Raw genomic sequence first — 144,179 nt, 5'->3', positions numbered from 1 at the left:
CAAGGAGAGCTCCAAGTGTGAAGAAGAAGAGAGAAGGAATGAACAAATGACAGACTGACGAATGAATGAATGCATGATATGTAAATTTTAAAAAGAAAGAAATTCTGTCCACCTGGGATTTTCTTTTCCTGCTTTCACACTAAGTCATGTAGGTTGTTTTGTTTAAAATATTACCCAGGGGCTGACCTGGTGGTGCAGCAGTTAAGTTTGCATGTTCCACTTCGGTGGCCCAGAGTTCGTGGGTTCAGATTCCGGGTGCAGACCTACACACTGCTTGTCAAGCCATGCTGTGGCAGGTGTCCCACATATAAAGTAGAGGAAGATGGGCACAGATGTTAGCTCAGGGCCAGTCTTCCTCAGCAAAAGGAGGAGGATTGGTGGCAGATGTTAGCTCAGGGCTAATCTTCCTCAAAAATAATAATAATAATAAAGTAAATAAATAAAATATTACCCAAAATTTAACCTTTGTTTTCAAAATAAAATCTAAATGAAAAATCATTTGTCTCTGATCCCTTTGTTGTTGCCATTTTGCAACCCTTAATACACATTAGTGTAATCTCAAGATATTTCTACTTGGAGCCTCTGTAGATCTTGGGCAGATCTCCTTTAGGCACTACAGCTGTCCCAGAGAACTGGGCAGAAACTTCTAGTCTTCACTTAGTTCAGAAATCCCCGCTAGGCCGTGTTTTATGGTTCGCTAGGCAAACATATCTTAGAGACTGCATGTGTCTTTGTGTTCGTATGCATGTTAGCTTGTTTTTTAGCTTTTAAAGCACTAGTTGTGGAAACAGAGGTTTCTTTGTGCTAACTGAATCTTGACAGGTGAACTTCGCCTTGTTTCAAGGCATTCTCATTCTTTCCAGAAAGACATTAACTTACCCAGTTATTGACCGGAAGTTATAATTTAACTGCAAAATGAGAGCTCTGTGTTCTCTTCCTTCTGACAGATTCATGTCCACCAGAGCACATCATCTTCACAAAAGATGACCCACCCACAAGGTAAACTGTGAGGATTAATGAGACTTGGTAATGTTTATATAACTTTTTAAGCTCTTATTGGAAAAGTGCTGTGGTGGCCATAGGAAGTCGATCTTAATCTATCTGTGTTCAGAATAAGAATCCTTTTTCATAAATTCAACTTTTTTTCTAAGATAGTATAGGTTAGTAACTAGCAGTTTTCCAAAATAGGTCAACATGTCTTTGAGACCAGTTTAAATTATAGCTGGTGTGAACTCAGTTATTCCCTAGAACGGAGGTCCTCCAACTTTAGCATGCCTCAGAATGACCTCGAGGGCTGGACCCCAGTCCCAGAGCTGAGGATTCAGCAGTTCTGGGGGGAGGCCCAAGAATGTACATTTCGATCAAGTTCCAGGTGAAGCAAGTTTTCCTGGTACTGCACTTGGAGAACCACTACCCTAGGAAGACCACTTTCTCACCAGTGGGGCTGAGAACAATAACAACCAGGGGAAGTTGTGAAACTTCTCTAAAGGGGTTAAGATGGGGTCATTTTAAATTAGATCTCTTTTGTTTGTTTTCTTATTGTTTATTCGTTTTGGAAGGGAGTTGTGAAGAAAAAGAGAGATGGCATCTAATACTCATATCTAGACCTAGTGTTATTTGATTAAACTTCGGTCAATGCCTGTTTCAAATCCAGTGCCTCTGCTCACATCCTCTTCCTCCACCAAAAACAAAACAGAGCAAAAATCTAAGCTAAATGTTGTGGTCTCTCCCCAGCACGTAAAAAGTTAACAACAGTGCCAAATACAATTGCTCAGGTCAGTGGAGGGTAAAACCACCATTTGGAAATGCTGTGAGAACACAAATAGTTTAAACTGTAGAAGAGGCTGGAGGAAATTACAGAGGGAAAACTTTCCGTCCAAGGTTCCAGTTGCCAAGGAGTCTGTGTAGGTTGCTGGAGACCTCACCCCTCCGTGGCTCCTCTGTGACTCACTGTGTTCCTGGGAAGCCTCAGATCCAGCGACCAGAGAAAACTCAGAAACTCTGCCTTTGATCTCACTGGGATGAAATGCACCAGAGAGCTTTGGTTTCTAAAACATGAGTGTTTCTGATCAAATAGACAGTAGCAGAGCCTATATTCCGATTCCTAGAAGTCAGTCTGGTTCTGGCCCAGGTGCAAAGGTTGTGATTGGAGAAAGCTGTGTAATGGGTCCTGCTGCAGCCCCAGAGGGAGGGAGAGAGGGCAGGGCTGGAACCCAGATTAGATGTCTGCTTGGAGTTGGCACAGTAAAGTCACTCCTGGTAAATTCTTGGCATCCAGCCCTGACTCCCCTTTTTTGGAGTTGGACGGCCTCCTACGGGTAGAAACTCCTACTCATGAAATAGCTTTTCTCTCTGGATAAATTTTGTTTATTATTAGTCCTTACCATTTCACATTTTGCCCTTGCAGGTACAAATTCAGTACTAATTGGGAAGCAAATATCTTAATTTTCCTTTCCCTGACAAAGAAGAGAGTATGACCTAATGCTCCAGTGCTAACAAACTTTTTTTTTCTTGGTTTAGATCAGTGCTTCTCACACTCTAACGGGCATGTCAGTTACTCGGGGATCTTATTAACAAGCCCAATCAGATTCAGTAGGTCTGGTTGGGGCCTGAGATTCTGCATTTCTAACAAACTCCCAGGTATAGATGCTGCTGGTCTGAAGACCAGGCTTTGAGTAGCAAGGGGATTAGTTCTCAACCTGGGCTCCTCGAGAAGGTCACCCTGAGGGGCTGTTTTCTCATTTGCTATTTTTAAAGACCAATACCCAGGTACCCAGAGATTTTGATTTGACTACTCTGGAGTGGGGCCTGGTATTTTTTTGAGAATTTCCTAGGTGATTTATTATGCAACTGGGATTGAGAAAACAAATCCAAATTAATGTTTGTCCAACCAAGATTAGCAATCACTAGAGGGTCAGAATCAGAAATAACATTACAAATACTGTTTAAATGACGTAGAATTGAGCAGAATACAGTAGGGCTCATTATAATAGTGTAAACATTGTTTGGTGAAACTTTTCAGCTGTGTATCTGTGTGGATATACAGCTCTCAATGTAAAACATTATGGAGGATTACAGTCAAAAAACTTTGATGATCTCTGTTGCAACTACTTAACTCTGCCATTATAGTGAGAAAGTAAACATGGACAATATGTAAATGAATGGGCATGGTTGTGTGAAATTTGTTGAAATAATTTCATACAGTTTTTACATGTCACAAGATATTGTCTATTGATTGCTTTTCAACCATTTAAATGTATAAAATCATTCTTAGCCCGTGGGCCTGTGTAGTTTCTGACCTAGGTTGACATATCTTCTTGGTTTGAACCCTCAACTTGATAGGGTCAGTTACGAATTGCCACAGACTTGGTCCCAAAATAGTCTCCTATTATGGCTACCTCATCCTTTGTATTTTGATTAAAAACATCTGAATTTAGAGGTAGGCCTTTTGTGGTTGTTGGTAATAATAATAATTGTTGTTAAAACAAAATACTATTTTGGGCTTTAAAAATCTATGCCAAAGTCCTATATTAAATATGGCAAAGTAGTTTTGCCTAAGAATAATGGAATCACTGGATCTTCAGGTGTCTTCACCCTTCTCTGTGTAGCATTTCACTTTGATAATGAAATCCCAATGTTTCCATTAATGAATTGGCAGTTTATTATAAGGAATAGATTTAACAGGTATGCTTTGCAAATGAACAGTTGATGACAAATGCAGTTGACCAAATGCAAGTAAATTCCTTACCAGAAAACATGATCCTTTCATACTATTTACAAAACTTTTGTTCTTCAACAGAAAACTAACCAATTTCGATGAAAGCCATAGTTAAAACACTCCTCCTTTCTCAGTTACTTGGTGTATTGTATGTTTCATAGTAACCTGTTGGTGCATTTTATTTTGGGCCACTCAAGGGACCAGAGATAAAAGCCCCCTGGGTACTTTTTGGGGTGGGAGAAAGTGTTCCACTTATTTTGGCTAGAATAATAAGATTTATTGAATGCCCACTGTGTACCTGGTACTGGACTCAGCCTGTGAAGACATGGCAGTTAAAAAGCAAACCACGACTTCTGAACTCATGGAGTGTACAATCCAGGGGCAGAGGTAGCTCTTGGGCAGTTACAGCTAAATCTGGAATTAGCAACTGTGATGAAGCCAGCTGTGGGTGCTGTGAAGAGAATGTGTTAGGGAGACTCAGTTTTGCCTAGCTGTTTCAGAGGAGGCATCTTTGAGGAGAGATGTTTTAGTTGAGGAATGAAAGAAGCAGGGGTTACTCAGGACAAGAGTGGAGGAAACACTGCCCCAGACAGGGAAGATCCTGCAGGAAAACTCTGAAGAGGAAAAGCAGGTGGCGGTTTCAAAGGACTATGAGGCCATGGCAACCAGAAGCCAGAGGCAGGAGGAGGGCTGTGCGAGCTGAGACCAGAGAAGTAGGCAGGGCCTGGTGGCCAGGTAAGGATATTGGCTTTTATTCTAAGAGCATGAAAACTCATTTTAAGGATTTTTACATGGTAGTTACATGAACAGATTTGCATTTTTAGTCTCCAGGGGGGCCCAAACTCACGTTCAGTTTGTTCATCTTCAAGTTCTGACAGAGCAGCACATAGCAGAACTCAATACACATTCACCATTGCTATTAAATAAATGCCCGGCATCATTCTGGCTACTGCTTAGAAAATAGATGGGGAGGGGTGTGATAAGAATGAAAGTGAGAAGATCTGTTAGAAGATGCTGTGCTCCAGGCAAGAGTTGGTGGCATTTTGGACAAGAGTGGCAGTGGTAGAGAAGGAGCGAAGAGGGCAGAGTCATGATGTGTTTTAGAGACAGAGTAATAAGATCGGTTATTGACTGGACATAAGGAGGTGAGGAAGAGGGAAAAATTAAAGGTGACGCCAAGATTTTGCTTGACGCACTATGCGAAGAGGAACATGGGAGAAGATACAGGTTTCATGGGATAGATTAATCAATTTTGGAAATGTTTGATTGTCTATGAAATAGTTAAGGGGGGGCATCAAGTAGGTAGTTGCATATACAAGCCTGGAAATCAGAAGAGAAGACTAGAATGACAATATATATATAAAAGTCATTGGCATGTACATCATATTTAATTTATTTTTGTAATAAATGACAATTTAGTACCTAATATATGTCAGACACTATTCTAGTCACTGAGAATATAAAAAAGAATATGAAGTTTCATATATGAAGTCCTTTGAAGACCAGTACTTATATTAACCAGAATATACAGTTAGAATTAGAGAAAGAGGAGTGTTTCAAGAAGATGCCAATTAAGATGTGAAAATGAAGACAGAGAACAAGCCATTAAAGATCTGGAAAAGTGTGTTCCGGACCAAGGAGGCAACAATTGCAAAGTCCCTGAAGGGGAAGTCAACTTGATGTGCCTGGGGAATAGCAAGAGACTTGGTATGGCGGGAGTGAAGTGAACAAAGAAGCAACTAGAAGAAAGGGGGTCTGAATTACCTGGCACCTTGTAATCCATGGAATAGTTTTTCTAAGTGTGATGGGAAGTCATTGGAGGATTTTGAACAAGAGAGTGATGTTATCTGATTTATATTTTTCAAAAATCTATCTCTGTTGAGAATAGATTGTAGGGTCTAGTGAGGAACAGGGAAATCCATCAAGAAACTACTAGAGTACTCCTAGTCATATATTTGTTGATGCTATAGGCTGAATTGTGTCCTACTCAAAATTCACATGTTGAAGCCCTAACCCCTCAATGTGATGGTGTTTGGAAATGGGTCTTTGGAAGGTCATTAGGTTTAGATTAGGTCTTGAGGGTGGGACTCTTACAAGAATTAAGAATTTGGGGCCGCCCCGGTGGCGCAGTGGTTAAGTTCTCACGTTCCACTTCTCGGTGGCCCGGGGTTCGCCGGTTCGGATCTTGGGTGTGGATGGCACCGCTTGATAAGCCATGCTGTGGTAAGCGTCCTACATATAAAGTAGAGGAAGATGGGCACAGATGTTAGCTCAGGGCCAGTCTTCCTCAGCAAAAAGAGGAGGATTGGCAGCAGATGTTAGCTCAGGGCTAATCTTCCTCAAAAAAAGAAAGAATTAGAGCTCTTATTAGAATAGAGACCAGAGAGCTTGCTCTCTGTCTCTGCCATGTGAAAATACAGCCAGAAAGCAGCCATCTGCAAGCTAGGAAGAGGGCCCTCACCAGGAAACTGGTCATGCTGGCACTCTGATCTCAGACTTCCTGTCTCTAGAACTCTGAGAAAATTGATTTTGATTGTTTAAGCCAACCAGTCTATGGTATTTGTTATGGCAGCCTGAGCAGACTGATATAGTCAGAAAGCAAAAAATGATCTCTAGAGGGTAGTAGGGACTGGACAGATCCCCTTACTGAGTTAGCTAATCTGGGCACTATGAGGAGTTTTAATGTCCACTGTGAACAAAAATAGTAAGTTTGCTTGGCCTGGGAAAGAAATCACTATGATTTTGAAGAAGATGCAGATCCTGAGCAGTACAGACAAAAGAACAGCTTCTAGGGTCTGGCAGCTAACTCTCCTTCTGTCAGTTTCCCTGTCATCTTCATTTTCTGTCTCTGAAAAAGGCCAAACTGTAAATGTAAAGAGAGCAGTTCCACAAGTTGTAGGATTAGTCAGTTCTCCAAGGAGACTCTAAACTCCGTCTGCTGCTATTTATTAGATCACTCTGAGCCATAAAAATCTATTGATGAGTGGTAGCCAATGATATGCCATTGCAACAGTAGAGATAATGCAATAGCCGTGTCATAAAATGGTTGCACATCATCATAGTCATGTTTCAATTGTTTCTCAAAGCACTAAGCACATTAAAGGGCTGTATTTCTACCGGCCGAACAGAATTCTGGTGCTGGAGCTCCTCCGAGACACCTGCTGTGAGTGAAAGGTAACATTGTGATGATTATTACTGCCTGGAGAGCAATGGCACAGACACGTGCCAGCTGCCTATTTCTATGCTGGACTATGTAACAGACTAGGCCTAAATCAAACTGAAAGTCAAATCAGTTAACTTTAAATTATATAAATTTCCCAATGGAGCAAAATCACAAGTAGGCTGACTTATCCTGTCTAATTTTGTGACCATACTTTGGGGAGCAGGCTGCAATGAGGCTTAGTGAGGCATAGATATATTACTATTCTAGAATATTCCTAGGATACCTGTTTCACAGCAGTGCATTCAGTATCTATTTTTCCTTCTGAGGAGTGCAGAGGCTGAGAAAAATCTCATTTTTGGTTGGTTGTTTGAATCTGTCCAGTCTTATTTCTCAATCCAGATCGCTGAAGAAAGTGTCCTACCCCTGCCTTATTAAGTGAATCACGACCGACTTCCAGTCACTTTCCCAGGGTTGAGTCAAGGCGCCTCCTTTGACCTCAAGAGTGAGAGCTTATCAAACCTGCAGCCCAGATTTGTTGGCCAACTGATCCTAGGTCTGGGATAGCCGAGAAGCCAACAAGCAGCCCATATCAAGGATTTTACCCCAGCTTTGCTCTCCTAGTGCAGTCTCCACAAATCCTGAAGGAGCCCTAAAATGCAGAGCCCCAGATACAGTCTACAGTCGTGAACCCATGACTGTACACCCAAACCACTGTGTGTCTGTTATCTCCCAGATCTCTTACTCCGGGAACCAACTGGGATGGAAAAATAACCTTTCCTAGTGCTGCTCAGTCTTAAAGGAGCTACCACGGGAAATTGCTGAAGTTTTCTCAATTTTAGTTTTAAAAAAAGGTGAAGTTTGAATTAGAGGACCAGAGATTATAGTGCTCAACAAATACCCGTGTTTTTCCTATATTGACCAGCCTTCCTGACAGTTCCATCTGGGCCATGAGACTAGCTCTGCACATAGGATGAAGGCAGAGGGACAGAGTCACTTCCAGGCCTGGCCCCTTAAGACACACCACCTCTCTAGCTCTTCTGTGCCTTCATCCGTGGAGGCACTGGTAGGATTGCATAACTACAAAGTGGTGGAAGCCACCGGATCTGTATCAGACCAGAAAGTGAGGGAGAAATATATATCTTTATTGTATTAATGAGTGAGATTTTAGGAGTCTGTGTGTTGTACCTCCAGCACTGGTAATCATGACTCGTGTAGACTTTGGCCACCTCACTGACTTGGTTTTCAGGCACCGCACCTTGTACTTCGGCCAGTCTGATCAAGTGGTGGTAATCTCACCATGTTCAAGTAGCAGTAATCTTAAGGCTTGGGCACATGGGAAGAAAACCTCAGTTAAATGCTTGTAGTTAAATGCATCATGTATTACTGAGTAGATGTGCAAAACACAAGCTGAAAATTGTGAAAAACACCCAAAAAGTCCAAGCTACATTCAAGGAGATTATGTGAGGCAAGGGTAAAACAGTTAAATAACAATGGTTCTCACAAAGGAATTTAAAATATGTAGGGAGACATATATGGGTTGGATTTACCTGGGAAATCTTCAAATGTACTCAAAGACATAGCCCCAGGTAAAACAAACAAGAAAAACAGTAAATAGCTAAGTGCTTCTGAAGAAGGTATTTCCCCCCCAGGATTCAGTCATGTTGATGCTAACACTTTCAGAGCTGATAAGCATAATGCTCGCTGTCTTCTCCTATGTCCTTCAGGCCTTAGAATGGCTTACAGTTCTTTTAAAAATCAAGAGCCTACCTTCCAATCAAAAATTCTTACTTCATATACAACTTCTCAAAGATAATAATATACAAACAGCACACTGCACATAAGAAGGGTAACTCAAAAAGAGCAAAATACTAATGGTGAGTTGGAAAAAACACAAACACTATATGAGAGAGTCCTTTGGAAGAGATCTCGAGTAGACCAATTCAGGAAGGTGAATATGATCATAATGTGCAATATGGATTGGAAAAGGTGAAATACACTAATTACTGCTCCAATAAAAATCCAACAGATATTTTCCTGGGAAACTTTAGCAAGCTTTTGGAACATGTAAAGTCTATGTTTAAAAAAAAATAGAATAAGTAGGTAAGTATTTAGAATACATATTCTAAAAATAGAATAAGTGTAGGAAAGCTCAATATTGGGAGTGTATCAGTATGAGCTCATTTGTGTTCAAGAATAGATTGTCCCAGGGCCTGCCCCATGGCCGAGTGATTAAGTTTGCACGCTCTGCTTCGGCGGCCCAGGGTTTCGCCGGTTCGGATCCTGGTCGCAGACATGGCACTGCTCATCAGGCCACGCTGAAGCAGCATCCCACGTACCACAGCTAAAATATACAACTATATAGTAGGGGGCTTTGGGGAGAAAAAGGAAAAATAAAATCTTTAAAAAAAAAGAATAGATTGTCCCTAAAATATAAACCTGGAGAGATGCCCTGTGTACTGTTCTAATTTTATATTATAATAATCAGAATCATTATTTAACTGAGCCGTAAATGTGAATATTTCTTACAGAGCAAATAAAATTGATAAAAGATATTTATTAAGGCTCTATAATACATATCAAACTGCTCATGACACAGATGTTGCCTTGCCCTCTGAGAAAATAAAAACACAGACTCCGGGCAGTAAAAGAAGAAACAGATAATAAGCAGATAATAAATAGGTGAGATTAAGCATATACATTGTTTAAAGACCAAAGTTTAAATGAACTCTAGGGCAGCAGGTGTAATATTCAAGTGTTGGGTTTCTATGGGAATAAAATAAGGAATACAGGCAGTCTCAAAGTTAAATTATTATTTATGTAAAAAATATTCTTACAGGACTACAAAAAGCCAAACCATAATGACACAATTTCTTTGGATCAATGTGGCCATGTTTTATCTTTGTGCTTTAAATCCTCACTGATGTCAATATTTCACCCCAAAGGGTAGAGTCTATTTGTCCAAATCATACTTTCCTTACATGTGCCCATATATCAGCAATCACCATGGAGAACTTCAAAGGAAATTTTATTTTCCTTTTTTCTTAAAGATTGGCACCTGAGTTAACATCTGTTATTAATCTTTTTTTTTCTTCTTTTTCTTCTCCCCAAAACCCCGCAGTAGATAGTTGTATATTCTAGTCGCAGGTCCTTCTAGTTCTGTTCCATGGGACACCACCTCAGCATGGCTTGAGGAGCAGTGCTAGGTCCACACCCAGGATGTGAACCGGCGAAACTCTGGGCCGCTGAAGCAGAGCACATGAGCTTAACCGCTCAGCCACCGGGCCGGCCCCCAAAGGAAATTCTCTTGAAACTCACTTAACTTTGCTGGTTGATTTTTGTTGTTTACCTCCTGAAATATATATTATGTGTAGAAATGAGGTTATTTCATGTCTATTAAGGGTATTATCACGTTACTTTTTCTAGAACTATAGAAGTCTAACTTGTATATGTCTTTTTTACAGATATTATCTCACAATAGTTCAATAAGGAAGTTTGTTTATTATCTCTATGATACAAGCAAGGAATCTAGTTACCTTTGGTGTGAGACAGAGCTGGGACTCGAACTTGAATTCTCTGACTCTAGATCTCTTGTCACCTCTGGTTCTATGAAGCATTCAAAACTAGGATAACACCATCTTAGTAAGTGACTGCTTTAGCAAAGCAGGTAAGCAACAGATAACCTATTTTAAACATAGAGAAGTAGAGACAAAATAGAAAAAGTTAGTTTTTTTATTGACTTGACTGAAATGGCAGAGAGAGTCAGTGGCATTAAAATACAAAATATTTTATTTTCTTTAAATTTTGAATTATAATAACAAAAATTTCTTAGCGAATCAGTTGAAAAGTAGGATGAAGCAACATGTATCCACAGATCATCTAAAAAATAATTGTTTTTCCTGTAAGAAATGGCTTATATTCTTCACGGCTAATTCACAAAACAAATAAGCACCTAAAATACACTTGGTTTATACCTCAGATACAAATCTTTTGGGATTTGAGAGAATTAAAGAAAACAGAAAAAATCCTTGATACGGGGCCTCTAAAAAAGTCCTTTCAACATTCTCCACATTAACTCATTTACCTTCAAATTGTTGAAATTACGTTCATTTTCTGATGAGTGAGGTGTCTCCGGCAACAGCGTTTAACGCATGTGTTGAGTTTGCATCTCTCTCTGGTGTTTCTTCTCTCTCAGTTTATGCTGGTGATCCTATCGGCCCCGAAGATCACTGAATGGCTAGAGCAGAAAGAACTTTGCCTGTGGAGCCCTTGGTTAGAAATGGCTGCATTTCAGAGCCAAAGTACTGGAAGCTGCCAAAACGATTCTGAGCCATGGGAAAAGAGGCCTCCTGGGTACCTTACAGCTCATTTAAGACATTGCCCCTTATCCCCAGGCCTTTTTATCTTCAATGCCTTCCTCTTCATTGCAACCACCCCCAATGCTTAGAGACATTTTCTTCTCTCTAAGAGAACGTTTCTTCTTTCTAAGAGAAACTTTTCTGTGTCCCGCATTTCTTTCAATCCCCAGCCGTACCGCAAAATTTCTAGGAAGAATAGTGGCATTTGATGCTTCCACATCTATTCCTCCCTCTCACTCACTGTACTCTGGCTTTCACTCCTCCGTTCTACGAAGCTTTTCCTTAAAAGTTCTCCAAAGAGTCTGGATTAGCAAGTACGGAGGCCTTTTCTGGTCCTCACTGTTGCAGCATTTAAAGTGCTTGATCGCCTGCTATGCCTGTGCTGTTCTGGACTCAGAGCCTTGCTTCAGAGTTCCTTTCCTCCTACTCCTTGAGTTCTCCTTTGGTTGGATGATGAAATGCCAGTGGGCCCTAAGCTTCCACACCTCGCCCTCCTTTCTGCTCACCCTGGACAATCTCTCTTGCTTTCATTCAGGCTTCTGCTGGGACCTCTATACACTGATAACATTCCACAATTTATCTTCCCCTTTTCTGATCTTTGCGAGCCTGAGCCTGTATTTCTTTCCAGATGAAAACTCAACAGTTCTACTTGGATCTGCCTTAGTCACCGCAGAATCATTGTTTCAAAAACCAAACTTTTCTCCCCCTTCCCGCAATTTTTCTTCTTCCTATGTCTTAGGCCTTTCTGGAGTGAATAGCATTACCATGTCCCTATTCATTCAAGACAAAGAACTTAAGTCATCTCTGACGTGTGCTTCCACCTAAGGCCTCTCTTTAAGTGGTTTGACTGTTTCTTGAATTCTTCCCCTCTTCTCCCTTTCCTCTGCTCAACCCTAGCTCAGACTCTCACCCTCAATGTTCTGGACAATACTAATAGCCTCCTAACTTGTCCCCACACCTCCAGTCTTTCCTAATCCAGTACATCCTGAATGAGGATCCATAACCATTGAAACTGTCCTCTCTTATCAAATAAGGTAGAATTCAATGGGAAAACTCATCACAATAACCGTTTCGGTAGGAAAAACCCCAAAACACTGCTTTGTTAAAATACTACATAAACCCTAATCTGTTTTCCACATGATTTCCTGCCAGAAGAATATTTGTGAAGTGAAAATGTGTCCCATTACTTCCATGCTTAAAGCTTCTTAATAGCCCTTTCTTGTCTTCAGAATCAACATAAGGAGAATAAGAATCTTACCTTCCACTCCAGGCTCCTCTTCCTACCTGTCTTATTTCCACTCCTACCTCACTCCATCTCTATTAATTTGTGTTTAATTTGAGGGGTCACTATGGTATTTAATAACTCTGGGCTACATACATTCTGGTTTTTTCTTCCCAGGATGCTCTCTTCCCATCTGTTTTGCCTGTCAGCTGTCTATGTCTATGTCTACTATCTATGTCTACTGGCTCAGCACAAGGTTGCCATAAGGGAAGCCATATTGTAGAAGAGAAACTATATTGTAACTTTGGATGACCTCTGATTAAGTAACCCACCAGGATATGCATCTTCCAGGAGATATACATGCTCTGTAGATTTTATGGCCCCTCCAAGTTGATAACTTTGTTCTTTTTGTTCTGTTTTTTTTTTAGGAAGATTAGCCCTGAGCTAATATCCATGCCATCTTTCTCTACTTTATACATGGGACGCCTACCACAGCATGGCATGCCAAGTGATGCCATGTCCACAGCCGGGATCCAGACCAGCGAAACCCAGGCCGCTGAAGCAGAATGTACAAACTAAACCTCAGTGCCACCGGGCCGGCCCCAAATTTGTTCTTTTGAACAAAGTTCAAAGGAATGTTATGACCCCCAGGCAGAGAGTCTATTCTGATAGCCATCATCAATGACAACTGAAAGATCTGGACATTGCTCCAGTCTCTGATGCATATCCAGTAAAACAAAAGATTATCAGGAACTAAGACCAGATGTCTGCCCCACCTGAAGACCAGCCCCCATATAACAGGCATGGAGTCTTTGTTCTGTAAGATGGTTCTTTTGGACAGTAGTCAGCCATCTTGCCTCTTGCTAGCAAGCTGTAATAAAACCCTTTCCCTCCTACCACCTTGCCTCTTGACTATTGGCATGTCTTGTGGTGGGCAGATGACCCCCGATTCCTCCTTCATTAGCTAGCTCCTCTTTACCTCTCTAGGCTCATGTCTTGCCATGCTCTTTAAAGTAAGTCAGCATTTAACCCTTCCCAAATGTCTTTTGATCCTTTGAAATTACTCTTTCTTGCCTGGCAGTCTTTGTACATGCAAGTCTATCTTGAACACTCTTCCCCTGTTTAGCTTGCCTGACACTGAACTACCAAATTCAGTTCAGATGTCACCTCCTCTAACACTGACTCCCCAGGCCATCCTCTGTACTTGGATCAGAGCATGTCTTAACATTATCAAAGCACTGTAGTCTATAGTGATTTCTAAATCTATTTTCCCAATTGATTTTGAGTGCAGTGTACTAATTAGGCCCCTGCTAGAGATTGTAGGAAATAAACTCCTACATGTGTGGGGAGTAGTTAATACAATAGAAGTTTACTTTTGCCCATAAGAAGTCCAAAACAGGTGTTCCTAATTGTCAGGTGGCTCTACTCCAAGCATGTGTTGGGGTCTCAAGTTCTATCTCGTGGTTCAGCCAGTTTCAATACATGTTTACTGTGAAAAAGAGGAAGGAAATGTTATGGGTCAGGCCTGCCAGTGTCTCACACAACTTGTGCCCACAAGCCATTCGTCTCAGGAACATGGCCACACCTAATTAGGGGGGCTGGGAAAAGTAGTCTAGCTGTGCACCTAGGAGGAAGAGTAAATGACTTGTGAAGAGTCATCCAGTCTCTACTAGAGGGAGACACTGCTTTGTATCTCTCTATCACTAGTGCCTACCATAGGCCTGACCTGTAGTTGTTGAATGAATGAGTGAATGAAGGTTAATAGATCTTACAATTCTCAGCACTGAGCAGACTAGCACAATAATCCATAATATAGACCCCCCTGGAGAACCTAGAGAGATTCAGAGCAGAACCAGAAGAGACTATTAAGGAACTGGAAATTAGGTCTCTGTGGAACAATGAAAAGTTCTGGATTGTTCTTCATGAAATAAAATAGCCTGAGGAAAAATTCCTTATGCTTTTAAAAATGATCAAACTCTAATAAAAGTCCTTCACATATTATACTTACTCATTTCTCCACTAAGCTTTGTTTGTTGGTTGTTAAAGGGCTTTTTGTTGTTTTTGTTTTGTTTAGTATAACTAGGATTTCTAACAAGAAACGGTACCTATGGCAATTTTTTAAAATCTGCAGGTCATATGAGATTTGCTAAAGGAGGTCATGACGTGTAAATCTCAAGTTAACACCTGATCTGTGGATCTTTGGAAATGCCAGGAAGGGAGATATTTATCTTTTTTTAAATTGTAAGAAAGAAAGTTGATTTTCAGATTAAAAAATAAAATATGAAATAAGAATTCATTCCCTTCTTTTTTAAAGATTGGCACCTGAGCTAACATCTGTTGCCAATCTTCTCCTTCCCCTTCCCCTTCTTCTTTCCAAAGCCCCCAGTACATAGTTGTAGATTCTAGTTGTAGGTCCTTCTGGTTGTGCTATGTGGGACACCGCCTCAGCATGATGAGCGGCGCCATGTCCACGCCCAGAATCTGAACCGGTGAAACCCTGGGCTGCCAAAGTGAACATGTGAACTTAGCCACTCAGCCACGGGGCCAGCCCAGGAATTCATTCTCTTGATGCTACATAATGATTCATTTTTCTGCTTACTTCTACCATGTGCAATAATGAGCAGAAAAGTCAGGCATAATGAACTAGGGTAGAATTTCTCTGTGATTCTCTTCTCCCTAGTTCTTTCCCTGGTATGAGAAAGTTAGGGAAAAAGAAAATGAAGAGAGTGCTTGATCTCTTGGTTGGTCTAAAGTTCTGAGGTTGAGGTCCTAGTCCCAGAACTTGTCTTTTTCCAAGATCATGGTCAGGGTTTTAGAAAGAAGCATTTTTAAAATTGACCTCATGTTAACCATGTTACTGACAATTAAATATATAAGAAAAAGACATCGAACTTTAACTCAGAAATTATTTTTTGAAATTTCTTCTATGTATACCCTCTTTAAATATAGAAGCCAGTAATATTGCTTTAGTTTATGTCATAAGTGAAATGTGTGTGAATACGCTCTATAATTGGAAGTAGCACAGTATAATGGAAAACAATGGGATGGGAATCAGAACACCTAGTCCTTCTCCCAGTTCTGGAACAGACAGTGTAATCCCAACAAGTATGACATTGAGTTAATCTAAAAGTATCATGCCTATAAATCCTATGTCCATGAATGCTAGGCAATAGAGGGATATTATATATGAGCACTAGACCATAGTAGTTAAAAACAGGACTTTGGAATCAGAGAACCTTGAGTTTGCTTGCTGACGCTAACATACTAAATGTGTGACGTTGGGAAATGAGCTTCAGGAAATGAATGATGAAGGTATAATAAAATGATGTACTGCGTTGTGAACAGTCTGAGAGTAGGACGAGATAATCAATATAAAGCTTTTAGCATAGGGCCTGGCCCTTTGTTGACGGTTTTATACACTTAAGATTATTATCATAACATTAAAAAATTCTGCACTCATCTAGTTGCCAGTGCTAATTTGTGGGCAAATAATTTAGTGTGAAACAAATAGTCCCCCATGAAGGCTGAACTTGCAAACAATCTCAAGAACATTACATAGCATACTTTACATGACAGAGTTTACTTGATTCTCACTTTCACAAAGAAAAGGTAAACCTATCACATTGAGAAAATGAGTTATTTGTATGGTAAAGACTATCTTTTGCCTTAATTAGCATTTTTTTTTTTTTGGATGAAGATTAGCCCTGAGCTAACTACTGCCAATCCTCCTCTTTTTGCTAAGGAAGACTGGCCCTGAGCTAACATCCATGCCCATCTTCCTCTACTTTATATGTGGGACGCCTACCGCAGCATGGCTTTTGCCAAGCAGTGCCATGTCTGCACCCGGGATCCGAGCCAGTGAACCCCGGGCCGCCAAGAAGTGAAACGTGGGAACTTAACTGCTGCGCCACCGGGCCGGCCCCTAGAATTTTTAACATAAGATTGGCTTATTTCGTTCCAAAGCTACCTTTACACACATTCAGAAATTTTTTTCTGTTTCTATACAATTGTTTCTTCCATTGTTTCCAACTTTAAAGATCTGAAATTTTAACATCTGAATTGATAAAATAAGGGGGCTATAGGCAAGGGAAATCCTTGGTAAATTAGGCTATGCTGGATTGGGGGAGCTGGTCTTTCTCTCATACACACACATACACCAGATTTGCTTATAACGCAAAAATTAAGTATTTCAATTACAACCAAACATTTGCTTCAGGTATAAGGTAAAATCAATTCTATCAACCACAACCACTGGCCAGAGAAAAATCTAAATAATTAAATTTGCTTATATATTTCAACTGATATTCACTCATAATAATTTTAAATAAGAGCTTGAAGTAATAGGTCTCTTGCAACAATTAGAAGTATATGAAGCATATTGCCCTGGATATTTCTTTCAAATTGCAGAAGAATGATAAAAGTTTGTCAGGGAGTATGGAATAAGACTATTTATATATGCATTCTAAAAAAGGCTAAAAGAAAACTTGTAACAGGCTAATGCTACTCTTAAAATGTTTCTTCAAAGAGCTTGTTACCTTAGAGTAGTGGGCGGAATATAAGGGGTGAGGTAGAGATAAATTAATATCAATTCTAGCCTCATGTACATATAGCTCATTCACTCAACATATTTTTAATCACCTATGAAAGAGACCATACTTGGTATACAGGGAATTTTATAGAGAACAAGACAGATACAGTCTCTCCCTTCATAGACCTTAAATTTTGGCAGGAGAGACATATGCGAAATAACTAAATCCTTCATTATTTATTTAGTTGGAATTGTAACAAATGCTAGGAAGAAGTACAAAAAACTGATAAAATGTAATCAAGGGAGACTGTCTTGGTTTGGGGGCATCAGGGAGAAGCTCTAAATGCCGTGTGGGTGAGCAGAGCTCTCTGAGTGGTGAGTCGGAATGAACTAAGAGAAAGCTGGGGCAGGAGGGAGCAGAGTGGGGTGTGTTCCAAGCAGAGGAATCGCTCTGCTGCAGACCTGGAGAAAACCAGTGCAGCTGGAATCTGGCTACTACGCTAGTGAGGCGGGCAGGGACTGTGATAAGATTTGGGTCTTTATCAAATAGCAATGGCAGATCAGAGCAGGAATTTAAGCAGGGGAGTTAACTGATTTTGTTTGTATTTTAAAATTTTAGCCCACCCTGGCTGCAGCTAAGAACATGGGCTTGGAGGAGGCAGGAGTTGGTGGACAAAAGCCAGTCTTTGCGGCGGTCCAGAGCGAAAGATGGTGTGACCTGATCAGGGCACGCATGGGAGATAGAAAACAGTAGGGGGGATTCCCAAGTTCTTTTTGAACCCTGGAAATTTCTCTTCTTTTCTTATGAAATCAGCTATGCATTTTAAAGGATATTTATTATATTTGAACCCAGTACTTCCAGTGGTTTCTTTTTTAGAGCACTTAGACCATGTCTACTTAAAAGTCTTTTTTTTAATTTTTGTGGCTTTGTTTTAAGAAAGGATTTCACGTTTTATGAGTGAGGAAACTTAGACCCAGAGAAATTGTGACTTATTCAGCCTTCTCTGGCCGGTCGGGAGCAGCAGAGCTGAGTAGAATCAAAGTTGTCTTCTCTGTCGGTTCACATTAAGCTACTTTTCTCCCGTTCTCATACAAAAGCAGGGAGGGAAACCTGCCAAAGGTCCTTTTAAGGCAAACATGTTGTCTGCCTTGATCAGGTGAGTTTACAACGACTCAGCCCAGGCTTCATAAAAATAACCCGAGCCAAATTGGAGCAGTTTTAGCTCAGCCCTCGCAGCATAGTGAGGATTTTTATGATATCAAGTCATAACTCCTATGTATGGCCTATTATATTTCAAGTTAATGACAAATCTGGACCTTTATTCCTCATTTCTTTGTCTCTCAGTTCAGTGAGAGCATCTAATTTCTAAAGGCCAGTTAGTGCAACTGCAGCTGATTGAACCAGAGAAGAGTTTCATCAAGTAAAACGTTACATAGGTTAAATTTCGAAGACAGTAATCAGCATATTATTCGTTACATATAAATGCTGTCAAGCTAGCCTGAAGCTGCTTCTTAGAATTCAGTGTGCTTAACAAATGGGCAATTTTAAATATACTCCATATATCATATTATAGTATAAGCAGTCACTTTCTTATCTGGGCCAAAGTGGTCCTAAGAATGTCCCTCTGCTCCTTTCCTCTCCATCAGGGCCATTCATCTCTATTTAGGGCATAAGTGATTAAGACTTGGAGAGGAACAGAGGTGAGGAAAGGAAAGAAGATCCTCATATCTTATAGAAAACACAGTCAGAGGGTCTGGCGTCTACAGCAACAAATTGACAGGCTCCAAGGAAAATTCTCTCCCTCTGATGTTCTTTCCCTATTTCTCCCCCACTTTTTGACTTTCTCTCCCTCTTCCTCCCCACTCGCAATGCATGGTTCCTCATCAATTCTCTCTCTGTGTTTTTCGGTTTTTTTCTATGTATGCTGGTCCTCTGCTTGTCCACTTTCTTGACAGGACTGGCTGCCTGTGGCCCCTAGAAATCTCTTAATTCTAAATAACCAGCAGGGGTTAGCTGGTGCGTCTGTCCCCAGTTGCAGACTCTCAAGTTAAAATATCTGGTTGGCCTGGTTTAGGTCGGGTGTCCACACATGGTTCCATCAGTTTCGGCCTAATTGCCAAAGTAACTACTCTAGTTGGATATGTAGAAAGGTACCAGGTAGCAGAGAGGGCAACTGTGGGCTGGACAGCCAACTTCCTATATTTCTACACCTCCTTGCAACCCTGCCCAGGCCCTCAGCCAGTGTCCTCAGTCTCCTGCCCTCATCACAAGAGACTTCAACCTTTGTAATAGTGTGTCTCACGGTATTGTTCAGATCACTTGCATCAAAGTGTGTTTACAAAAACAATGTAGATACTTGGCCCTTCCCCTTACCTATTCCAGATACTTTCTGTATTAAATACACTTTTGGGACAGGCATGAAAAACTCACTGCTAATAAGACTCTTTCTATTGAAAAACATGCTCTGAGTTTCAAATAACCTATAGACAAATTATCTTCTGGAATAAATATTTTCCAGATAATAAATATAAAACACTAGTGATAAAAATATATACTACTTTCAAGATTAAAAGGATATGCACTTTAAACTTTCAGAAAGGAGAAAGAAGATGCTATTATGCAAAAATTAACATGTAGAATTTTCCTCTTTATTTATTTGCCATCCCATCTATTTTGTGCATTCATAATTACTATAGCTGTATAAGGAACCTAAGAAATCTACATTAGTTCAATCACATTTTTGCCTCTTCCACATCCATCTTGATGACTCTGTATTTTGAGTCTATTTTCTCTTCCACTCCAATGCTGTCTAGATACTCCTAAAATCCCTGCTTCATTACAGCTGTGCACTAGACCTTATCATCAAATGCCACTGTCCTCTGTGAAAGTTATTCACAAGGAAACTTGGGCTAATCCTCCTTACCTACCGATCAATTATTATTATTTTTTTTTGAGGAAGATTAGCCCTGAGCTAACATCTGCTGCCAATCCTTTTTTTTTTGCTGAGGAAGACTGGGCCTGAGCTAACATCCATGCCCATCTTCTACTTTATACGTGGGACGCCTGGCACAGCATGGCTTGACAAGCAGTGCATAGGTCCACACCTGGGATCCGAACTGGTGAACCCCGGGCTGCCGAAGCAGAACATACAAACTTAACCACTTCACCACCGGGCTGGTGCCTGATCGATCATTAATACACACTCTCATTCTCTGACTAGATCCTCTCCGTCACTATTCCTCAGAGCTTGTGCCTCTCAAATTTGAATACATATATCCCTGGGGATATACAATTATAGATCAGGAGCCACAAGATAAAGGTAGTTTTTTTACTGGAACATTTATTTGACTGAAGATTTAATAACTTAACTGAAAAGCAACCTAAAATGTTATTTTTTTCTTAAATCCAACATGGATATGTTAAAGAGAAAGACAAAAAATTCACAATAAATTTTAAGAAAAAAGGTGAACCTTTAAAATTTTGTGCTATGTCCTCCAAGTTCCCAATCTTGGGCACATTATTAACTTGATAATATATCATTAATTTAGCTGATCTTCTTGAAACACGTGCATTCAACAGCTATGAAAATGCCAGCTTAAACAGCAAGAAAGCTTACCAAAAAAATGGAGATCAGACTCAGCTGTCATCTCCCCTCTCTGTCTAATTATAACTCAGCCCCAAGTCTCTCTGGTTTTCAAGGGGCTAGGTGGGAACCAAAAGCAAGCAATTTCATTTTCAAGTAAGTATATCTTTCAGTAGATCTTCAACAAAGTGCATATCCTCTGGAGCTGGTTTCATAATAGGTTCCTCTTGTGAAGACTGGCTCTAACCAGTTCTTGGGAAATGTGCTTACAGACAGAGATTACCCAACTGATTTCAGTAGACAAGAAAATACAGAGGGCAACAGAGGTCATGCCCATGAATGTGTACCCTATTCACATCTTTATGGACAAACTAATCCCCCAAACAATGCCATATACTTACTTCTTATTAGGATTTAGACAATACCCTCCAAAGAGTTCAGGCATTCTTCATAAAAAGGTAAGAGTAAACAGTGTTGTTCATTCTTTTCCTGCTGGCAGAGTGAAAATTACCTCTGTGGGTGTTGACCATATAGCTAGCTAGAGTAGACAGCTGCCCACACAGTTTAATTTGAGGGGAGCCATAAGATCCTTCCTATTGGAAAATACTTTCCTCTTTGGTTTCTCAGAACATAGCCTTCCTCATATGCCTGGCCCCCATTCCCACCATTAGTCACCAGTGAATTAGACACTATGTAGAGGTGTTGTCTTCCATAAAGTCACTGTGAAAATGTACACTTAAGTGATCTAGGAGGGACATTGGGGTTTTTTTTCCCATTTATACAATAAAACATATTAACTCATTGACATGGATTAGTTTACCTGGATTAATTTTCAGCTTGGAAAACATACACTAAGATTCTGAGGACATATGACATAAAGTGGTAGGTTTTTAATGAGAGTTGAGAGGCGTGGGTTTCAGGGACTATTGCCCAGAATCAGAAGACCTGACTGGAGCCCAGTAGAGGGCACCCTAGGAAACCAGCACAAAGAGACTAGATACACCATAGTGGAGACAGATTTACTAAATCTAACCTTTCTTCTCCTTTACAATTTTTGCTAAGCCAGCCCTGATCACCCCAAAGCAAACTGGGTAACTCCAGGGTTCACTGGTCATGAGTAGAGTAGCCAGAAGGCAGCAGATAACTTCTGAATTCTATAAAATGCTAAAATAACAACAGCAATCATCATCATCATCATCACCATCACCCCTATGAGCCATATATAACTTCTCAATTGCCTCTGGTAGAATCAGTCATTTTCATTCTTCAGATAGATAATAAAAAGTTGCTGGCAGCCGCAGAAAACACAAAGAAAGATCATTAGAAAGGCACAGGGCGGAGTCAGGACTGATAAGCAGAGTCAAGGGAAGGTAGTAGAAGGGCAGCTCAGATATCATCTTCACTGATTGCTCCACAACGTAGATTGCTGGAAAGGCCACCAAATTTCTCTTTGAGACTTGTTTGCTCACATACCTGTAAGGTCTTTATAGAAATTGACAGATGGAGCCAGATTAGTTTGTTTTGAGAGAGCCAGAGGATACCTCATCCACACAGCATACTAAATTATTCCTAAGAAAAAGCATGGAGCTCACTTTAGATTCACAAAGATGATCCCAAGATAGAATTGAGGGCATGCTTGCACTATGCCAAGGAGTAGGAAATGAACTTTGAAAAATTACCGAAACCAAATTAATAATCCAAATCCTTCCAATCATGTCGAGCAAAACATGAGTATCCGACATAACTTAATATAACTAGTAACCATTTTCTTTGCCATTCCTCCTCCAAAAATATTAAAATATTTTTGTAAACAATGATTCTATTTTGTGACATAAACAAATATAGAAGCGTCAAGCTTTGATGAGGAAAGAGAATATAGGGACAATGAAGGCCTGGCACTGTTCCTGTCACTGTGCTCATCACACCTTTTCTTGTCCATCTCCCCCCACTATTCTGTAAATCGTCTGTGAGTGCAGAGCCAAAGTGTTTAGATTTAGTAAATGCTCCACGAATGTTGACTTAGTGAATAAACTCAGTACATTCCCTAGAGTTGAGGCAGGATTTGGGGTGCTAGCCCATTTAGAAGTACCACGAGGAAGTCTAGTCAGGCCAATGGAACTTGGTGCCCAATATGTGTACTTAGAGGAAACAGGCATCAGTGATGTCCACAAAGGAGTTTTGGAACATGCCAATGGTCAGGTGGCAGGAGCCCAGAAATAAGAAATCTAGAAGGGGCAGGACATACATGTATATGTGCACAGGAAAATAAGATCGGGACAACCTGCCAGCAGGTTGCAGAACCCCAACATTGGGCTGGTATCAAGGAGAGATTATAGTCATTGAGAAGACATTCACTCCAAAAAGGCAGAAGCCAAGTCCTAGAATATAAGGTTATCAAGATAAGACTTTACATATTTCTAGGAATGGAAGCTTCCGAAGCTAGGGGAAATGGGAGAGGAGGATTGATTTCATTAACAAGGAAAGGAATAGTAGCAGCTCAGCAACAAGTGCTGTTGGTCCATTTTACAGATGAGGAAGCTGAGGCTCAGAGAGAATAAGTAACATGTCCAAGCCCATACAGCTAATTTAAGTACCTGATCCAGGTTTAAAAATAAAGCCTACCTAAGTCCAAAGCTAATTTTCCTTATTTTTCTTACTTTGGCTTGCAACTCTAGATCAGTTACTGGAACTAGTAAGTCATGCTAGCTTTGTAACTTGATTTTGACTCCTCCAGACTTGTCGGAGCACTGGACTAGAACTCCTCAACCAGCCCTTAAAGGATTGCAGAGCTGAGGATGGAGTTGAGTCTACAGCAGTGGTTCTTAACCTCACCTGCACGTTAGAATTATCTATAGTGTTTTAAAAATACTGATGCCTGAGTTCCACCAACAAAGATGATAATTTGATTGATCTGAGGTGTGGCCTATGTATCAGGATTTCTAAAAAGCCCTCTACATAATTCTAATGTGGAGCCAAGCTAGAAACTACCAGCTGCAAGCAAAAGTCAAGAGGTGTCAGCTGTTTACAGAAGAGAAACATGGTGGCCAAGCTTTTATATTTCAATGTGATAGGAAAAATACTAGAAGACTCGTGGGCTTATATTTTTTTTTCTTGGACAAGTGGACCATAACCTACTCTTTACTTTTCCAGCTTAACCTCTTAGAAAATATGCCAAAGTAAACAGGTATACGATTAACCTTGCAAATCAAATGGTTCCATGTTCTTAGATTCTAAGTGCTAGTTGCGTGTGACCAAAGGCAAGGTTTTAGGACTGGGTCTCCCAAATTGCTCATTACTATTCTATGCTTGGTTAAAACTCTTACAGCATCCTGCAATGGAATGTGACCCAAGTCAAGAAGAAAACAAAAACATCTGAAATGCTTTCATGGTTAGTAATGGGATTGGAGAGGGGTTGAGGTGTCTCAAAACAATCTGTACTTTTCCCAACCTATTTGAGACCCGATTCATGTTGTAGTTACTAAGCCTAATGCTCCCAAAATGATATAGTAGATGCATAATTTCCGGATGAGTACATTCTAGATGTGTAATAGGCTTGGACTAAATCCGAATCCTGAAACTTGTTTATTATTTAAGGTACATATTTAATACAACAAAGGCCCTCCCCCTAACTTTCATTATCAGAATTCTTGCCCACAGCTCCCTAATGGAAAACAATTAACTACAAAACAAGTACACATTTGTCTAGCGTGACAATACGTTCTGGTTTGCCTGAGATAGTCCTCATTTACACCTGTTGTTCCAGCATAATTATTAATAGCACCCTCTCTGGCTCTCACAAAAAGTTTCAGTTTGGGTGATCAATTATCTGGCCACCCCAATTTAGCTCACTCAATCTGCGTTCCCTCTACAGCTACTTAGGGAAACCTCATGTTTAGAACGTGGTCCCTTTGCATTTAGAACACTCGTATAGCTATTCAGGAAAATAAGGTCATTGCAATATCAACCAGGTGATCAACCTTTCTTCTTTAAAAACAAAATACCAAAAATATTTTTCTGATTAACTCCATTAACCCATAAAATCCCATTAAACACAAATGAACAGCCCTATACTTCCCAGCTGAAGACCTGCATTCTTTATCTGTTTCTGCAGGTGACTAACCATGTGGCCTTGGACAAGAAGTCTATTCTTTCTGATCCAAGTTTTCTCCTATGCAAAAAGAATGAATGGAACTAAGTCATCTCTATCATCTTTGTGAGTCTAGATTGCTACTTTTTCTAAGCATTTTATTTAACCAGCATTTGACTGATTCTACACTTCTGCACTGTCCATATTAAACTAAGTTCATAGATCTCTAAGATCAAATCTGTTGAGCTCACTTTTTTCAGTATCTGTTTTGCTATCTTAATCTATAAATTTGATAATTAAATATTCTTGAAGATAGTCTTGATTCTATCAATATTTATTTAATATAAATGTTAAATTAGGCACATGAATACTGTGGGCTAGGCACACGGATACTCTACTAGTTAAATTCTTGCAGTCATTTTTCATTTATTTGGCCCTTGTTCACTGTCTATGATATTGTGTATGAAATATTAGGGCTATTTTGAAAAATACAGAATTTTTTTTAAGCTCTTAAACACATCACCTGTTTTAAAGCATGCATCAGCCAGTTATATGTGTACTTTTTAAGGACAAATGCAAAGTTTTGTGTTTAAGTTTAAAACAATATGATTGGATTTATTCATCCCCTTATTCGCTGAGCAACTATTAAATATCCACTGTGTACTGGGAACGGAGCTAAGCTCTAGGAACACGAAGTCAAATAAAACAGTCTCTCAAGTAGTTCATAGCCTAGTGCACCTGTATATCTGTGGGATACCTGACACATCAGTAGCAGATCGTGGTTTAAGACCAGCGTGACCAAAATAAGGTTTTCAAAGTGAAAGGGGACACCATTAATAATTATGCTTAAGGCATAATTTGGGACTGTCCTAGGCAGTCCAGACTGTAGTCACTCTAGTACAAAATATAAAGTGTCCTATTGTATCCACTTTACTTCCTAATCCAAGGATTGGTATTCTAACCAAATTGGACTGCTTGTAGAATGATAAGTCAGAGTTAACAAGATCATAGTCTGTATTTCAGAGTGCAATCTTGTTTCTTTGTTGTTTTATTTCATCCTCTGAAAAATTCTTTTATAGGAGCATATTTTTATGATACCCTAGTAAAAGAAACATAGACAAACCAGAAAATGTCTTGAGGAAAAGTGCCCAAGACAGTGAAGGTTGTATGTGTCATTTGAGAAAAGGCTGAAGAAATAAGAATACTGGATGGGAAACATGACGTGCATGATATCCAACCTCAAACACTTGAAGGAGCATCATTTTTGAGTGGGAAGGGGCAGATGCTGTGCTACAGAGAGCAGAGCATAGAGAATCAATGTTTTTAAAATCCAAGGAAGCAAATTTGAGTTCAATGTAAGGAAGAACGTTAATACTTAGTGACAACAGACTAGATTGCCAAGTGAAAAAGAAAATATGTCAACACAAAGAGAGTATAAGTCAAAGCTCAGTAACAATCAGTGGTGTTATGGAGGAGTTGGATGCTCCAGGTGGTGCTGGGAATTTAAGGCCCTCTAGTGAAGTGACTGTTATTTCTGCCTGGCCAGCATCCTACTCCTCATCTTCTGGTTATAGCATCCCAGTGTTTTTTGTTGAATCACCTCTCCTGCACTTCTGTGAAGTTTGAGGTTTCATAGAGCTGAAGTCATCCTCAGGTTTCAGCAGTGGGAATGTGATGCTGATATAGGCATTCAGTATCTCATCTTCTTGGCCAAGAATGGCACATGGGTCATTCTGGGTAAATCTGAGTCAGTCCTAAGACTTTTTTAGAAACTGTTGAGAAAAAGAAGTTCTTTTTTTTGACAGGGTTGCTGAAAAGATAAGATGTAATCCCAAATCTTCTGGCAGCCATCTTGCTAGTAATAGGGGAGTGCTTGCCTGAGAATGGTACCAATACAGAGGAAAGTATAGCCAAGCAACGGAGAGAGGGGGACTCAGTCCTGGCACTTTTTTTAAACCCCTACATCTAGCAATGCCTTCAGCCAGGCAAACCCTGGATTTTTCTATTCTGTGTGCCAACAAATTCCTGTTTTTATGTAAGCCAGTTTGAACTGAGTTTCTATTATTTGAAAAGAAAAAAATCCTGAATAATACAGGTCCCTTCCAACAAAACAAAACTTGATTACATGATCATGTAGTCTATTAATCTAGCTTGGCAGATCTCTAGTAATTTCTAGTAGATTTCTAACATTTCTAGTAATGCTTTAGATGCAGTTACTTGCTATAAGTACTTGGAAATTATAAAACTTCATATCTTTAAAAATTGTTATTTTACATTAACATAGATAGTCTTTCTTCCCATTTCATTTGAATTAATAAAATTTTACTGCATAGTGTGCACTTTATCTCAGCCTGGTGACACTCAACCTGTAGCTCCTATAAGTAGTGATGAAAGACATATATGTGGTTTTTAATATATTTTAATTGATGAATACATAATTTTATCTGAGCTAAAGTTGCACAGACTTAATAAATGCATTTTGCTTAATTTTAAAATATGAAGTTCATGACTGAATTTTAAAAACACACTTTTAAAAAAAGGATTGTCTGAAAGGCATTTTTAAAAGGATTCATTACAATGGCACAATGTTGGGGACCACCTCAACAGATGCTACATTAGATGGGATTCTTGATTTTTAACAACTCTGGCTAGAATTAAGCAGAAAAGGAGTTTATTAAAAGGATGTTGGAGAGTTTATAGACACACTGGGATAGCTAGAGAGCCCAAATTCAGGCTAAGAAGCCAAAGGAAAAGCTCCAAACTAAGTCTGAGCCTTGTTTTTCATAAGGAAATAATTGCTGCCATTGCCACAGTCACAGGTCACACACACAAAGATTCCTGTTCTTGGTTTCTTGCATCACTAACTCTTTGGTCAAAGTCCAGCTCTGAACCTAAGTTTCATGAGAGTGTTCTGTCTTCAAGGGAAGCTGCTAAGTGTCTAGCATTCTCGACCTCTACAGCAATAGGTTCTCATTGGCCACACCAAGACTCCTAAGTGGAGAATTCTCCAAATATAGAAAGGGGCATGGCTGCTATGTAGCCAAAATGAATCACAAATGTCCATTATAAGCAAAACCTTTGGCAGCCCAACATCAACTTACAAGCTTATCCCCATACTTAACGTTCCAGAAAAAAAATGCTGCCGCTTAACTTAAAGTAACTATTCTTCCCCATTTAAAGGGAATGACCTGAAGTTTTAATCCAGATTGAAATCCAGGCTTTCTGGAAGATATTCAGTTCTCTTGGAGTTGTGACATGGTCTTGTCTCAATATTCTTTAACTATGTACTAATATGTAAAGTTAGCTACCACTAAAATACACCATATAAATCATAGTAGAAATGGAGGGAAAATGTAATAAAACCTGATAAAATATATATACACATGAAAGAAAGTATGGGTAGATGCTACTGTCCTTATTCCTGCAACTCACCTTTGGTGCTGTATTTGTCTTGTTGACTTGCCTCCTCTACTATCAATTTTATGCTCCCTTTGCCCTCAGGCGTGGGTTTACTACACCTCCATCCTTGGGAAAATGACCCCTTGTCCATCTTCCCTGTATTGGATTGTAGTGGATATCCTAACTTTTAACACTGGAAATGGCAGTACTAAGAGGCACCTCAGAAGATCACTGAGTTTCCATTAACACCTTTTTGATTCCATTGTGTAATAGCAACACTATTTCCCCATTACAGCCAGGATTAATCACTCGAGTCATACAATAATCCTCTTTTTGACTATTCACCCTGTGGTTTCAGAATTGGAAATAGGGAAGTAGCAATGTCAGTTTCCAATTCAATCATACCAGTTTTTGCTTGATACCCTTTGGAAGCAGCCCTCCCTTGCTTACTAAGACCCCTAAGCCAGTGGAGCTTAAAGGGACTGGAGTAGGAAGCAAAATTTTTGTGAGAGAGCCATTAGGTGAATTTGTGAGAGATGTCACTCTTAACTCTGTCCCTTGCTTACGTATTCACGTATTCTGGCTAAGGAAGCATCACTGGGTCATGGCACATACCATATCTTATGTACTGGCACCCTAACGTCGCACAGTGTTGTCTCCCAGGTGGCACCAGAACTGAACATTTGGTGTGCCATTCCAAAATTCTGTAAGGTCAACTGCTGCTGGGAAATGGGAATGCATGGTTAAGCCAGTAATCCCATAAACATTAGTCCATTTTCTTATTTCCTTCACCATAAAATGAATTTCTTGATTAGAAGTTATGTTGTATGGTACTTCATGACGCAGAATACATTTAGTAAATCTATGAATGGTAGTTCTGGCAGAAACGTGGAGGGCAGGAAAAGCAAATACAAATACAGAATAATCATCTAATCATCTATTTCAAAATAATCGCACCCTCCATTATGGAAGGAGTCCAATATAATCAACAGGCCACCAGGAGGCTGGCTGGTCTCCAGACAGTATGGAAACTGAAATGTAGATATTTCAAGCACAGGTGGGGACAATATCATCCTGAAATATTTTTAGTGCTTTTCTTCTCAGTGCCAGTTCTGATTTGGGGTGTTTGGGGGAGATTTCCTTGATTACTGAGGCTGAATTCTGGTTCTTCAGTTCTCCCAATGATCCTGTGAGCTACTCAATGTGCATCGTACTGCTTAATTCAACTAGAGTTAATTTCAAGTGATTTAACTAAGTAATAAGTAACTTTCCTAAAATAGATGCTTTGATAAAAGGTGGTTGTGAATAAACATACCACAAGTTGAATATTCATCTCACTGCTTATTCTAAATCACCAAATGACTAATAGCTATGTCAATCTTGACATGTCCAAAATATAATTCTTGTTTTTCCCATCAGACTCCTTTCCTCATCTATTCCTCTCTATCTTAGTTTATGATGCCATCACACTCTCTGTTGCTTAGACCCAAAACCATGGTTGTTTCTTTCTTACTTCCTCTCATTCTTTTATCCACCCACATTTAACAAATCTGTATAGCTTTGCTTTCAAAATGTGATCTGAATCCACATATTATCCCAATTTCCACTACTGTCATGCTATTCAGAGGCTTCCTCATCTCTCACCTAACCCATTGCCTTAGACTTATAACTAGTTTCTCTGTTTTACTCTTTCTTCCATATGGTCTATTCAGTACACAGCAGTCAAAGTGACATTCTAAACATTTAAGTCAGATCATATTATTCCTATTATGGGCTGTTTGTATCTTCCCCAAATTCATATGTTGAATCCTTAACTCCCAGTATGGCTATATTTGGAGATGGGGCCTCTAAGGAGTAATTTAGATTAAATGAAGTCGTAAGGATGGGACACTGATCCAACGTGATTAGCGTCTTTATAAGAAGAGATACCACTAACAACAAAATATCTGAAAAAGAAATAAAGAAAACAATTTACAATAGCATGAAAAACAATAAAATAATTGGGAATAAGTTAGACCAAGAAGTTGAAAGATCTGTACACTGAAAACTATAAGACTTTGATGAAAGAAATCGAAGAAGACACAAACAAATGGAAAGACATCCCGTGTTCCAGGATTGAAAGAATTAATACTGTTAAAATGCCCATCCTACCCAAAGCCATCTATAGATTCAATGCAATGCCTTTCAAAATTCCAATGGCATTTTTCACAGAAATAGAAAAAGAATCCTAAAATTCGTATGGAACCAGAAAAGACTTTGAATGGCCAAAGCAATCCTGAGAAAGAAGAACACAGCTAGAGGCATCATACTTTCTGATTTCAAACTATATTACAAAGTTACAGTAGTCAAAACAGTGTAGTACTGGCATAAAAATAGACACACAGACCAATGCAACAAAATCAAAAGCCCAGATTTAAGTCCTCACATATACAGTCAACTAATATTTGATAAGGGAACGAATAAAACTCAATGGAGAAAAGACTGTCTCTTCAATAAATGGAGGGAAAACTGGATAATCACATGCAGAAGGGTGAAAATTGGACCGCATCTTACACCTCTCACAAACATTAACTCAAAATCAACCCTAGCCTCCAGAACAGTGAGAAAGTAAATTTCTGTGGTTTAAGCCACTCAGTCTGAAGTATTTTGTCATGGCAGCTCAAGCTCACTAATACAACTCCCCACCTTCACATGTACACTAAAATCCAGAATTCTCATTATTACGTAAAGGGCCCAACATTATCCTCATTTGTCTGTGACCACCCTTCACCACATTCACTTAGCGCCCAGCACACTGCCCTTTCTTGATATTCTTTAAACACACCGTACCCAGCTCATTCCCCTCTCAAGGGCTGTGCACTTGTTTTCTCTCTGCTTGAGTCAGCTTCGCCAGTCATTCTCATATCTCAGTCCTCACTTCCCCCTGATCTCTGCATAAAATCCTCTCTTCCTGAAGATCTTCTCTGATCACCTTGTTTAAAACAGCAACTCCCACTGCCAATTGTGCCCCATCACTCTATCCTTTCCCTCTGTTTTATTCTTCTTCATAATGCTTATCCCCACCTAAAATTACACATTGATCATTTTACTTGTTTTTTAAAAATCTCTTCCCCAGTGGAAGATAAACTCTGTGAGGACAATAATCTAGTCTGTCTTGTATACCGCTGTATTCTAGACACATTCCTATGGAAAATTTTAGCCTTCCAGACACTGTTTTTTAAAAGTCATACATGATTCAAAAAAAAGTTTGCACCGGGGGCTGGCCCTGTGGCCGAGTGGTCAAATTCGCATGCTTTGCTTCGTGGGCCCAGGGTTTTGCCGGTTTGGATCCTGGGCGCGGACATGGCACCACTCGTCAGGCCCCGCTGAGGCGGTGTCCCACGTAGCACAACCAGAAGGACATGCGACTAAAACATACAGCTATGTACTGGGGAGCTTTGTGGAGAAGAAGGAAAAAAAAAAGATTGGCAACAGATGTTAGCTCAGGTGCCAATCTTTAAAAAAAAAAAAAAATATGCATGTGAAACAACAGGCAAAGTTTTTAAAACTACATTTTAAACAGTATAATAAAAACTTTCTAGGGAAAATCAATAACATTGTACGTCAAATAGTGTTCTAAAAATACAACATGGCAGAGTAATACGTAGCATGGCTTTGCCAGAAATACATAGAAAGAGAAAGCCCTTGGCTTACTATTTATGATGGAAACACGCAAGACATTCTTTTTAATGGACTTTTAAAAAATAGGTGTGGAAAAATATATTGCCTTGAACAATTTCTCATCCTATGGTTGTAACTTGAACCCAGCGGCCTCGCCCCAAGAGTTTTTGCTTCTAACAATGAAGCTACGGTAGAAAACAAACAAAAAGGTGTGTACCTGTGATATTTTTAGGTTGACAGTGTAATTAACATTAGCAGCTGGAGACAAAGAAAATCCCAGCCAGAGATCTCCCTACTTTAGTAAATTCTCTCTCCTACGCTCCTGAAGCCTGTGAGCAAGGCCGTGAGGCAGGTTGCTCACACACATGGCTTAGCCGAGAACGGGTGGCTTAGGGCAACGAGGAAGACAGGTTTAAACTGGCAACGTCATTTTCCTGGTTTGACCCTGTGACTGGAGCATCCTGCTTTGGAACTGGGTCAGTCAGTCCGTGGGTATTTATTCAGTGCTTATTTTGTGTCCGGAATGCTGTTAACTCAGCAGGATAACAGGCAAAGGCAAGAAAAAAAAGGCAAAATAACAAAAACTGAGATTATGTTACACTAAAGAAAGTTTTAGCACCACCAAAAGTAGGAAATTATTATATATTCACAGATATATGAAGTAAAGAATCATCCACAGCCATAATCTATTGATTTAAACCAAATGTACCTATCAAGCATATGATAAATAAGTTGGATAAATATATATTTTCAAATGTTTTAATTGTTATTTCCCAGTGAGGACTATAGAGATAGTGTGGCTGTTGATTTTAATGATAGAAAATTCCATACACCACCTTTCCCCCAAAAGTTCTCGTTCCTCTCAAACTTAAATGGTTATTTGAAAACACATAAAAGCTCAAATATGGGGTACAGTCAAGCATTATCAGATAGTGCCTAGAATTGTTGTGATTCCTAAATGCACTCCAATAGCAAAAAGAAGGTGGCATCAAGGCCTACGTCAAAGAAGAATCATCACTACGATGGTCTGATGTTCACACTCAGAGGGGACCTCACCTTCTGTCCCAGCTACTTTCACATTCTTGACCTTCAAACCTCCACTGCTCTTGCATCCCTATTTCTGGTCCAAGAGAGACTAGACCAGGCCATGGACACATATCTGCAGAAATGTCACAACCTTGAATATTTGATTTTATGTGTGGATCAAGTCCTCATAACCATGAACCTTTGATGTATAAAACCAGTATGGTTTTGCACCATCAGATATATATCAGTAAAGTCACCGAGATCAAGTTGCTACTTTTTACCTCCTCTGGCCTCTTAGCAGTGACTATATGTCCTATTTCACAGAGGAGAATTGCAGTGAACAGCTCTGTCACCAGTCTATGACTCATTTCTCTTTTCTTTCCATCTCAAGAGCTTGCTCCTCCACTAAAGGTTAATTCTTCTTGGTTCTAAAGCAGATCCCTTACTCTGTCTTGCCATATTTTGTTTCATAAATTGTTTCACTAAAGCTCTATTTCAACATCACCGTCTTTCTCCTATAAAACAGATTTAATCTCACTACTATAAAAAATAAATAAAGCACTTTTTCTCAACTCTGTACCTACTTCATACCTGGCGTCCCTGTTCCTCTTCCCCTCTCCTCTTTCACAGCCAAGCTCCATGAAAGAATGGTCTTCAATCTCTGGCTACATTTCTTTCATCCCGATTTCTCCTCAGCCTCCAGCTACTTTCCTTATAGCTCAGGTTCTCACATTTCTCTGGCAAAACTCATCAGAGATTCTGCCATTTCCCAATCCCTTGAGTTCCTTTGAACTCTCACCTTAATTAAATTATCTACTGTTTCTGTTCTGGGCTGCCTCCTCCTTGAAACTCTCACCTCCTTTCCAGAGACAATTTCTCTGACCATTCCTTCTTTGTCTTCTTTACTGGTACCTGCCGTTTAAATATTGGTGTTTCTTTTTCAATACTCTACAGTGATTTCCTAGAAAATTGTATGTACTGATAACTCCTCGCTCTATATATCCTTCCCTGCCTTTATACATCTATCTCATATTCTTCCCTACGTATCCAACTGCCAATTCTCTGTCTGGCTCCACCTTGCAATCCCAGGTAAGTCAAACTCAACATGTCCCAAGTAGAGAGATCATTTTTCTCTCAAAACTTCATCCTTAGACTATTTCTTTATTTTAACAACTGGCACTGCCACGTCTGTGCCAAACGGTTTCTTGTCTTCCGTATTTTTATCTATGCTGTTCCCTCTGCTGAGGTTACACTTTTGTCCCACTTGTCTGCCTAGGAATGCTGATTCATCTTCAAGTTTGAGAACTGCCTCTGTCATGAAGCGTTACCAGCCCAGCCCAGTAAGAGTGACCACTGACAGCCCCCTCCTAACCCTTAAAGAGATGTCTAGAACAGTATGTGTAGCACTGGCTTGTGAAGGAAAAGCACGTTCCAGGGAGAAGGAAGAGCACATGGGCTGGAATATGCTCTTGTGAGCTCAATGTGGCTGGAATACTGGGTCAAAGGGACAGTGACATAGGAAACAATTGAAGAAGGTGGGGTCCTAATGGAGCTGGGCCTTGTAGGCTAGGGTAAAGATTTTTGCATTGTATCCTAACTACAACAGGAAGTCAAGAACTTTTCCAAGGCTGGAAGTGACAAGATCTAAATCAGGATTTAAAATGATCTCTACAGCTACAGCGAGAAGAGATTTCAGAGAAGCAAGATTATTAGAGGCAACTAGTCAAGAAGTCATCACAATAATCCTGCTGAAAAACAATAGTCACTTAGCCTAGGGTGGCAGTAGGAACGATAGAGAACAGAGTCAACATTTTTGACAAATTCTCTCTCACTAGCAAACAAATGAGACTGTGTTGCTAGATCAAACTAATAATCATCTGTTTCAGGATGTTCCATGGTCATTACTGGCTGCATCCTGTGACCATCTGGAGACCAGAATGACCAGCCAAGCCCTGTGTCTTCACACACACACCAAAACAACTTTTACAAAATTCATTGGCACGTTCCTCAAAGTTTACTGTGTTCTTTGAACTCTCCTGACCTTGGGAAAATGCTTTGCCCACAGAAAACTTTTCAACCAGTTGAGCTTGGACTCTTCTTAAAGGTCACATGGACTCTTGTATTAAAAATACTATTTTGTACGTTTCTGTTTCCTTTGTTGGCTTCAGATTCTACATTTCTCTCATAGAGAAAACAAAGAATAAGGGGAGATAAGTGAAGGAAATGGGTGTTAGGGACCATGCTAGTCTAGCTCTGAATTCAATGCTATAGGGCTAGTTGCAAAGACACTTTGTTATGAAATCAGTGATGTGATGTCATTCCAAAAATAATTATTGAAAACTGATTATAATCTCAGATCCATGCTAGATGTTGTGGATAACAAAGCCACTGCCCTCCAACAGACTTTTTGTTAATAATTCAGCAATTTAAACTCTACACACACATACACAAACACACACACATGCAGAGATACCTCAGTTTTCAAAATATCATATAAGAAAGAGAGATAGAAGTATAGCTTTATTTACTACTGGCTTCATATAGTCAAAGCCAAGTGAAAAAATAAACTATTTTCTAATGGATTTTAATACCATATATTGTAAATCTGGATAATCTGAATTCAGTTTCCCAGTATCCAATCCATACCTGCTAATTAGTTAGCCATCTTCTCTTAACCTGTTTCTACAGTGGATCTAAAACGATTCCTTATGCTTCCTTTACAAGAACTGTAAGATTAATTAACTGTAGACAGTTGTTGAAAATGAAAGCGTATCTATGTGGGAATATAAATTTCCCTGAGACTTCCTTTAAATATTTTTAAAGAAACTCTTAGTAAGAATGTGGATCCCCAAATACAGGAGGAAAACCATCCTCTTTCATTTCATTGTTGAAAACTGTGCTCTCTCTGTAACTTTTAAGGACGACTGAGTTTGTTCCTAAAAATCAGTTTGGTTAATAATAACCTCATCCGACTCTGTAGAAAGTTACCATTTCTTATTAGCTAAAATGCTAGCAAGATATTTCATTAATTATTTATATTAAATTCAATGATGATACCTGAAACATACTTTCAATGCTTACTACAATGCTTACTAAACTAGGTGAAAATGAGTAACGTTTTTTACCACAAGTTTTTCTGTTCATCTTCTCTGTTTCTAATTTTAAAGATTACTGTGAAATCTCTAGAGTAGAATCCTGAAAGTTTTCAGTCACTGGAACTTTTCCACCAATCTTCATGTCCATTCCTTCATTCATTTATTCAGCAAGTATACCCAGTGCCAGTGCCCCAGTGAGAGGCCACAGCAGTGGAGATACAGTAATGAACAAACAGAAAATGCCCTTGCCTACACAGGCCTGCACGTTTTAGTGGATGGAAATAGAGTAAGAACAGTCAGAAAAATATACAGTGTGACATACAGTGATAAGTGTGTGGAGAAAAACTAATCCAAGGAAGGGGACACAGATTATTGATTAATAATAAATGGTAATTACAACAAGAGGTCCACTTATCATCTGGATATTACAGTGGCTTCGCATGTTTGAATATCCATCTGTTTATTACTTGTAAATATTTATAATAGCTAGGATGCCCTATGGGTTCCTACTATATTTAAAACAACTGGTTCTATATTTTGTATATAATCAATCAAATGACATATTGAAGATGAGCTATAATAACAATGAGTTTTTCTTGGAAATTTCCACTGTGGAACTCAACTGGGGTCAAATAATAACATCTTAGAACATTGTCTGTTGTCATTGCTCTGAAGTGAAAACTGGCTTTTGTTGGCTCTACAAAGCAGAGAATGTAATAAACTGGTTCCTGCCTATGTGTATGCATTTGCTTTCCAGAGTTCACCAACCTTCACCCCACACTTGAAGGTCTTTAGGCCCGCAGCAGGTTTGGCTGAGGTTCTAAGAAAGACTGTTCTTGTTTCACATTAGGATGACATGGAGCAGACTAGAACAAAGGTATTTGATTAGATACTCATTTGATCACACTGATATCCTTTTTACAAACATATTAGATTTTCCAGGACTTTCCATAACTTAAAATTCCTAGTAGGCTGCTTCCAAATTTTCCAAAACTAATTGGGCTCACAAAAGATGAATATATTCTTCAAATATATGGCATTTTGAATAATATTTCCCTATTCTAAATCTTACTAGTCATTCTGAACTCCACTTTGCAATTCCATTGTCTTCCTACAACTGGAAAACTGCATCTATGTTTCCCTTGTTTTCCTCCTAAATAGTGATGTGCTGGCAACTGCTTAATAGCTGGCTCTCTCCAGGGTAAGAGACCTGATTTATAGTGTTTTCCTATTTCTGTACCGTAACTACTCCTGCTTTGGCTGATTCTGAACTATCAATCTGACTTCACTGAAAGTGGAATTGGAAAGACACGCTCACAGTTGGTTCTCATGAGTCAGTTTGCACCGGCTGAAGCACACCGTGAACATAACATACCTCTGTACAGCCCACTGGAAGGCACACAGAATTTGGCTGGTGAAAAACATTTGTTTAACTGCTTCAGGCAACTATTTGGGTTGTAGTTGAGAAGACTGGGCACAAGATATTTGGATCTGGAATCTAGTTTATAAACAAGACAATTGCCAAGGTATAGTCTTTTGTAGTATCAATAATAATGATTTTTCATGGTAATTTTACACCTCAAAAGAAGGAATGAAAGATTTATTTGAATTACAAATTTCTGATGTTTAAATCACTCCGAATATATTTGTAATTGATTTACAGAAACTATTATTTTTCATTGAGAGGTAAAGACCTCATGAAGCTTTGTTCCTGCCATCCCTACATAGAAACACTAGCCAGTTCACTATCAGCTGGCCAGCACATGATTAACATAAAAAGTATTATAAACTTAGCGATATTTAATTGTAACGACTTTGGGTTATTTTCATTGTCGAAGGAGAAAAGCGTGGTTTTTTTGAAGTTAACTCAAAATGAGCTATTTTGAAATTTTATATAAAACCCCCAATAACGAGTGTCTTGACAATTCTGGCAAACTGAGTTCAGAAATAGCAACATTTTAAACTTCCAAAATATTATACCTTACATTAAGTTCCATTTCATGCTTGTAAATTACACATGAAATCACACCAACAATTTTTTTGTCGTTGCACAGATATGCGTGACCTTCCAATTGCAGTCCTTGTATATGCCTGGGAGTCGGTAGATAATTGACAGTAGCTTTTGAAACGGCATCACTGATGGTAGCATGCAAGCACAAACAGTACATACATACAGAATGTTGCGTGTACTGAGCTGGCAATGAAGAAACTACTCAGAAAATGTTTGTTAATCAATATCACACTTATTAGAAATATATGAGATATATTCATTTCTACTGTTAATTTCCTGAACTGTGAATTGGAGGTAGACCAAAACGCAATCTTTTTTCCATTACATTTTTAGACAGGCATTAATTTGTTTAATTATTTGCATCTACATATCTCCTATAAAATTATCTGAAAAGTGGGGAAAAAATCAATTAATTTTATTGGCTTGTCAACCCCCAAAGTTTTGAATGATTTTCTCACAGACTAGCCAAAACTTTCCATCAAACCCTAGTTTAAAACTCTTTTTGGTCTTACCTCAAAAGAAACTGAGCTTGATAATAATAATAAGACTTTTCATTTTAAAGATATTTGGTCTAATGATTCTAGAATTATTATCCCCATTTTACGCAAGTGGAAAGAAAGAAGGCTTGTGATGTGTGACTAGTCAGAACTCAAATGCACATTTTTTTTTTTTACTACAAATTCAAAGCACTTTATAAGCACTTTTTGGAAAATAGTATATATTTCAGATCCTATTGCTAGGGTATTCTCCCCAAATTTTAAGGGTATAATATGAAATTTCCTTTGAGTGCTTTTCTCATTTTACCTTTTCAAATGTTGATGTTCTGAAGGTTCCCACTTCGTAGATTCCGTTTTTTCCTGTGTGATGTCTGGTAGAACTCTTACCTTGTTCTCCATATTTGTCTTAGTTACATTTGGCCTTTTGCATTTTCATGCAAATTATAGACTCAGCTTATCAAGTTATACACACACACACTAGGATTGGGATGGGAGGTAGAAAAGCATGCTGAGGATGGAGAATAGGATGGGGCAATTTTGTGGGGCATGTGTCAAGTACAGTGGTCAAAAGATCCAAACCTACAAACCTGCGCTACTCTGCTAAGTTATATCTAGCAAAAGGAAGGGAAAAAAAACTAGATGCTCTTTTTCCTCTAATAATTGAACTCCTCTATAGATAAAGCTGTTTCCCTGTAGTAGCTAACTCCACCACTATGTCTCCAAAGATAGCGATGCTGTTCCCCACCATTCGGGGTCATTGAAAGAGAGGCTAACATTAGAGTTAGAATTTCCTCATTCAGTGGAAAAATCCATGCTTTGCATCATGCAATTTCAAGGCTGTATAGTAGAGGAATGCAGTTGAATAACATTGGCTGGAAAAAGGACAAATACGCTTTGCTTTTTAATTCTTTCTGATGAGGCATTAGACTCATAAATGACCAAACTTCCAGAGATTTCCATTTTAGGGACTGTCAATCAGCAGCAGCATTGAGGAGCTAAATGTGTGCATGTCTGGACTCCAAGGCTGCTAAAAATGTTCCAGCTGCCAAACAGAGGGAGTGACTGTTTCGTCACCATGCAGCTGAGGGGTAAATGAGGACAGCCAGGCTGGGTACCCTACTACAGCTGCCTGTATATGCTCACCTCACATCATAGGCCTCCTTTTCCCCACATCAGGTCTATCTTTCCCTCCTTTATGCTTAATAAGTACTCATATATTTAAACATAACTTCTTTGTATGTCTGTGCATGCATAGATGGGTTTCATATTTCTTTTGAGATAAAGCTTGTTCCAGTGAGAGATCATCTCTTCTCCTTCCCTTATTCCTCAAGTGATCTGACTCACTGTAAAGTGAACCATGGGATAGGGCTATGAGGCAGAACAAGGAGTTGGTTGATTTCCTCAACTGTTGTGGGGGCGTGCAGCAGACTGTCATCTACTAATTCTAAGGGGTTTAGAGCTTCAGCTTTAATGGTTTAACACGTGATAAAAGACAAGCTTGAGGACTCATTCAGTATAGAAATTCTTCTCTGAGACTCTCTTCCAACAAGAAAAGAATTTGTTCTTCTCAATGGAACAACTAAGAAAAAAGGAAATAGCAAAGAAATTTGGCTCCCTTGGCTTTAACTCTGGATGAGGGTAGGAAGTCTTCCTTGATGATATTTAACCTCAAGCTAGCCTTCAATCTGAGTTTAGGGTCAGAATGTATCTCTCTGTATGGCTCAAAAAGTCTAACCCCAAAATTTACATTAAAGTGGTCTTAGGTTGGCGCCATTCCCAAGTAGCATTGACAGAAGAAAATGTAGATGTTTTAAATCCAGGTCTCAAAGAGTTCTCACAGATAAATTTCCAAGGACAGGAGCACAGAATGAAAAATCTCAAAACACACAACCAAACAAGCCACTCAGAGCAGGGGAAACAACAACGGAGAAACAAAATGACATCACCACAACAGGATCAAACCCTCGAAGCCTGTAGATACTGAAATTACAGGCTACGGAATATATGATAAGTATGTTTAATATGTTTAAGAAATTATTTTTAAAAGAACTAAATAGAAATTCCAGAAATGAAATATATAATAATTAAAATTAGAAACTCTACACAGAGTTTAAAAGCAGTTTATAGACATAGCTGAAGAGTGGATTAGTAGGCTAGAGGATTAATCGAAAGAAATTACTCAGAATTCTGCACAGTGATACGTACATCAAAACTGCTAGTAGGAGCTGGCTCCCTGGCTGAGTGGGTAAAGTTCCACGTGCTCTGCTTCGACAGCCCAGAGTCACAGGTTCACATTCCTGGGCGTGGACCTACTCCACTCATAAGTCATGCTGTGGAGGCATCCCACATACAAAATAAAGGAAGATTGGCAATGGATGTTAGCCTAGGGCGAATCTCCCTCATCAAAAAAACAAAAACCTGCTAGTAGGATATAATATTTTTAAATGTAGCTGAGAATATTCTAAGATCAATAAAAGACGTAAATCTTCACATTCAGGAACATAAGGAATCCCAGGTAGGAGAAATGAAATTGATGCTAAGCTTGTCATAGTTAAACTGTAGAACACCAAGAACAAAAATAAAGATTTGTTCACAAGAACAAAAAGAATGGGAAATCCGGAAACTAGATGGATTTAGCAGAACTCAAGAAGCTTCCTACCCTAAAATGACAGTAGAGAAAGTAAAAAAAAAAGCAACTCAATATGTATCTTAAAACCCACAAACAGCTCAGCACTGGTAGTATCTCATAATTTTGGAAGTGGGAGTAAAGCTGGGCCTAAAAAGGAGGATTGCCTCAATGTTTAAGAGGTAGTTAGGTACCCAGCACCATGCAACTCCGTGGAGCCAGGGGATTGCCATTTTCCTACTCCCCAGAACACAAGAGAGGACAGAATAGAGTGTTTCTTGACCAGAGGGCTCAGGATGCAGTTAAAAGCAGAACTGGCCACCACACTGAAAACAGAGGGATTAAATGAAATGTTTACCTGCTGGCTACTGAGCTACCACCACTCCTCCACCAGCCTCCTGACTCTGAAACGTTAGCAGTCAGGTTTCATGGGCAAAGAAGCAGAAAGTAAGACTCTTCCGGGGAATCTTCTAGCTCTCATAAAAATACCCATAAGCACAGATGTCAGGAGTTACTCAATGAAATGGTTTAGCCAAAACACCTTAAAATGGGCTTGTGGTTGGGGCCAGCTCCGTAGCCCAGTGGTTAAGTTCGCGCCCTCCACTACAGTGGCCCAGGGTTTCACCGATTCGGATCCTTCATTTTGATTTACATAGTAATCTCTGCCTTTTGAATATCAGTACAAAATCCCTGAATTAGCTCTAAAATCAATGCTGTATCCCCTGACAACTTTAAACTTGGATTATATAATATTTTCTCAATCAAAAGACATCATTTATAGAGCTCAACTTTAATGAATTTTGGTGGTAAATGTGGAATAATTTGGTTATGATCCTAATTAAATCAGAGGGATGGACTAAAAGAACTCTTGTCCTTTCTAGCCTGTACCATTCAAGGACTTGTTTGAGTCTGAGCTGTACTATAATTATAGATGCAGATGTAAAGTAGATTACAAACTTTCTGAGCCTCGTATCTTTTTTGTCTGCCCAGACTCTTTTCCTCATTCTCAATCCATAAGACTGACACTACCCCCTGCCAAAGTGGTGACTCAGGGGAGCAAAGAGAGTTAGCACATCCTCTTGGGCAAGAGATCAGTTCCCTTACTGGAGCTGTTGACAAAAAGACTCCCTTTATCTGCTAAGGTTTCTAAACTACTAGCTGCTCAGAGTCTGCTTGCCAAGAAGGCTGCCTGAGAATGAAGGTAGCTCAGAAGAAAGCAGAGCGGATCAAAGGAGGAAGATCGTCTCTTAATCGCAGCGTTTGAATCTCTCTATCTAGAACAGGTCAAAACACGAGCTTCCCAATCTCACAGAGGAAGAAACAAGACAAAGATTAACTCCAAGGAAAGCAAAAGGTTAAGCAGGAAAGAAAAAAAGAATTAGGAAATGCTACATGGCTCAGCTGTGAATAGCTTTTTTAAAAAAGTTCTGCCACCAAGAGTATTTGAGCATGCCTATTACATCCAGCCTTGGCCAGCATGACTATTATTTATTTTTTTCCTTTAAAATGAGCACTGTTATTGTCATTGTGTTTCTATGATTACTGCTGGGACGGTTGAAATTTTCTTATATATTTCTTTAGTGATTATATTTTCTCGTTAGGGACATGTTACTTATACCTATATTGGCATTTATTTATCAATTTATATGAATGCTTTATTTGATCAAGACATTAACCCTTTGTTATAATTCCTGGAAATATTTTATCTTGGTCTGTTTACTTTTCACTTCTCATAATATTTAATATACATAAATTCTGAATCCATTAAATTGAATAGCTTTTACATAGTCATAATAATGTATATTGAATATTGATTTAATCAAAATTGCAAGTTAATTATACGAGGTGGATGCGAGGATGAGAAGAGAGAGCGATATGAGGGGGTGATGGTAAAACAACACTAAGTCCACGTCTGCCACAGCAGGAAGTCGGGAGATAAGGCCTAAAGCTGCAAATCAAGAAGCAGCAATATAAGCAGATTACCCAGAAATATGGCAAAAAATTACCCTCCTCCGCCCCAAAAAAACCACTGAAAGATTTAGAAATCTTTGTTCTAGGCACTTGCTAGTCCCTTTTAATGAGGAAATTCATATCTTTCAGTTCTGCAAAATCTTCTTGATTTACTTATTTGATTATTTTCTTCTGTTCATTCTCTCTTGTCTCCCTTTCTAAAACTGTTATTGGACCTCCTGGCCTGGTCCTTTAGCCCTCTGATTTCTAAATCTTTTCTGTCTTATTATCGTCTCATTGTCTTTTTGCTTTGTTTTCAGAGAGACTTTCTTAACTATTTATCTTTCAACTCTTTTATTATTTTTAAAAATTTCTACTCTCATAATTTGAATCTTTAGGAGCTCTTTTTTGTTCTCTTTAGTTATACATAGATAATCACTTTGTTCTAATTTTATGGATACAGTATTCTCTCTTGTCTATCTGGGATATGAAAGTATTTCCATTTTCTTCTCTTCCCAACATCCCTCTCTTCAATGTTGCTTTTATCTGCTTGTTTCCATCTCTGTCTTTCATGAGGCTCCCCTCAGATGTTGAATGACCTTTGGTTTTCTAAGAGGTGGGGGGCTAGAAAGCTGACAAGAAGCTCTGAGCACCTCTGGGTGCAGTATATTGACAGGAGCTTTGCTCTTGGTGGGTGATTTGGGTGGCCCATTTCATTGAAGGAACACTGATGTCAGGATCTTTAGGTTTTCTTGGCTGATCAGATTCCCAGGAGGTGACTTTTCCAGTCCTAGGCCTAGGAGGTAGAGGCCGGAAGCAAGCATTCTAGGAACCAAGTGTGAGAAGACAAATTGGCTGTTCTTAGAATTCCGTATATCAAAGTTCACTTCATTCCACTGTTTTTAGCATGGTACCCCAGGCTTCAATTTTGCTTGTAGTCCTCCTTTTCAAAGATCCTCTCTAGAACCTGCAGTTTTCTGTCCTAGGTGGGGATCTCAGTAGACCCATGATACAGAGTAGGAGAAGAGCTCTGTTGCTGTGAGGTGTCTAACTGCATCCTATAAACACTCTCAACTCCTTCTCCTGTCCAGCCTCATGTCAGCCACAGATCAACAGCACCTCGTGCCAACAATTTTGAGCCTTTAGGAAATCTGAAATGTAAATTAATTTGTTTCTTGACTTTTTCCCCAATTGTTTTCTAAAGTTTTAATAGACACTTCTGTGTCTGCTTTTAAGTTTCTAAAATTTTCTTGTATTGACTCCTCTTCTGTCCTCTTTTTCTTTATGGGTTTGTTCTTCTTTTTAAATCATTTTCTATCATTTTGATGAGATTATAGAAAGGAAGCAAACACAAGTGCACATATTCGATCCTTATCTTTACCTAGAAGTCTAATCTTCATTTTTCATTATTTTAGGTATTACAGCAAGTTCTCTAAAGCTATAGGCATTAGGTTTATATGAAATATCTGAAGATAGGCATCTTTTAAAATAGTTTAGATTGAGCAGATTTAGGCAACCTGTGAAAACTCCCATTTGGCTCTCAAAATTTTACTGAGTTATTAACTTTTATAGCAGTTTGTGTATTTCTTAAGTTGACTCAGAAAAAGCTCCTCTAGATCCTACAACTGAATGATTCTATACATAATTTCCTTCATATTTTGGGTTGAATAGGAGACCATTTCACTAGTGCAGGCTAATTTATTTTTAAATCTATTTTTCCCAAAGATTTATATATATATGTGTGAATATATATAAAATTTCTTTATGGCATACAAACAGTGAGCAAGCTCTAAAAACTATATTTTCCTTTCAGCCCCCATTCTGTTGATAAGAATGATAATGCTAAAATCATGATAAAAATAATATTAGCTTGTTAACTTTGACAATTACTTATTCAAAAGTGCAACGATCAGGTACATCTTAATGGTATAAATTCAACTTTATAGAATTTATGACGTTATCTCTACCAGATGGTACGTGTATGGACATTAGATGTAGGTTAATTTTTATGTTACATGTTTCTTTCCATGTCTAGCACAGTGAATTGTACCTTGAACTTGCAAAATAATTGATTGTTGAATTGAAATACAATTGATATTCAACATAATGATCATGAGTCAAGATTACATATAAGAAATCTAATAGACTGAACTAATCTTTAGATTATTTTTACCAAAACTTTGGCACCAGAAAAATAATTATTTTTCCTTTGTACTATGTAGGAAATAGGAGAGATGTTTGAGCAGAATGTCCAACAAAGTTGAATAATCAGTCAAATTTTATTTTTAAGCTGTTTTCCTAAACTGTAATAGCTTACTTTAAGTGCTTGGTTCTTTGAAATCTGTTTATAAATGACATTGAAGTCTTAGGTATGCACTTGAACATTAATTATCTCTAATTACCTGGTGTGTCCTTGCCAGCACCAGGAGGCAGAACCAATATTATTTTTCTTTTTTGAGGGTGAAGAAGTTCACAGAGGTCACCTGACTGGTCAGGGCTTCTTGGACATTGAGATGTTTCAAACAGGTACGTGGAATCTTCACTCACTGAACACAGTAAGGACCCTGTTTGCAGCAAACGTTTTCATTGTTGTTTATTCACTCCATGTTATTGTCCAAAAGAGTCATGTGATTCTGACAAAATTTGGTTCTCTAAAGAAGGCTATCAAGAGATACTCAAAGCTTTTATTAACCAACTGAAACAAAATTGTCACTGAGAACTAGATTATAAATCTTTTGAGGGCAAAGACCATTTCATTTTATCTGTCATATCCTCTTCATCTTAGACCACTGATGGACATAAAACAGATGTTCAATGCCCATATTGATTGCATAATTGACAGCAGTTTCCAAATGGGCTGATCTTTTCCAATTTTAAATGGATTTTATTGAAATGTACTGCCTGGGTAATAATTTATGTTACTGTATTGAGTAAGATTTATAATTCACATTTCTGCAGGTTAGTAAGTTTTTCGAAGTTGTTTAATAAAATGAACATGATGTGTACTCAGCCATAAAAATTAGAAAAGTCACTAAGAAACTTTATTTTGTTTATTATTTTATTTATCAGTTTATTTATTCTGCTTATTCTTTTTTTTTAAAGATTGGCACCTGAGCTAACAATGGTTGCCGATCTTCTTCTTTTTTTTTCTTTTCTCCTTCTTCCTCCCAAAGTACCTAGTTGTATATTGCAGTTGTAGGTCCTTCTTGTTGTGCTATGTGGGATGCCACCTCAGCATGGCCTGATGAAGAGTGCCACGTCCATGCCCAGGATCTGAACCAGTGAAACCCTGGGCCACTGAAGCTGAGCGTGTGAGCTTAACCACTCGGCCATGGGGCCAACCCCTTATTATGCCTATTCTGATGTTCCCGAATTATGTGAATCCCAATTATGCTTGTTTTTAGAAGCCTGGATTTTAGTTGGAAAAGGTGATCCTTCCCACTAGTAATTTACTCTACTCTTAATTTATACCAATATAAACTGCATTTGGAGCCTCTCCATCAGCAAACACAGCAAACGTCTTGCCAAAAGAACAGCCCGGAAACAAACAGGTTTGGGGCTCGCTGATCTGTAAATACAAAATTAAAGAATCAAGTTCTGATATTCTACTACTCATGTGATTTTTTAGCCTGTTGCACCACATTTAAATATTTATAGATTTGTCTATAAAATAGAAATACTACTTCCTGAATAGTTTCAAGACACAACCAAGAAAATCAATTTTAATACTAAAATATATGTATGTGTATAGATGTAATCAGGATTGATTACAAAGAAAACAATCAAGCATCAAATAGTATGTGGCACATTGTTAAGCACTATAAAGGAGGTTAAAATTGCAGCCTTACAAAGAAATGATTCTCCTTTAATTCTCCTCAAAATTAGGTAAAAAGCTTTCTTTATAAAATTTTAAACTATTGTAATCTTAAATATTTAATATCTAATAAAATAAATTTATATCATATCAAATAGACAAGAAGAGTCTTGCTAGCCATCTTAGCTTGGTAAACAAGCCTCCCAGAATTACTGAACAATCTAGCTGTTGTTAATCTTTCCAAATACACACAGCTGTTGTGTTTAAGAGTGACAAGTTACCATTATGGCCTAATTATTGATGCTTGCTCTAGACATATGCAAAATATTTACAATGGAATAAAAGAATCCACACAACCCAATTGCCTTGGTACAGATAAATTCTACAGCCCCCTTTTTTTTATTTTTATTTTTTATTTTAGGGGAAATGTGTTTGTCATATCATATGCTCAGCATCAAAGAAGTAAAAATTACAGTTCCCAAACCTTCTTTGTTTAAATGTGTTTGTAAATATTCTTTCTGTGTGAATTTCTAAACATCCCCCTAACTCCCCTACCTGCAACACACATATATATTTGAACAGATTTTGCCATTGCTAAATAAGTGGAAAGGAAATCTATGCAACTATGGCAGCATTAAATGTTTCAAAAATATTTAGAGTAACTGATATGGATCACAAAGTTTTCTTAGAGATTGGTTCTTCCAAGTTCTTTGATTGAGCTATCGTTCGGTGGACCTACTGAATCTGCTAGCATCATGTAGGATCTTCTTAACTCATTATTTGGTGTTTCAGGAAGGGTGTCATGGGTATTAAAATAGGCAAAAAATGTAAGCAGCCTTGAGCAGGAGTCAGCAATTGATCAAAGAGTATATCCAGAATTAGTATATTCTAGAATTAGAATCAGTTGACTCTGATCCTAGTTCTTGATTCATTAGATTTGACTCAAAAGGGTCATACGTTTTCTGGACTTTAAATTTATAACCTAAGGAATAGTAGGACTAATAGTTGTTCATCTCATATATCATAGGATAGTTATGATTCTCATTTTACTTTATTTTTTTATTTACTTTATTTTCCAAACTTTGAGTGAAATATTTTTATATGCTCAGAATTCTTAAGTGTTTACAAGTTGGCATACAATCTGTACATTACGTTTTTTCATAACATTGAATTTACTTCAGGCAGACATACTGAGCTATTTAGATTGAAGATATTTTGGGTGATTAAAATGGTTTGTATTTATCAGTGACCATGAGTTTCAACTTAGTTTCTCACCAGTTTTTAAACACATAAAGTGTGTGGTTTTTCTCCCTTTTTCTTCTTTAAATAGATTTTTTTTCCTCTGTACTTAGAGGATGTATAGGTTTGGAATTAGATTGACTTGACTTTGACTCTTCTTCATAGGATACTTTCAACCCATTGGGAACACTGTCAGCTCTACCTTCAGAATATGTCCAGAATCTCGCCACTTCTCTCTAGCTCCACTGCTACCATACTGGTCCAATCTTCCACCTGGGCAATTGTAACAACCTCCTAACTTGTCTACCCACATCCACTCTTGCCTCTTATAGTCTATTTTCCCACATCTGAGTGTTTCTTCTAAAGTATAAGACACATTATGTCCCTTTAATACTCAAAATCCTCCAATGACTACCCATTTCATTCATTCCAAACTTTATTGGCCTACAAATCTCTACATGAGCAGGGCTTCCTACTTTTCTAACTTCATTTCCTATTCTCTCCCTCACTTACTCCATTGCAACCCCCTTGGCCTCCTTGATATTCCTCAAACACACCAAGGAACATTCTTTTGCATGTGCTGGTCTCTTTGCCTTCTGAATGCTATTCCCCCAGATATTTTCATAGCATTCTGTTTCACTTCCTCCAGGTCTTGGCTCAGATGTGTCCTTATCAAGGAAGACTTTTTTGACCATCTTCTAAAATAGCAACATATCACCTTCTTGCTCTTTTTCGCTTTTCTCTGTAACACTTATTCCCAATGAATATATTATATATATATTTATTTATTAGTTTATAATCTGATTTCCCCCATTATAATATAAGCTCCATAAGGCCAAGGATCATATGATAATTTCAGTAGATACAGACAAGGCATTTGACAGAATTCAATAGCCATTTATGATGAAAGTCTCTGCAAATAAAATAGAAAGGAGCATCCTCAATCTCCTAAAGGGCACCATAATGAAAAACCTACAGTTAATAAAATACTTAATATTGAAACACTGAGTATTTCCCCATGCAAAGGCCAGGAATGATGCAAAGATATCTGCTTTCATCACATCTGTTTAACAGTGTACTGGAGGCCTAGCCACTGCAATAAGACAAGAAAAAAAGGGAAAAAGCAAGATTGCCAAGATTTACTTGTAAACAATGTGATTGTATAAATAGAAAATTATAAGTAACCCACAAATAAACTACTGTGACAAATAAATGAATTTAGCAAAGTTATAGAATACAAGGTCAGTATAAAAAATCAATTGTATTTCTACATACTAGCCACGATCCACTGGAAATGAAATTAAAGAAAAAATTACATTCACAACAGCATTGGAAATCATGAAATACTTAGGGATAAATTTAACAAAATATTTGTAATACCTGTATGTTAAAAATTTCAAGATGCTAACAAGAGAAGTTTAAAAAGACTTAAATAAATGGACAGATATATTTGACTCATAGATTGGTAGACTCAATCTTGTTAAGATGGAAATTCTCCCCATATTGATTCAATGCAATCTCAATCAACAGCTCAGCAGGCTTTCTTTAGACATCGACAAGTCAATTTTTAAATGTACATGAGATTTCAAATGACCTAGAAAACATTTTTGTAGAAGAAACACAAATTTGGAAGGCTTCTACTGACTGATTTCAAGATTTATTATAAAGTTAGGGTAATTCAGACAGTCTGTTATTGGAATCATTGCATACATACAGATCAATATAATCAACAATAAATTTTTAAAAAGGGCCCAAATATTTACTGTCAATTGATTATCAGCAAAACTTGTCTTTTAATCAAATGCTACTAGAAATGAAATTCAACACTTATATTGCAAACAAAAATTAACTGCATGTTGATCGGAGACCTAAATATAAGAGCTGAAACCATAAAACTTCTGGAAGAAAGCTTAAATGTTCACTGCAACCTTGGGACAAGCTGTGATTTCTTAGGGCATAAAATACACAAATCACAAAACAGTGAAAATGATAAATTAGACCTTCTCAAAATTAAAAGCTTTTGCTCTCTGAAAGACACCATTAAAAAAATGAAAAGGCGAGAGGTGGGACCAAGATGGCAGAGTGAGTGGTTTCTTTGTCTCTCCCCCTTCGAATCTACAACTAATTGGACATTCACTGATTAACAAAGGATATCCAGATAGCATCTCAAGATGCCTGAGAGACTTGTGCTGCTATACATCGGAAGGTGGACGGACTTCCCCCAGGGAGGAGGTGGAAATAGGTGAAAACTCTCCATCAGGACAGGTTAGCAAAAATTAAATAAAACATTAAAGATAAACGGAATGGAAACACCAAGAATAAATATAACCTAGTCATTTTAACCAGAAACTCACAACACAAAAAGGAAGAGAGAAAAAAATCTGACAATAACAACCTAGAAGGGGAAGAGAAAAGGGATGGAATGTTTTAATTTAAGGAAATAAGAGGCTATCAGAAAAAGGAATACCTCATTTACGAGATGTGTTATACAAACCACCTGGTAACCACTAAACAAATAACAAGAATAAAGACACAAATTACAAATAAGAAGAAAGCCAATACAGAAATTTACCTACTTGAATTAGGAATCCAAAAATCATGGGACGAGAAACAAAGGAAATGCAAAAGAACCAGAAAACGAGTGATAAAAAGGCAGCAGTAGGCCCCCACGTTTCAATAATCACTCTAAATGTAAATAGATTGAACTCTTCAATCAAAAGACACAGAGTGGCAGGATGGATCAAAGAACAAGATCCAACAATATGCTGCCTCCAGGAAACACACCTCAGCCCCAAAGACAAACACAGACTCAGAGTGAAGGGATGGAAGACAATACTCAAACTTAATAATGAACAAAAGAAAGCAGGTGTTGCCATACTTATATCAGACAAAGTAGACTTCAAAGCAAAACAGATAAAGAAAGACAAAGAGGGGCAGTATATAATGATAAAAGGGACGCTCCACCAAGATGACATAACACTTATAAATATATACTCACCCAACACAGGAGCACCAAAATTTGTTAAGAAACTATTAACAAAACTAAAAGGAGACACCAACAATAATACAATAATAGTAGGGGACCTCAACACCCCATTAACACCAATGGACAGATCATCCAGACAGAAAATTAACAAGGAAATTATAGAATTAAATGAAAGATTATATCAGATGGACCTAATAGATATATATAGAACACTTCATCCAAAAACAGCAGATTACACATTCTTCTCAAGCTCACATGGAACATTCTCAAGGATAGGCCATATCTTGGGAAACAAAGCAAGCATCAATAAGTTCAAGAGGGTTGAAATAATATCAAGCATCTTTTTGGATCATAATGCTATGAAACTAGAAATCAACTACAAGAATAAAGCTGGGAAAGGGGCAAAAATGTGGAGATTAAACAACATGCTACTGAACAAACAATGGATTATTGAAGAAATTAAAGAAGAAATCAAATATTATCTGGAGACAAATGAAAATGAAAACACACCATACCAACTTATTTGGGACGCAGCAAAGGCAGTCCTAAGAGGGAAATTCATTGCAATACAGGCTCACCTCAATAAGCAAGAAAAATCTTACATAGACAACCTCAAACGACACCTAACGGAATTAGAAAAAGAAGAACAAATGAAGCCCAAAGTCAGCAGACGGAGGGAAATAATAAAAATTAGAGCAGAAATAAATGATATTGAAACAAAAAAGACAGTAGAAAGGATTAATGAAACAAAGAGTGGATTCTTTGAAAAAATTAACAAAATCGACAAACCCTTAGCCAGACTCACTAAGAAAAAAAGAGAGAAGTCTCAAATAAATAAAATTAGAAACGAGAGAGGAGAAATCACAACAGATACCGAAGAAATACAAAGGATCATAAGAGAATACTATGAAAAACTATATGCCAACAAACTGAACAACCTAGAAGAAATGGATAAATTCCTAGACTCATACAACCTACCCAAACTGAATCAGGAACAGATAGAGAATCTGAATAGACCAATCACAAGTAAAGAAATAGAAACAGCAATCAAAAACCTCCCCAAAAGTAAGAGTCCAGGACCAGACAGTTTCTCTGGAGAATTCTACCAAACATTCACAGAAGATTTAATACCTATCCTTCTCAAACTATTCCAGAAAATAGAGGAAGATGGAGCACTCCCTAATACATTCTATGAAGCCAACATAACCCTGATCCCCAAACCAGACAAGGACAACACAAAGAAGGAAAACTATAGGCCAATACCACTGATGAACATAGATGCAAAAATCCTCAAGAAAATTTTGGCAAACCGAATACAGCAATACATCAAAAAGATTATACACCATGATCAAGTGGGATTTATACCAGGGACACAGGGATGGTTCAACATCTGCAAGTCAATCAATGTGATTCACTACATTAACAAAATGAGAAACAAAAACCACATGATCATCTCAACAGATGCAGAGAAAGCATTCGACAAGATCCAACATCCATTTATGATAAAAACTCTCAATAAAATAGGTGTAGAAGAAAAGTACCTCAACATAATAAAGGCCATATATGACAAACCCACAGCCAACATCATACTCAACGGACAAAAACTGAAACCCATCCATCTCAGAACAGGAACAAGACAAGGGTGCCCACTTTCACCACTCTTTTTCAACATAGTACTGGAGGTTTTGGCCAGAGCAATTCGGCAGGAAAAAGAAATGAAAGGAATCCAAATAGGCACTGAAGAAGTAAAACTCTCGCTGTTTGCAGACGACATGATCTTATATATAGAAAACCCCAAAGAATCCATAGAAAAACTATTAGAAACAATCAACAGCTACAGCAAAGTTGCAGGGTATAAAATCAACATACATAAATCAGTAGCATTTCTATATGCTAACAATGAACTAACAGAAAAAGATCTCAAGAACTCAATCCCATTCACGATTACAAGAAAAAGAATAAAATACCTTGGGATAAATTGAACCAAGGAAGTGAAAGATCTATACAACGAACTACAAGACTTTCTCAAAAGAAATCAATGACAACATAAAGAGATGGAAAGCCATTCCATGCACATGGATTGGAAGAATAAACATAGTTAAAATGTCCACACTACCTAAAGCAATCTACAGATTCAACGCTATCCCAATCAGAATCCCAATGACATTCTTTACAGAAATTGAACAAAGAACCCTAAAATTCATATGGGGCAACAAAAGACCCCGGATTGCTAAAGCAATCCTGAGAAAGAAGACCAAAGCTGGAGGCATCACAATCCCTGACTTCAAAACATACTACAAAGCTACAGTAATCAAAACAGCATAGTACTGGTATAAAAACAGATGCACAGATCAATGGATCAGAATTGAAAGCCCAGAAATAAAACCACACATCTATGGACAGCTAATCTTTGACAAAGGAGCTGAGGGCCTATAATGGAGGAAAGAAAGTCTCTCCAACAAATGGTGCTGGGAAAACTGGACAGCCACATGGAAAAGAATGAAAGTCAACCATTCTTTTTCACCATTTACTAAAATAAACTCAAAATGGATCAAAGACCTAAAGATTAGGCCTGAAACAATAAGTCTTCTAGGAGAGAATATCGGCAGTACACTCTTTGACATCAGCTTCAAAAGAATCTTTTTGGACACCATAACCCCTCAGATGAGGGAAACAATAGAAAGAATAAACAAATGGGACTTCATCAGACTAAAGAGCTTCTTCAAGGCAAGGGAAAACAGGATTGAAACAAAAAAAACAGCCCACTAATTGGGAAAAAATATTCGCAAGTTATTTATCTGACAAAGGGTTAATCTCCATAATCTATAAAGAACTCACACAACTCAACAATAAAAAATCAAACAATCCAGTTACAAAATGGGCAGGGGACATGAACAGACATTTCTCCAAAGAAGATATACAGATGGCCAATAGACACATGAAAAGATGCTCATCATCACTAATCATCAGGGAAATGCAAATCAAAACTACACCAAGATATCACCTTACACCTGTTAGAATGGCAAAAATATCCAAAACCAAGAGTGACAAATTGGAGAGGCTGTGGAGAAAAAGGAACCCTCATACACTGTTGGTGGGAATGCAAACTGGTGCAGCCACTATGGAAAACAGTATGGAGATTCCTCCAAAAGTTAAAAATAGAAATACCTTATGACCCAGCCATCCCACTACTGGGTATCTATCCTAAGAACCTGAAATCAGCAATTCCAAAAGTCCCATGCACCCCTATGTTCATTGCAGCATTATTCACAATAGCCAAGACATGGAACCAACCTAAGTGCCCAGCAACTGATGATTGGATAAAGAAGATGTGGTATATATATACAATGGAATACTACTCAGCCATAAAAAAGGACAAAGTCATCCCATTCACAACAACACGGATAGACCTTGACGGTATTATGTTGAGTGAAATAAGCCAGACAGAGAAAGACAAACTCTGTATGACTCCACTCATAGGTGGTAGTTAACATATGGGCAAAGAGAACTGATCGGTGGTTGCCAAGGAAAAGGGGGGGTGGGGGGAGGGCACTAGGGGTGAAGTGGTGTACCTACAACATGACTAATAATGATGTACAACTGTAATTTCACCAGGTTGTTAACTATCATAATCTTAATTTAAAAAAATGAAATGGCAAGGCAAAAGGTGGGAGAAAATATTTGTAACAGATACCTCTGATAAAGGATTGGTATTCCAAACATATAAAGAATTTTTACAACTCAGTAAGAAGATAACAACCCAAAACAATATTGGCAAAAGATTTGAAGAGACATTTTACAAAAGAAGCTGTCCAAAGCCTCAATAAGCACATGACAAATTGTTTGATGCCCTTAGTCTTTAGACAACTGGAAATTAAAATCACAATGATATACCTCTACAATCCCACTAGAATGACTAAAATTATTTTTAAAAGCTGGCAAAGCCAAGTGTTGAGGATTTAGAGCTATCTAAATGGTCACATATTCTAGTAGGAATTTAAATGATGCAGTCATTCTGGAAAACAACTTATAGTTTCTTAAAAGTTTAAATATATACTTAATCATATAACCCAGCCACTTACTCTTAGATATTTACCCAGGAGAAATGAATATGACACAAAGACGTACAAATCCATAGCAGCTTTACTCATAACAGCCCCCAAATGGATACAATCCAAGCATCCATCAACATTCAAATGGATAAACAAATGTAGTATATCCATAAAATGGAATACTTCTCAGGGGGAAAAAAGAAAGAATGAGTTACAGAAGTATGCAACAACATTGATGAATCTCAAAAAGTTTATGCTAAGTAAAAAAGCCAGACCTAAAAGAATACACATTGTTTACAGGAAGTTCTGGAAAAAACAGAACTATTCTATGATGATAGAAAGCAGATCAATTGCCTGAGCTTGGGGGTGGAGGAAGGATTGACTGAAAAGGGCATTAGGAAGGCTTTGGGGTGGGGGTGAAGGATGCTCTATGTCCCGTAGTGATGGTTTACTCAAGTATACACATTTTTCAAGATACACTTAGAATGGGTGCATTATATTGTATGTAAACTATAACTCATTGTAGGATTTATTTTTAAAAAGGTGGTTTCACAAGATAACAAATATAATCCAAAGCTAAAAACAGTATTTTTAATTGTATATCTTTGAGCAAGTGGGGCTCTGAAGGCACATCATTGAACTATCTGATGGTTCTTCTTCAAACCCAATTCCACTGCATGTTATCAGGATGCTGGTAAAAGCATCTGATAAAAGGTGAAGTCACTGTGAAATCAAAACTCCACGACTCCTGTTATGCTCATGAGCTGGTACAGAAGCTCTGGCCCTCATGAACCTAAAAAATATGTTCTGGAGATGCAATCATCACAAAAAATAAAACTCAAAGGCTGTGAAGGTGGTGAAAAGGGGATGGTGCTAATACCAACCTGGCTCCTTTGCTGGGAACTCTCATTATCTTGTTCTGTATTTATCCAGTGCTGTATTTAGAAAAGATTAAATCAAAACTGTGAAATTAAAACACGATGAGTGACAGCTGTGAGAGACAACAGCTGTGGCATTAGATTTTCATCATGTCAGGCCTGAGATCTGTATTTCAGGTCACTTTTTTCCATTGGCACTGATCCCGAAGGACAAGAATTGTCTTTCTATTGGCTATTTTCTAACCCATCTGTTGCCTCTATGGGGTGAAAGATTAACAGGGTTTCAATGGGAAGTGAGCCATTTCAGAGGTGTGGGTTGAATAGGGTCTTTGAAGAGCATATACCTTCAGAAGTTTAAGGAAAATAGTATCTGGTGTTATCAGCAACAATAATCATATATGTCATAGTCCCATTCAAGGTAAAAAAAAAAAGAAAAGCCTTTCAAATCACAACACACCCTTCAAAGTTACACCCACAGTTGAAGAGCTGAACAAACACCTATTTTTTTTAGTTATATGAAAAATATATTTTTTGAAATAGTAATACCTAATATATAGTCAAATAAATCTAAAGTAACTAAAGATGTCAAGGCATAAAGGGAATTTACCTTATTTTTCCCTTTTTGATAAATGCATAATTTCATAGTCATGAAACTATCCTTTTCTACAAAATAAAGTTATTGATAAATGATTAAATATTAATATTTGGATAAACTAAGTGTGGTACATCCATACAGTAGAATATTGTCAGCAATGAAAAGGAACTAATGATAATGCAAGAAAATGGATGAATTTTAAATGCATTATGCTGAATAAAAGAAGCCAAATTCAAAAGGCTACTTCCTGCCTGATAACATCCGGCATTCTGGAAGATGCAAAACTCTATATAGAGGAGACAATCAGTCATTGCTAGGGCTGGGGGGAGGGTAGGATCTGACTTCAAATGGGTATGGGGGAGTGATGAAATTGTTCTGTGTTTTGATTGTGGTGATTATATGACTGTATGCGTTTGACAAAACTCACAGAACTGTGCACTAAAGAGGCTAAAAAATACTGTATATAAGTTATAAAATTTGACAAAAGAAAAAAAATCATTATTTTCATAGAACTATTTCCAAGGCAAACATGTTTTAATGTGAAGGAGCTATTAATGGTAGTCACAGGTATTGCAGATCTAAAAATCCTCGTTAGAGTCTAAAAGTGTAAAATGAGTCATCAGGTTGTTCTATTAATAGAAACTGAACTGTGTGAACAGCAATATTCTAGTAAGGATACAAGCCTTGTGAAGAACTGTAGATACTATTGTGGGATTTTTTTGCATTTGTGTTCAGATGTAATAAATATAAGAAGTCTATCTGAAGTTTATTCTTTTACATTTGAGAAATTAAGACACTTGATTGAAAGGAAACCAGGAATTTTCTACCAGCAGGTTACTCACATTTAGTTTTGGAATGCTTTATGCATGTCTTTTAATTACCTTTATAAACTGTTAAAAGTGGATAAATTGTTTAGCTTGTGCATATAATACTAGTTCTCCAGCCTGAAAATGTATTTACACATCTACTTATTCATCATTCTTTTGTAATCTTTCATCATTCTTATTAGTAATCTTTCTACATAGGGAGCACTTTGGTAATATTTTGTGAGGGTGGCATTTAGTACAATATCTAGAAGAAAAAAATTAAGAAGGAAGTAAAACCTACTCCTTCTTATCACTTTCCTATTTATGGTAATGGCATTATCACTCTTGGAGTCACTCAAGCTTCAAACCTGGGAGATATTTTTGATTCCTTCCTCTTCTTTCTCCCTATACCAGTCATTTGCCACGTCATGAGGTTCCTCCCTCTGCTTTGTCTTATAAAGTTACCTCTTCCCCAAGTCACTAGCAAAGTTTTGGTGATGCCCAAAACTGGATGTATGCATGAGCCAGGGAAAGTATTTTAACAAAAATACAGACATTTAGGCCTATCCCAGAGGTGATGAATCAGGATCCCTAGGCAGAGCACAGGAATCGGCACTTTTTGAGAGCTCCCTAGGAAAATGCAGAAGGCTGCCTATTTGGAGAGCCTCCTTTCTCAAGGACTGAGAGATGTAACAAAGGCTAATAGTGATAAGTGGGACCAAAACATGCAGATAAATTGAAAGTTCCACAGAGAACAGTGACCCATGTTCCCCCTTTCCCTACTTCTAGCCCCCTAGTTCAAAACATCTGACAACCAGGCATTTGCCCCAATCCAAAAAAAGGAAGGATATCATCTAGAACCATTGAAAACACTGTCTGGGGGAAATTATGGCAGCTAGTAGCACACTGGGTTGTTGATGCCCTAAAATAAAATCATTCTGGAATTTGAGGACCAAGGAGTTTATGTATCCTAAATTGATGCCTTTCTGGTGCCTCTTTCTAAATATAAAAACACAACCAAGGGTCCCTAGACATTTGAAGAAAACCTGCAAAATGAAAGAAATGCATCAATAGAAAACCAGGCATAAAGAAACATAAATAATTCTGGGGACAAAGAATTAAAAAAAAAAGCTCTAATAAGTTTATCAAAGAAATTCAAGCAGATAAGGTATTATAATAAAAGAACAATCAGACGCTTACTAAGAATCCTGGGAAACTAAAAATATAATTGCCAAAATGAAAATATAAATGGAAGGATTAGAAGATAAAATTAAGGAAATTCCTCAAAATATAAAGTGAAGGATCAAGAAAACATTGGAAGAAAAGCTATAAAGAAAATAGAGAGTTGACTGAGAGATCCAAGATCCAATTAATAGCAGTTCCAGAAGGAGAGTTCAGAGAAAATGTAGAAAGGAAATATTTAAAAAGCCAAAGGGAGCCATGAATCTTCAGATTGAAAATATCTGCTAAATTATAAGTGGAATAAATTTTAAAATGCCTGTAACTAGAAATAAAAAAGCTACGAATAAAGAGAAGATTCGAAGGTTGGAGAGGAGAAAATAAAGGATTGAGATGCAGGCTTTCATCTGATTTCTCATCCTCAATAGTGTTTAAAAGACAATGGAGCAGGGGCTGCTCCCGTGGCCGAGTGGTTAAGTTCGCGTGCTCCGCTGCATGTGACCCAGTGTTTCGTTGGTTCAAATCCTGGCGTGGACATGGCACTGCTCATCAAACCACGCTGAGGCAGCATCCTACATGCCACAACTAGAAGGACCCACAACGAAGAATATACAACTATGTACCAGGGGGCTTTGGGAGACAAAAGGAAAAAAAAAAAGACAACAGAGCAGGGGCTGGCCCCATGGCCAAGTGGTTAAGTTCGGGTGCTCTGCTGCAGGTGGCCCAGTGTTTCGTTGGTTCAAATCCTGGCATGGACATGGCACTGCTCATCAAGCCACGCTGAGGCAGTGTCCCACACGCCACAACTAGAAGGACCCAGGGGGCTTTGGAGAGAAAAAGGAAAAAAAAAAAGACAATGGAGCAATGCTCTCAAAGTTTTTGAAGGAAAAGGATGTGCAACCAAGAGTTCTATACCCAGTTTATTATCAATTAAATGCAAAGGCAGAATAAAAACATTTTCAGATATGCAAGAATTAGTACATTTATTTCCCAGGCACTCTGTCTTTAAAAGATACTTGAGAGTGAAGGGAATAAGTTAGGAACAAAGAAGAGATCTGGAAAACACTGCTCTAACCTAGTATTGCCAACACACAAGAGTCACAGAGTAATAGCCATGCAACAGGCCTAGAGAGCATTCAATTCAGAGGCTGAAGGGGTGCTCCAGGCTGGAGGTCCCCCAGAGAAAGAAGCTTCCATAGACCAGGTAGTATGTTTGACAATTTTGGAAGAAATTAAGGGAGATAATGCAAAAAAAAAAAAAAAAGACAACAGAAAACAGGAAAAACAATACACTGTAGAAAAGGACACTATTTTCTCTGCTATGAGGAATAGTCATATAGTCAGTAATGCAAATGTTGTTCAATAATTTTTTGTTTCAGTGTCAAACCTAGAGACAAACCCTAGAATGGTTAGACATGTAAATGTTATCAATCCCAATAAGGTAAAAGAAAACATACAGATGACACAATTTAACAGGTACAAAGAGAAAAGAGAGGTGAAGAGAAAGATGAGGACCATTACTCTCTTCTAACAAAATAGATATTCATATTGTCCGTCATTGATTTAAAAAAACAATCTTTTGAGGCTCAAATATTATAAAGTCATAGGTGGTGTGAGAGAGCTAAATGCTCACCTATCATAAGTAAGAAATCAATGGATAATGTAGTTTCGGGCACATAATACGCTCTCGATAAATGTCATGTCTTTATCTTGATCAAAAACCATTAAAGAATTACATTTAAGTACAAAGTCCTCACCATGATATTCATGATTCACTATAATTTCAAAACAGCTACTCTTTGGGCTTACTCTCCCTATATTCTCCCTACTCCAGCCAAATGAAACCATATCCACCACACAACCATGGGCACAAGCATATGAAGGGAGTGAGATTGGTGAGAGTGAAGACTAAAGATTTTGACAAACTGATATCCCTTGACCCAGTTAAATTTCATCACTAGAATCCAAAAGACACACATTTAGTCGGCCTATATGAAAGCTTTAGGCTAATCTTTGCCTACAAAGAAAAGATCACATTTGGCCTGGCATAATGGAGACTCAGTTTCTATTTTGCCAATTAGCCCCTTGGTAAAACAGCTGTAATTAGAAACTTTGGAGTACTTTTCTCTAATCTGCCTAACATTGCAAATATCATGAAAACCACAATGAGAAATTGGAAGCAACATAAAGATGACTACTGGTGTGTACAAGGAACATAATAAGAGTGATTCTTTCTTTTGCACCCCTTTGCAATTTGGATGATTCAGAAGGGAAGAATGACTCTGCTTGAAATACAGGGCAATAATGGTAGCTGGAAAAATCAGTGGAGGCAAGCTGAAAAGAGTTTTGATATATTTCAAGACTACATATTTTATTCATCATGAGCGCAGACTATTTCAGGTCACCCTAGTAGGGTGGCTGAAGCAATGTGTTCTCCTCATCAATACTTCCCCAATAGTTAGGTTTCTTTTACTGTAAGCGACAGAAACTAACTGAGGTTAACTCTTGGCCCCCTAAAAATATAATTAACCATAAATTATAATAAAAAATAATCTAAAAATAAAACATTGAAATTTTAAATTTTTTAAAGAAAAAAATTAATAATATTTGGAAAGATCTGGTTAGCTCTTAAAACAAAAGGGGAAGAGTTAAACAATTGGGACTTGGGAGGACAGCAACTAGGATTACTCTCGTGTTCTTGATGGTAAAAGAAAGAAACCAAACACCTCGCTGGTGCCTTTGAGCACTATCACTGACATGACTCAGCTTCAACCGCTTTCTGCATTTTTGAGACTCACCCAGATTTAGATGCACAGGACAGAAAGGAGAGTCATCAGTTCCCCCCGGGGGAGGAAGGGAAACACTGTGGTTGACAGCCCTACACAGAGATCTCGGGGAGGATGACGAGAGCTTTCTCAATGGAAAGAGGGAGAATGAACACTGGGCAAACAAAAACAGATGGCCACCACAAACCATCAAGAGCTTTGAAAGAGACGGTGCTATCTCGGAGCTGCCTCTCTGGTCCTCTGGTCCTGCAGTTGTAAGCATTCCCTTCACTTTCTTGCCCTGATCTTGAGATATTTTTAGGTTGCCTGTCAACGTGGTTATAATTTTAGCTATAATTATTTTTCTCCTTTATTTTAAGGCTTAATTTTTATGGTCAAACTAACTTTTGTGGTAGAATTTTCTCTTATCCTGTACCATCGATAGATTAAAATATGAGACTTTGTACATTTGTCCAATAGTATTTCATAGTTTTATTATCATAACTAATAACCTCTGAGTTCTTACTATAAACTCAGCATCATGTTTTGAGGGTTGCAAAGAAAGTTGCTCTTGAAAAGAATTCATTATCTAGCTGAGAGAATACAAGACAAAAAGTATGAAATAATAGCCAACGGGAAAGAATGATATATAATTATTTTATAAAATGTGATCAGGGTATTTTAAAAGAATGCTTATTTTTAATGGTATTTTTCACATAATGCATTTTCACTTATTGAAAATAGAATCTCCAAATCTCCCTGTATCAGGTTGAATTGTGATCCCCAGAGAGAGATGTTGAAGTCCTAACCCTGGTATTTGTGAGGGTGATCTTATTTGGAAACACTGTGGAGTCTTTGTAGATGCAATCAATTGAACATGAATTTATTAAGGCGGGACCTAATCCATTATGACTGGTGTTCTGATAAGAGATGTAAAGACAGAGACACACAGGAAGAATGCCATGTGATGACGAAAACAAAGATTGGAATGATACAGCTACAAGCCAAGGAACGCCAAGGACCCATGGCCACCACTGGAAGCCAGGAAGAGGCAAGGAAGGATTCTACCCAGAGTCTCAAGGGGAGCATGGCCCTGCTGATTTTGGACTCCAAACCCCCAGAACCATAGAAGAATAAATTTCCATTGTTTTAAGCTGCTCAGTTTGTGGTACTTTGTGATGGCAGCCCTCGGAAATGAATACACGTCCACCTCCTGTTTCTTCTCCTTTCCTCCACCAGCCTCAGACTGTAACTCTCACCAATACTACAAGACAGCACTTCCCAAATTTTAATACACATACAAATCATTTGAGGATCTCGATAAACTGTTGATTCGGATTCAGTAGTTCTGGATGAGGCCTGAGAGTCTGCATTTCTTAGAAGTTCCCGAGTGATGTCCACGCTGCTGGCCCAAAAACCACACTTGGAGAAGCAAGGCTATATATAAGAGAGTCAGCAAGGAAATGTTGCTGTCAGGTGTGTGTCACGTCTATGCTTTTTGCCACAATGCTAACAGAGATGAAGTGGAAAGACTTACATGGTGAGATGAAAAAAAATTAGTAAACCAATAAAATATCTAAGGGAAAAAAATAAGGAAAATTTCAAAATAGACTCCCAGGTTATTCTCTAGAACAATACATGCCAACAACCCTGGAGTCAATGAAGTTTCTATTGTGTTTGGGAATAGTGGCCGTTTGTAAAGGTACAGAGACTAACTTTCTGAGCTTTTCAAACGGCCTGTTCTTGGGCTTCACCGTCGGCAACAGAGTTTCTTTAGGCCTGGGGTCTGGTCCAGGAATTAGTGTTTTAAGGCTCTGGGTAATTCTGATGCAAAGTCAGGTTTGGGAAACACGGGTATGAAATAAGAAAATTTACAGGTACTTCATTTTATTTTATATCCAAATTTTTAATTAAAAAGAAAAAATCTGTCTATTGTAATACACAGTTAAAGGAAACACAATATTATATATAAACCAATTTTAGAAATATGATTGCCTGGCAAAGGAACTTCAAAATCAATTTCAGAACAAAATATTCTCAGTTTTAAGAATTTCTCTCTAGAGTCTTTACAGGATAATGTCTCACAGCCTCATCCTCTGGCTAGTAGTTTTCAAACCTAAGTGTGCACAGGAATCTCTGACAGGCTGCTTAATAAGATCAATTTCCAGGCCCCACCCCAGGACATTCTGAGGCCATAGTTAGGAGTGGGGTCTAAGAATCTGCATTTTTGCCAAATATCCCCGGCACTCTCCGTGCAGGTCGTCCATGGGCTACAGGTACAGAAATCCTGCCTTACTGTCGCTCTTCATATTGAACCCTGGAGAAGAAGAAATGAGCACCACCACTCACGAATACAGATTTTAACCATCTAAATCTATCCCAGGACCTTTCAAAGAGTAGTGACGGACTGCAAATGAGCATAGCATCTAATCAGCAACTGAGACGGCAGATAAGAACGTCTCTATAAAGTGTTCCCTGGATTTTACAGTAAGTCATTCAAGGACCCGCACAGGATGCCAAGTTCCAACCTGATTTGCGTCACCGCAATTGTGGCTTTGTGCCAAGGCTAGTTATCAAACATATTGAAAAGATAACCTCACAAAATGTGGGACGAAAATAAGACCGCGAGCTTGGTACGACAGAAGCAAAACGCGAGTGGAGGTCATCTCTAAGTCACTGCGGAAGGACGATGTCAGAGATTTGTTCCAAGTTTTTGATGAAAGAATTTGATTAGTGGACTATGGAGCTCTTAAAGTCAAAGAAAACGAAGCCAGGCAATTCCGGGCTTGGTCGCGATTCAAAAGCTGTAAAAGCTGCCCTGCTGTGTTTAAAGCGATGGGACCGGTCTGGCGCGCAGGCCAAGGCTCGGGGAGCAGCGAGGACTCGCGGCGGGGAAATCCACTGGCAGCGCGCGCGGTGACTCAGCGCTGAGTCATGCCGGGCGCTACGTGCCGGCCCGGCGCCCGCCCGCCGCGCAGTCAGCTGAGCTCGGCTGCTTCCTGGAAGACCCTCCCCCGGCCCGGAGGGCGGGTCGCCACCTCGAGCCGCCCGGGGCCTCCGCGGTCACACACTGGCCTGCACGCACGGCCTCCTCGCCCCAGCCTGCGGACATGCAGGACCCAGCGTCCAGGGCAAGAGTCACATGTGACAGTTGGTTCCAGAGCTTCGGCGGATGCTTCCGCCCCATGTGTTTCCTCAAAACTGAGATTCCAGTTGCTCTGGCCGCTTTCGTGTTTGTTAGGTTTTTAATTTCTTTCTTTTTTTTTTTCTTTTTCCTGGCAGGGGAGTAACACGCTGATCTTTTTATAGTTTCCAATATTTTAAACGAAGTCCAGGAAGAATGCATTAATAAAACATGTGTTGAAAATGACGCATCAAATGGTCACACTGCTTTGGGGTCTAAGATTATTATAAGGTGGCTACAGTTGTAGCTTTGAATGCTGGGACTTTGGGGAAAAAGACAAACTAACCCTGTTCCGATTTGCCTTTTGTTAGTAAAAAGCAAACAAACAAATCTTTGCTATTTTGTTTAATCACCTTTTCTAATAACTAAATTATTCCGAAGACTGAAGACAGATTGGATAATAATTTGATGTGGGGTTACCAAGGAACAAGCAGGAGAGCCCTGTCTGTGTGTGTCCCAGCTGGTTCTCCTGAGGTACAAATGATACTTTGTTGGTCTTACAAAATATTAATGGCAATGATTACATCTATGGTGAAACTCTGTAGCGGGTATTATGCCTTTAAGTGAGCTAGTCAGTGAGCTAGTGCTGGAACAGGTGGGTATTTATTATTTCGGGGCAGTTTGAAGCTGATTCTCAAGACGCAGTCCGACTGGGTCTTTAGAAGTTGTCGTGCCAGCTGTTCCCAATTGTTCTCCTTCTTTGGGAGAGTTACATCCTCCTTCTCCCTGTGTGCGTGTGAGATGATGCAAAACATGAGAGTGGTTCTTGTATTGTGACAGCTTTTCTTGCAGGGAAGGAGACTGAAGTAATTAAAGGTCAAACTGACTCACCAAGGTTACAGGGAAGCATAACTACCCAATTTCTTAAAGGAGGGAAAAACTACCAATCAAATAAAATAAGGAAACATGAAAATGTGAGACATGGTGAGAGCCCAAAATAGCAAAATGAGTAGTACAGACCAGACATGGAATCTAATAAACGATGCGTACCCAGAAATAGACTTATGTGCTACCCTTTAAAAAAGGCCACGTCAGCTTATTCTAGTATAAAATAATTAAAAATTTAACTAATTTAACACCATTTGATGTTTAAAAAAAAAACTGTGCTTGGTTTGGATGCATTATTGTTAACCTGTCCATACTGATACTGCCTTGGCACTTACAGAGTCAGTTAAACTTCAGTTTGAAACCCAAGTTGACTTGCTGACAGTGTAAGCTTGGGCTGGTGACTGAGCTTCACTGAGCCTCAGTTTCCTCCTCTGTGAAGCAAAGATTAGAATCACTGTTTCATGGGCATTTAGGCAGCATTAAAAGAGAAGATGCCTATAAAAGCTGGAGCACAAAGCCAGGCACGTGAAAAAAAAACCCCTCAGTAAACGAAAGCTTGTATCTTCTTGTCATTATTATTGAACTTGATTAAACTATTGATGAGGTCACAAAGACGTATTTTTGTCAAGATCCCAGAACTAATAAAAGCTCTGGGAATATACATCACAAACACATTGGTTCAGTGACCTTGGGCAAGATTCCTAACTTCTGGTCCTCCGTTTCTCATTTAAAAAATGAAAGAGTTTATACCTTGTCATCCCAAAAGTTCTTTCAAGATTCCTTTTTTTAAAACCATGATTTAGTGACTATTGTTATGAGCCACATACTGAATTAAGTTCTATAGACGTTCTTTTATTTAATTCTTGTAAAAACAACTTTGTGAGGTGAGGTAGTGTTATTTCTATTTTCACAGATAAGGAAACTAAGAAGCAGGCACTTTAAGTAACTTGCCCAAGGGTACTCAGCTGTTAAGCACCAGAATGGAATTGGATTGGAATCCAGGCCTAACTGTGAAACCCGAGATCTTAATCATGATGCTATTCTGCCTCATTTCTACACTCTTCATTTTTATAGAGGCTGTGGCTGAGAAAAGTTAGATGTTTTACCCAGAACTTCACATCTAGGAAGTGGTAGAGGTAGGCCTGGATTCCAAGACTAGCTCTCCTTCCCTTATAACATGCTTCAGGTATCTGTTTTATCAAAGAATATTCAGAATGCAGTTATTTTAGCCTATGTCAATGAGTTTATTAATGCTGAATATAATTTAACAATGAATATAGTCGATTGTGTTTGTTGAATAAATAAATGAGTTTATCTTCTAGTTTAGAAAAGTTTTCCAAAGTGCTTCAATGTTTTTCCAATTCTAAACAAGTCAGTGAAAGGCAAGTGCCTGATAAAGATTCTGGTAACGTAATTGTGGGAACTGGGGTGTGAGGGCTAGCAGTCACTGTAATATATGAAGCATCCTTTGAAGGCAGTTTATTGAGAAAAGTAGACTAATATAAAGTATATTCCCTCTTAATCAGATCAATAAGGAATAAAGACACAGTTCACATCATGTCTATGTGCAAGGAAGAATAAACCTGGCTCCCTACCCTGAGTTCAAAAGATGCTTTAAATTGTCCCAGAACCCACTTTTCCTCAGGAAAGGAGAATCTGATGGTATAGTCCGTGAAATAGATAAAGAAATAGCCATGGATCCCCACCTGCAGGAGTTTGTAATCAGCTTTAGGAAGCAAAGTCAAGAGAGGAATTCTAGGGCCTGACAGGACTGTCCTTGACTATGTTCTATCCCTTGAATGAGTCCCATGAAATGACCTTGCTGGATGCTCTGTGAAGCCAGGCTGGCCTGGACCCCACTGGGCCTTCGTAGGCTGTCTTCTCTCTCAGATCTGAAGTCAGTGAAGGCAGTGTTGAGGTGAGGAAGGCCTTCCCGAGAGCCGCCTGTGGGGAAAAAAACAGTATCCAAGGGAGGGAGCTATACTAGAAGGATGATGCTGCTGATGATCTAATCACTTGTCCCAAACTAACATATTCCTAGGTCTGCTCTGGGACTTTGCACAGCCAGCCCAAAGCTAAAGCTGGCGTTCGTCCCGGTAGACCAGGCTTCTTTTAAGTCTCCGCAGCAATTCCACGGACCCTGAGGAAATTTCAGCAATAGGGAGAAAACAGACTCTTTCCCATGGCTTCAAATGTCAGAGCTGCCTTTAGATTAAAAATGATCATTTGCAACTGTGTATGTGTTTATTCCTCAAGTGTACGCAATGTATGTTTTCATAAGTGTGACTGAAGGATGATTCACCAATATTTTTAGATGAGTCCTGAAGAATACAGGAGTTTCTGGGTACTCTAATAGCATATGTATATGCCAAGGAACATATATTCTTATTAATAATTGTGAGAAAACACAGTTCTCCTTGTTAAAGGACTTGCCAAATGTTGATCTATATACAGCTTTTCTACAATATAATCAGAAGAAGTAAAAGATCTGTGTGTGAGGGCAGACCTAATTCAGCTGATATCTGGCCACCTGCATTTGCCCTCTGGTCTAGCCAAAACTTCGACTCTAAACTGCACACTTTGTAAGAGAAAACCTTCTTTCTAATGGAAAAGGTTGCTTTTCTCAGGATCTAGGAGAGTGACTCAGGAACCCAAATGAATTATATGTCTATCTTGAATAAAATCTAGAGGGCCACAGTGAAAACGCTGTTATCCACACTTTATAATAACATAGGGAATGCCAGTAGTAAACAATAAACAAACTGATTCACCATATGAAAAAAATGAGTGCTGGTTCATGATAATCACAACATTTGCATAGTGCTTTAGCCTTCAACAGTGCAATCTTTAGCTTTACATAATACCCCTTTGAGGCAAACTGGCACAATATCATCATCCCCCTTTTGTAGATAAGTTGACTGAGTCAACAGATTAGATGCTTTATTTGAGGCCACCCAGAGATCAAGCAAAGACTTTATTATGCCTCTACTGCCAAATAGAGTATGGACTCGCAGCTCCTGCGGCTGTGTTGTCCTTGCGTGGGACGGGATTTCTGCAGGCTTTGCACTTTGATAGCATTAGGGGGTGGAACTGAGATGGCCCACCCACCCTTGAATAAGAGGTGTAGGATGCTTAAGCCAGAGGTGTGGCGAGGCGTCTTGAATGCTTTGTCTAGTGAAATCTCTCCTTGCTGTAGATAGTGCCACCACATCAAAAATGTTGAAATATAATAAATACCCGGTTACTGCATGGGGCAACACATTAATAAAACCACTACACGAGCAAACGTCCTAAAGAGGCTTCGGGATGCCCTGCATGGTGCTCTTCAGTGAGTGCTTGGGTGAGGCTCAAGGGCTCCGTGCCTCTGATGAGTTTGGCAAAGAAGAAACCAAATGTGACCCTTTGGGCCACCCACCTGACTTCCCCCTGAGTGATGGGGGTGGAGCTGGGGAACAGGCTTCCTTCATTCAAGATTTAGATTTCTATCTTGGCTCAAAAGAAATTTTATCTCAGTTTTCCTCAAATCTAGGAGCAAACTCTCAAAATTAAACAAACAAACAAACATGAATAAACATGTAAAGGAGGGTACACCTGAAATATTGTCACTAAAGACCTGTGAGCGAATGTCCTCTAAGCCTCTAGGCATTTACAATACTGGTTTCTGGATGTGCCAGGCTATGTGAACAACAGGTAATTAAATCCTGACAATCAAAAAGTCAGACTCACAGTCAAAATGAGCAAATACACAATGATGATTATTATTATCATGATCGTGAAAAACAAGATGATTGTGGCTTTACCATGTGCCAGATCTTAGGGTACCCTCTGTATCTCATTTAATCTTCGCTACAAGACACTATTATTCCTAGTTTACAGAAGCAGAATCTTGGATCTAGAATTTGCCCAAAGTCATCCAGCTATTAAGTGGATGAGACAAGATTCAAGCCCAGGTCTGTTTGCCTTCAGGGTCTATGATATTATGAAAAAAGACACCAACACAAATACTCATTTAGTCAGGCATGTATGTGTGTGTGCATACATAATGGACATGAAAATTCCAAACACAGACTCAGGTATGTTAGCACGTGGCTTTGTTTCTCTATTACTGATCTTAGCCTAGCTCAAAAGCCTTAATTCCACTGCCAGTGGAAAACTGCATTTTGCTATTTCAAAACCCATTTTCTTTTGAGTAATTCTCTCTTAACGCAGGATTGCTATTTCTCTGTCTTCTCCCATCCACTTTTCTGGGGATAAGTTAGCTAAGGGAGAGGGAGAGTGGGGCATATATATCATACTGACATCAGGTGGGGATGGGGCCCTTGATCTTCCATCATCCTCTAACTGCTGGTCTTGGTTGAAGTAGAGCGCAAGCTGCTTGGCCCCACTGGCTTCTGCTGCTGATGCTCACTGGCATGTACTGTAGATGCCATGCCTAGGCATTCTGTAGCCTCCTCATCCTACTTCAGCTCCTTGGAGGCCCCTGGCTACTCTCAGACACCCAGGTGCCCCTCTTGAGAGCTGTGGCATCGGATGGGTACTCTCCTGCCCAGTGTGGGGTGAGGCTCCCCTTGGTTCTGCCCACCTCCCTCATCTACTCTGTTGCCTTTTTTTTTCAAAGATTGGCACCTGAGCTAACATCTGTTGCCAATCTGTTTTCTTTTTCTTCTTCTCCCCAAAGCCCCCCAGTACATAGTTATATATTCTAGTTGTGCTATGTGGGACACCACCTCAGCATGGCCTGATGAGCAGTGCCATGTCCGCGCCCAGGATCTGAACTGATGAAACCCTGGGCAGCTAAAGCGGAGCGCAAGAACTTAACCACTCGGCCACTGGCCGGCCTCTCTGTTGCCTTGCCAGTGGTAGGAAGACTAGCTGTATTTTACGCGCTCAATGGCTTATGAAAGAAACTCTAGTGCTCTGGCTCCTTCAGGCTCTAAGTCCTGTGGAGCTTAAAGCACCCTTTCTTCTCTTGTCACTGTTGGCTTTCAAGATGATTCTATCTACTTTAGCCTTCAGAAAAGCTATCAAGTGCTTTACCTTACTTCTTTAATCTGGATCTTCCCTCCTTCTGAGGCAATGTTTTCCCCTAACCTACTGCTTGATGTGCGCAAACAAAGGAAATCTAAGAAAAAAAAAAAAACCCTCAGACATTATCCCCAAATAGTAACTCATAATGTTTCTGTACAGAGAGGGATATGTGTGTTCATGAGTGTGAATAGTAATTTTTGCAACTTTCTCCTATAAGAACAGTGTCTTAACCTCAAATTTCCCTATAAATATGTGTTTTAGTCACTTTTCAAAATATATTCAGGATATATTACCTGTTAATGAAATGGAACTAACGTGTAAGGGGATGCTAGACTTTCATGCTTTGCAATTACACTTCCTTGGCAGGAAAGCAATTAAAATGTGTGAAAAGCATTATATCTGTGTGTGTGAACCACTAATCAAGCTGGCATTTTGCACCTTCATCATAATTGCCTTTTGTGTTAAAAGCAGTGCAAAAGTGAACCAGAAAATTTTAGCCACTCGGAAATTTCATTCCAATTTCATTGCATTCAGATAGTTGACATTTTCAGCTGAATCATGTATCACAAATTCATCCCCAGGTTCCCGCGTGCTGCTTAAAATCAATCTGATGCCGGACTGTGCTAGGCCCTTTAACACAAGTACCTGAGTCTCGGCTGCATGATTTGTATTTGAAAACCAGATGTTCTTTGTATCGTTGGCCATGCCTCTGCTGCTTGGCTGGGTCCTGGATGCCACGCCAGAAAGCTCTCCTCTGTCATGAGATCACACGAAGCCCGCTCATGGGGCAAGCCTGACAGAGAGAGGAAGAAGGCAAATGGCAACTACACCCTCTCCAACTGCCATCTGCATACCATATTTTAGCAGATAAAGAGAACAATGAGAGCCCATTTGTGTTAAAACAAAACAAAACCCAAAAAGCACAAACTCATAGAAATACCTACATCCATATACATTTGCATGTGTTTAGAGAAAGTTTCAGAAAAATACACCAAAATCTTACCAGTAATCACCTTCAGAGAATAGGAGTGCAGAAGGTCAGCAAAGTGGACTTCTACGATCAACTTATACAACCCTGTGATGTTCTGATTTTTCCCCTCGTAAGTATAGTCTACATTATAATTAAAAAAAAAAAATTACTTTTATGAAGGAGAACATCAAAGCCAGCATTCTAAGGGGACAGGTCATGTCAGAAGGGTAGTGTTTCCTTCCTTCTGATGCAGTCAGCTATGGGCACCAAGTCACAGAAGCCTTTCATTATGCAAAAGGAGCAAGGGAAAAACATGAGCTCTTTACTCGTGAGAAAGATGCAACAGAAGTGTACAGGAGCAGCTTTGAGGCACACTGTGGAGGAGGAAGTCGGAAATCTACAGGCCACAGTCTGACTCTTCTCCAATACGTGCCTCCCAAAGCTGAAAGAATAGACTTAGCACGTAAGTCACACCTTGATTCTGTCTCAACAGGGACTCTCCCCAGTCACGCAGAAATCCAGTATATTAATGAAGTGAAGGAAGAGTGGCAAGCCCAGCTCTGCAGCTGAGACACAGCCCTGGCACACCTTCTGCTGACATGTGCCACTCCTGGAATGCTGGGTCACTCCACCCTCAAACTAACTTCTGGCTGAACTGGGGGTATCCTGGCTACAGCTGAGGAGAGGCTTCAGTCCGAGTTTTCACACTTGAACTTTTAGTTCAGGAGCAAAAGCCAAAAAATGCAACCTACCCCAAGCAACAGCCAGGATGTTGATGCTGCCAGGCAATTCCTGGCTCACTGGACCACCACCTCCTACTTTCTGGACCAGGAGGATACACCAGAGACCAACCTCCCGTGATTCAGGAGGCCTTGCTGACAAATCACTGATCCAGCCAGACTTCTTCCTTTGCTTGAGTTACTACCTGGTAATGAGTTGTGCACTTTGCAAAGTGTATTGATACTTTTACACAAGCAAGATTGGAAAAAATACATGCGTTTATTTTAAAATGTTGGCCTTGGGAACTAGAAATGTTTTAGGGGACATGAGATTTTATTTTTAGTACCATATCTGTTCTAACAAGCTTAAAACTTCATACAATAAGTCGCTCGCTACTGACATGTGAGTCATCATATTATCATCAGATTTCTAGTGTAGTGGCATTCTTTTTCTACAAAGAAGTATTAAATGCATAGGACTTAAAATACTGTAATAAGGCCCCAGCTGTATGGGAGAATAATTTTTAATCTATACGGAAAAGCTGACTATGACTTGACGTGAATCAACAGATTTGTGGTACCCATTAATACAATGTGATATAGTAAAGATGAGAAAAATCTAAGAATATTGAAAGAATATGTAGTGAAGGATCCTGCAGTTATAATAATGAAGCTTGTCTCAAAGCCTTGCTTCTGGATCTGGCGACAAAATACTTAATTAGCATTTTATTTCCATGTAATCTATCCATCTCACTTTATATTTAATTGGGAAATTTACTTTTAAAACTAAATTCTTGGGCCGGCCCAATGGTGCAGTGGTTAAGTTCACACATTCTGCTTCGGCGGCCCACGGTTCACCGGTTCAGATCCCAGGTGCAGACATGGCACCGATTAACAAGCCATGCTGTGGTAGGCGTCCCACATATAAAGTAGAGGAAGATGGGCACGGATGTTAGCTCAGGGCCAGTCTTCCTCAGCAAAAAGAGGAGGATTGGCAGCAGATGTTAGCTCAGGGCTGATCTTCCTCAAAAAAAAAAAAAACTAAATTCTTGTCTTCACTTTCTTTTAGCCTTATTTTAAAAATCAAAAGTCACAGAAAAGTTACCTGGTTAAAGTTTACCTAATAAATGCTCACTAGAGACAAATTTGAACAATCTCCTGACTCCAAACCAAGTAGGCATTTTATTTGACCAATCTGCCTCCAAGGCTGTCATTTCCAGACAATTATGTTTTATTGCTGTGACAAATAAAAATGGCAAGCAATAGGATATATTGGAGAATATGAGGAAGCCATGTGGTATAAACCTAATTCGGCCTGACCTTGTCTTTCCAAAAGGGCCTGACCAAGGCCATTGGGCATGCATTGTATATCTGCTTTAGATATTCCCTATGTCAAGAGCAAAGGCCCTTGAGATAAAGGTGCAACCTCCCTCCCCCTCCCAACGTTGGCGGCTCCTTAAGGATTAAGCATCTTTCCTTAGGCTAGAAACTGATTGCTGCGCTCACCTGTGACCACCCAGCTCGAGACAGTAGACTTGCCTCCTGCTACGCCCACCAAGATAGCAGACCCACTACCTGGTGTGTCCATTAAGCACTGTGCCAACAGGGCAATCTTGTGACTATTGTGGGAGGGACATTTCAATCATATGTAAAGCACCCTCTTTGGAGGTATATAACCACTCTGTACACCTCATTTCTTTGGTGCCCTTTCTTCCTTCAGGAAGAAAGGCCCCGGGCCATGGTCCTCAGATTTCAGCTCAGAATAAACTCACCCAAATTCTCATTTATAGATTGGTTATGGATTATTTTCGTTGACAGCTGCTATTTTTAATGCCATTTCAGAACTTTAATTTTATTCTTTCCTCCTCACTTCACTACTCTCACTGAGCCATCTATACTGTACCAGAATTGCACAACAGAGGGTGGAAAAACACACAGAACCTTGGAAAGTGTGAATAGGTTAATGGCTAAGTATCAGCAGAAATGCTCATAGGTTTTGGGACTAGTGGATCACGAAAGAACAAGAATCTGTTTTCTTGTTTACAATGACATTGACTTTTTCTTAACAATGAGAGCATAGAATTTAAACTTTAAATCTGGGATTGTAAGAGGTTAATAACTATATTTTTACATCTTTCCAATTTCATCAGTTTATTTTTTAGCTCTGAAAATTTGCTGCTTCTTTGTACTAACCATAAGAGATTTGCATTCTTCATGAGCACATTGACTACACGAATGATGAATACTGTTGAGTAAGGAAAACTGAATTCCCTCTACTTGTTCCAACTTTGACCTTGGAGAAGACAGAAAGTTTTCTTATTAGGCATTGTTTATGGTTCATGTGTTCAGATGAAGCAAGCGAGGAAATCTGTCAGAGAAAAATGCACATTTCTCAGGAGATCAGACAAGAATGCCAGCCAGCATCCCATCAAAGAATAGGAATACATATAGGTCATATATTTGAAACTCCATGGTTTTGCTTCCAGTATTTTAAGCTTAAGTTCATGAGCTTGTTGACATATGAGAGTCTTCCTTTTTGGAAGTCCAAGCTGACTGAAAAACAAATTGTGAAATCACATGACAGACACATTGCATCACTCTCCCCGCACCCCACCCCCACACACTCCCCTCCCACTTTCTGTCTCAAGGGATTTCCTAACATCTGAGAGCATCATCAGTGTGAGTAAATTGACATTTAAAAAGATGAAGAGATGTTTTTGTAAGCCCCCAAAGCATTTACTCTTAAAAATCATATGTGGAATGAATTTACCATTGAAAGTTAATCTCAAATATGCTTGTATTTTATTCCATCTCAGGCACAGTTGAAAGAACAATGTTGTTTTGTGTTAAAACAATATTAAGATGGCATTTGCTTTATTTTACATATCCCTTCCAGTATTTGAGGAAGTAAGAAACAAAGAAGTGAAGTTAGAAAGTTAGTTTTGGTAATTTAAAAATCAGTGAAAAAAACCACAATGCTGTGAGTTCCGGTTGGTCTCCTTCCCAAAGACAGTGAGCATCAGGCCATTCTCACTGTAGATGAATCACCAATAAGGGGCAGGCCCAACAATAGCTGCTTCTGATAGAGAGCCCCGAAGCTGGAGAATTTCACAGCAGATTAGCTGTCTTATAGTCAATAAATGCAGCTCCAAAGAGAATGCTGGTTCACCCTCAGTTTTGACGTTTTTTTCAACAAACTATTGTTATTTACTAATATATTATTAGTAACTGCTATATTAGCTATTATTGTTATTATTATCTGATTTGGTCATTTTACATTTCCAGTACAGAGATGAGTACTTGGCACATAAAAGGTAATCAATGAGTACTTATTGAATGAATGAATTACTCAGTCAATTAATCAAAAGATAAGAGTTACCACTTTGAGTAATTTTGCCCTTGTTTTACTGCGTAAAAAGAGCATCTGATAATTAGCTATATTTAATTTATTTTCTTGCAGACTCATCTTTGCTAAAACTTTACTTTTCTTCTCTCTCTGCTGCTGAGAGTCACTGTGGTTGGAGACATCAGCTTTAAGTTGATTTCCTCCTCCTTGAGGGTGTCATCCATATATACCTCTTTTCAGCCAGAGTAATCTTTCCAAAAGTTCTTGTTGACTGCAAGAGCTTCAAAGGTCTTTATTGTTGAAGGAGCGAGAAGACTGGCATCCATTGTGTCTCATTTGGTGACTGAAATGTGTGACCCTGAACAAGGCCTTTATCCTCTGTTTATCCATCTGGAAAATGAAAACAACGACACTCACTAATCTGGTATGGAAGCGATTGCCAAGGACTTTGTGATCCACACAAGGAAGGTGACATTTTAGTTACTGCAGACTGCAGATGTTTCCCTTTGGTTAATTGTGTGTTCAGGTATTTCAGCACTTTCAGAGATGTTAAGCAAAAAACAAAACAAAACAGAGATTTGCTTATAGATTTTTAATATTTACATGCTTTCATAGTGTATTAATGTATTTTACATTTGATAATTCTTTAATCTACAGTCACAGATTAGAGACCATTTTTAATCCAGTGCTTCTTAACCAGGGTGTGCCCACAACTCTCCTGCAGAATCTTGTGGACTACACCTGCCCTGGCCCCACCCTACTTTCTCCTGGTTAAGAAGCAGGGAGCCAGACCAACTTCTTTCCATTTTTATGAAATAGGACTGTGAGAACCAGCTGGTAAGTGTAACACCCAGACTAAAATCTTCATCTTCTGATGGATTTTTATTTCTGTACAATATGAGGTCTTTAATCTATTAGTTTGTATTGATATATATATATTTTGTTGTTGTTGTTGTCGTTGTTGTTAAGGAAGATTAGCTCTGAGCTAAGATCTGCTGCAAATCTTCCTCTGCTTTATATGTGGATCACCACCACAGCATGGCTGATGAGTGGTGTAGGTCTGCGCTCGGGATCCAAACCCATGAACCTGGGCCACTGAAGTGGAGTGTGACAAATTTAACCACTATGCCACAGGGCTGGCCCCTGAACTGATAAATTTTAATTGATATATTTCTAGATACAATGTTGCAGCAACCACTGGAAGTTTAGTTGTTATCTGCTGCTTTACAGTTCATAGCTATTTTCTCCCTTTCCACTTCTTATGTAATCTATAAAGGCTTCTGAAATTCATCTTATGAGAAATAAATTCAACCCCTTATAAGCTTTCTAAGCACACTGAATCTCTATCAGAACATTTATAAATCAGCATGGTCCTGTATTAAAGAACTTTTGTCTTTCTCTAGGTTGTGACCTCTTGGAGATAGAAGTCAATATGCTCATTGTCTTTAGCACAATAACAACAAATAAAAGCTTATGCACCAGGCAATGTGTTACACTAGTGCTTCTCAAATTTCAGCATGCCTCAGAATCACCTGCAGGGCTCCTTAAAATACGTGTCGCTGGGTCCCACCCCCACAGTTTCTGATTAAGCGAGTCTGGGTGGGGTGGAGAATTCGAATTTCAAACAATCTCCCAAGTGATGCTTCTCTTCTGCATCATTTTTATTTGAATGTTTGAGCTATTACTCCAGTAAGTGGGTTTTATTACTCTCATTTCCAAGTCACACAGCTAGTAAATGGGAGAGGCAGGATTGGAACCTCGATCTCTTGTTGCCTACTGCTGTGGTCTTTCCTTTACACACCTTCCTCTTATCTTGGAGTTCCCCTTATACGTCATAAACTTTCAAGAAATGCAGACAGGAGATAATCGAATTGTTAGAATGGAGATGGACTGCCCAGGTTCAATTATGATGTTGGGCAAATTACTTAACTTCTCTCCCCTATGCTTCAATCTTCTCTTCTGTAAATTGGGGATTAACAGTATTTGCTGTCGTTCACATTGTAGTTGGTTCCCCCAAATTTGATTCCTCTTCCGCTGTATAGTAGACGATGTGGATCAGAGAATGGCCCAGCTCCAGGAGTAAATTCTGACTCATCCAAATCAATCAAGATAATTTTTTCTTTTTTTAAAGATTGGTACCTGAGCTAACAACAGTTGCCAATCTTTGTTTTGGGTTTTTTTTCCCCCTGCTTTTTCTCCTCAAATTCCCCCAGTACACAGCTGCATGTCTTAGTTGTAAGTCCTTCTAGTTGTGGCATGTGGGACGCCGCCTCAACATGACCTAATGAGTGGTGCCATGTCTGCACCCAGGATCCGAACCAGCGAAACCCTGGGCTGCCAAAACGGAGCTCCCGAACTTAACCACTCGGCCACGGGGCCGGCCCCAAATCAAGATAATCTTAATCCTCTGGATTCAGGAAGATGAGCCTTAGTTAATAATGCAATAGCATTCTTTTTCCCCCTACCTCTACCCTCAGTAGCTACTGTTTCAGAAATAAGCAGCTGACTAAAGGTAGGCCCATCATAAGGAGGAGAAGGCAATTTTTTTTCACTTTTTTATTGTTCATGGGAGCACTCTCTCTCCTTTGCTAGATAGAAATAAGGAAGGAGGTTTCCTGTGGATGGCATCCTACAGAGGGAAATTGGTTTTAGGAGGAATCTAACTCTGGATGTCAGGACAGAGACAGAACCTGGGGACCTGTGACAGTGTGGAGCCACTGGACCCATCAACCCTGAAGCTGTCCTCTGTCTAGACTGCCAGTTATATGAGCCAACAAATGCCCTTATTGTTTCAGTGAGTTGGAGGTTGGTTGTTTTTCTTTCCTGTAACTTATAGTCTAACACTCTGATATCCTATTACAGAGGATTCCTATAAGAATTAAATGAGGTAATGCATAAAAAGGGCTTGGCATTTAATAGGGACATAAAAAATATGAGCTAAATATCATTATCAGGGAAGCTACTAGGTCCAAACAAAAAAAAATGTTATTGGTGGTTAAATTCTGGTCTCCTTTCAAATTTGCCCTCTCTACCAAGAGCACAAGTGACTTTAAATGCCACTGTCGGCTCCCGATGGAAAGCTCCCTTGAAGGTGTTCTCACCAGCAGGATTAGAGTGGCCAAAATAACCAGGTGAATATCTCTGTCATTGATAGAGAACTTGGCTGTGACAGGAAAAGATTATTCTGAGATTTATAGAATCATGACAACAGATACGATTAACCTTAAGCAAGAAGAGTCCCAAATACAGGTATTGATAGCTCTAGTCCTCGGTGAAGAAGCTAAGGCTCAGATTCAGCGAGTTGCCCCCAGTCTCAGAGCCGGGCTGGGCCTCATCCAAACCCAGTGCTCGTGTTACTTCTAGTGGACGTCTGTTCTCTTGGCTGTCCGGCATGTCACCTTTTCTTTTAGGGCACTGTCCCTCCACTACGTTAAACCTGTGATTCTTTGGAGGCTGCCAAAACATATTTAGTTACTTTTTTTACTGGACTAAACCAAAATTATCGTTTCTTCAACATTTACATTAATAGTCATTGATCCACTCCCAAACATATTAAAATCTAAGTTTTAAAAGGAAACAAGAAAGGATAAGTGGAGGACAGTTAGTATCTTCAGTGAATAGATGATTCCGTTATGGTATCTTTTAGGGTCTGGAATATACTGACCAGTGTATTAGACAAAACATTTCATGAGAACTGGCTAGGGAGGGAGGGAGTAGATCCACTTGAAATTAAAAAGTATGATTTGGGGACTAAATGTTAGGGGGCAGAAGCTTGTAAATCACCAGAACATGCCCTGGTATGACTCTGTGTGTGTGTGTGTGTGTGTGTGTGTGTGTGTGTGTGTGTGTCTTGGTAGTGAGGCTGTGTCACTGCTTCATTCTTGGCACACAGTCAGTACTCAAGAAAACCAGATTGAAAATTTGGAATCTGTGCCTCACTGGATTGAAACTGACCTCCAGTCACTAAGGAAAAATCAAAACAAAACATACAAGAATTTGGAGGGGACATTTTTCTGCCAAAAAATTTTTCCTTGATGTTATTTCTTAGTTGGACCAATATTCCAATGGAAAAAATAGATAGATTGGTCAAGAGTTCAGTATAATTTTCTGTGACATTTGACCTAAAGTGACATAATAAGAAATTAATGACAGAAAATTATATCCTTTCCTATGTGTGTTTGTGAGACTGTTTCACACAGAATATTTAAGAGAAAAAGTAGAAAAGATAATCTAATGGTATTTTGTTTTGCTTGAAACGTTAACTCTCACACTAATTTATTTATTCAATAAATATTCTTGCCAGGTACTCTTAATAGGCAGTTGGGGTATATCAGGGAACAAAACAGAAACAGTAACACACTGTACAAGGAGATAAGGGTTTAAAATATTGTGGGGCTTCTGAGACTCTTTTGTGAACTAATTTATTTGCTTGCTGTCATTGCTGTCACCATTCTTGACTAAGCAGCTATTATAAGGCCTCACTCCTGAAACCTTCAGTTAGGGTCTAACTTCCTGTCCTTTGTTGAGCCGAATCTTGTGAGAGGTGAGGAGAACTCGGGGAGCTGAGAGGAGGTTAAATTGCTCTTTAAAACAGAGGAGCAGACTCTGGGATAATCTGGAGTAAACAGGGGAAGAAAAGTGTCCTCTAAGTAAGGAAGAACCTATGTGAAGGGAGATTTGGGGATTTCTATAGAAAGGGGAACTCTGAGGGAAACTGGGAAAAGTTTAAAGAAGATATTAGTTCTTGTGGTGTGAGGTAGGTTATAAATGCCTCAGTAGTACTTAAGGAAACTTCAGTAAAACCTCCATCTCTTCTATGTGTGTATACATATTTTTTTTTTTTTTTGAGTAAGATTAGCCCTGAGCTAACATCTGCCACCAATCCTCCTCTTTTTGCTGAGGAAGATTGGCCCTGAGCTAACATCTTCCTCTATTTTATGTGTAGGATGCCTGCCACAGCATGGCTTGATAAGCAATGCATATGTCCACACCCGGGATCCGAACAAGTGAACCCCAGGCCACCGAAGCAGAGCATGTGGACTTAACCGCTGTGCCACTGGGCTGGCCCCTCTTCAATATTTTTGATGGAGATTTTTTTCCCCCTTTGTTTCTCTTCCTACTTCTCCTTTTCTTTTTTTTTATTTAAAAAAATTTTTTTTAAAGATTGACCCTGAGCTAACATCTGTTGCCAATCTGTTTTTTTTTCTTCTTCTCCCCCAAACCCCCCAGTACATAGTGGTATATTCTAGTTGTGAGTGCCTCTGGTTGTGCTATGTGGGATGCTGCCTCAGCATGGCTTGATGAGCGGTGCCATGTCCGTGCCTAGGATCCAAACCAGTAAAACCCTGGGCCATCGAAGCAGAGTGTGCAAACTTAACCACTTGGCCATGGGGCTGGTGCCTCCTTTTCTTTTTCTTCTTCTTTTTTTCCTCCTTCCTCTTCTTTCATGTCAGATGTGTAGAGAATAGCCTTACAGCAGGGGCAAAACAAACCAGTATTAAATTAAACAGGAGGCCATTAGGCTGAGGTGGCTCTAATACCTTATCAGTCTATGTGAGCAAACCAATACCTAAGCCTGTAAATGCCTCAAGGTAAAGAAGTTGAGGCCTAAGGACAACCAAACCAACTAGACTTTCCCAAATAATGTAACCACCTAAGGTATAGTCAGTCAAATAATTCCCTTGCTTTGCTTCCGCCTCTTCTCTATAAAAGTCTCTCCTCTAGGGGCTGGCCCCGTGGCCGAGTGGTTAAGTTCGTGCGCTCTGCTGCAGGCGACCCAGTGTTTCGTCGGTTCGAATCCTGGGCGCGGACATGGCACTGCTCGTCAGACCACGCTGAGGCAGCGTCCCACATGCCACAACTAGAGGAACCCACAACGAAGAATACACAACTATGTACCGGGGGGCTTTGGGGAGAAAAAGGAAAAAATAAAATCTTTAAAAAAAAAAAAAGTCTCTCCTCTAGCTCCTATCAGTGGAGTGCTCTTGATTACTTCCAGTTTGGCACTGCCCAGTGAGAATCAATTTTTGCTCAAATTAACTCTTAAAATTTTTTTCATTTTTTTTGCTGAGGAAGATTTGACCAGAGTTAACATCCATGCCAATCTTCCTGTATTTTTTAGTATGTGAGCTGCTAGCACAGCATGGCCTCTAACAGAGTGGCATAGGTCCACACCAGAGAACCAAACCTGGGGTGCTGAAGTTCGGGAAATAATACTGCTCTCATAAATCAAACATTGTAAGAAACCTAGACAATATCTTCTTGGCAGGGATTTTCAACTGGAGGTCAAGTTAAGATTTTTATGATTGTCAAAAGAAGAGCACGGGGACCAGCCTAGTGGCACAGCGGTTAAGTTCGCATGTTCCACTTTGGTGACCCGGGGTTCACCAGTTCGGATCCCGAGTGCGGACCTACACACCACTTGTCAAGCCATACTGTGGCAGGCATCCCACATATAAAATAGAGGAAGATGGGCACAGATGTTAGCTCAGAGCCAATCCTCCTCAGCAAAAAGAGGAGGAATGGTGGCAGATGTTAGCTTAGGGCTAAACTTCCTCAAAAAAAAAGAGGAGCATGGGTTTAGAAAGGCTGAGACACACTGAGCCATCGACTTCCATCATTAAACATAGGCCATTGGTCGTACTCTGGAAAAACTGCTGACCTTATCAGGTGCAACCTAAGTAATAGCAGTAGAAGTAGTAATGGTAATGACAATAAAACGAGTTGTAGTAGTGATGGCTTCTATTTACAAGGAGCCTGCTGTATGTGGATCACCATTCTAGACATTGTTTCACTGAACTCTCACAACTCTTCTGTGAGGTGGGGAAATTACTTGCTCAATGTTACACAGATTGCAGCCCTTCTTTGTCACATTTGCTGGGCATGGATCAAGAGAGGAATAATAGATTCTCTACCGTTAGGGATTCTCACCCATTATAAGGATGAGAGCAAACAGCCTTTTACTCTTAGAGGGGATTCTCAGGACTTCTGGTGTGGAACTCCTCTCGGAATGGGCCTCCTTGGTTTAAGAACTGTCCAGGTTAAGAGCCCACATGTGTCTGCAGCACTGTGGAATCTCCTGCCCTACTTAAGAGCAGAAACTGTTGGTCTATTTGGAATTTTCGTTACAGAAGAAAATAAATAACTGGATGCTTTTATCTTCACTTGCAAGTACAACAAAAAATAACCCTCAGGTGATTTCTTTCCCTTCTTTCCTTCTTTCTTATTTAGTTTTATTTAATTATTTTTTTATTGCATTAACATTGGTTTATAACTTTATATAAATTTCAAGTGTATGTCATTATATTTTGACTTCTGTATAGACTACATTGTGTTCACCACCAAAAGCCTGTTGCCATCCATCACATTACTCCTTTCACCCTCCCCTCACCCCCTTCCCTCTGGTAACTACCAATCTATTCTCTGTGTCTATGTGTTTGTTGTTGTTGTTGTTGTTTTATCTTCCACATATGAGTGAAATTATACAGTATTTTTCTTTCTCTGTCTGACTTATTTCACTTAGTATAATACATTCAAGGTCCATCCATGTTGTCACAGATGGCAAGATTTCATCTTTTTATGGCTGAGTAGTATTCCATTGTGTGTGTGTGTGTGTGTGTGTGTATGTTCATATATACACACATATATGTATATATATGTACACGTTCCTTTATCTGTTCTTTATCCATTCATCCATTTATGGGCACTGAGGTTGTTTCTAAGTCTTGGCTATTGTGAATAATGCTGTGAAGGTAGGGGTACATATATCTTTTTGAATTAGCGTTTTGTGTTTTTGGGGTAAATACGCTATAGTGGAGAAGCTGGATCATATGGTATTTCTGTTTTTAATTTTTTGAGAAATCTCCATATTGTTTTCCATAGTGGCTACACCAGTTTGAATTCCCACCAGCAGTGTTTGAGAGTTCCCTTTTCTTCACATCCTCTCCAACACTTTTTATTTCTTGTCTTTTTATAGTAGCCATTCCAACATGCACAAGGTGAGATCTCATTTTTTATTTAATTTACATTTCCCTAATAATTAGTGATGCTGAACATCTTTTCAGGTGCCTGTTGGCCATCTGTATGTCTTCTTTGGGAAGATGTCTGTTCAGATGCTCTGCCCACTGTTGAACCGGGTTGTTTGTTTTTTTGTTGCTGACCCCTCTTTCCTTCATTCTGCTTTCCTGTGTCTACTCACAAAGGTATGGAGGGGCTGCTTTTTGCAAGGCCCAGCGCTGGATGCTGAGACTGCATGGTTGTGATATAATAAGAAATATATATTTTGGTCTTCCTCCTTGGTTCTTGGCACAGAGCTCCTAAAACCCTTGGAATTTCTTGAACAAAGGGGTGACAGGAGCATCTCTTGTTATTCATAATAAGCCCCTTTTAACCATACTAGAGTTTATGCTAATGAGGCAACTCTTGGAGGACGGACGCTGGTTGCCAGAGGATCCAAGCATGTAATTAGAGTGTTGGAGCTTCCAGACTCACCCCTGACCTCCAGGGAGGGGAGAGGGGCAGGAGATGGGCTTAATCACTATAGGTCAGTGGTTTAGTCAATCATGCCTGCATAGCGGAGTCTCCATAAAACCCCTGAACTATGGAGCCTGGAGAGCTTCCAGAGCAGCGAACGTACTGAGGTGCTGGGAGGGAGGCTCCAATCCCTGCCCCCACCCCCAAACCTTGCCCTATGTGTCACTTCCATCTGGCTGTTCTTGAGTTGTATCCTTTACAATAAACCAGTAAATGTAAGTAAAGTGTTTTTCTGAGTGCTGTGTGCCTTTCTAGCAAATTATCAAACCTGAGGAGGGGGTCATGGGAGAGCTCAATTTATAGCCAGTTGGTCAGAAATATAGGTGACAATTGGGGTCTTATAATTAGCATCTGAAGTCTGGGGAAATCCTGTGAGACTGAGCCCTTAACCTGAGGGGTCTGTGCTAACCCTGGGCAGTTGGGTTTGGAATGGAGTGAAACTGTAGAATACGCAGTCAGTGTTCACTGAGAACTGGAGAATTGCTTGGTGTAGAAACCCCCACACATCTGGTGTCAGAAGTGTTCTGTGGGTAGAGAGGAAACAACAGTTTTCCTTTAGTTGATGTTCCTTTTAATGGTGTACAAAGCACAACCTGTGCCTTGAGAGGGGAGAGCGGAATTTCCGTACAGTGGAGAACACCAGCCCCGTGGAGTAAGGAGCCGTACAGTCTTGTCACTGGATGCTCCGCACCTACCCAGCACAGTACATGGCAATAAGCACATGCTCCAAAAATATGTCGAATGAATGAATACAACTCTACTGTTGCGTCCCTGATGAAAGGGTGCTCTTGAAGCCTCATCTGGTTAATGCCACCCTACAGACTGCCCACGTTGCCCTCAGGAAAAACAGAACCAGTGTACATTCAGATCTTGAGAGTGGTCATCCGGAATACATACCCTATGAAAAAGTAAAGATATTCAGGTTGAGTAATGATACACTCGGTTTGCAAATAACACATGTTCGTTTTTATGTTGCTAAAGACTCCTTGCTAGGAAACGAAACACTTGTAATTTAATATGTAATGTTCTCAGAGTCCGAAGCCAAACCACCTCAAGCTGTGAACGCCTTGGCTCGGAAGAGCCAGTCAGGGTCAGGGCAGGGCAGTACTTGGCCTGATGCCCCTCCAGAATAAACCAAAGAGCTACAGGAAGTGGTTTCCATGATTCAGTAGGTGGCACACTTCCTTTTGAGTCACAACTGAATCACAGCTGCGAGAGGCGAAAAGGACCTATGTCTTTATCCCATACTTGTCCCCTATTCCCAATAGTAAATTTATCGTAGTCTGTCATATGACATATCCTGTTTACTTTAATGTGTTTAACCAAAAAAGAAAGGAAAAATAGCAAATCAACAATGACAAAGCAAGAAGGGAGTGGGAAACATGGCAGATTGAAATGAATCAAAGCAACGTTTCATCAGAGGGCCGTGTTCTCCGAGGAGGTTGAAAGTAAAGCCATAGTCTAATTTCACTGGGGTCATTAAGGCCCTTGGTTCTCTTGACTAGAATCTGACCCATTTCCAGTGGAAGCAATTAGATCACGGTTACATAAACCGTGTTGCTTTAAATGGCCCTGCTCTCCGTTTCACTCACTGACCCTGGCTTACTCCCCGGCGTGTCTGCTGGAAAGCTGTTCTCGGTGCTGTCCCAAGCGTGGCCCTCGTTCAGCTGTGGGTGAAATGATCCTGTTCTGAATGTACTGAATGCTGCTGGCAATGCTGTAAATTGTTTCAGGCTTAAGGAAAAACCCCACAGATATCAACAAGTCATAAAAACAGGCATATTTTCCCCTCATCTTTTTCCCAGCGTGTCTTTTATTTTTCAATATTAAAAGTTCTGGGAATGTGAACATATTTATCCCTATTTTCATCAGATGAATCAGATTTTACTATGTGTTTGTTGCTTCCTTCTACTCCAATTTGTTCCTGTTGGTTTCATGTTTCAGAACAAAGCTTCAGAAACTCGTGCTGTATGTCCTGTGTTTATATCACTCTTGGAAGACTCGTAATCAGACTGAAATCAGAACTCTTATTGCCAAGTTAATATTCCACAGTGCCTTCTCTGCGCTGTTGCAATATTTAAAGAGCACAAAATTCAAAGTCGCGTAGACGTGTCTTCAGATTCAAGCTTGAGGAAAAATTATAGAGCTGTCTGTCTTTGGATAAGTCTCCCAACCTCTTGGAGCCATAATTTACTCAGACTATAAAAACAGGATTCTAACCTAAGGATAATGTGAGAACTAAATAAAGCTTTTATATGGTGCCTAAGACAGCTCCTAGCTCATATTTAATTTTTAAAATAAGCTAGTGCCCTTCTCTGTATTTACAATACCTTTCCATCAGGAGGAAAGAACAGCACTGGGACATGGTAACTCCGTGGGCATGCTGTCTTGTCCTTCCCAAAGACGTCAGACCAACTCCTGTAGCACTTTCATCAGCAGCACCTGCAGCACGTCAGACCAAATGGCATCCTTAGTGGAGTGGTGGAGAAGCCCAGCCAGGAAGCAGCCTTTAAAGCCCAAGCCAGCTCTTCTGGACAGGGCAGTTGTGGCTGATAGATGACAGCCAAATATGAAAGGAGTCCTCATCTGACACACTGAAGAGAGCACCTACAGGATGGGCAGCGAAGAGAACCACCAACGGCCCTCACAGCCAGACAGAGCGGCCGTGAGGGCACAAGTCAAACAAGGTGACGGCTGGCAGACAGATGGAACGGTGAACACACTGTTAGATTCGAAAAGCCCTTCTAAAACATCCATCCTCCCATATCCCTTTGATGCCTCCTACGTCCCTTCAATTCTTCCTAGATGGTCATACACAGAGCATGATGGCTTTTTGAGAAGGGTAGTGGTACCCCGCCCCCCCAAAAAATTAAGGTCCAGAACATCATCTTGTACTTACCTGTCTTAGAACCATCACTTCGTATATTGTGGTTGCCTGGTTACGTGACTGTCTCTTCCACTGGACTGTGAGCTGCCAAAGGCAAGGAATGTGTCTTGTTTATCCTTTAACCAACTCTTACCTGTAGCTCAGTGCCGAACCCACAACAGGTGCTCCACCACTGTTTGCTGGCATGAAAGAAATACAAGAGTCAAGTCAGAAAGACCGTGGGAAAACTTGAAACAGGAATTGGTGACCTCTGGGGCCAAGGTCCCATAGGAGGACTGGCTGGATAGTCTCATTTCTAGTAAAAGAGCCAGAGGTCAGAACCCCTAGTGTGACAATATGGGGAAAAGAGGAGAGAGACTGTTTTGAAGATTGTACTTGTCTTGGGCAATCCAAGCTGGACCCATGATTTCTGGAGGTCTGGACATTGTCGGAGTGCAGTGTTGATTGTGTGTCTGCTGGAGGCTTGTTTAAATAGCTAACAGAGTGGGATGACTCAGCAGCGGTGGATGGGGCGCTCTCCCGCAGCCTCCTTCTTTAAGTGACGAATCTCATTGCCCCGGGTGTCTGTGGCAGTCTCTGATATGACACACCTATTAGCCGGAGGTGCCAAATCACCCATGATTACTCTGGAGAGTGGTAGAAATTGTGTGACAGGCATGACCTCATGCCCCAAACCTGAAGATTCCTCTTTAAAATGGACTCTTATCAATGGGTTCCGTTTCTGAAATTTAGAGGCTGCTTTTAAATTTCTACTCTATCTCCTGTCAAGGACTCCTGATGATCTTCAGGATAAAGTCAAAATTCGATATCCTGGCAATCGAGGTCCTGCAGAAGCTCATCTACACCTATTTTCCCAGTGCAATAGACTCTAACTTTGTTTTGTTTGTTGTTTTTCCTTAAGACTGGCTTGCTGCTGTTTGTTTTTTTTTTAATCCCTGGCAGATAAACAGCAGCAGGACAAAGCTTTAAGAAAGCGGCCTGGGAGGAAATCCTATCTAGTAGCTATTTCCTGAGAATTGCAGAAGTTCCCATTATTAAAATCAAGCAGCAGGACACTTTCATGTTGGTCATTAAAAAGCAGTGTTCTCTGTATTTTCAGTTTGACAAATGCTGGCTAATTTCGAGTCAGGTCCAGAAATCGCTCAGATGCAAGGATCAAAAACTGTACCTGCAGGAGCCCATAAGTTAACTTTGTGAATTAGACTAGCTGCTAAGTGCTATGTCTGGAAACAACTAAATAAGATTTCAAACTTTTATTTTTAAGCACTCTAAGTGCTTAAATGCCTGCAGGGCTGATTCAGCTGTCGGATGACGTTTTTGCAACCCCAGGCTCTGACGAAGGGAGTAACCCGTACCACCTGCAACCCCACTCCTCACCTCTAAGACCATCCTTCCTACTGGCTCCAAACAGCTCTCCTGACCCAAATTTGCTCTGTTGCTTCTGTAGAGTCACTGGGGAGCAAGGACAGTGGCCACAAGTTTTGTGTTTCCTCAGAGTTTAGTTCAGTGGGTCCTGTACTGTAGTGGTGTTAATACCATTGATTTGATTTGACTTTGAAAGAGGACCTTTTCACATGCCTCCGACATCTGTAGATTCCACTCGAGGACGGCGGTGCATTGTGGCTTTATATATACCTCCCAGGGTTTTTATTGTCAACTGAATTATTATTTGTAGTAATAATTTCTGTCGGCCAACGGTGGTGATTCTACAGATCTCTTTTGGAGCCCAGAGAGAAATGTTGCTCTGCTTGAGATAAATGTTGGGTAACAGAATTAGAGAAAATATTCAGACCATTTTGTGATTCTAATTCACTTGCAAAGTTTACTTTTTCGACTTTAAGGCACTTTAAGACGTGCTGTAGTTGCGAGTCCTTAGGAAATCCATTTTGGATTGCTTATAATAATTTTTATCACTATTGGAAAATAAAATAAAGCACCCTGTTTCATGGGTTTATTGTAGACATTTTAAAATGTGTAGATAAGCACAAGAAAACTGAGACATCTACAATCTCGCAACCCAGAAATAACCATGATTAATATTCTGGAATTCCAAAGATTTTCCATGTATAAGGAATTATGCTGAACATGCTACTTTATTACCTACTTTTACAATTTAATAATAGATGTACACCTCTTTCTACAGCAATTTAATTGCTATAATGATCTATTATCCTAAGGCTTTTTCATAATATATTTAACCAAGCCTCCTTATTTTTCTCACTATTATACGAGTGCTACAAAGATACTTTTGTAAGTAACCATTTGTCTGAATCTCTTCTTAAGCCCCTATAAGTAGAGTTGCTGAATCAAGGGTCATGACTTTTCTTAAGTTTTTCTTTTTCTTTTTAATATATGGTAAAATTTCTCCTTAGCAAATTTGTATCAATTTATACTCCTACAAGTGGTGTCGATTTTTTAGAATGACCGGGACAATCTGTGTTGCCAAATGTCTTTAAACTAAAAGTGTGTGTCTGTGTGCGTGTATGAATCAACAAACATTTGTGGGGCTTCCTCCAGAGTACCAGGCACTGTTCTAGGCACTGGAAGTGTGCACAAGGCAGGCAGAGACCCTGCTTTTTCAGGAAGCTTAAATCATGTTGATGGAATTGAACCATAAACAAATAATAGAATTTCAGGCTGTGATATATGCTGTGAAGAGGAGTGAAGTCGTATGTGTACGCGTTTGTGTGAAAGGGGAGTGGGGTGGAGGTGTCCCTATTTTATTTTATTTATTTATTTTTTGGTGAGGAAGATGGGCCCTGAGCTAACATCTGTGCCAATCTTCCTCCATTTTGTATGTGGGTCACTGCCTCAGTATGGGAACCCAGGAACAGAACCCCAGCCACAAAGCGGAGCTCACTGAACTTAATTGTGAAGCCACGGGGCTGGCCCCCAGGTGTCCCTATTTTAGATAGACGGTCAGGTAGGCCCAGCATAAGGATGAAATCAAAACAGAAACTGTTTCTAAAACTAACACTTGACTATTTCAGAAAACTTTGAATGTGGACAAGTATAAAGAGAAAATAGAAAGTTACTTATAATCCTAGCAATTTGGTTTATGTCTTTTCCGTTTTTGTTTCATCTCACACGCGTCCATACACACACACATATACATATGCACGCATCTATGTATTATTAGGTTAATACTGATTATACTTGCTCAGCATATGTGGGTAGTAGTAATCAGAAGTTTGTACGGCCAGTAGGTCCAGTAGAAGAGTCAATGCTCAGAATCTTAGGGTTTTACTCGGTGGGCTAGTAGTTACCAAGAGTTCTGCAATTGTAACATCCCTTGGTAATTTGGTTTAAAATATTCCCTTTCCCTCTTTCTCCTAAAAAGGGTGGGTGGTATATATATAAGTTTGCTCTTTTAATTTAAGTGGGTTAAAATTCATTCCCTTGGGTGGAAATATTTGCAACAGTCTGGAGATCATTGGAGAAACTGGAGAAGGCCACAGGCCTGGCGCTAGGAATTACAGTTTTGAGATGAACACTACCAAGAGGAAAAAACTTGCTAAAGCAATCTTGCAAATTCTTGGAGGATATCTTCCCACCTCTGCAACAACCCCAGTCAATTTACTCTCTGTCAGGCCTCTAAAGAGCACCATTCTGTTCCACAGATTTGTAAAACGAGGAGGTTTTTTTGCTGCTTTTTTCTCTTGGAGCCCATAGCCAATGCATCAGCAAGTCCCATGGGCTCTACCTTCAAATTAAATCCCAACTCCGACCATTTCCCACTATGAGTGTGAGTATTGTTACCACTGTGGCCAGCCGCGCCATCATTTTGCGCCTGGAGTATCGCCATCGACTCCTAACCAGTTGGCTTCTATACATGCCTCCTCTTCCCCGCCAAATCCTTTCCTCACACAACAGCCAGGGCAGCTATATCTCTGTATCAGGATCTGGGCAGGAAACAGATGGCATACACAAACTGGGTAATTTAAAGACAGTTTAAATAAAGGAATAATTTACAAAGGTAAGTACAGCTTTGAGGGAAATCAAAAAGGGATGGTGCTGTATCTCAGAGCGCAGGAAGTGGTTACCAGATCCAGAAAGGGGAATACCCAGACCTCACCCAACCCAAGCTCTTTGATGCTCTCGTCTTATAGCCCAATCCCATTCATCTCGGGGCACTGAGCCAGCGAGGAGGCTAAAGAGTGGATCTTGAGGGGCAAATAGAAGGAATCCTTTAAAAGTGAAAATCTGAGAATTTCCTTCCCCGCTGCAGATCCTGAATGTGTGCCTATCTCAGTCATTAGAAGGATATACTCTTTCCCTTCTCCTGATTCCGTGAGAGAGTGTATTCCAAGGCACAACCTGGCTTCTCTCTGTTTCTAGACACTCTGCTCCTGGGAAGATGGAGTGACTTATTGGATTGATAAGTGTGGGATGGAAAACCAGGTGTGGCCCCTCACCCCCTTAGGAGTGAGCCAGCCAGCAGAAAGCAGGTGCTCTCCTCTGCTCTGCCATCAGGTAAGCCCTCCTCAGGGTGCCTCGGCCCCTGTCCGTTGATGCTGCCATCACTTGACACGCAGTGGTTCTTTCTGCCTAATCTTGGAGTTTAGTATTGTTAGCAAGTCCGCTTTGCTAACTGACCTAAAGCAGCATCTAACAACTGCACCTCTATCAAAAATAAAGCTGGTGTGTTGGTTTCTATCTTTACTTAAAACAGAATTTCTTTCTTCATTCATTCATCAAGTATTTTTTGAGAGCCTACTCTTTGCCAAGTACTATTCTGCTGCTTAGGATGCACTAGAGAGGAAAAGAAAAAGAAAGACAAAAATCCCTTGCTTTATTTTGCCAGTTATTTAAAACTTGGGTGGGGAACAAGGGTACAGTTTATCGGGGATCTCTTCTGGGACCTTCAGCTTTATTCAGAGTAAAGTTCTCATCAAAATAGAAAGTTTCGTGATAGCCTACAAGGCTCCTCTTGACACAATCCCTGCTCCTTCTCTCTTCGTGTCCGGCCGCACTCCCTTTCCTGGTCCTGTTGGCTTCTTGCTGTTCTTTGAACACACCACGCACACTCCCTCCTCTGTCCTTTGCACACGCTGTTCCCCTCACCTGGATCACTCCTCCCCTAGAAGGAGACATGATCTGCTCTCGCACTTCTGTCCCGGACCTTTTCAAATGTCATCGTCCCAGTGAGGCTCTCCCATTCATCTGCAGAAAATGAACACCCCACAACTGTTTCTAGTCTTTCTCTATTTCCTTTACCCACTTTTATTTTTCTTCATATCATTTGTTACCTCCACATGTATATGTCACATGTTTGCTGAAGGGTGCACCCTATGTCAACGAGGAACATGTGCTTACATAATGCTTACTGTCTGCCAGGCACCATTCTAAGAGTTTTGCAACCATTAACTCATTAATATCATATCATGGCACTTCATATCACCCTTCTAAGGTAGGGCCTGTTATCATCTGCTCTTCACAGATATAGAAGCTGAGGCACAGAGAGATTACATAATCTGCTCACGGTCACAGAGCTTGTAAGGGTGGAGCAGAGATTTAAACACAGATAGAATTGTACCCCTGATGAGAATTATATCCTGTAGCAGAACAGGGACTTTGTTCTCTTCATGTTCTACCCCCAGGGCATAGACTAGTGCCTGGCACTTAGTATAAATGCATTAATAAATGAATGAATGATGTTACCTGCTTCTTAGAGTTTTGAAGGTTAAAAATATTAATATATGTAGAGCGTTTAAGTCAGTGCCTGGCACATAGTTAAAGCTCAATAAAGATTAGAAAAAAAAAAAAAAAGGAAGATGTCCATAGCTGCCTTTCAGTTAACCTTGGCCTATATTAATACCCTCTCTCTATCTTCTAAGCAGCAATTAGATATTGTAATGGGTTCTCAGCTTAAAATTAGAAGATCGGTTCTCCAGCTATGCTCAGATCTATTATTGCTGGACCACGAGCTGGACTAGTCTCTCCAGGGCTAAAATCAAATACTGGAATTTTCCCATTTTTCAGGAACATCTCAAATAAGTGGATAGAATCTTTAAAATCTTAGATTTTTCTCTCATGAATTTTTCTTAAAACATCAGCTATGACATCTTATCTGCTGGGTACAAAAGTGAGGGAACAAGTAGCAGACAAACACTAACAGGAAAAGATGAAAATAGCCCTAATTGGAAGCCAGGAAGCAGCCTGGTTTTCTTTATAAATATAGGATCAAGGCAGTGTGATATACAAACCAACACTGAATATTCTTAAAAAATAAATAAGTGCATAAATATTGATATAGCTATATAGATCTCTGTATCTAGATATAAATACATAGATAAGTTTTTGTACTAAATCAGTTTTTTTGGGTTGGAATAAATATATCTGTATTTTATCGTGCGACACAAAGAGCACCTTGACTTCCAGGATGTTCTGCTTCCTGAACAAATTAGAGAACCATTGAACTTGGAAAGCAAGAACAAAGAAAAAGCAAAAACCTGGCAGACCCAGTGTCAGAGATTTCCCGCTGGCTCACTCGTCACTCAAACAAGGAAACCCACAAGGACTTCAGCAGAACTGTATTTTCAGTGTAATGTTTGGTCTGAAGTTTCTTCTCTCGCCCACGTGGAACTCATTCAAGTGTTTACGGTGCCAAGAAACGCAGTTCTGCGATGTTACTCTGACACTATAACGATAACTCATAGATCACCGTTTTTTTTAAATATAACCATCCAGAAAATCATGATTTTTTCCCATTGGCAAAACCTATAAAAGAAAAGCCAAAATAGCTTTTTAGAAGTTATTCAGTAGCCCAGTATTATCTTGCTTAATTATTTTTGCAAAGGAATTGTCTTAATGCAGGCTCTGATGGCAAAAAAAGTTTGCAGTTTAAGAGTAAAAATGTGAAAATAACATGTCATTTGGAGGGCCTAATTATGCTTTTGGAAGGAGCACTGAACTGTAGCTATTCTCATTAGTGGGCATTGACTGTGCAAATTCCCACTTCAATCGAGCTTTGCCATTGCCCCCAAACCATGCCCTTCGTGTAAATATTAGTGCAATTTCTACCGCAAGCATAAATCGTGGGGATATTAACCAGATCTCCTTGAACAGTTCCACTGAGTTCCTCCTGGCTGTAATGAATCTCACCCAGCAGTCAGCTGAAACATGTTTATTTTAAAATATTTAAACATTTACTTGGTGCAAAATAAGGGAGCAGCAGCAGCATGTTTAATGGCAATTTTCTTAGCAAAACGAGAGAAATAGACATATGCATTTACAGTAACTCCTTCTTACCTCACAGAAAGAGGCATTCCAAATCTAAAAAAGAGGAAGATAAAAAATTCCCTCCCCAAAAGTTACACAATCATTTCTCAAAAGAACCAGAACAAAACAAAACAAAACCCTCAAAACTTGGAATGTCCCCTTTCCCTAATTTTCCTTTCCTCTTCGATGTTGGCATTCCATTTCTCTCTCCACTGTATCTTTCATCTTGGTAAATCCCCCTAGATCCTCACTATATTAAATTAAAAGAAAAAAATGCTTCTCCCGCAGGCGGTGTTATTGAAACCAGTCTAGTCTCACCAGTACAGACTCAGCAACCGGGGCAGTAACTCGTCCCTCTACCAGAAGGATTCCTGTTTGCTCCAAGAATCAGCCAGGCTTTCACAAGCAAACAGCAAGACAGGTTAGCAGATCTCTGGATCCGTCTGGGACCCTCTCTATCTTTCTGGAATGGTTTCCACACCTGATTAGAAAGTTGTGAATAATATGCTTCAGAAAAATGTATATACATAGATCTGGAACTGAGGGAATCCTTGTTTAAAATATGGAAAAACAGATGAAATATCGCAAACAGCCTCTTCCTGTGAGCCTCGTCTTGTGATCACACCACACAGCTGCTTCACACTGGTGCTCGCCTCATGGAAGAGATGACTCAGCTTCTGTTGCATTTTAAACATGTCTGGTCACATTACACATCAAAATTAATTGCTATTGCCATAGCTCTACTTCAGTCTAGTCTCATATATTTGAAGTTCATACAGCAAACAGCCCGTTCTGTTGCACCTTAACCTCGCCTAGAACATAACACAAATGTGAACCTCAATATATCTGAAGAACCAATGCTTAAATTTTATTTATTTATTTTTATTTTTCCTTTTTCTCCCCAAAGCTCCCCAGTACATAGTTGTGTATTTTTAGTTGTGGGTCCTTCTAGTTGTGGCATGTGGGATGCCGCCTCAACATGACCTGATGAGTGGTGCCATGTCCACACTCAGGACTTGAACTGGCGAAACCCTGGGCCGCCATGGGGCCGGCCCCTTAAATTTTATTTTTGTCTGCATCTCCATTCATTAAAAGCTGTGGACATTAGAAAAAATACACTATGTAAAAATAACTTCTGTGTTTCCATATAGAATGTAAAAGGATAGAAGACTGCAGTTAGCATTTCTAAAAATAAGGCTAGGAATGTCGCCCTTGCAATGTAATTACGAAGCCACCAATGATTGTAGTGAGTTAGGAAATTGCATCTGTAACATGTAATTGGCATTGACAATGAATGCAGAGGTAGAAAATTCAATTGCTACTCTAATACTTGGATCACATCAGGCGGTCATAAACTAACTTTTAGAAAACTTTCAATAAGAATTCACATTCTGCAGTTGTGCACCCTGATTCGTAAGGTATATTTTAAAATCCAAACTCAAGAGTAGTCTCTATTTTTTAAAGATAACAATTGGCTTGCCCAGGACTAGTAAAGTCTATTTCACTTTCAAACTTAAAATCGGTTGCTATTACCTTCACTACGTCTCATCTACCTTATTTTGCACAGTTCATGAAACTTTTGCAGTGAAGAATATAGTATAGCATATATTCTGGCATCCTCAAGTTTATGGATGAAAATAAGGATGGGAAGCAAAACAAGTGTCCAGCACTGTTTACGGGCGACAGATTTTTCTATTTTCTGGCCCCTCACATGCAATCTGCTACAAAGTCCTGTCTATTCCACATTAAAGATCCACCTTTCATCTTCTTGTCCCCCTCCCCCAGGCCTGGTTACCATCCTCTCTCACCTGGACTCTTGTGGAGCTCTCTGACTGTCTTCCTACCTTTACTCTTGCCTCCTGTAATCTACTCTACACACAATGGCCAAAATGATATTCTAAAAATTTGAGTCAGATTACCTGACTCCCCTTCTTTTTTAATTTAATTAATTAATCGATTTTTTTTTTTTTTTTTTTTTGCTGGGAAAGATTTGCCTGAGCTGTTGCCAATCTTCCTCTCCTTTTTTTTCCCCCCCTCCCCAAAAGCCACAGTAAATAACTGTGTCTTACAGTTGTAAGCCCCTCTAGTTCTTCTATGTGAGCCACCACGACTGCATGGCTACTGAGGGATGGATGGTATGGTTCCACACCTGGGAACAGGGCCTGGGCCACTGAAGCAGAGCATGCCCAACTTTAACCACTAGGCTATCAGGGCTGGCTCCTGACTCCTCTTCTTAAAACCTCATAAAGGCATCCCACTGCACTTAGAGTAAAATCCAGACCCCTTGTCTTGGCCCACATCATGCTACAGCCTTTAGATCCTCATGTCCTGTCACACTGCTTTGCATTCACCGTGTCCCAGCAGGCATTGGCTTTTTCCTTGTTCCTTTAATGTGCCAACAGCTTGACTCTCCCTCTGCCTGTAAGAATTGTCCCTCTCATTTTTAAAGCCACATTAAATACTAAATACTGATTGCATTTTCAAACAGCAAAGTTATCATTTAACCATTCCCTTTTCTTCAAGCCACTGAGTAGATATTGCTGGTTCACCATAATCTGTCTTCCTCTCTTTCTTGGACATACAGAAGACTCTAATCTCTAGCCCACTTGTAGTCATTTGGGGCCATATCATGAGTGTTAGCCAATGAAATGTGAGCATAACTAAGATGTGTCACTTCTGGGCTGAAGCAGTGGGTCCTCTGATTTTTGCATTACCAATTCTCCATCATTATTCAGGTCTTGGCTCAAATGTCACCCACTCAGGGAGGCCCCTTACCTGCAGCCCAGTATCTCTGCCTTCAAGACCATGTTGGGTATTTTTCTCCATTACACTAAGTACTATTTGAAGTTATTTATGTGTTTATTTAGTTAGTGTCCTCTCCTCCACTAAAAATATTAAGGTTCATAAGACAGGGACCTTTTTATCTTTTGCACTTCGTTATCTCCTATGACTAATGCAGTGGCTGGCACAATGCAGTGCTCAAGAAATCTGTTAAATATGTGATCGAACAAAGTGGAAATAAGAAACATTCGACCCAGTCTCACTCTTAAAGACCTCAAATATCATGATAGGCAAACCTCATTTAGCCAATCATTAATGTATTCATTCATCCATCTGTCCATCCATTCACAAATTCATTCAACAGCTTTCACTGAGCACCTACTATGAGTCAGGCACTGTACTAGACAATGCAAAAGTGAGTGAAATAGTCTCCTAGCCATTGAGATACTCATATCATGATGGCACAGTAAGACATGTGAGCATATAATTATGATACCATGTAGTATACGGAAAAATGGAGATTGGTGCAAAGTGCTATGGGAATGACATGGAGAGAGGAATTAGTTCTGAAACATTTAATGAACTATTTCACTAACAATACTGTATAATACATCATCTAGTATTTTGATATGGTGAAAGTGCTAAATCTTGAAGCTTCTGTTCGGCTATGATTACCACGATCCTTCAAATATCCTCAAAAAAGCATTACCAGTCTAATTTAATAAGATGTTAGGAATAGTTTGGCAAATTCAAATGTAAATGACATGCCACTTATTTCAGTGGAAGTACTATTCTGTTTGTTTCCACAGAGCAGGATTGTCATTATGCCTGGGCTGTGCCATCGGATGTTGGAACTCCTCTTCTTACAAATTGAATTTGCGAGCCTGGGTAGTCATTTAATGTTTCTGTGCTTTGGTTTTCTCGTTGATATAAAGTAATGTCAGGAAAATTCCTTCTATTAACTTCAAACTAATAATGTTTGAATCAGGTTCTAAATGTGGAAAAGAAAAAGTCAAACAAACCCTTTGCATGTCTTGAAAGAATATTTATGTTGTCTTTAAATGAATCTTGAATTCTTGCATCCTGCTTTGATATGTAGAGGTAGGTGATCTTGAGAAAATTAATCATCTTGCTAAGCCCCAATTTCTTCAGCTCTAAATTTGAGTTGTTTTAAGAATTAAGTGAGTTAATGAATGTGCTTGGCACTACATAAGCCCTCAATAAATGGTAGCTAGATTATTATTAGTGGTATTTTATTTTTGAAATACAGTCAATCCTTATTATTCACGGATTCCATATTTCAAAATTTGCCTACTTGCTAAAATTTATCTGCAACCCTAAAATCAGTACTTGCGGCACTTGCACGGTCATTCGCAGACCTGTGCATGCAGAGTGGTGGGAAATTTGAGCCATCTGAAGTGCATGTTCCCAAATGAAGTCGAACAAGGTGACACTATCCCTTCTTGTTTCACTTCTCATACTGTAAAGAAATTTCCTTTTGTGGTCTATTTAGTGCCATGTTTTTAAATTTTATGCTTTTTGTTGGAGATTTCAGTGTTTAAACAGCCCCCGAGCATAGTACTGAAGTGCTGTTCCTATATGCAAGAAAGCTGTGATGTGTCTTCCAGAGAAAATACATGTGTTAGATAAGTTTCAATCAGGCATGAATTACACTGTGGATGGCCATGACATTATTATTAAATAAGTTGTCTTTAAATAGAAAAACACATGAACAAAGTTATGCATTGATCAGTTAACAAAAATATTGTGACTAAAGGCTTGCAGGAACCTCACCCTGTACTTCCCCCAGGAACAATGGTTCAGTATTCATTGATTCAATGTTCGTGGTGACTTTACGGAACATAACTAGCATGACTAATGAGAATCAACTATATTTATATTGGAGCCTTGCTTTAAAAACACCTGCTATTTAGTGGAATTCTACACAAACAAGACTATTGGAATTCTCAGAATAACTTTATTCTTATAAATACCTGTATCAATATTTGATATAACCCAGCAAATATTAAGGATCAGGGCCAAATTTAATTTCTGCCACTCTAAGTAGGGTTCTCCTGGTTTTGTCTAGTCAACCAGGTAGGGGGTAAAATAAAACATAAACATGGTGTACAAGAACATAGTTTTTATTTCCAAATATATGACTTAAATGAGAAGACATTTTTGGAAAGAAGAAATAGTATTCCTTACAGAGAGAAGCATCCTTCCTCTCAGTCAAGCTTCCACACGGGGAGGGACATTAAAGAGGAAGAATTGCCTCGAGTGAGAGAGAGGTTGTCACAAATTCTCTCTCCCATGAGCCTGCAAGTATGCAGACAGTCCCTGCCGTTGGTTACTAGTGTGGGTAAAGATATTGAATGCAATTATGGAGAGAGGATCTTGGAAGTGAACACATTAAAACCTTATCCATATTATTGCCCAAACATCTCTCGGAAGATTAGCCTTGGCAGAGAATTTGCACAAGGAAATGAGAATCGGGAAAGGCCAATATGTACCTGGGAGAAAGATGGTTCTTAAACAGCAGTGGGATTTAAGAATCAAATCAGAATCAATCTACAATGTGGACACCCAGCCCTGCCTCTGGGGATTCTGACTAGGTAGGAATAGCTGGAGTCCCAGGAATCTGTAGTTTGGCAACTGCCCTCAGAATCTTGACGCAGATTGTCCTGGACCACACTTCTGGTGCTGATGGGATAGGTAGCCAGCTTCAAGGAGCTGTCACACCTGCCGATAGAGTCGTTCCTCACCACTCACCCGAACGCATTTCTGTGCATTATTCCAGGGATGTAATGCGTAAATGAAGTGATTCTCTGGGGGAAAAAACTTACAAGGATGTGCTGAGCAAACTGGAAGGATGAAAGGTTCTGAAAGCAAAATTTGTCTATGTATCATTTTTATGTAACCATTCCTATTCCTTTTGGGGGCCTATAACGTAAATGGAAAGAGGGCGTACAGGTATGATGCTAGGATGGGGCATTCTACAATTAAAGTGGTCATATTCATTGCTTCTAAATTTATATTTTAATATTGTTGATTCATAGGGAAAAAATTTAGGTCCTTAAAATTGCAAACACTTGTATCTTCATGCCAAAGCACTGATGTGCTCAATAATAACACATTTCATGTACTTCCATAGACATTTCCTGACTTTAAAAACCAGCCAACTAGCTGCAGTCAATCCTTAAGGTCACTAACTATGACCACTTACTCTTTCCTTCATTCATTCAACAAATCTGCATGGCACTTAAGATATATGAGTGTTGACAAGTTTGAATTCTAACAGAGAAGACAAACAGTAAATATAGCCAGTAGTAAATTATATATTAGAAAGTGTTAAGTGCCATGGAAAACATACATGCGGTGGGGATGGGGTTGAGCAGAGCAGGCCTGTCATTTATAAAGACTTGTAGGAAGTTAGAAAACTGACATGCAGAATTCTAGGCAGAGGGACTGGCCAGTGCAGGAGCCCTAAGGCGGAAAACCTGTGTGCAATATTGGAGGAGAGGAGGGGCAAGTAGTCAGGTGTGGCGGGATGGTTCTGTGTGGGAGGGTGGGAGGAGATGAGGTCACCGTGAAGAGGGAGGAAGTTTAGAGAACAGAGGGCCTTCTAGGCCATTGTAACAATTTTGGCGTTCCCTCTGAATGAAATAGGGAGCCACTGAATGTGAGCAGAGCAGTGACTTGATCTGGCTTTTGTTTGTAAATGACTTGCTCTGACTGCCTGTTGAGAATTCATTGTTAGAGAGCCAGGGTGGGAGCAGAGAAAATGGGAGGACAGTGCAGTAATCCAATGGGGAGGTGACGGTTACTCAGACCAAGACGGTAGTAGTAAAGATGGTCAGAAGCGGTTGGAGTCTGGGTATATTTTGAAGGCAGAGCCATGGACGTTTCCTGACAAATTGGATGTGGGATGGAAGAGAAAGACAGAATTCAAGGATGTTTCTCTGGATTGAGCAAACAAAGGACAGAGGTGGCATTAACTGAAATGTCATCCTGTGTTTTGCCTATCACCGCACCATATGCAAAAGTCTACCAATCAGGATGAACTTAATCAAATGGCATGAATGCACACAAATGCATGGTGTGTCACCTCCAGAAGCCGACCACCTAGGTTCTAATGTTGCCTCACCACTTACTAGCTATGTGGCCTTGAGCAAGTTACTTAACCTCTCTGTGCCTCAAATTCTTTTTTTGTGAAATGGGGATAATAATAGTATCTACCTTATAGAGATAGTACCTACTTCCATTCACCTCATAAGATTCAGTGAATTGATATATGAAAACACTTAAAAACAGCACCTGGCACTATGTCAGCTAAGAGTACAGTTTAAACACTAGATGTGAAGAAGTTGCAACTCTTTTTCCCATACCCCGTTAAAGTTGGTTTTTCCCGGCTCTTTCCATGAGTCACTTGGTGACTTTTAGTAAGGAAGTTGTAAACCTTTCTGGGAACTTCAGAATAAAGAGTAAATGTGATTTCCATTTGCCTGTTTGTCAGATGAGAAGTAACACTTGGACATGCCAGAGGAAATGTACACACATTCAGATATTAAAATTAAAAGGAATTATTCTCAGATTCATGCTTCAGTCTTTAATTGTGTTAGAGAGAATAAAGAGGGGAAAATGTTTGAAAAAGAGACCTTAGATATCATCTAGCTTAACCCTCCCTTTATTCCTTCCATGTGTTATGTAACCCAGGTGCCAGTGCCCAGGGGTCACCTGCTTGGGAGCAACTAGACTTCCATTATTGGCGTAAGATCGACTCAAGCCCTTTTTATAAATATGGGGGAAACAGCATCTATCGATATCCTTAAGTAATCCTGGAGGGGCTTACATTTCTCTTCATTCTACTCCAATTTGGTGTTCTCTGTTAAAATCTCAGGTTCTGCCACTCTCCGATATCTTTTTTCCATCCTGTTCCCAATGTTGGAGTAATGCCTGGATTACTCTCATTTCACAAAGCAAACAAATGAAGGGCAAGTGCGCAGAGGTTTTATTGGGACTTGTATTAATAAAGGGTTACAGAGCCCCACAGTACAGGAACAACTTCAAAATCATTACCGTCACTCTCCTAAAATCTGGCGGTTAGTCCCTGTCATAGAGAATTTCTATGTCTCTTGAAAATATCGCTTCCACTTGTATTTTTGAGGCCCCAGATCTCTCCTCTCCTGACTAAGCATCTTCAAACTTTCTAATTCTTATTTTATTATGCAAAGCAGTTTAATACTTGAGCTAAACTCTTCCCTTCTATACTAGTCCTTCCAGTGTTTTCCCTCCCACAGCAAGCAGATGCATTAAGGTATACTGATAAACATAAGAGGCATTTATTCCAACCCCATCAATTGTATTAACTATCCTAGAAGGCAAAACCTGGGATTCATTCATTCAACAATATCCAATGAGCTACTATACCAAGTACTGTGCTGGGCCTTGGAGAGGCAACAATGAGCAAATTAGGTAGTGATCTGCACTCACTAACTAAGGCTCAACTGGCATAGATGGATGTTATTTTAAAAATTTACACACGTGTAAAATGCAAATTATGAAGAATATTAGAGAAAAGTCCCAGGGGCCATCAGAGTTTGTAGGAGATTGACCTCATCTAGTAAAGATGGATTAGGGGAGGCTCCCTGGAACTGAGATTAGATCTGAAAGATTAGAAGGAATAAAGAGGGGTGGGGGCAAAACTGAAGGGCTCTGAAGTGCAAGGAATCGTGGAATCATAGGACCAACTAAAGGGCGAGTGTGGCTTGAGGCGAGGGAGGGAGGCTGGAGGGAGATCCTGCAGGGTCTCATAGGATATTGACCTTAATGCAAGGGAAACCGCCTGTCATTTAAGCCACTCTGGCTGCTCCAGGAGAGAATGGAATAGAGGGAGCAGAAGTAGAAACAGGGAGGCCAGTGGAGGCTTTGGAGAAGTCCAAGCAAGAATTTATGGTGGAAGAGTCTAGCGTGCCAGCAGTGCACATGGCAGAAAGGGTGTGTGTTCAATTGTTTTCTCTTTCTGTGCACTAAAGTACATCCCAAGGGCCCTGTGGCACATTGCATATTTCAAATAAAGAGAAGCAAAGATATGTCTAAATCAAGGTTGCTCCACCTGGGCACTTTCGACATTTGGGATGGGATATTCTTTTGTTGTGGGGGCTGTGCTGTGCATTGTAGGATGTTTAGCAGCTCCTCTGACCGCTACCCACTAGATGCCAGTAGCACCTCGTCTGCTCCCCCAGTTATGACAACCAAAAATGGATCCAGACCTTGCCAAATGCCCCCTGGGGTTTAGCAAGCGTAAAGGAGACGCAAAATTGCCCCTGTTGAGAACCACTGGTCTATAGGAACAGAGACAGTCATTTGTTTGAAATTATCTGAGAAATGTGAAAAATTTCCAGACTAGCTTCTCTGAAAATAATTGAGATGAAAATCACAACAAAACTGAATGCTTTTGGAAGCATTCTCCAATAAAACTTCATTTTGTGTGGATAATAAGGAAAAAAGGAAACTGGGAAAAGGAGTTTTGTCTATTATCAAATTTTATGTTTCATTATTTCAAACTAAGTTTTCTACAAGTCTTCTATCACTATGGGGGAAAAAAATACACCAAAAACACTTTTTCTTCCAGAACTTTATAAGAAGATATTTCTCAAGGTTTTCTTCTTTTAACTCTGACATAATCCCAGAATGACTGAGATATGCTCCTGATTATTTACAGAACATTTCCTTAAGAGGAAGCAGGCACATTGCAAACACAGATACAGAGAGTAACTTAGAAGAATTTTGGCTGATGATTATTTTTTCCTCTTCTTGAGCCTAGGGTCTGGATATTTTAGATTTGCTTGAAAAAATAATTCACTTTTAAGGCTATTAGGGATTCCACTTAACACTTTGTAATTTAGGACTGGCAAAAAATTGTGTTGGATAGATTACTATCTGACAATCTTTAAATTTGACTAGCTGTTGCGATCACACTGGGGAAAAAAATCTAGCCTGAAATTAGTTTTTAAAATAGTTCATAATTTGCTTTAAAGAAGGTAAAATTAAATTGGTATAAGGATTTTAATATCATTGGTCTGGTTGAGAGTGGCTCCGTTAGTATTTTTGTAGTAGATACGGCTTCCCCTTGTCCCTGCCCCTACCTCCCTTTCCAAGACCCTCCCTTCCCCAAGTCAGTACATCCGTAAACTGCCCTTTTGGCAGACTGCTCTCAAAGGCCTTGTGGCAGGAAAAATTCTCTTCGATTTTGTCCTTTCCATTCCATAGATCTGTTCTACTGAATGATCTGTGATTCTGTTTCCAAATCATTATTGGCAGATAAGTGGAGTTTAGACAGATTTATTGTTTTTAATTTAAAGTATTGTATTCCGACCGAGGACTACAAAGTAGAATCTTTGATGGGCCTCTTTCTTAAACCCCAAGCACATGAGCACCGTCACACAGTCAGGGAACTCCTATGTTTTTTCCAAATTTTCTCCCAGGACATTTCAAACATGTTTCAAACGTTTTCTCCTAGGACATGTTAAGAAATGCTTCCTTGAGGTCCAGCAGGGGCTCGTAAGAATCTAGAATTCCCTTTAGGCACTTTCAGTTTTTAAAATCCGGGGAGATTTTGATCACTCCTTTACATAATTGATCACTGAAGCTGAACTCTGATACATGATCCAGAGATCATCAGAACATCTGTAATGTGTGTTTTGCACGTCAACTAACAAAAGCATCTGACTTTCTCCTGAGGCTCATGGGCTCTGATGGAACATACGTGCTGTGGCAGACAGCGCCCGTGTGCACAATGTGGCTTTCCCTCTAACGTACACAATCTGTGTCTCGTAGGACTGCTGTCCCTGCCTACAATCTGGACAGTCGAGTTCTTCCTTCTCAGTGATTGACATCAAGGGAAAACACTGTCCTTGCCATGTCACTTTACATTTCATATGCACTGCGTCTTAGAGAAAAAATACACATCACGTTCCATGGGTGGCAAGTCCTGCAGAAACTCTGTGTGTGTGTGTGTGTGTGTGTGTGTGTGAATCACTTAGCCTTTCTGATCCTGTTTTCTCTTCTATGAATAATATCATTTTCATAGACTTCAAGATATCATTGACTTGAAGGTGCATCATTATTTTAGTTATCACTGAGAAAGAAATACAATGATGCCAAACTATGACACAATTCTTTTTATCACTTAGAATTATTATTTATTTTTGCTAGTTGAAAGAGTTCTTTTAGACTTATATATAGATTTTTCTCATATTTTACTCTTGCATATAGAAAAAGGAAAATACAAGCCAAATAATTAATTAAGGTGTTCCTAAAATTTCTTTGGAGGCCAGCTTCTCAGATTCAGTTTTGAATGAACATGCCCGTGGATGCTGATACAGCATGTTCAAAAAGACTGCTTTCCTATTGTCATCATACGTTTTTCCCCAAGCTTCTGACACCTATTTACAAGTTTTAATGTTATGGCTTTTTTCATCTTACCAAAAGGTATCAACAGAAGGGTTTTAGACAACGATTACAACTCAAGTGGTCCTGAAATGACACGGGTTTAGAGTTTTCTAGTCTTGCCACCAGAAATAACTAAAAGTTTGTGTACAGTCAATGGCAGCTGCATCATGACTCCTGTCTGGCCGACAAAGATTGCAAGATACTCTCCAATTTCAGAGATGTTCAAATGTGAAATATGTGTTTCTTAGAATCAAAATTTTGATTTAAAAACCCAAATGAGGTAGTTGTGAGTTTGTAAAATGACTTAGTAAATTTTACACATCATGCCTACGTAATACATCTTTATTTAGGTATTCCTGTGTTTGTGGAATAATAAGAGAGGTTGCCATGGAGAACATTATGCCTGCTAGGTTTTAGAAGAAAAATGTCAGACTCAGAGTGCAAGGCAGCTCCTTAGGGGATGTTATTTTTAGAGGTCAAGTGGTCACATTGCCCCCCAAATATCCCTTATATTCCTGCCAGAGTCCCTGAAATTCCAAAGTATTTGAATTCTTTTCAAGAAGATGCAGGTGAAAAACATGGTCTGGAAACTGGGGTTTATTAATCTATTACTAGTCAATAACACCTCGGGTTAAGGTTGTTTCTCAGAATAATTATGGAATCGACAGCCTAGTTAGAAACTAATCCATAGAGATGTAATAAGAAGAGAATAATTGCAAAGTAATAAATGTACAAAGTGGCAGAGTGTGACACAAAGCAAATATATAAATGCTGTACATATTAACAAGATTACAACCTGACTGTACCCTATAAATGAACATCTCAACTGACCTTAAAGGTCTTGAGATGGATAACTGATTCTGGAAGTGTTTTCCATATCAATTAATTCATATCTTCAGAAGATTTAAAAAAATAATTACATGGGGCCAGCCCTGTGGCACAGCAGTTTAGTTCACACATTCCACTTTGGCAGCCCAAGGTTCACCAGTTCAGATCCCGGGTGCAGACCTATGCACTGCTTGTCAAGACATGTTGTGGCAGGTGTCCCACATATAAAGTAGAGGAAGATGGGCATGGGCCAGTCTTCCTCAGCAAAAAAAAAAAAAAAAAAGGAGGATTGGTGGCAGATGTTAGCTCAGGGCTAATCTTCCTCAAAAAAAAAAAATAATAATAATTACGTGTTCTTTAAAAATGGGGCTATTGTCACATAGTGGATAAAGAGTAGGCAACTTCCTGAGTGTGAATTTTGGAAATTTCCTAAACCTGTTTTATCCCTCACCTTCCCCATCCACAGTGGAGGTGATAACCATACCCTCCTGTATCTGTGAGTGTGCCTTTACTTTGTTCTCTAGTGGCTTCCTCATGGTTGCCAAATGGATTCTGCAGTTTCTGGCATCACATCTAGACATAACAACATTCAATGCCAGAAGATAGGATGTTTCTTCAATTTTGCTTTAAGGGAGAGAAAACATTTCCCAGATGCCTTGCGGTTCATTGGCCAGAACTGATTCACGTGCTCTTCCTTAACTCATCATTGGCAAAGGGAGAGGCTTTATTGTGATCACCTTACCAATGAGGATTCACTCCTGAGTCACTTGCAAGGGACGGAAGCCTGTAATAAATAGGAATTCTGTCAACAAAGAAGTAAGTGGGAATGGCTATAAACTGGGCCAACTAACACTTCTGCTGTACTATCCCATGGGGTTATTAGAAAGCTAAATGATATAATTCCTATGAAGTACTTAGTAATAGTGATGACAGTGACAAACACTTCTATGACACTTGCTGTGTGCAATACATTGTCCTCTGCATACAGCTTTACATATACAGCAATCCTCACAAAACCCCCATAAGGCCTTTGTATTATTGTTATCTCCATTTTATAGATGTGGAAACAGGGCACAGAGAGGCGAAGTAACTTGCCCAAAGTTTCACAGCTTGTAGAAGGCTGTGCTGGAATAAGAATCCTGCAGTCTGTTCCTGGAGCACACATGCTTAACCGTACTCCTGGAAAATAAATAAGGGCTCGACCCCTGTTAGCCATTACTATCATCTCTGCTGATCTACATTCCTCAAGCAACATTTACAGATTTTTTTTTCTTGTTCTGTCCTTTGAAGATGGAAAGATGCGTTTAAAAAAATGTAATAGAAGGGATTTGAATAGAAATTTAACAGAAGTGTTTTTCAAACTTTATATCATGACCTATTAGTGGGTCATAAAATCTATTTAATGAGTCATGACCAGTAGTTAAAAAAATAAGATCTAACGCAATAGGGTAGGGTAATGTAAGTTGTCAAGTAAAATGTATTTCTTATTTTAGTTATGGTCAAAGAGTTGTAAAAACCTACTCTAAAATCTTGCTGCTCAGAGTTTGAACCAGGAGAATTGCAGTGTCCGGGAGCTCCTCAGAAATGCAAAACTCAGGCTCTACCCTAGAGCTGCATGAGTCAGAATCTGCATTTTATGTACACACACACATACACACCTTATGCACACACACATTTCCAGGCTGTCTTGAAAAAAAATTGGAAAATCGGACAACACAAGGCTATTGTTTCTATAGGGCAAGAATCAGCTGGAGCTGAGCAGCCCCTGGGAACGCTGGTCAGAGCAGCAGTCCTCAGTTCTCTCCTCTCCCCACTGCGCACCATTCACTCACACATGGTACCTGCCTGGTCACCGAAAGCATTTGAGTTTGTGACCTCTGGGCCACATTATCCCGGTTTTAAACTTTTCTTCATAGATCTTAATCATTGGTCATTAGATCCTCTTTGGACTTTCCTACTGAAAAGGATTTTTAAAAAATTAGGCTTCTGACCCCTGAATTAGCAACCAAGCTTAACTAAAATAACAAAAATATATGGCTCTGGACCTCCTGCTGCTGGCAATTGGCTTCCTCAGTCTTCACACTGCTGATTCCCATTCTGCTGCTAGAAAAGTGGGACCCAGGCTTTTGCTAATGGTCTTACAATTATTCCTCAATTCTTCTTAGAGATGTTTTGGTCCTCCTATAAACACATGTCCTTGCATGGCCTCTTCAAATGTTCATTCTGTTGTTCTATTTATTCGATCAGAGACTTTAGTTTGTTGTTCTGAGAGGAAAAATTAATGTAATTTCAATTTTGTGTACTCAGAGTAAAGTGCCTCAGGCTGCGGATGGACCAGCCCTCACGGAGATCCAGCACTGGAGAGTAGGGACAAATGTCCTTACAAAGCATTTGGGGTATGAATTGGGTCAAAGTGAGACACGAAGAGCGAGAAGTTCTAAATTTTCTCGTGTGAATGATAATTTCCTCGTTGTAATGGGCTTAGTTCTCCCTTCTATAAGAAAGATGTTTCTTGATGCAAGTAATTGAAGGCCAGACTCAAACCGGCAATCAAGGAAATTTACTAGCTCACCCAGCCAAAAACTGCAGGAGAAGGTCAGGCTTCAGGGGTAATCAGATCAAGGTTCCAGCTCTACTGCTCTTTCAAGTCTCTCAACTCTGCCCTTCTCTTTGTATCTGCTTCAGTTTTATCCTGGTCTCCTACACAGTAAATAAACAGCTGAAGTAGTTCACCATACAACAACTTCCTGTGGAAGAAAGAATATCTGTCCTGACAACTCTTTGGTGAGAGCAAAGAAGTTTCGCAGAAGTCCTCACAAGTCTTCTTTTATCCCTCTGGTCAGCGTTGGGTCATTTGCCCATCCCTGAATGATTCACTGTGGCCAAGGTAACAAGACTAAGCTAACCAGGGCTTACTCTATTAGCTCATCCGTACCTTGTGGCTAAAAGGTGTGGGGTAGGGAAAACTATCACCATGAAGGAGGGGTGGAAAGCTGGATGGAGACACCTGCTTTAGAAGTTTTACAGCCAGGAAGAACCTCATTAATTACAATCATCCTCAGTTGCTACTTTACACGTAGGAAAAAAAAGACTTCATACGGTAGCCCTTCTTCTCTTTTCTTCACAAGGATGAAACTTAATTGTAAAAGGATGAGGGAGGCGGTACTGCTAACACCATCTTCTCTCAGTGCCTGTCTTAGCGCAGGCTGCCGTAAAGAAACACGACGTACTGGGAAGCTTAAAAACCGGAAACTGATTTTCTCACTGTCTGGAGGCTAGGAAGTCCAAGATCAGGGTGCCAGTATGATTGGGTTCTAAGAGAGCTCTCTTCCAGGCTTGCAGGTGGCTGGGTTTTTTTGCTGTGTCCTCATGTGGCGCAGAGAGAGAGAGAGACACCAATAGACAGGGAGAGATCTCTCATCCTCTTCTTATAAGGTCATAGCCTATCAGATTAGGGCCCAACCCTTGTGTCCTCATGAATCCTTAGTTCCCTTCTAAAGACCCTATCTTCAGATAGCTACATTGGGCATTAGAGCTTCAACAGATGAATTGCTGGGGTGGGGGTGGAAGTAGGGGTGGGGGTGTGGGGGAGGGGGTTACATTTAATACATCACAGTGCCCAAATGTTAATCATTGCCTGAGTATTTTTTGAGCATCTGTCCTGTACTCAGGCTGGACCAGGCACTGTGATAGCTAGAAGTGGTGTAGGGTGGGATGAAATACTCACTGGGGAGGCAAGACCAGCCGACTGTAAACCGGAACAAACACTGTGAGGAAGAATAAAACCTCAGGGAACTCCAGAGTGGCAGGATCAATGAGGGTTGGAATGGTCCAAAACACTTTGTAGAGGAATTGAGGCCTAAACTGGGATTTTGGAATGGGTGGAAGGAACTAAGTGTGGGACAGGATAAAAACGTAGACCAGGAGGGTAGCAATGAGAATAGAGTGAAAGGGCCAGGTACCACAGAGTCCTTCAGAGAAGACTGAGATAACTTCATAGCTGATTGGCATGCAGAGGACTTCATAATGGAAGCATGGAGTGAATGAGTGAGGAGAGTGGTTCTTTTTTTTTTTTTTAAATTATTTTATTGAGGTCATATTGGCTTATAACATTGTGTAAATTTCAGGTGTACGTTATTATATATCATTCTCTGTGTAGACTGCATCGTGTTCACCACCAATAGTCTAGTTTTTATCCGTCACCATACGTAAGTGCCCATTTACACTTTTTACCCTCCCCTCACCCCCTCCTGCTCTGGTAGCCACTAATCTGTTCTCCTCGTCTAGGTGTTTGTTTATCTTTCACATATGAGTGAAATCATACAGTGTTTGTCTTTGTCTGGCTTATTTTGCTTAGGATAATACCCTCGAGGTCCATCCATGTTGTCGCAAATGGCATGATTTTGTCTTTTTTATGGCTGAGTCATATTCCGTTGTCTATACCACATCTTATTTATCCATTCATCCTTTGATGGGCACTTGGGTTTCTTCCACATCTTGGCTATTGTGAATAATGCTGCGATAAACATAGAGATGCATAAGTTTCTTTGAATTGTTGACTTCATGTTCTTGGGATAAATACCTAGCAATGGGATAGCTGGATCATATGGTATTTCTGTTTTTTAATTTTTTGAGAAGTCTCCATACTGTTTTCCATAGTACCTGCACCAGTTTGCATTCCCACCACCAGTGTATGAGGTGTCCCTTTTCTCCACAGCCTCTCCAACACTTGTTATTTCTTGCTTTGTTAATTATAGCCATTCTGGGGAGAGTGGTTCTTTTAACAGAGATCAGAAATTCCAGAAGGAGAGAAGGTATGGGGGTGGGTTAGTTACATGCGGAAGGATGAGGAGTTCATTTTAGAAATATGAGTTTTTAGAAACTGGAGAATTTACTAAGTAAAATATCTGTAATGTCATTGAGAGTAAGAGCAAAGAGAGGAGAAAAAGTAGGATGGGAGATAATGAATATTTGAATCATTATCATAGGGTTGATAATTGAAGCTAAGGAAATGAATGATCTCTTTGAGAAAATATGTAGAGAGAGGTGTGGAAAGAAAAGAGCTTTAGCCATCCTTACTACCCTGAAGGATCTAGCAATAACAATAGCATAATGGTGTAAGATTCTTGAAAATTTAGTGGATTTAGTTCTGATTTTCTCAGCATATACACAGCATTTAGTGCTATGTAACACGAACTTTTCTTGGTTGGCTTAATGGTTGAATGACTGAATGTTAGAAGTTCAAAATCCAAAATGCCTACTGTGTATTGGAGATGTTTTGAAGTCCAGTAGCTTTCTCACTTCCATTTAATTGAGTGCTTTAGGCATCATTTATTACTCATACACTGAAGAAATGCTTAGCTCACATGGTTCTCCCACCGCATGAAGGGGTTAATTAGCTCAGTTTTCAGAGAAGTCATCTGACTGTCAGGCTAGTCCAGGTACATTCACGGAGGCATTCCCAGTGGGCATAGAGCCTGGGAGAGCATAGCACTGTGCTGTGACCTGGTTTTCCCCTTGGAATCAGGTCCTGTCTCCTGGGCCTATCTCTGCCTCTTCCCTTGGCAGTTCCGTTGTCACTGACCTTTCTCTCTGTGCCAGCAGCTGCTGCTGACAGTCGGGCCTCAGTTTCCTCTGTGAAGCCAGTGTATAGCGTCTGCTTTTGAATTCCTACTCCTCCCTTAGGAGCTCAGGGCTGCTCACAATTGAATATTTTAGATCTTCCAACCTCTTTCCCCACTAGTAATATTTACCAATCTAGTGTCTAGTTCTTGTGGGGTCCTGGTGTGGATGAACGAATTTTATGCTAACTGGGGGCTTTCTGAAGACAAATATAAGGAGTTAATTAATAATATATGTAGTGTTATAGCAAAATGCCAGGACTTTAAATCCAGACAATCCTGGCTGTGAATCACTAGTCTTTAATTTGACGAGTGTGTGATTTGAGACAGTTGCTCAACCTTCCTTGAAAATGGTTTCCCCAACTAAAAAGATGGATGGAATGACTATCTTTGAAAGTGGCTGTAAGGATGAATAAGGTAACATACACAACGAGACCTTGCAGTAATTGTTATATTGTAGAAGCTTCAGAGGATAGTACTTATATGAGAGACCAAAGAAAAATACCTGTGTGCCTTTTCTCCACTTCACCAGTCACTCTACATGGGCTTAGGAGGAGGAAGATTAAGGCAGACAGACAACCTTTCCCCTAATTTAGGAAGGTACACTCCAGGTTCTACCAGGTCAGAGCTTTCCGATTTCTATGACGTTATTTTGTAAGCCAGTGCTTCAGCGTACTGAAGAACAGTGCCTTAGAGAACTAAGAGAGTTAATAGATTTTCCTTAAATTGGAGCAATTTTCTTCTCCTTTATTGAATCAAGAAATCTAACTGTCAAAGATGCATAGAATGGTGTAGATAATACCCCAAGGTAACAAACTCTATTATGCTGTATTCCATTAGAGCTGAGCCAAGGGTATTTTGGAAGGAAATTTCACTGTGAAATAAGGGGGGATTACAGGTGAAACTTGATAGTGTGTTTTTCTCCAGGTTGTTCACCTTGTATCTTAGTAGTATTGTCCTAGATGGACATATCCCAGGTTCACTTTTTCCTCTAGAATCTAGTGTTAACACTAAATTGGAGATTATCTTTGAAGTAAACATTAAAGTGAACAGAGAAATATTCAACTTCCCTTGGAAGGAGCATTTCAATTGCCTTATCATTTTCCCCCCTCCATTTGTGTAAGCCAGAGTCACCAGTATCTTTACCATAAATAAGCGGGCAGGTGACTTTGCAGCTGCTCCTGAGTACCAGCCAAATCTTCTTCAGAAGTTATACTCTCTTCTGACTCATACCAACTAAGACTCAACTGTTCTTTCTATGAATGCTGTCATAAGTTTTATAAAAGCAAATATATACCTTATTTATTAGCCATGTCCTGACATTTTTTTATTGATATCTATATTTTAGCATTAGGAGTATATATTAAAATTGCTCAATGCTAGGTAAAAATACATATCTTCATGGTAGAGTTGGGAAGATTCCAGTTACTTTAAGAAATAGACTTGTGCCTAAATAACCAAACCAATCTCAAATTGCATAGTTTGATTATGTGCATTCTCAAAGCAGTGTCTCACTGGAATTTTATCCCCATCGAATAAAAGGTAGACTATTTGTCTAGAAGAAATTGTGGAAGTCACAGAAAAGTTTTGTTTTCATTGATGAAGAATGAAGAAACTGAGGTCCTGAGAGTTTCTGATTGTACATTGTGATCAGCTAGCTAAAGGAAGATGGGATCTAGGGTTCTTGGTTTCTGACCCTGCGTGCTTTCTAAAACACTGTGGTTATTAGATGATACTGTGGCTAGCTTTAAAAGAACGTGGTGAGCTTTTACTGTTTTGAAGTAAAGTAGTGGCCTACATAGTACTACAAACTATTTCCTAGAGTGAAATTCAGTTGTGTAAGTTTTAAGATACAGTATTGGTTTAAGTATAGGGAAATTAGAAATTTTCCAATAATATAAAATCTTGAAGACCAGAGCCTGAACACAATGCTATGGATTTAAGCTTAATTCTATCAGAGACTCTAAATAGAAAGGTATTGCTGAAAGGGCCCCAAAAGACCTTTGTTGTTTAGATAAGGAACAAGGAAACAGGGCCCCAGAAAACTCAGATGACTTGTTCAAGTTCATTCAGCCACTTAGTGTCTGTGGACCAGAACTTAGATTCCTTCTCTCCCAGAAGAGTGCTAACCCACCACGGTATCTCATCAGGTGAAAAAAAGGGGAAGGAATGGTTTCCTTTGATCTATATTGACTTTACAGTTCAGAACAAAATCTGCTCTCTAAAGTCAGGAATAGCTCACTGTATTTACTCTAAATAGGTAGCTTTTCCTTACAGTTACTACATTATTATCATGTTGTATTTTTTGGAGAGAAGAAGGGTGTTATGGGTGATTTATGTTTCCCAAAAAGATACGCTGAAGCCCTAATCTCCAATATCTCAGAATGTGACCTTATTCGGGAAAGGGTCATTGCAGATGTAATTAGTTCATATAAGATCATACTGGAGTAGGGTGGGCCTTTCATCCAATATGACTGTGTCCTTATAAGAAGAGGAGAGATTCAGAGAGGAGAATGCCATATAAAGAAACGGAGATGTACCAGGAGAAGACGGCCATTAGATAGCAGAGGCAGAGATGCCAGTGATGCATCCACATGTCAAGGAAGGCCAAAGATTGCCAGCCACCACCACCAGAAGCAAGAAGAGGCAAGGAAAGATTTTCTTCTCCAGCTTCTGAAGGAACATGGCCCTGCCATGATTTTGGACTTCTAGCCTCCAGAACCGTGAGAGAATAAATTTCGGTTGTTTTCAGTCTCTGGTTTGAGGTACTTTGCTAAGGCAGCCATAGGAGATGAACATAGGCGACAATGTTATGAGGCATTTATTGAGCTTTTCCTGATCAGTCTGCTCAAGGCATTCATAAAAGTTCACCAGCCTCAGCCTGTGTCCACTGTTTCCATACCCAGCGTGTTCTCCTATGGCTGTTTCCTCACAAAGGTTTCGTACAGTTGGCTCTCCAAATGGGAGAAAGAATAGTGAAGGGAGGGAATATTTTCTCCTCTGCTCTTTAAATTTTGGAATTAACAATCTGGAGAAGAATGCAGGTGCAATTTTGTTGCAGGTTCTGGGTGTGCTTCTGTTGACAGCCAGCATACTGTTTGTCTGCACAATCCCTGTGCTGTATCTTAGTTTCCTGCTATTTTCCTATTATTCTAAACATCTTGAGTACTACTCTTTGGGATTCAAACCTATCAAGATGTCTAGATTATAAAAGTGTACCTTGCACTAAAGGTGAAAATGTTGATTTCCTTTAAAAAAGCAAATACAACAGGAACTGGCTGCTTAGTGTAACAAGTTTTTTCATTTCTATCATTATTTAAGCTATCAATTCATTTGAGAAAAATGACCTAATAAGTACAAATTCCTATTCAATAGGAATCAGATAGCTTTTCCTTTTGGCAAAAATTTGTATCATCTAAAGTAACAACAGCGTAATACTTTGACTTTCATCAGCTGTATCCTCGTTGTTAGATCTATGAGTTGGCAAAATTAACATCATCTTATAAGGTTAAAAATTTAAGACGGTATATTTTAATCTTTCATATCCTTCTGTTCACTGTAACACTGTTTTGTGTAACAGTAAAAAGACTCTAAATTATGCAAAGTGATCTTCTAACTCACTATTTTAACTTTATTAATGTTCCCAGAGACCTACCAGTGCCAGAGGTAATAATCATTTTGTTTGGATTGGAAATTGATGTTGAGAGCTTATGTAAGTCTTGAATTTAGAAGTAGCAAAGATCCATTTCCAGCTAGAATTAGCTATGATGTGTCAGAAGTTCTTAATATAAATGTCATAAACATTTGTTTTCTTGAATCACATTAGGTTCTATACTTTTAACATACAAATGCTAGAAACTATTCTAAAGCAACTTCATTGCTTTTTCGCTGTATATAATATCTTGACATTTTTGTCTAAGTTGGTATCTGTGAAGCTGGTTTGAAGAAAAATATTCTTTTCTGTATATGTTTAATTTCATGCTTTTCAACAGTTAAAGACAATAATACTGGTTCTTTTTCCAAGTGGGCATGTGCTTTTGGATTTTTAAACTATTAGTTGTCTCGGATTTGGAGTGGCCTTTCCATATTCATGTGTTTACTACATCTCCTGGTTATTTTCCTAAAAAATTTTTTCCTTAAAAAGATTGCCGACTACATTCCTCAAAAGTCAAAATAAATTTTCTTATATCAATAAATTTTTTCTCATGAATTGAAAACTGTATCTCCCCTCTGTATTGATTTTGAAGTCAAGAAATGAAAAGGCAAAATATTCCATCATTCAGTCATGGAAGTTTTGAGAAATGCTGATTGTTGACATAGGAATTCCAAAGGCATTGTGACCATCTCAGTAGTTAGAAACTTCCATCTCAAAACTATCAAGCCACGCATATGCTTTGGGATGAATAATGGCAAGATTATTTTTCATTTATTAAGTGCCCCCCAATCCTCAGCACAGTTACAGCTGAGGAGTCATGAAAACAAAGCTGCCTGCTCAGCGTCTCCCTCCCTTGCTGTTCTTTGGCGTGCTGCAGAGCTTCTCAAACTTCGTTGTGCTTACAGTCACCTGGGAATCATGTAAACGGGCATTTTGTGTCAATATTCTGGGCTAGATCTTGAAATTCTGCTTTGCTAACGAGCTCCCAAGTGATGCTATGGCTGCTGACCCTGGACAGCACTTGAAACGAGAATATAGTGACCTCTTTTCTCCTGTCTTCTGGAAACAGAACTCTTTCTATTGGGAAGCCCATTCTGTGTGGCATGAAACACAACCCAAGTATTGGCCAATCAGAATCTCCCCTAACAAGTGATCTGGGGACTCCAGATGACATTTCTTCCCTGAGTTCTGAAAGCTGGGTTCATCTTTCCTGGCCCACAACGTGAAAGAATAAGGTGGATAGGAAAGAACAAGGTGAACGTGAAAAAGCGTTAAGTGAACAGAGATGAGAGACAAGTGTGTCCCCAGGGCATTATTTGGATTTCTAGATCCAGATGAGCTTAGTATAAACCATCCCTCGAATTACTAGTTAATACAGTTTTTTACTTAAGCTAGTCTGAGTTTCCCTCTGATACAATCGAAGGTCGTGATAAATACATTGAGCTCAAATATTCAACAAATCATAATTAATGATGAGTATAGATGATTTAACACAAAAGCAGAGCCAGATAACTGTCAGTTATGTAACTTGAGACATGTACTGAACTCAATCTACAAGCATTCTAATGCAAATTTAGAAGCAACGTGGTTAATTTCCAGTGCTATGATTGACTTACAGCACCGTTTGTTTACCTAAAGGTGTGTAATAACCTCATGCCTTCAGTGATGACAAGTACCTTGGATAACTACTTTTCTACTTTGTAGATGAAGAAATCAAAATTCACCCATCTTGTTCAAGGCTACATCTAAACTCACAGAACCCAGAACCTAGGTCTCTCCTTCTCAAGCTACAAGTCCTCTTCCTTCAGTCATTTTTATTCCTTATTGTATCAAGACGTTGTGATTGCTGGCTCTCAGTTAACCAGGATGCTAGTCTACTTCTGTAAAATTGATTATAAATCTGTGAATGTCTCTTTGTAACACTTTCTTACGTGTAGGTACATTTGAGAATATGGGAGAATCATATATATAAATTGATAGCTTATCCATGAACGTATAAACGTGGAAAGAAGGTTAAGTTCTAAATGTGATTCCAAAAGTACTTCTAACATTACAAATCACTATAAAATTCAGACATTCTTTGAGAAGACTACGTCGTTTTAAAATTTAGAAAAATTGTGTTCTTGTAAGATTAGAATAATTAATACGAGGTAAGTTTTAAATTTAGGTGCACTTGAAATACTAGAAACTTGGACACATCCCAGTGAGAGGGAAACTGGTACCTGAAAGTAAAGCTACTTTACCTGGTTAAGCTTGATTCACATATGACTGAAGTTTATATATCTAACTTATGTTTTATAAAAAAGCGTCCATAACTTAATTTTTAAAACAATGATAACTAGTATTAAAAATTCCTTTAAGCCTTCAGTAATTTTCTTTAGTACAGAGATCTAGAAACAATGCTTATCCAGAACGACTTAAAATAGAGTTTAATTGTAGTCTTCATAGTGTTTGCATGTATGATGAGCTACTAATATGACCAAGATTCAAATAAATCTCCAAACAATTTTACAAAAAAGAAAAAACAAAACACTTTATTTTCCACAAGGAAGAGCAATAGGAAAAATTAAATCATTTCCCACATATTGTTTTCTCAAAACAGAGCCTACAAGGACATATTCAGCACCAAATAAAAAAGGAAAAAAAAAAAAGAGAAATTACAAACAGCCATAGAATATAATCTATAAAGCAAACATTTAATATTGCACTTTGTTTTGCTAACATTTTGGATTTTACTTTCCTTAATTGAAAAATCAGGAATCTATCTCGAATACTGGAATACAACTGTGAACCTCACACCTTACGTCAGGAATTGACCAATATTTAGAAGAGAGAAAAGTAATGCCTCTAAATAAGAAAGTAATGAAATACTTTAATGGGAAAAACAAAACTTTATTTGATAAAGTTTTATAGATTTAAAATTTTATCACATTTTATTTTGACCCAATGCCAATTATCAGAATATTGGTCATTCTTGCCTCATGTGTTATTTATAAGAGTATATGGTGATAAGTATTCCAATGCTATGCATATCAACAATTGTTCCCTAGTCAGACATAAGAGAGAAAAGAAAAGGGATTTTCTGACAACCCCCCCCAAACAAAAATAAAACCACCAAATGCCCTTTACGCCAAATATTCCATTAGCTTCTTTTGAGGGGGACATTCACAAAATGATTTAACAACAATAAAAAAATATTTCACCCCCATTTCCTTATTATCTAGTATTAGTTTGCTACGGGAGCCCAAACCCTTTAACCGAATCACTTAAAACGCGATTCATTTTTACACTGGGCTTTCTTCACCCTGTCAGCATTTTTCAAACATGAATTGTCTTCCATGTTTTCTTAAAGGCCACTTATGGAAAAGCCTATTTGTTTTGTATGAAGCTTTAAGACAGTATTTAACCAGGTCAAGCACCAAGCCAGAGAGTTACTATTATTTTCAGCCACTTCATTAACTGTGGGGTTAAATGGCAGCACAGATGTAACACCCATTTCACACATATGTTGCAACATCAGAGATGCTGATTTTCATTAAAAACACATCAGAGCTGAAATCCTTTTAAAACAAGACAATCAGTACACTTGGTACCTTGGAAAATACAGTTTTAAGTGTCATCATGAATGCTGGTATATTTGTTATGAGCCAAGTGTAAATTATCTTTAATATAAAATATAATTTACTGATGTGATCATTCTTCCTATCTTATCTATATATACTCAAAGGGAGTGATTTCTCACGTTTAGCAAAATGTTCTTTAGGTAATGGAAAAAAAATACTTTCATTTAAAAAAACCACAAAAATATAAAACAGTTATTACTCCGGCACACATTCTAGTATTTTGAAGTTACACACTTTTAGAATAAACTTGGGTTTTCAAGCTCTGTCAAGCTTGAGCAAGACAGGAAATATAAATTGAATTCTCTAACCATAACCTGAACATAAATATATTCCTGCTCATTAAAATACTCTTCACCAGCTAAAACGATTTCCAACATATGTGTCTTGGAGGTAATTAAGTAACTCTGTATAAAAATAAATGCACTTTCGTCTCCTCTCCAGTGACTGGAAAACTTCCATACTTTTAAAATAATAATAAAAATAACTAATTTTTAAGAGCAACAGCCCTTAACTCTTTGCTGGTGCCTGCCATACTGCCTTTCTTTACTCCATTCTTAGCTCTGCTAGTTTCTTCTTATATGTAATGATAAAAAGGGAATGCGGGTGGGTTATCACTTTTGTGTATGTCCCTTTTCCAAATTTCCCTCTCTAAGAAGTCAAACAAACGAAAAAATAACTCAACAGTGCAACAAAACACAAATAGCATTCCAACAGTTTGGCAAGTGATGCGTTCACCTGAGATTAAGTGATTTTAGGCAGTCAGTAACAAAATGCTGCTTTGCTGTAATAGTAGAAAGGCAACAAATTCTTAAAAGAAACCAAGAAGGTGTACAATCTTGACAAAGTCTCTTATTAGCTTCCTCCTCTTATCTCTTTTCCCATGTATCTGTTGCGTATCTACTACAGTAGGCTGCAAAACATACAGCAAGAAGGATTGGCTTGAAGGCATTTGATGTTTGTAAATAAATCCAAATAGGATCCAAGCTGAAGAGGTGATACATGGTCAGCCTAGAAGGACAATTCTGAGCATGTGCATACGCAGGTAAAGTCCAGGCTATATTAAATAAAAAAAAAAAGTCAGTGCGTTTTTCTCATGTTACAGTTTTTTCAAAGCTTTCTTTTGTTCCTTGTTGTGCTGACCACAAACAAGTTTTAAAAGAGTATCAAGAGTCTGGCATAAATGGAAAAAAAAAAAAAAAGCTGTAGTGACATTGAACTGCACAATGTAAGCATTGAGCATGTGCAAATTTTCAAATCAGAGGAAATCATTCCTCTTTACAACGTGATGTCTTGACACGTATGACCATAGGCTAAGAAGACTGCTCTTAGTATGTGCCAGTTTGAAAGGAGAAAAGCTTAGATCTTCAAGCATGTTGGAGCAGTCCCAGAAATGTTGCAGAAGGCTTCTAAAGCATGATCACTGGTTGGTTCATGTATTTGCCATTTCTCTGGGCAAAAGCAATTCCACTTCCTCTGAAAACGTGTCTCCAAGATACTTCTCTGTCCTCAGCCGGGAAGAGATACAGTTCGGAACCCACATCAACTTGATTTAACCAAGGGTTCCTTCAACGAGAGGGGCAGGATGGTCTATCATCTGCTGACTGATCAGGATTTGGATCAATCTAGAAAGAAAAGAGAAAAAAAAAAATCACAAAGTTATTTAATAAGGTCTAGTAAGAATGCAGCAAACGACTAAGATTTTGAGTACTAGTTGAGAAATGTAATCAGAAAGAACATACACAGCTTGTATGAGGGGGACAGGGTAATATTATTATCTCTAAAGTGCCTGATATTCAATTAGTAGATTAACAATAAAATTTATAGAGATTTGCCCAAACAGTTCTCTTTCACAAAAGCTAATGGTAAAATTTTATCAGAGAATGAAGTTCCACTCAGCACTTAGTAGTACTTAAGACTCAAATACATGATGGAGAACATTTTCATAGCAATGGTCTCCTTTTGTAAAGTATCCCTTTCATTGTTTTACAGAAAAGTCAACTCAGCTCTTCTCTAGACTTTGGGAAGAACGTAGTTGAGTAAACAGTGTTCTTCTTGCTTATGTGAGGTAGTAACTCAGGATGTAAAACCCCCGAGGGAGCCTAGGAATAATGCGTATCAAGAAATAGCCACGCTGAACCCAAAATGCTCTAGAGGCTTCCCACCTTCCCTATCTCTCAAGTGCCTTTCATATGCACATCCACTTAGTAAAAGTGACTATCTCTCAGTTACTTCTCAGGTACAAAGAGAATGGGCACAGGAAGGCAAATTGTTGGGTTTAAGACATTTCTTTTGCTGAAAGATCTTTTGGACAAGACCCATTTACTTCAATTTAAATGTGCGACAATCAGAAGTATCTCAGAACCTTTAAGTAAACACATTTTTGAAGAAAAAACGCCGAATAACTTTTCCTTTAATGACTGTCCTTTAAAGAAAGAAAAAACTAAAAATTTAAGATAGCTTTTCCCCTCCATGTGCCTAGATGTTACTTAACTAAATCACACCCTGAACCACTTCAGGGTTTTAAAAGTTTTTAATTCTATTATCTTTAGCTCATTTTAAAAGGAGGAAGAATTTTATGACAAATTGCTTAAAACTGGATACTTCATTTGCCATCTTTTAAAATGCACATTGGACAGCCAGAAAGCTTCAGATCAAATCAGAAATGACTGACTTAATAAGCAAGACAGAAATGTCAGAATAAAAATGTAGTAATAAAATCTGTAACTAGGAAAACATTTTTAGCATCTAATGGACAATTTTATAAACTGGAACAGTGGAGTAGAAAAATTATGTCTAATCAAGAATTTGCAGGAACAGATTCTGAACATCCTATAATCAATGAATAAAGTGGATCTAGTATTAATCACATTCAAAGGAAAACTGACTCTTCTAGTCACAGTGTTTGGTACAGGGGGGAAAGCAATTTGTTGAAGAGTGAAATAATCCCTTTTATGTTTTATTTGGGATTAATATTTCCGTGTAAGATAGTTCAAATATATATGTATTCTGAAGTATCCTGAAATTGCTGGATATCCCCCCACCTCCTTGCCTTTGTACCTGCTGTTCTTCCTGCCTGGACCATCCCTACCTTTTGAGGACTACTAATCTTTCAAGATTCAGCATAACAGTCATCTTTCTCAGGGATGCCCCCCAGATTCCCAAGGCCCAAGAAGCTGCTCCTCAAATGAACTGTGCATTCCTATTACATTGTTATGTAATATTTTGCTTCTAGTTTGTTTTTCCCACCAGCCTGTAAGCTTCTCTCAAGTAAGGGTCATGTTTTATTCACAGAAGTGCTTAGTTGTCATCAATATGAGATGAAGAAAAATAATCCAACAGTGTCAGCGCATTGTTTAAGATGTTATTACAAGTATGTTATTTTCCCCTATGGCTGAGAATGTTAAAATATGTGAGAATTAAATTAGAAAAAGATGATGAATAAGATAAATTCTAGCTATTTAATGAATGCTTGCAAAATGCCAGTTCTACTGATACTTTAAAATATGAATTATTCCTTGAAATAGCATTCTGCAAGCATAAGGTTAGATTGTTACATTTATTTTCCCAATAATGTAAGTGAACAGTCCTACTTCTGGGTCAAATTTAGTAGATATTGACATCCCTAATCTAACTTTTCATCTGTCGTTCTAAATTATTTGTTTTTCTATTATCATCATGATGACCAAAATCTAACTGTATTTTTAAGAAGTGTGCAATGCTGTTTCCCAAGAAAGCCAGCTCAATTCACAACTGAGGAAATGGCACGCACCTCTGAATAAAGAGGTGGAGGCAAAAAGCGAAACTCCTGGATATATGCAAACAGTGGTCCTTGAAGTGCTCTCTCAAAGTCATCACAAGCACTCACGGGTGCAAGATTGTTCCGCCTTTGTTCCTCTGTTACCACTTCTGCATAGCTGGGTGGTGCTGAAGGAAAAAGATACACGCAATTCGAACAGCATGTTCTTATGCATGTCAAAATACACAGAATAGTAGATATTAAAAAAGAATGTCAAGGTAAAATAACAATTATTTGTTTTATGATCAAAACTAGGGGGGCATACATTTTAAATACAACATTAGGGGCCCATCTATTCTCTCTCTCCAATTATAGACAAAACTTTATCTAATCATAAAATACAAGCTAATTTACGTTCTTGAAAATAATAAGAGATTAAACTTAGATATGTATTATCAAATTACCTTCAGGTCTTTCAGGTAGGGATAAACCAAGCCAGTTCATATTCATGCTACACTGACTGCTTACACTTGAGGTTCTGCTACCAAATGGATGTAAAGGAATGGTACCGATGACAAGTGGCAAATTAAGAAATAAATCCATAGCTCCAGGAATATCCACATATACCTAAAACATTGAAAGGAGATGTTAAGTTTAGAATCCCAAGTACTAGTTCCTTTTTTAAAACTAATAACCCAATTTTAATGTCATTTGAGGCTCTCATTTATTTCACTTTTTACTTATATACATGATATACAGGAAAAGTTTCTCCATTATGTACAATACTATATAGTACACATTTATATGTAAGGTGAAATTGGTAATCATAATTCAAATTATATAAAAATTTATATATATCATACATGGAATATAAAATTTAAATCTTCTATGTAAGACAAAAATCATATCCTTGTGACTTGAAGACTTAAACAAAACAAAAACAACAAAAAACCCCCTTAAATCTACACATACCATTAGTGAATATTCCACACGGATTATACTACAGTCGAGGATAGAGGGAGAAACTGGTGGGATTTTCAGCAACTTGCCGTTCCACGTCTCTGTCTTTCCAGACGATAACGATTCCCCGCGCAGGTTCGCCACCAGCTGTTTTACTTCCTTCATTTTCCCTTTGGCATAGAAGGCCTGTGTTTGGTAAATGGCTGCCTTTGGCACCACCATTCGGGAAGAGCAGTTCTCAATCTCAGCAAATATCTGAATTGATTCACCTAGAAGGGAAAAAATATATCTACTGTTAAACAAACAAACAAAAACCGAGAAAAACCCGAAACAAATGTAGATTCTTAGGCTAAAACTTGAAAGTTCAATGGACTACGTGGATGGAAAGCTTTCCTAAGAATGGCAAGTAACTCAGACTTAGAAAAAAAGAACTACTCATTTACAGCAGCTACTTAAAAAAGGAGACTGGACAAGCACAATTTATGTTACTTTACCAAAGGGTTCTGTATTGTGTTTGCATTAAGTAGAAATATTGCAAATTTATACACAAAAGCTAAGTGAAGAAGGATAATTTTTTATGGGAATCCGCCTCACACGTACCTGGTGTATAGCCCTTCCTTTCGATTTTGGCACTTAAGGATATTGGGCCTGAGGTACAGAACCAGCAACAGAGAGTCTTTTCTTTTGTGCCTGCTTGGGGTGACTGTAAGAAATAAAAATAGAGAGAAAAGATCAATGTACGAACTGGGACAGTAATAGAATGTTTTAAAAACACAATCCTAAATTCTTTGAGAATTTAAAATTAAAAGCAACGTTGCATTTCTTTCTGTATCTAACCAATGGCTTCTGAATTATACTATTATTTTTGTCTTTATATAAGTTTCCATTCATTAAAGAAAAAAGGGTACAGGGCCTTAACACCACATTCTACAAACATAGTTTTAGCCCATGCTATCTACATGTAATTAAAAATGAACCAAACAAAAAAAACCCTTTCCACATTCCATTTAAACTGCCTTAAAAAAAAAAAGGCAGCTTGGAAAGCAACTTGGTTATAATCCCAAATGTTAACATCTTTGAGAAGGTAAAAATCAATATGTAAAAAAGGGAAAACTCTTTTTCAAGATTAATTCTTATTTGCTTAAAGATGTTATCATTTGTTTAAACCAAATAAAATTTTTGGAGCCAAATTTGCATCTTGTGAAAAAATGCAGTTAAGAAAGATTTCTTTTAAAATAGAATTAAGCTTTTTCATGAAAGTGAAATCTCCCCATCGTTTGACAACTATCCCTATATTGGAACAATGCAATGCAGTACAAATTTTAATTATGTTATTTTCACATTAAGTGATATTATCTTATAATAATTGATACTGCTGCTCCTGTTCCACCAAAATTATTGAGGAAACAGATCTATTTTTTGTTACTGCTGTTACCTTCTGAGATATTTCAAACCATACAATGGTCTCACTTTTAAAATTTACTGTAAGTTATTATAATATCAGGAAACATGAGCATATTCTTCAATAATTTGTGTGCTCTTGACTGTATTTTTTTAAAAAATTAGTATTTTTGGAATTTAAAAATAAAACTATTTTAAAATTATAAAGATTGCATAGTTTAGGCGATTATTCTTCAGTATTTATATGCCCAAAACAAAGAATGAAAAATTCAGTCAATTCTTACCAGTAACGAAGGAGTGTTGATATCTATATGCTCAAAGACTGTAAATTCCTTCTTTAATTTTACTGGTAGAAGCCAAGGCCTGTGCAATTCGGCTTTCACCCAATAGCGCACACTGCCATGTCGGCCTTCGAATGAGGTAGCAAGTGGTCTGTGCAGAATATAAAGGTCAATATATTAATCTTATACCTCTTTCCAATAGTTACACAGTAGGTCATTATAAAGGTGTTACTATATGGTACTGTTTATATATCAATGAGGTATTAAACATATAATTTTTTAAATTTCCAAAGGGATAAGTCATTGGGGAAGAAATCTGTTTCCAAATAACGATAGACGATAGTTAAATATCACAGAAATTTTGCTTAAAAAAGGCCAGAAGAATACACTCTCTCTAAACTCATAAGAGGCTACTTTTAATGCTGGTGGCAAAATTATGAAAGTTTGGAAACGAACAATTCTTGAAAAAGTCAAGAATGTAATTTAAAAATAAAGTTCAGAATAGTTTAGCTATTTCTATTGAGAAATTCTAGACACTGGTTAAACATTCAGACCAAATTCCCCCCAGTGTTCCACTTTTCATTAGCTGGGAATTATTCTCTCTTTTTATAGCAACTAATTAAGAAGGTCTAGAAAAGGCCGAGAACAGTCATTATGGTTTCAAAAATTTCACATTTCATAAAGTCCACTGAAACTGTAAAAAACAGCTTTTACACTTCCCAGTTTACTCATGTTCTAACTTTTTTGGGCCATGTTTTCTAACTTTATAGCTTAAAAAGAAACATTTCTACTGACGTTTATGAAGAGAATCAGAACTTTTTCAACTCTCCCAGATTTTATTACTTGTGGAAGGTTTTATTTTAGTGAATTTAGTCTTTTTCATAATTTCATTATAAAAATGCCCAATGTTCACAGTTATTTACAAGGTAGACTGCTAGCTTAGATTCATATGATTAGTACTATTTTTATAACTTTTTTTTGCATTTTAGACTCCTGCATTAACTTGTATAACACGGAGAAATAAAATGCAGTATTTATGTTAGCCTTCTAGAGTTTATTTTAAACGATCCTGGTTTACAGACTGAATTTTTAAAAAATATATTAAATTACCTCCATCCTTTGAAAATATTCAGGCCCAGTATAAGCCTTATTGTATTCACAGATTTAAAATATTTCTCCCAGAAAGATTAGCTTAGGACATTATATTCAAAATGATGTTCTCAAGTAAAATGGTAAATGGAATACTCTGAAAAATACCATTTATGAACTCTATCCACATATAACAACTCAAGTAATAAAATGAACAAAAATATAGCATAATATACAGTTTGCACTTGATAAATTCTTATGTAAATTTATCCTCCAGAACAACAGGCACAAATGCCACTTTGCATGTTTCAATATCCATTAAAGGCATTATTAAAAAAAAAACTTTGTATATGCTCTTCTAACAATCTGTTAGCACATTAAGAATATATCCCTTTCATTCTAGATTCCGAGCCTTCTACTGTACAGAAGCCATTGAACTCACAGTAAAAGAAGATCACTCCTAAAAGTTAGAATATTCCTAATTATTTTTACCTTCTTAGCTAAGACTGATGATAAACTAAGTATTTATCAAATGTTTACTATTTGGCTAGCACCTTCCAATTCACTTATTTTAAATGAAACTATTCAAGGTTAAAAAACTCCAACAATCTTGAACACTAAGAATTGAGCTTTGCTTTCCTTAATTTTGCCACACTAGATTAAAAAATAGCTTCTTTTTTTCAGTAGATTGTTTTCCTCTAGCAAGTTTCAGTAATGAAAAGGGTTTTTTTTTTAAACTAAAAATCTTTAAATTTAGAAGATTTAGTTCTAAGAGAATGGATGTTCATGAAAAATGCCTATTACTTGTAATACTTACGTCTGTGGAAGCTCGAAGCTGAATGCATATTCATGCCTTCCTGAATGAATAGTGTTGAAGCCTTCTTCCGAATTATCATCATCTAAAACAAAGAGAAAAAAAAAACAACTCGTTTTCAAACTTTACACACTCCTCATAGTGGCAGCACTTTAAAGATACTCAAATAATAATTAAGGCCACAGCTTTGGAGTCTGAGAGATCTGAGTTGAATTCCAACTCCACCACTTCCTCTGGATAAAAGTCTTCAGCGGCCTCCTCTGTAAAATGGGGATAATTAATCCTTACACCCCACAGGCGGTTTTTTAATGAAAAACGGCCCACACTGTAAAGCACCTGAACCTAACATGGTATATACTCAACCAAAGATTCAGATCTCAAATCCCTCGAGGATGGTATCTTTGTCTCCAACGGTTCACTTACATTTACCTTCGTTAAGACTATATATGAAACGAAAACTGCTCATGTAAACCTTTCAAAATGTCAGTTTTGATACAAAAGACGTCAATGTTACAATTCTAAAACCATTAGAAAAACTTTGTCAAATGGATGTTGCAGTTAAAAAAAAAAGGAACAGTGATTTTAATGTCAGTTTCATGGCTAAAAATAAAAATTCTCTTTTGAACCTAAAATGATGACAACACTCAAGTCCGTCCTAGCAACAGCTGAAAACTTGCTTATATAAAAAATGCACCTTAGATTTAAAAGGCGCCTGCTCGTCGGGAAACAACACTGTCCCACACCATGGAGAAACGAAGTCTAATGAGGTTGTTTCCAATTTCTAGAAAAAAGGGATGACCTTTCATTTTCTATCAATTTCTTTTGGTCAAATGGTTATTTTCTTGATGGCTCCAAAATAAATGTATTAACAAAACTGGGGGAGAGAATTCTGGATTCTCAAAAAAAAAAAAAATGTTTTTAGCGTTCTGGCTAGGAAATATAACATAGATGTCTTATTTATGTAATTTTCTCGGTGCAGAAATCTTTATCATTAACCACGAGAGTTGGAGTAATTGGTAGCACCATTTAACTTTTCCCTCACCCAGGTAGGGAACAGACGCAAAAAATGTGATGTTTCCCTTAAACCAAATGAGAAAAGAAAAAATAGGGCCTCTGTGGATACTTTTATTCAAAAACCATGGTGATTCTCTACGATCTCAGTCCTATTTTCCTCGCCCCGTGTGCAAGTCCTCGGAGCGGACCGCAGCCCCGAAAACCGGCTGACAGTTGGGGGCCACTCAAGCCCGCTCCCCTCGAAGGCGCCCGAACTTTCCTCCCTCTCCCAGGCTTCGCTCCCCGCTCCCTTTTTGTGCCAGCTCAGCAGTCTCATTGAAGCGAGCGGCGGCCGCCGCGCCGCGGTAAACAAGTGCCGGGCTGTCAATCAAGAACTAGACCGGAGCAGGAGAGGACCGGCCTAAACCGGCGCGAGCAGATCCCAGCCGGCCCGCCCGCGCGCCGCCGCCGCCGCGGCGCGCTCCGCTATACATACGGCATACGTCGCGCGGCGCTCGCGCTCGTGCCCGCGCAGCCTAGCCTGCTGGACGGGGGGCGGGGCCGGCGCGGCGCGGCGCTTCCGCTTTACACGCCCCAGCCGGTGACCGGTTCTATCTGGCTCGGGCCACCCTGACACCTTTACAGTTGCGGCGAGTGAAACTGGGGCGGGGAGAGTGAAGGCAGAAGCCGCAGGAAACAATGAGCAGGGGGCAGGGGACTGTCGCCGAGGCCCCCCACCCGGCTCGGGATGTTAGTATCACTTCTCCTTTCCCTCTTGGCAGCCTTGGCTCTCTCCGCTCAGGTCAAACCAAGGTAGCCCGTCTGCCGGCTGCATAGGTCGAGCCACACGCTTTGTTTCAGCTAAGAAAAAAAACAAGCGTTCACAGAGGCTACCTGACACTTTGCACCCGAAAAACAGGAAAACGGGGTCCTGCTGACCTTGCCCACCCAAGTTCCCTGTGAATAGGATTGGCAGCTGAAGTCGCGCCCAGGGCCATTCGGCACCTGTGCGGCCAGCCGGAGCGTCTCCCCTCTGCTCTATTGATCTCTGAAATCGTTTTTTTCGGGGATCCTAGAGGCCAAGGTGAGGGTCGACAGAAGGGCATGTGACATGAGCCCCAGGCGCCTGCAGAAGCCCCAGGAGTGACGCGAGCCGGGCGGGGGCGGCCGCTCTGGAGGGACCTTTACCGGCGCACGCCGGTTCCAAGCCTCGCCCCAGCCGGCGCGAGCCCACTCTCCCCACCCGCCCGCGCCCAATCCAATCAGAGCCTGGCATCGCCTTAGCAACAGGCTAACAAGCCCGGCTCCGCCTATCGCCGCGCGCCCGGGGCGGGGTCTCGGCAACCAGGCTAGTTTGAGAGGTCCCAGTTTTAAGTCATTGAAACTATTCCAGGCTAAGAGCTCGTCCAGGCTTTGCAGGGGTTGAGGGGCATCTCGTGGGGTGCGAGACACGTAGTTTTCTACACCATGAAATCACACAGCAACTAATGAAATTGTGTTTGTGCCCCTAAGTGGCTATTCTACTTTAACCGCACTGCAAGCCTCAACGCCTTAAAAACCTTTGTTTCTTAACCATTTTATAAAAAGCTGCAATGTCCAGAAATGTTCAAACACAAACTCAAGTGTCTGCTTTTCAACAAATACCACGACTGTCATTAGGCATTTACATTTCTTATCGGTGTTAGTGCTTGGAGAGATCAACTATAAATTATTTCAGGATGCAAATTACCTATGTGTAACTGAAAATCCAACTAAAGAACTGATTTCATCTTAATATTTTAAAAAATAACGCATTAATGGTGTAACTCAAAGCATCCTTCTTTCCTACATTGCCTTAGTTCAATCAGTACTTGCTCAGGGAGGTGTATTTTCTAACATTAAAAAAGAAAGTAAAAATGTGCTCTACTCTGAAAAATCGTCAACATTTGAACTAAATGCTGCATTAAAAAGGAGAAGCACAAAATTACATAAGCAGTTTTAACATTATATTCTTCTTGGGCTAGGAATTAAGTCATCGCCACCACCTGACGCGTGTAACCAATCTGCTGAGAGCAGAACGAGCGCCCCTCCTCACCACCCCCCAGAACTGGTCCGAAACAGGATTGAACCGCTTCTAACAAAGGGTGGAAACTTAGAAAAACAAGCTTAGAGTCGTCTATATTTCCACAATGTAACCATTTAAACAATAGATTGAAAATCTCAGGACCCCCTCTCCCTTTGACAACCTTTTATCTCCCTTTTCTAGGCAAAAATCAAATCCAATGTGCCGAATACTTTTCAGTTCTCTTTGACTGGCACGGGTTTCATTGAATGCACGTTCCAAAGTTAGACATGATGCTCGGAAAAGAACATTACTGACCCTAAATGGCTTCTAAAATTGATTTGAAACATATCATAATGATAGATACTGTCTTGTACAATAGAGAATGCTTGATGTAAATTTCTAAAGGAACTGGAAAGAATAGGGGAAAACACGTGGGGTGTTGATACCATATGTCAAAATAAGCCACAGAAACCCTTTATCAAAGAACAACGATCAATTCTTTAAAGTCTTTTGTGTGTCAATATTAAAAATGAAATATACCTATTAAACCACTTAATGTTATTCCATTTCTTCATTGAAGCCTAATTTTTAAGATCTAAGGTTGCAGAGTACAAGGGAAAAATCTAACATTGGACTGCAGCTTTCAGCAATTCATTTGAAAACATATTAGTGAAACTACTGAATTGGATTTAAGCGGAATTTATAAGTAAGGTGCAAATGGACTGCAAGTGCGTATGGCACAGACCAAGCCGGGTATAGAGGTAGTTGAATTAAGTGCAGTTTGCAGTCACTTTGCAGATGCCTGCATGCATTACAGCTTAACACACGATGAATGTCAAGCAGAATCCAAATCTCGCAACTTTGCTAATCGGTATCAAACTGCTGTGTGTTATGCTAGTAGAATTACATTAATTTAGAAAAACTGAAAAGGCACTTTCCCAAAGAAAACAGGTCTAATGATTGCTGAATAATATAAAAACTTACCTCTTTCGTGTCCAATTAAGATGTCTTTATGGTTGAAATATTCTACTTCTTCAGTGTAATTCTGTGTGTAGGCAGTATTAGAGCCGGCGTTTCGAGATTCGGTCCAGCGTACTTTCGCATGTCCTCTTGCATGAATTTTAAGAGATTTTACTCTGATTTCCCCAGTAACTTCTAAATTCACCCTTCCTGAGACTGTATCCCCACTAGAATACACAGGGACATTGCTGTCATTAAGACAGTCAAAGCTTATTGTCAAACTCTTCACCTTTCCCAGCACCATGTTTATAACAAAATCTATAAAAATATAATGTAAGACAAAAAAGTCAAGATCACATATAAAATGTGATCTTCACTTAACACTGATCGATGTCTTTGCCGTGCAAAAAGCTTGCAGGCAGGACCAGTGATTCTTTACAAATAGTTCATTGAGATTTCTTTAAGTCAGGGCAGCAGAGAGGCTGCTGCTCCGCGATCCTGCGAGTCTCAGTGGTCTCCTTACAAAGACGGGCGGTTGGAGGCTGCCAGCTCACTTTAAGAGCAGCTTTGTGAAAAACAACCCCAGCGCGCATGCGCACGCCGCGGCTGCTGTCGGCCCTCCCTGCGCGCCCCCTCCCGCGCCGGGCTCGCTCCTCGCTCGCTCGCTCGCTCCGGGTACAGTAGGTTTACAGCTAGGGGAAGAAGGCACGGGGCTGCCGGGAGGCTCGCCCTGACTTCTCTGCATTGTGGGCTCCTATTGGTAGGCAGGCTACCGTAAACCCTCGACGTGTTTTCTGGAGCCCCTTACCGAGCACACTCTAAGGGAAAGATGATGGCAGAGAGGGGCACTGGAGGACAAGGGCTGAGTGGGGAGCTGTTTGCAAAGCCAAGTCAGGATAAACTGCTGAGTGACCAGCACGGAGCGTGCGTTACCGGCACTGCAGGGTTTTGCCCACTGCGTGGATGGGAAGAAGAAAAAGTGATGTGTGAAGAGAGATGGGGGTAGGGGAGAAACCGGTTGGGCAAGCGGCTGGTTGCTGAGCATAATCTAATGAATTTCAAAAGAAAATGTAATAAAAAGCAGACAAGAAATAATGTTCAGAGACAAGAGCATTCTTGGATTTTTGAAAAAACTAGTGCTTTGTAGTCAGGGTGGAAATGAACTCAGTCGACGGCAAAGGAACCTTGCAAGAGAATACTGTAAGGAGCAAGGAAGAGAAGCAAGTATAATTTAATCAATAGGTTTTGCTTTCTCTTCCAGCTCTTAGATAGCAACGAAAAACAACCAAGTTGTTTGCATGATGACACCAGGGGAAAAAAGGCTTGACCACTTCCTCGAAGGAAGAAAGTCCTTTTTTAAGTCGCCACCTACAGCTAGATTTGCAGGGTATGACATGATTACAACTCCAGTGTCCAGAGGATTAAGAATAGAGTTCGGCCTAAAAAAGTTCCATCTTATAAAAGGCAGCATGACATAGTGTTTTAGCTGACCTAATGTTTACAACAAGATCGAGAAATCGTTGTTAGAAATTAGTGAAGCGCGTAAGGTAGTTTTTAAAAAGCATGATTTGGTAGATAAGTAGGGCTTAATTCTGTAAAACTTTTTCAGCCTTGGGCTGTTCCACGTAGTAATTCTCATAATACATCTTAAAGATAGGTACCTTTTTCTCTACTGTGAACGTTTTGGTAACAAATGACAATGCTTTCATAAAATACCACATTGGGATTCAAGGCATAACAGCATAAACTTATCTAGATTTTTTGCAATCAGTCAAACTGCTTATAAGAGAGAAATATAGAAACAAAAAATATGAATCTGGAACTATATATACATAACCAAATACGCTTTGGAAGATTTTTGGCTGTCCATGTCTAAAACATTGTAGATTGTTTTGTTCAGTATGTTTGGATAGGTTGAACCTGTAAGTCACAGTGGACTAAACTCATTGGTCTTGCTGTTTGCTTATTTTCTTTTAGGGAGAAACTAAATTTTATTTAGTTGGGTTTCAGTTGTCAAGGTAATATCTTGGACTCAACAACTTTATATAGAGAGTATAAATATGCAAACTATTGGTACAGTTAATGGGCAGGCCATTTAACTCTGATAGAGTTTAGATGGTTATGCTTAGAACTGTGAATTTGTGTATTTGATTGGGGGGAAAAGTCTTTTTTTCCCCTCTTGGTTGACACCTGGTGGAAATTCTAGTTATTCATGTACTTGGGATTTTATACTAGCTTTGATAACAGATACTACTTGGGTTTTTTCGCCACCTAGTGGTAAAACTGGTGAGTTTGCTAAAATGTCAGCTCCTCAGCATTAAGCATTTATTAAGCGTTGAAATGACATTGGGCAAGGAACAGATTTAAAAGTGCAGTACATGATGAGGCCTTCATTACTAAATGTGTTTTAAATTATTAAGAGCTAGTGAACAATGGTTGAATTCTTCAGAATGTTTATAAAATTTCTCCAGTTGGAATATAACTTATTTCTGAAGAAATAAGAATTAGCTGTTTAAATAAACTGGAATTGCATTTAACCAAAACGAACCCTAAGAGAATTACGTGTAGTTTGGAAAATTGTTTTAGCACATTAAATACTTAATTCCTTTCACTGTATTCCATGATTCCTTGTGTTTGAAGCTTTTAGGATCTTATAAATGATTGTCTTTATTTTGCTGCTTTTCTTTATTTTCATTTTACTGTGTCTTCCCAAACACTTTAGTAACTGACAAGTTGCCAAGAAATTCTTATCCCTATCGTTTTTACTTAAGATCCTACTCTCTTACACTAATTATCACATTTCTTCTCTCTGGATGTGGTCACGTGACAATTTCTTAAATGCCTAAACTAAGTTTACTTCATTTTGTTTTCCTCCTCCTATTTATTCAAATTTTGAAAACACCAGAAACAAACAAACAAGAAGTAAACGACTCCGGCACCTGTAAATCCCTGTTTATGTTTGCATTTCTAAAAGGAAAAAAACCCTCAGGCTAAATTTTGAATGTTTTCTCTCATGACTTTTATAACCTCCCCTTTCCAAGACTCCGTGTTTAAATATACGCTTCAGACAGCTTGAAATGCCGTACTGTGGCCATTATCTTGGGCTTCTGGACTTGCTTTGCGAGGCCCTTATTGTATTTTGCATTAAATTTAACTATTCATCTTTACCACAAAGGCTGTTTCCTACTGCACCCCAGCCTACATCTCATATGCCATCTCCTCCTCCTCATCTGCTAAGTCTCTATACTCCTGTCAAGTACATCTTCTGTCCCCTTTGTTAGCTTGTCTCACTGTTGCCAATATGCAGTTACACGCTGCTTTCTGTGCCCAGAACATCATCCCACTGCTATCTCCTTTCCCTTCTTCTAAGCCCTCCACTAGATTTAGTTGGCACAACTGAATAAAATTCCAACTAGAGAGAATAACCAGCTCCCCCCTCCCCTTTTTCTATCTTCTTCAGAGCTTAAATAGGAATCTCTTTTTATGGTATTTGTTTCTTGGATTTTTAAATTCAGTGGCTGTTCCAGCTTACTGTATAAAGATTTAAACTCAATCTCAAGAACTCTGTCAAAAACTGGCAAATCATAATTGCTATCAAGATATATAATATTGAGGCAATATGTCAAAATTACTGCCAAGTCTGGAGTTTTTGTCATATTAAAATGCTCAATATCATTATAAAAAAGAGCAAGCCATCTCAACTGAAAGTTTTAGTGTGTGGTTGTAAGAAAAACCACACCAACAGTCAGAACCTGTTTTTTAAAGAAAAATATGAAATCCACGCTTAATCCTTATTTTAACTAACACCTGACGGGCTTCAGAGATGTAGAACTAAGGGGCGTTTTGTTGTTTAAGTCTTAATTCTGTGTTTCAAGATTTTGTAACTCTGACTTTACTCTTTAATATCTTCAAAGTGCAACAAATTTGACTTTGGTGTGGAGACTGGAAGTAAGATTTGCTGTATTATTAGCAAAATGAGTAAGATTCGTTTTTTATTTGATAGTTAATTATATGGTATGTTCTTCATATTTAATGGACGTTAAATGTGTTGTGGATTTCATGATAAAATTCAGTAGTGAATTTGGTTTCTGTCTCCCTCATTAAGAAGTAGTGTGATGTGTGTTATGTGAATGCCATTTAATCTTCTAATTTTGATTTCTGGATTTAAAATAAAATCATCCATAATTCTACTATCTGCCCAGAGACACCACTGTTAACATTTTGGTACATTTCCATCTTGATGTACAACTGAGAAAGAAAAGCATTGCCAGTTAAGCTATGACAATGCTTCTTATCAAGTAGAATTTTGGGACAACAGATTTGGTTAGTGGCTCCAAGGGATAATCTCTTGAATGAATTTGTAACAGTTAGGGCCTGCTTAGTTAGGTGAGTTGGTAAAGTTTATTCATTCAGGCTCAAGTGGCATCAGGCCTGCAAGAAGGATCAGAAATGCTAAATTTTCTTTTCTGAACTGTTTTATGACTTTTGATCAGGCACAACTTTATGTCGTGAGGGTGACATTTTCCAAGGGTCTGCCACCTAAGGTTTGTTTTATTTACTGTTGTTAATTATTATCCTTGTTATTATAACTTAAAAATTATAAGCAGGAATTATTGCTTCTCACCAATCTGCAGTCAGCTCGGTTTTCACGCTACTGTCTTTCCTGTTGGGGAATTTTACTTGTTACCACATTTAAGAAGTAGCTACGATGAAGGAAGTGTTTGCTGGGGAAAAGCTGTACGGAGGAGGGGGATTTTAAGTTTAAAAGTTTGCTGAGGACTCACTGCCTCACAATTCTAAGTTTCAAATGACCTTCTGTTTCAGGGTCAGGAAACAGGTTAGGTGACACTTAACTCATAAAATCACACGGCTTATCCATGACCTAGTAAATGCACACGTGGATAATCAGCAATTGGTTTATTGTTGTTGTTTTTGTAACCTAAAAACCTTTTTACTTCATGTATGAACTACTTAAATCAATAAAGTTAAGTGGAAACATGAGGCAGCTGAAATTTTATACCCAAAATTGATATAACATTTTTGTAGTCATATATGAATTTCAAATTATTTTGCTGCAGAAAATCTGATGGAAAGAAATTTAGTGCTTTAACATTCTGGACTTTGAAACGTATATGAAGTGTTTTATAGGCATGGAGATACGCATCCTGTTGTAAAGATGCACAAAGCGAAATAAAGTGAGGAACAGAATTCAATCAGGAATAATTTACAAATTAAATAATACAGTCTGTCTTTAGAAAGTGGGAGTAATGCTTTGGTAAAGCCAAAATACTTTTGTAAGGTTTGGGTTAAAAATAAAATTTGGAATCTAGAGTAGAAACCATTTTACTTAACAGTTCTAATGTCCAAGTTATATCTTTTACACTCTTTACACTAGGGAAAGCTTTATTTCTATCAGTGGCCCGCTTGAATAGGGTGAAGTCTTTTAACTTTAACTTTTCATTTATTATTAGTTTTTGCTATTATTTGGATCTGTTTTGGTGAAACTTGGTAAAAGCCTTCAGAAAGGTGAATGTATGAGAAGAAACTGAAGCTGAGCCCTGCTGCCTCCCTTGGATCTTTCTGCAAATGAAGAGGAAGGAGAGAAGCAGCTTTCAAAAAGAGTCACTTGATAGACAAGTGGCCAATGGGAGATTGTTGCAGGACAAAGACTGTAAAATAGTCATGATCTTAAAGAGGATAATGTGGGAAAGAACAAAAGGCCGTACTGTTCTGTTTCTGGCACTAGCCTTTCTCATCTTCACAAACCGCAGTGATTGTGTGTTCTAATCACGTTGTTTTCTTCTGTCTGCCTCTGCAGTGACGTTCACTCCAAATGAAATGAAATATTGGCCGCTGGCTCAGAGACAGTTGTGGCCAGTCGTTGGAGGACAAAGCTGGATAAGTGAACTGTGTAAAAATCACCAAAACATAGGTGTGAAAGACCCATGAGAGGGTAGTGTGAGGGCGAAGGGCAAGAGATCTGTCCCCTGGTGCATGTGAGGTCAGAGAAGGATGAGAGGAGAGTTGTGGTGGACAGAGAGTCCAGGGACGCCTCAGTGGTCAGGCTCACATTCAAAGAGTGGACGTGGTGCAGGCATGTCTGGTAATGAGGGGAAGTCAAGAAGGCTTTTCAGGGATAGGAAGCCTGGCTGATAACAGAAGGTGGGGCGGGGTGGGGGTGGGCGGCGGCATTGGTGGGACGGAGCAGTTTTTTTCTTTTATAGGTATATAGGACATGCATACATTGGTGGAGAAGTCCAGAATCCCCCAGGTTGTACCCTGAGTAGGGTGTGTGTGTGTGAGAGAGAAAGAGATCATCATTATAACAACAGAAATACTAGCATATTTTATGGCAGCCGCTGTGCTTTTCTTCATTATCTTATTTGGTACCCTTAACACCCCCTTGAGGTAAATACTGTTATATCTGTTTTATAAACAAGGAAGCGAGCTTAGAATGATAAAGTATCTGGCTCAGTCTTGTACGGCTAGTAACAGGTGGTGCTAAGAGTTGAACCTGTCCTCTTAATTGCTAGGCCATACTGCAAGCAAGTTGGTAGGCTTACTGATCAATACCTCCTCCAAGAAGCTTCCGTAACCATCCTCCCCTCCCCCAGTTTGGATTATGTCTTTCTCTTCTGTGCTCATAGCACCTTTTAAAGCCATGTTCCTTAACGATATTTTATGTAGTTCGTACACTGACTGTCTCTTCCATGACACTCCAAGCCTGTCAAGGCACTCTCCTGTCTTTATCTAGTGCTCAAGTGTTAGTCATTTCATATCTCTAGCACTTAGCATAGCACCTGGCACATAATACACAATCCATAAATGTTTATTGACATGTGATAAATTGATAATGGAATGTTATCTTTAAGCAAGTTTCCATTGTAAGAGTGTAGAATCTTATGGGAAGTTTTTCTAGATAACCATCTGAAACCACATGAGACTGATGAGTGAAAGATAAGATTTAAGTTCAAACCATCATTTTATAAATGTATGCTGATTGCCACCAGGTCACCATCATGATGTATTACCCAATCCCAGTTAAAGTAATAAAGATTACTGGCCTTTGCTAAAATAAAGTTTTATGGTTAAAAGGTAATAATCGTATTAAAAATATATATATATCTCCTTTCAGCATTTTTCTACTTTTTTAGATTTGGTATATTATTTACAGCTGATGAACAAAGAATCTTCCGGCCTGCTTTTGATTTCTTAGGAAAAATGCGGTTTTGTGCCAGAGAGCAAAATACCTGACTGTGAGAATTTGGGGAATTTAAATGAAACTTGCAACACTGTTTATCTGTATTTGTAATGTAGTTTCATAGCTGACATTTAGTAAAGTATTCTGAACATATTTACAAGTAGGTAGTAGAAAAGTTTATTTCAAAGGTCTTGATGACATAATATTTTATTTGCTATATATGTTGAGATTGTGTATAGGTGATGTCTCTCATGGAAATTAAAATCACTAAAAACATTTTTGAAGACAAACATTTCTTCATTCATAGGTGTGGTAAATTCAACAATCGGGTATATGAAACTCTGGTCACTAAAAATATATATTATCTTAAAATTATTTTACGTATATTTTTAAATATATTTTTCATTTATAAAACCAATGAAGTAATTAGGTGGAAAATAATTCAATATTTGCTGTGGAGAAGCAAGTTTTTCTGGATTTGTAAATGGAAATGAGATGTCACATTCTGGACACTTGCAAGATATCAGAAAGCATGAGCAATGGTCAGTGCTCTAGATTAAATTTGTTTGTAGAAATTTAACTCCTGAAAAGGTGAATTAACTTTCCTTTAATAATTAAAGGAAAAGCTCTAGGGATATGTTTAGTGGATAATTTTATATACTTCACTAAATAAAGGACATCTATGATAAAATCGTACAATTAACAAAGGGAAAATGTGATAGTTAAATTTAGGGAAAGAGTGTGGTCAGTGAGTAGAAATGTACAGTCATATAATTCTGAATTTTTACTTCTGAAAACCAGAATGTTTAGCTTAAAATTTATAAAAGAAACAGTGTAAGATAGAGAACTAGAAAATACCCACATATTTTTCTTCACCTTATGAGACTCAAAAATATTATATACAATATCCAGTCTGTTGATGTGGGGCCTGTTAATAAGTTGAATTGTTATTCTTTTTACAATAAGGCTTTCTTTCCCAAGATGATGTTTAGTTATTAATAAACAGCTATTTAAATGATAGAAAACACTGTTTTCCACAAATTTATACATTTGGCCCTCATTGTTTTCTAATATGTTAAAAGTATATATTCTTATAAATATAGTATATTTGCTGTACATGTAGAATCTGCTGTGGGGACTTACACGTGTTTGCTCATTAGGACAGGGAGGAAAGAAATATTCCAGGCCTGAGCAGTGTTAATAGTTCCTGGTATTATCTCATTTCCCAGAAGATAACTGTCTGTAAGAACATGTGTTTTCTTTAAAACAGGAAATAAGTAAAATTAAAAAGAACTCTATCATGGAGAGACTGCTTATATTTGTGTTAAGAAGAAACAGTGTTTAACTCTACCTTCTTGATAAATAGGATACATAAAATCAAATATAAAATCAAAACATTAGGTATGAAAAGACAATTTTAAGGAACTCTAAAGGGAAAAAATACATTGGACTAGTTTCATAATTCTTAAAATATAAAATGATGAAGATGGTAGGCTAAGCTCTTTATATCATTTGATATTAGCAATAATGCAATTATCTTCATTTACAGATGGGGAAACTGAGGCTTAGAAAGATTGTGTAACTTATTCAAGGTCACACCCTAAGTGGTGGCAGAGTTACCCTTACAGAATTTACATTTTAAGAGGGAATATAAGCAAATAGTTACAGTAGAGATATGTGTTCAATAGATAATGTTACTAATAGGATTAATATAGTGGTAGGGAGCATCTAGCAGAAGTTATGAACCTTGATCCAGTGCTTGGGCAGAGCCTTCCCGGAAGAGTTGAGCTTCACTAGAGAGGCGAGGGAAATCGGGGGATTGCTTAATGATCAATCTGGAGAAGCAAACAGAGGCCAGATTGTTAGAACCTTAAAGCTAGTGGGAACATACACTTGATTGTCTTAGTTGGGACACTTTTGAGTGTGAAAGGGAGGCTGTAATAACTGTGTTGGTACAACAGAAATAAACAAAAACTGTTCTGGGCAAACCAGAATGTATGGCAATGTAAGGTGTTTAGACTCTATTCTGGGAGCAATCAAGAACACTGAAGCGTTTTTAGGAATAACACAATCAGGTTTGTGTTTTAGAATAACTCAGAGTGATGTGTAGAAAGTGGATTGGAGGAGACTTGGAGACTATTTTAGGAGACTGTTTCAGTAACACAGGACAGTGATGATGGTGGCCAGAATTGTGTAGTATCAGAGAGGCTAGAGAGAAATAGATAAGTTCAAGAGATATTTAGGGTATGGAATCACTAGAACTTGGTGTGTAATTGGATATGCATACAGAGGGGACATATTAATTGGATGTATATTGTGATAGAGGGAAGGGAAGTCAAGGATGATGCTGGATTTCTGGCTTAAGCAACTTGATGAGTGAATGGTGCAGCCATTCACTGAGATGAGGAAAATGGAAAAGAGTGAGGATAATAATGAATTTGTTTGCTCATTTTTAATTTTTTTGATTTTTAAAATTTTGAAAGAGTAAAAAGTTTACAGAAAATTGGCAGGTACAATACACTGACCTTTTTTCCCCGAACTATTTGAAAGTAATTTGCCAGTATGATGTTCCACCACTCTGAATACTTAACTTGTATTACCTACAAATAAGGACATTTGCTACGTAACCGTAATACAACCATGAAAATCAAGTTATTGACATCATATATTAGTACCATCTAATCCGAAAATCCCAATCAAGTTTCACCAGTTTTCTCAATACTGTAGTCTTTTAGGACAAAAGGGTACAGTTCAGAATCACCTGTTGCCTATAGTTGTCATGACTCTTTAGCATCTTTCATTTGGAAGGAGCAATTTTGGAGATTATAGACCAGTTATTTTATGGAATGTATCCCCTGGGCCTTTTCCAACCAGGGTTTTGAGAAAGAATTAAGCCCTAACATCCTAAGGCATCTACTGAATGAAAAAATAACTTCTTTCAGTACACCTAGATTGGTATTAATCATGTACCATTCTTAAGAGAGTTGAGAAAACAGTCACTGTGTTCTATGGTTCACTTGAAAAAGGCTGAATTATTAGATTTTGACAGGAACTCCTCTAAAGTGATGCTGTTTCCTTCTCATTGAATCATATCAGATGACACACAATTTTGATTTGTCCTGTTAATTATGGTTTCTTGATTAAGGATGTGTCTGTCAGGATTCTCAACTATTAAGTTGGGTTTTTTCCTCTCTTGGTAACTTCTAAGTGTTTTGTTGGGAAGTTGAGACTTTGAAAGTATTCCATTCCTCATCAAACTTTCAATTTACTCATTTATTTATTTATAGTACTATTGATTAATACGGGCCTTAATTCGTTACTATCATTATTTATCTTGGTGTTCAAATTGTTCCCAGTTGAGCTAGTGGAAGTCTCTTCCAGGTGGCTCATGTGTTCTCTTGACATGTCTCCGTCACTTTTTGAGTACTTTCTTTCTGGCACAAGATATTAACAAGTTCGTTTTGTACTTTCCCTGCCCCACTCCTGGAATCTGCCATTTGAGCCTTGAGTCTTTTTAGTGGAGAATAACATTTAGGAGATAACATCTGGGCACTAGGTGTGCTCTTTGCTTTTGGAGTGTGGGGCTCCGAGGCTCTTAGTGGAGAGAGCTAGGATATATGTGCACGCACATATGAATGTATATACACACATTTGCATTCTGTCTCTCTATATATCTATCAAACCATGAGTATATACTGATACCATCAGTTCTAATCTAGCACCTCAGGGCTTTGTTTTAATTTTTTCTCTTTCCATATATGTAACCCCCTTTGATGCTGAGAAACCTGGCTCCCATTGTTCTTATTGGATTTACTTATTTGATCAATCCCCCTGAATGTAATCAATTTCTCTTCTCTCATGTAGATGCACTCATCCTCTGTGTGGGCTATGTCGTCCACATCAGACTGCCCCTCTGCATGGACATATCCTCACCCTTCTCAGGCTTGGCCTCTCCGCACTGGGCTGACTTGGTGTGATGCCGTCTTCACCCTGTATCAGGTGGGCTCTGACTCACATGCTGCTCTCACTTTTCGTCCGCCTGTGCCCCTTCTTCCACAAGCAGGGCAGATATACAATTATTTCAATTTATTTGTGAATGAGAAGAGAAAGATAGGGTAGTAGCTAGAAGGAGACTTATTCATGAAGGAATTGTTTTTGTTAAGGTGCCAACCTAGAGGATGAGGTTAAAGGTAAAGAAGAGACAGAGGTGACTGATAAAGCCACTTCTCTCAGAAGGTAGAAAGGGATGAGATCTAGAGCACAAATCCTGAGGATTAGTTTTAAGTATGAGAAAAGACCATGTTCCCGCTTCAGTAGAGAGTGGGAGGGAAGAATGGGTTCAGTATAGGCTGGTTTGAGAGTTTCCTGGATGGAAGTGGAGTGAGTTTCCATCCTGTGGCTTTTACTTTCTGTATGCTGCCATTTCTGAGGAGTAATTTAGTTGGAGATTTGAGGAAAGTGGAGAGAATTCTGAAGTCACTGTAGAGAATGAGAAAATGAAATGAGCAAAAAACCAGAAATATCTCTGAGCAGGATGGTGCATCTAACTGGGAAAAGAAACTGAAAATGAGTAGAGATACCAACCCAAATGGTTGTAGTGTTTTCTCCAGCAGCCCCCCAGGCTAGGAGTGGAGCAAGCAGTTTTTTCAGGCCAACAATTCATAGAAAGACATGGCATAAGTAAGTTAAGGATATTGGCTAGAGAGAGGTTGACATGAAGGAAATGAATGTTGAATGTTGAGGTGTTGAAATGGATAGCACTGGTAAGTGTTAGGAAAGTATAGAAGAGAGGAGAGATCTGGAAGAGGGACTGTAGATGGGTTACGAACTATCCCAAGGTCCTTGTGTGGTATGGTCCCAACAATAAGAAACCAACTCTGTGTAACTTAAGGGTAATGTGTGTAGGGGTGGGGAGGAGAAGGATTTATTATAAGTATACTGGGTAGCTTACAGAAATGAAAAGTCAGGCTGAACAATTGTGCCTCAGAAATACAGGAAGCGTGCAGCTTTGGTATTGTAGGTGTTAGGAAGCCTCTTCAGATGACCACTATTGGGATGAATCAGCTCTGCCATAGTCTATTCTTGTGTTACTGCTCAGGATTCAAATACTGAGAAGAAAGGTCAAAGTTTAAATGGCCTTGCTTGGGTCTTGTTCCCACCCCTTTGGCCAGGAGATTGAGGGTTCTACCAAGACTGCATGAAACGGGGTAGAGGTAGTTCCTCAAAGGGAAAAAAGGTGCTGTTAAGAGAAGAGAGAGGATGGATGCTATGCTGGTGAAAACAAGAGATGTTCAGCACTGGTAGACTGCATGTGTGGTATCAAATTTATGCAGGATAAAGCATGATTTGATATGGAGAGGAAGATGATGAGTAAAACGCTAATTTTTTTAACTTTTATTTTTCTTAAATACAAATATAATATGTATATGTTGTACAAATAATTAAAACTATCCTCTTCCCACAAATCTTCAGTGAATTTGGAGTGATGACCAAGATATGACAGCGAAGGGAGAAATGGGTAGAAGGAGATAGACTGATCTGAAAACCATGGTTTGAACATTTTCTGTGGTTCAGATCTGTCATGTACACTGTGGATATGAAAGTGAATAATTAGAATTTGAGCTCTTGCTTATAAGTTAAAGTACAAAACAGTACATTGAAAACTTTCAGGTCTTACACAAATCCAAGGTTGGTTTTACTAAAAGTATCTCCTTTTTGAAAAGACATAGGTAAGTATGTGTCTTTAAATTATGTAATAGAATCAAAACTGAATGATTTTTTTTGTTCT

The 144,179-nt window shown here is 39.0% G+C and overlaps 1 protein-coding gene and 4 long non-coding RNA genes across 11 annotated transcripts; 1 reads left to right on the top strand and 4 right to left on the bottom strand.

Annotated features, from left to right (window-relative positions):
* Positions 1-46,224: 46,224 nt before the first annotated feature.
* Positions 46,225-71,370, bottom strand: LOC124243100 (uncharacterized). Its single transcript, XR_006889603.1, has 3 exons — positions 71,279-71,370; positions 70,921-71,068; positions 46,225-46,489 (listed from the first exon to the last, which is right to left on the bottom strand). It is a non-coding gene; the product is annotated as an uncharacterized LOC124243100 (long non-coding RNA).
* A 4,672-nt stretch (positions 71,371-76,042) lies between these two features.
* LOC124241876 (uncharacterized) lies at positions 76,043-94,324 on the top strand. The gene is made up of 3 exons (XR_006889344.1): positions 76,043-76,147; positions 91,068-91,202; positions 94,239-94,324. It is a non-coding gene; the product is annotated as an uncharacterized LOC124241876 (long non-coding RNA).
* On the bottom strand, positions 83,365-89,262 carry LOC124241875 (uncharacterized). Of its 4 annotated transcripts, none has more exons than XR_006889342.1 (4): positions 86,742-89,262; positions 86,173-86,284; positions 85,439-85,576; positions 83,365-84,740 (listed from the first exon to the last, which is right to left on the bottom strand). It is a non-coding gene; the product is annotated as an uncharacterized LOC124241875 (long non-coding RNA). The 4 variants fall into 4 exon arrangements; XR_006889343.1 differs by having other exon boundaries at positions 85,439-85,509; positions 86,742-89,248; XR_006889341.1 differs by lacking the exon at positions 85,439-85,576 and having other exon boundaries at positions 86,742-86,908; positions 87,105-89,220.
* LOC124241877 (uncharacterized) lies at positions 91,545-94,404 on the bottom strand. 2 transcript variants are annotated; one of them, XR_006889346.1, is made up of 3 exons: positions 94,269-94,404; positions 93,182-93,449; positions 91,545-91,892 (listed from the first exon to the last, which is right to left on the bottom strand). It is a non-coding gene; the product is annotated as an uncharacterized LOC124241877 (long non-coding RNA). The 2 variants fall into 2 exon arrangements; XR_006889345.1 differs by having other exon boundaries at positions 93,191-93,449.
* A 23,391-nt stretch (positions 94,405-117,795) lies between these two features.
* ARRDC3 (arrestin domain containing 3) lies at positions 117,796-131,725 on the bottom strand. 3 transcript variants are annotated; one of them, XM_046666165.1, is made up of 8 exons: positions 131,215-131,724; positions 127,197-127,278; positions 125,294-125,441; positions 124,209-124,311; positions 123,621-123,877; positions 123,113-123,275; positions 122,682-122,836; positions 117,796-120,534 (listed from the first exon to the last, which is right to left on the bottom strand). In XM_046666165.1, exons 1-8 carry the CDS (start codon positions 131,492-131,494, stop codon positions 120,478-120,480), a joined length of 1,245 nt encoding a protein of 414 aa, XP_046522121.1. In that variant the 5' UTR covers positions 131,495-131,724; the 3' UTR covers positions 117,796-120,477. The 3 variants fall into 3 exon arrangements, with proteins under 3 accessions (XP_046522121.1, XP_046522123.1, XP_046522122.1); XM_046666167.1 differs by lacking the exon at positions 122,682-122,836 and having other exon boundaries at positions 131,215-131,725; XM_046666166.1 differs by lacking the exon at positions 117,796-120,534 and having other exon boundaries at positions 122,682-122,874; positions 131,215-131,725.
* Positions 131,726-144,179: the final 12,454 nt, after the last annotated feature.

Source organism: Equus quagga, chromosome 7 (assembly GCF_021613505.1).
Source record: "Equus quagga isolate Etosha38 chromosome 7, UCLA_HA_Equagga_1.0, whole genome shotgun sequence".
Taxonomy (NCBI): Eukaryota; Metazoa; Chordata; class Mammalia; order Perissodactyla; family Equidae; genus Equus; species Equus quagga.
This window is presented reverse-complemented; position numbering and strand designations above follow the sequence as displayed.

Bases quoted from the DNA above. Each gene is read 5' to 3' on its own strand.
- ARRDC3 (XM_046666165.1), bottom strand. From the start codon at position 131,494: ATGGTGCTGGGAAAGGTGAAGAGTTTGACAATAAGCTTTGACTGTCTT. The intron at 125,442-127,196 runs GTAAGTATTACA...TATTCTGCACAG, and splicing joins AGCTTCGAGCTTCCACAGAC to ACCACTTGCTACCTCATTCG. The intron at 122,837-123,112 runs GTAATTTGATAA...TTTTTCCTTCAG, and splicing joins CCTACCTGAAAGACCTGAAG to CACCACCCAGCTATGCAGAA.